The sequence below is a fragment of the Pocillopora damicornis genome, chromosome 1 (assembly GCF_964200805.1).
Source record: "Pocillopora damicornis chromosome 1, jaPocDami1.2, whole genome shotgun sequence".
NCBI classification, from domain to species: Eukaryota; Metazoa; Cnidaria; class Anthozoa; order Scleractinia; family Pocilloporidae; genus Pocillopora; species Pocillopora damicornis.
In genome coordinates this window covers 4,823,723-4,964,718 of record NC_142670.1, presented here as the reverse complement: position 1 = coordinate 4,964,718, position 140,996 = coordinate 4,823,723, and the positions used below count along the sequence as shown (strand labels likewise).

Genomic DNA, 140,996 nt, shown 5'->3' with positions numbered 1-140,996 from the left:
TAACTCTGATTGAGATATTTCTGTTTCAAATATGCATCTTGACAAAGACTAAACTCAGTGCTCAGAGTGCACCTCATCTCGGGGCACAGGTTCACCTAACCCATGTCTATTAACAACTCGTCTCTCCTGACACAAAAATAACTCTCACATTATTTCATTAATTCATACTTGAAAAAAAACACGTTACGCGGCTGATGAACTTTTAACAGTAACAGCTTTCTTTAGAAAACAGTGTTTAACCCTTTAACTTCCAAGATTTTATTAGTAATTCTCCTCACTGTCTGCTATTCAATTCTTCTGATTTTACTTCTGAGAATTTGGTATTGGATCAGCTAATAATCCCCTAATTGATACTTTTCTTGGTTCTCATCAGTTGTCTTCTTGATTTTGTATTGATATTGTAAGGAGAATTTCTCTCTTGGTCACTCATGGGAATTGTTGGATTGAGAAAGAAAAAAGAAGGGAGAAACAGATCATGATTCTAAGATTTGTCTTTTAAAACAATGACCCTCTTTACAATTATATGAAAAAGTGAAACTCAGTTTTCCAGAGTAAAAACCAAACCTCAATAAAACAAAACATATGTCTATTTTGTATCAGTAATCACAATTTTGCTTTTGAAACTAAGTCGATTAAGGACATGACAAGAGAACACTAACGGCCTCACAATCGAATACCTGAGATGTTAAAAGTTTTCTTGATCTAATTATATTCCTCTCAATATTCCTGAAGCGCGTGGAAAGTGCCCTGTGAAGGCATGAAGTTGTATTAACCCTTCCTTACAAATTTACCAGGTGGTGAACTTAGTGTAATACAGAGACAAAGTAGAGAACTTATGCTTAATAGCAGTAAAGGTTTGGACATTTTTGCTACCCAGCAAAATTTAATCTTGAAAGGGTTGAAGTTGGAGGGCTTGGATGAAAGCGCTTTGAATCTACTAAAGGCGTTAACGTGATTTCCTGCATTGTGATTTAACAGGGCTTCTTGATATTTCTCCTTCACTGCGTGAGAAACTCAGAGGTATGCTATTAAATTTTATTAAGAAGTTTCTTTGTAATTTAGAACTTTGCTCAGATTTTTAACCCGAAAGCTTCCACTTTGAAATAAGAAATTCAATTCAGTTCGATGGTTGTATTTATTGGAAGCACGTTTTGTTGTACAATTCTTGAGATCGTTTTGATATCAAATTATTCATACAGATTAGATCTCGCTTCAAGAGAAGGATCATTCGTGTCACCCCAACTGCAGTTGAAGTAACAAGCATGAAGCGAGCTTCTCAAGTACATGAAACCTCCATGGTGATATTGCCAAGGAAAATTAATGTCCAGCCTCGCAATAACCATGAAAGTGGCACTGAAATCTTTGAGATCTGAGTCGTCATCGAATTGTTGCTTCTTAGCTTAGAACTATGTATATCCTAAATTAAGTTCGTTAAAAAAAAAAAAATTAGAACACGCACAAATAACCCTCGTAATGCTCATATAGCTTTGTATCGATCCGAAGATGAATAAAAGAACATCTCAATTAATCTAAAAGTCTCCTCCTTGTCGAAGAAACGAGCGCTGGATACATTTGTGTTAAGAAGGTCTACATCTTACCAAAAGGAGAAAATATTAAGCAGATCAATGCTAATCAAAATATCGTTACTCTCAATAGAGGCAAGAATTGAAAAAAAAAAAACACAACAAACAAACCAAAAAAAATATTCATAGTTTTTTCTTTCGGTAGTCGTTTTTACTTGCGTAATTGTTTCAGAATTTTTCTCCAGGGAGTGTTGGTTGAGAAATATCTCCTCGTTAACTCTAGGAGTGACCATTCTGATAAGCCTGTTTCTCCTAAAACACTCACTATAGCTTGAGATTTGAGCGTCAGACTATGAATTTTTGACAATGGAACTTAATCCATTCAAAAAGCTTTTTCGATTGCTCATGTGTCGAAAAAAAAAAGATTTTATTCATTTCCTCATTTAAAAGTACACAATTAATAACATTTTGATGAGGAGCATGGTTGACAATGTCTCGATCGAATCTTTTCGCGGAATAACAGAAAGAAATCTCAAATAATCTCCATGTAAGCCTTTTATTGTTAACAAATAAGGAATCAACCCTCTTTATGTTTCATGATATCATTCTCATAAAATATATTAAAGTTCACATGGCAGCCAGGTGGACAATCAGACATGGTTTGATGCTGCTCTGGTTTACAGATTTAATGAATGTAACCAAAGAAGTTACAATTCATAGACCCAACGTTTCGATACTCCCGTCTAGTGCCTTAATTGAAGGCCTAAATGTAATAACTGTGCTAAATGTAATAAAGTCCTAAATATTAGAACAGTTGGTCCTCAATGTAGTAAGCCTCCAATGCAATCATTTAACATTTGTTGTTATAGCGAACATCCACATCCACCAATATTCATGTCACATTGCAGACTCGCTTATATTAATCAGCCTTTTTCTTTATTTTCTAGACTGAAGTCGATAAATATTGGCTGCAAACCATTACACTTATGAACAATTGGCATCAAATGACAGCTGGCAAACCAATGAGAACGCTGACCAATACAATTTCATGTATCACTGGCTCAGACTCTTAAGTACAGTAGATTTTGAAAAAATATGATAACGTTATTATTGTCTACTCAGTAATGGAATTAACAAGTCGTAAACCAAATTACAGACCTAGACGAGGGAGTCCACTGAGTTGTAGGTCGCACAATTGGCAGGCTCGGATATACATTTTTTTCTTTCTTTGTCTGAATAGACTTTAATTTGTTCACATTCACATTTGTTTCCCAATTCGGACTTCGTGACAGTACTTTAGAAAGGGATTACTTTCAAACCCTCGAATATCTTCATGAGTATATGAATATGAACAATATACTTTTCTCCCCAAGAGAACGCGATTTGGACAATTATGTCCCGTGCAAGGAAAAAAGTTCGTGAAGCGGACTTACAAAGTTTGTAACTATTGGACAGAGTTAGCAACGAAGTCGCAAGAAGCGGCAGAAGCAGTCAAAACAAAAAAAAAAAATCAAACGACCCTCTTGGGTTTATCGTGTCGCACACACGGTGGCTTTCTCTCTCGGCTCTCAAAATAAACAAGTCGTTCTTGAGTTTTATTAAAGCAAAATATTTTTTCAATATCGTAAGTCCTTTATTGACCAAGTCAAGAGATTGTAAACTCTCTTGACCAAGCCTATTCGGTCGAGGTGGCTGAATATTAGCCTCGTTCTTTTTCTGCGTTTTTAAATGCAAAAATAGAACCCGGCCAATATCCAGCCATCCTGACTTTACGCTCGGTCAATAACTCATATGAACATATTTCATGCAGACCCATATAAATCTGGCAAGGGAACACAGAAAAAAAAAATGCACTTCCGAGCCCGGAATTTGTCTAACGTTTAAGTCAGTGGACTTCCTCTTCTTTATAACTTGATTCATGAAGTGTTAACTCAGCACTGATCACGCAAGTATTTGATCAAAATCTGTTGCAGTAAGTAGTCTGAGCCAATGATATAAATAAAGGTATTGGTCAGCATTTCCGTTGTTTTGACGTCTGTCCAATGATACCAAAAGCACCTCAGTATGAGAGTTTGTGGCCAATACTTCTCGACCTACGTCTATAGCAAATGAAAAGACAAAAAAAATGAAACGAAACGAAACGAAACAACAACAACAACAACAATATAAATATATATATATATATATATATATATATCTTTTTTTAAAATTAAAATTATAATGATAATAGTAGTGCATGGAATAGACGAATATGCGCCGTAATCATGGTTCGGAGACATCTGCTTTAATAATTACACGCAAGGATGACAGAAACACTTCTTCGTATGATTGAAGTGGGTAGTATTTCAAATTTTTTGTACAGAAGGACTTATTTAACCATTATTTTATGTAAAGTTGATAAGCGCCGCACGTCAAGTGAAGATTATGAAGTTTTCTTTGGGAAGACGAGACCAAGGCGCCTTATTGTAATGCTAAAATATGCGAGAATTTTCCATTAGTAGGTTTATGATTGAAGGCCTCGCAAACGTTTGATGATTATCACATCCTCAAGTCCGTCTTAATTTTTCGTTTTCTCGTTTTCCTCTGTACCCTTGTACTAATAATTCTCGTTTTGTCGGCATTAAAATGAAATGTTATATTTCCCTTTGATACCAATAGAGTAATGTTTAAAATCCTTGTTTTACATCCTTCAATTGCTATCCGCTGTCAGCTTAGCTAAGTTTTAGTCTCTCGAGAAAGTCTATATTCGTAAAACACCACTTAGATAGCAGAGGAGGTATGATTCTTAAAAGTGTATTTGTTTCAGTTTTTTCGTCTTTCATTTAGGGATGCTAAAAAAAGGAAAATATTGTAATTGAATGGAGGCTTAACACGAAAATTTCCCCTGGTAGACATAATGAATCATTAAATTGAAAATTTCCTCTTTAAACAGATAAAACTTTCTCAACCTCGTTTCAGTTCGTCATGCAAACTAGGAAATTCGGCCCAGTTTCCAATGAAGACACCTAATGAGTTGAACACTCTTTGTTTTGTTTTAATGATCATTCATTGCACGTCTGTCAGTTGCGATGTCAATAATGCAAATACGTCAGTGTGTGCCCAACCTATGGGTGAATTACAATTTTAAAAAATACCGGGAAAAAACCGTGCTGCGACTCTTTGTCTTGTCATCCGCTATTTCAAATTAAGACAACAGCAGTTGCCACCTGCCACTTCTTAGTGGTTTCCGTGGCACTTTCGTATACGAGACATAATTCTTGTCATGTCTTGGTATTAATATTGTCTGAATTTATAAAGAAAATAAGGACCCAGCTGTTCGATTCAGTGCCAACAAACCCAAGGAATAATGTGTTTAGAAACTCACGCCTAGTTTGGTCTCTGCTTTCTTCCTTGTTCGCTCAAGATCTAACGTATCTCTGTGTCTAACGTCTGCCCAACGTCACTGGACACAGACCAATACCTTCATCATTGTTTCACGAGACGGTGATCCTAAAAATGCCGAATTCACATCCTAAGCTTCGAAAGAAAACTGTAGCTAAATTGTTCTGGAGAATGGTTTTTCTCGCACTAGCAGTTGGTGAGTATTAAAAAGTAATATAGTAACCTTTAAATATCTAAACGATGTGTTAAGAAGGCTTTTGGTTGCATGTTGTAAAATCAATTGCGTTTTTTTTCCTCGACGGAGCTCTTTAAAGCTCTCTTGAGAGCTTTTTAAAGAGAAAGGCGGTCTAGAAAATTTTATTTTTGTTGAAAGAACTTTTCCTCAGGAATTCGAATTCGTTTAGTCCAGTTCGGAACGGAACTCAGACAAATGCAGTTAAAACAAACAAATTCTACTTCGCCAAGCACTGAGGCGTCATTTATATTAAGATCGATATCATAAGCCAACAAAGTTCGACAACGGGAGACTTCCTGACGCTCTTCATGTAACATGAGGCTTTGTTTATATATATGAAACAAACCTAGAACGGCAGATATCCTATATTTATTTTCTCAAAGTAGCTTTTATGGTAATCTTCTTAAAGGTCTATTTGCAGTTAAATATTACGGTGAATTTGGCCCTTCAAAAGATTACAACAACACATTTAATAAAATAGCTGACAATAAACTGCCGTTGTCTTTCTTTTTCGGTTTGTATCAGGTTAACTTGCAAACAACTTAAGCGTTTTGTATGCATGAGTTTTGAGAGAAAAAAAAAAGTTTATTCTGTCGTTGCTTACTCGTTTGACGGATAATCTTCAAGTCTCTCATTTCTCACTTGGTGAAAGCCAACAAGGGCTGTTTTGAAAACATTGGCCAGTAAACACACGGGTCCTAATGATCCGTGCTCAGTAATACAACGAAACCTGGTTCCTACAGTTTCAATAATAATTTACATCACAGAATTAGCGATGTGAAATAAATCCGTCGCCGGCGCTGCGCCGTTTTTTAGTAGAAACTAAAAAAAATGTCACTTTAGAGACAAGTATTTTATTTGAGAGGAATTAGTTATCTTCGATTCCAGGTCGAGTTGATCATCAAGAGCAAGAGCACCATTCGCAATTTCCAAGAAACGAGCTCGTAGATGTTTCTCCTTTTATTTTTTACTGAGTTCCTTCGTCAATGGCGATTTCTTCTTCTTCTGAACACGAGCTATGTTAGGGCTAAAACATGATTGGACGTAATACAACGTCTGGAATAAGATCCATGTCGAGAATTGAGTCATTATCGCTCTCCTCGCTGCTGTCTTCTTAGTTTTTATCCTTCTTAGTCGAGATTACAAACCTTGACCATTGCTACGTCATAACTACATCATAACAAATATGGCGGATTTAAACTTTAAAATCTCTAATTTTTTTAAATGTGATTTCAAGCAAGAAAAACACGACCAGAATCAGTTTGGAACTATTTTGGTTGAAATATTCGCGTGTATAGTTCCGTCAAGCACCGATTATCTGTTCTATGCTTTGACAACATACGTATAGACGTGGACGATGGCTTCATGCGCTTCATGTCTTCTGAAATAAAGATTTGTTTTTTCTAGGCAGTCATTTTAGTGGTTTCTCGCAATTTCCTTAAGGAATTTTTTTGTATCTGGAACTGTCGATGGCATCCCGCGTTCCTTCACGTAAAAGGCTTAAAGCTACTGTGCGAACGAAAAGGACTTTTGCTCTGAAAGCCACCTTCAACCTGTGAAATGACAGGAAGTTTCGGCAAAAAGGTTCAACTAAGAGCCACTTTGCAGAGATTTTGCTGCATCAGAGCGTAGACAAACTTCGCGCAAGGTGCAGATCACAAGAAGCAAATGACGACTTAAAAAGTATTGATGGGCCTGCAGGACTCCTGCCATTCGCATGCGGTTTTAAATTTTTGAGATTAGCTCTGACTAGGATATGTTTTAACGACTTTCCTTTGCGATGTGATTCAGTGCGTTGGTTTTGAATAAGATGCCATTTTTCCATCAGTATGTTCTTGTAGGAAGATATTGCGTCATAAATAGCAATACTTTTTTCTGTGTGCTATTGCCATTGTTTTTTGATGGCACTTTCTCTAGCAGGCGTGACACATCTTCACATCTTCGTCAAGTATCCATTCCCTTCTTTAAGCACATTTTGAAACTCTGTACGTTATTGCTACATGTGGAGGGTGTCAGATTTGTTCTAAGGATGCGTGACGCTTCTTCTTCTACGAATCCTTCCTTTAAGCACGACCCTTGCAAGGCTTTGAGTGTAATACGAACGATTTTACCCGCAGTTGCCCCTATATGGTTGACTAGGAAGTCCCACGTTTCCATTAGATATCTTATTATATAAGTATTTATCTTGCGATTGATTCCCCTAGCCCCCCCCCCCCCATCCTTTCCCACCCCTCTTGTTGCGGTATGGCTGTGAATTGGGGAATTATATCTTTTGGTTTTGTCTCCATTACAGCTGGTACGGCCATGCCAACTTCAGCACAAGGTATGTAAAAAAAAAGGGGAAATAGAAAGTTATAAAGATTCAACACTGTTCAACTAGTTAACCTCTGCCGTCATGGGTTGAACAATAAATTATCTGTTGCTAAATAAACCTTAACAAGCGACCTATTCCAAAAGATCACTGATATGTTATTGCTCGTAATTGTCCAAAAGAGGGGGAAAAGCAAACAAAGGGAGATTTTGGCTTAGAAACCTTAGAAAGTAACATATTAAGTAGCGGGGCCCATCCTTAACAATTAAGAAAAATATTCAGAAAAAGATACTAAGGCTTCTGAACATTCATATATATATATATATATATATATATATATATATATATATATATATATGTATGTATATATATATAACTAACTGCAGACAGTACTGTTTCGACCTTCTGGGCCTCATCAGTGCAGTGCTGATGCTAGGATGGAGGTGAAGTCATATAGCCACCCCAAATGATCTCACATGTGGGATCATCTAAGCCATGCCAGAGTGCTCAAACAAGAAAAACTAGTGAGCATGCATGGCTTAGATGATCCCACATGTGTGATCATTTGGGGTGGCTATATGACTTCACCTCCATCCTAGCATCAGCACTGCACTGATGAGGCCCAGAAGGCCGAAACAGTACTGTCTGCAGTTAGTTATATAGCTCTTTGGCATACAAAGCTTTCCATAACTATGACGATATTAAAGAACATGTGCAAAATAGAAAGAGTTGTTGGAGCTCCAAATTGAGTACTCTACCAGGATGAGTCATTGCTGCTAGCATTATATATGTATATATTTTTTTTTTCATTTTTTCATTATATCATACAAACTCTCGATACCAACCACTCACTTCTCCGTTCAGAGTGGAAAGTGAGAAGTGGAAACTGATACAAAACAAACAAACACCCACACCCACACAAACGCAAACCGAAACTGCAATGCGTTCCTTACCGGGTGGGAGAAGCAGCTGGGGTTGAATACGAGCAATGAAACGATATTCGAGCAGTGGAAGGATGAAAAATCAAGCAAAAAAAAAGGGTCAAGCAAATAATATACTCACTGAAAAAAAAATAAATTGAGAAAAATACAAACAGTATGTTTATGAAGGAGATTTAAATGATTTAAAATGTCTCTGATTTATGTTTACGTTTATAACGCAGATGGGCACTGCTCCCACTCCAATGATGCACTCGCACTCTCAGAGCTGAACCTTTCGGACTATCAGCGGCAGGTTGAAGAAATGCGTCAGTACTGGCATAGGATGAAATGTGGTAATGAGAGACCTAAATCTATTGACAAAGTCTGTTGTAGCTCTTGGTGTAGGCAGTTGACTTTTTTTTTCAGTCAGGCGTCTTCTTGGAGAAATCACTGTATTAAAATGTGGGGATGCAGAAAAAATGAAAAAACTCGCAAGACGTTTTCTATGATATTGACAAATACAACCGACTCGTCGTATTTGGGCAGAATCGAAGTGAAACAGTGCTGGAAACTGAATTTTTCTGCCATCAAGCTAACACCATCAAGCGAGGTAGGTGTATTTGATTTTCTTGTAACATTTTTAATGCCTATTGTTGTTGGTCCTCTAATTCCACCCTTTAGAGAATGTCAAACCTATACCCCTCCTGACCCCGGACCGCGTAGTTATCGATATAAGTTCGACTTTCACGCAGATCACGCAAAGCTCGAAATGTAATCGCGAGCACTTTCTTTCTTAAGTTATCAGTATTTCCTATGTTATTTATATTCTTGCACTCAGTTGTTCCGTTCTTAACGTATTATGTTCGTAACACTTTACTAAGAAACCACTAGGAATAGCTTGTAAATAGAAGAGTGCGATCGAGTCATCAGAAAATTAAACTCCCCTTAAGTTTGTTGCTGGTGCCTTGGTTAATGAAAGCTCAATTTTCCTCAGATCGTGTAACCCATGAATTTATTGATTCCTTTAAGAGTAGGCTACTGAAAGTTTTGTCTAAACGAACCACTAACTCAGTTCCCAGGCAAGAAACTTGTTGACACCATGCTAAAAGAAGTGACCAGCTCTTTTGGAAATAAAGTAAATAAAGAAAATATGGAACGCACTTTCCTCACTGTCACTGATTTGGCGGAGTTCATTGGGAATTATGCTCAAAATCGCCTTAATCAAACCGTACCTGAGATTGACATCCGTGGTGAACATGCAGGTGAGTAGATCTTAAAAGCTGATTTGGAAGTTTTCTTGATTTCTAATTCGGAGTTCAGGATGAATACATACATCATTCGTGGTAGATTTTCGAAACATTTGCAAACACTACTACTTATTCGACGTTTTAGGTGTAAACTTTGTGTGTGGCAACCCTTTATCGAATCATTTCGCGACACACGAACTGTCTTGGACCTCTTTTAAGGCAGTTTATAACAGGAAATTCCTATCGCTTGTCAGTTATCTGCAACTCCAACAACTCTTTCTATTTTGCATATGTTCTTTAATGTCATCATAGTTATGGATAACTCATAAAAGAGGGGAAAAATGGATAAAATGAATAAATAAATTATGGAAATAAAAATAAGAAACCAATTGAATTCACTGCAGTGATATGTTTTTTTTTTAATTTAAAAATGGTGACCAGCACTTTATCTGACAATTGAACAGAGAACACTCCTTTTAATGGTGATCCTTGAAAACTACTTGCAGTTAATACTTCTAAGTGATGGTTTCCAGCGTTTTAGTCTTAAAACTTTTGAGGACGATGACTTGAGACTGTTACGGAAGCATCTGCATTTATTTCGGCCCTAACTTAATATAAGTCGCGGTTTTACAATTAGATATTTTGGTCAGGAAGATTTTCCACAAAAATGAGACTGGAGTACAATTTGAGGATGATAAAAGAGAAAACTATGTCAGCCTTCCAGTTGCAGGCTTGGATAAAGGTTGGAGAGCTATATCTTTTGTTTTTGTTTTTGTTTTTTTTTAAGCATAGAAAATAATATTTTTGTCGTATTATTCAAATTATTCTAGCGATTATCATTGTTATTAGTTAAAGGGGGGCTGGGATTCAAGTTATAACGAACATTCAAACCGAATGGCTGATATCTTAATCCAGTTTTTTTCGTTTTCTTTTACCTATTTATGTGAACTTGGGTCGAAATATTTCATTCTTAATACAAAGTTGGGCATGCCAATGAAACACACCGGTAAACTTGCAGGGTCTTTAAACCGTGATAACTTGTCCTTTTTTCGCAATATTCTCGTAGCATTAAAATTGTTCTCATTATTACATCTTAGGATCAGTTGTACTTTGTGTCATTTACAAAGATCTCCATGAGGTATTCCAAACAGGCCAGACTGACTCTGCTCCTGTAAATAAAATCAGGTTTGCTAAAACTTAGTATTACATTTAGTATCTTTCATCTCAAATAAATCTGCTTTGGTGTGCTAATAACCTACATTATAGGCCATGTTCATAAGTTTCCTCGACCTCGACTTGGGTTTCTCGTTTATTTTAGTTTCTTTCGTCTTGATTCTGTTTTCTTGCCTTTTTATTAAATTTTCTTTGTTTATTTTGTCGGTCTGTTTGTTGGTTAAATTATTTTTCTTTCTTTCTTTTTTTTTTTTTTTTCTCGTTTGTCTATCAACAGTAATATCCTGTCTGCAACGATATGGCCGAAGAACCACACTCTCAGGAAGAATGTTACGTTGAGATTTCGAAACCTAGCGGTAAGTTACAATTTATCAAGAAAGAGTTGCATCTGAATTCGTAGGTTTATCTTTTGTTTTGATTTGATCTAATTTGTTTCTTCTTCTTCTTCTTCTTCTTCTTCTTCTTCTTCTTCTTCTTCTTCTTCTTCTTCTTCTCCTCTTCCTCCCCTTCCTCCTCCTCCTCCTCCTCCTCCTCCTTCTTCTTCTTCTTCTTATTATTATTATTATAAATATTATCATCATCACTATTATCTTTACTATTATCATTTCTATTGCTAATATTATTAATAACATTATCATCGTATCAAGTCAAGGTCCTTTGTAAACAATATTTACATGTATCTAAAGTGATAAGGAGGGCTCTGAAAAATTCCGGCGAGAGCACTCTCACCTCCACATCAGCCATCGAGTCGCTGTACTTGGTAATAATAACGATACTTTACGGTTTTAGGATGCACCGAGCAGAAGCTGCGTGTTTTGGAATACTTCAAAAAACAGGTAAACAGCTTTGAATAAAATTAAGAGATCATAGCATGTATGAACACTACTGTACTAGTAGTTGGAAATAGGACCTGAAAAAAATTCAGGCCCCTATGGGATTTGAACCCACGACCTCTGCGATACCGGTGCAGCGCTCTACCAACTGAGCAAATAAACCCTCCAACTGAGCAAATAAACCATCCAAGTGATGAATGATGATTTTAGATATATGAAATTCATATATTTGCACTGCGATCAAGAACGGAAATTAAGAGATCTACGCAGCTAAGAACACTACTGAACTGTTAGTTGAAAATTGTTGGTAGAGCGCTGCACCGGTGTCGCAGAGGTAATGGGTTCAAATGCCTTGCTGGCCTAACTTTTTTTTCAGGTCCTATTTCTTGGTACATCACATTGTGTGGTCACCTCTTACTCCTTTTTTTATCCTTCTCAGGCTTCCGCGTGCTCAGCGATCTATAAAGCTGGCAGTTGTTTGTTTTTTTTTGTTCATTTGGAATCTAAAGATCAGAGAAAATTTTAGATCATCAGACAACTTTCATTATCTCAACTTTCTGTGCCATTACACCACGATATGTTACGTAGATTCCTTCCTTTTTCTTGCGAACAGTATCTTATTTATCTCAAGATCATCCATCTAGACATTTGGTATTAATGAACTCATTTCATTATTTCCTTCTGATTCTGAGAGTTTTCTGCTGTCATTCTAGCTGGTCAGAACAAGGGTGTCTCCTAACATCGAGGAACGAATTTTATACCGAGTGCAGCTGCAATCATTTGACTCACTTTGCAGTTCTTATGCAGTTTGACAGGGGAACCAGCAGTAATTTTTTAAGTAAGGTAGGAATATTGATAAGCATATACATACATTGATTCCAGAAGGAACTTAGACTAGACAGCATTGGCGTAAATGGTGTGTAGCCCTCTTCCGTTACCGGTATTGAATCACTGTTTTTGCATTCATTTTTAAGACTGACGAAACAGCGCTGGAAATTCTTACATATGTGGGCTTGTCTTTTTCTCTGGTTGGAATCACTTTAACAATCATCAGTTATGCTGTTCTTACGTAAGTACATGACATAGTTCCACCCAAGAATTCCAAAGCAAGCTGAACATGTAGACCAACAAGAGATTATATCAGTTTAAATGTGTAAAGTTTAGATTTATTGAAGCAGCCAAGTAGAATCATAAAAATATAATCAGACTTTGTATAAAATGAGAATAGAACTGATTTAGAATAAAATAAATTGTTTATTTTTGATTAGAGACATGAGGGGACCTTTATCTCAGATTCGAGTGAGTCTAGTCGCTTCACTTGGTGCAGGTCAAATTATCTTCCTAACTGGAATTGGTGCTGTCGAGAACAAGGTAAGAAGAGAAGAATCTCTTTCAGTAAATCTTTATGACCTTAATCCAAATCTTAACTCAACTTTTTCATTCCTGTGCAGTCTGCCTGTGTTACAGTAGCAGCGTTTGTGCAATATTTCCTAATGGCCGCTTTCTGCTGGATGTTGATCGAGGGAGTTTATCTCTACCTGTTTGTTGTAAAAGTTTACAATATCAACGACAAAATGAAGGTTTCACATGGATTTTCATGGGGTAACTATGAATTAAAAACCCATTCTCTATTTGATAATCTTTTGAAAAGTAAGACATTAATTACCATGAACATTACCATCGCCATTATCATCTTAGATATCATCATCATTTGACTCTGTTATCTCTTCGAATTTCGAATCCACAGGTCTACCCGCTGTCGTTGTTTCCATATCGCTGGGCATTGCAGCAGGAACCGGGCCAGGGATTAAAAGCTATATCAGTGAAAATTTGTAAGAAGTGATTTTTCCTTGTGTGATTACCCTGTCACGAATCCTCGTTTTATGTTGTACTTTTTTTGCTTGTTTCTTTGTTTTTTTTTTTGGTTTAATTGATTGGTTTGTGGCTGCTGTTGTTGTTGTTTTGTTATTTCTAGTCATCAAACCCGATATGGAGGGTACTGCGTACATGCATGCGCAAAAAAAATTATTAATTAATTGATAATTTATCAAAGTTTCGGATACTTAATTTTTTATTCAGCTGCTGGATGTCATCCTCTAACGGCATGATCTGGATATTTGTTGTATTCGTTCTACTGATCGAGTTGGTAGGTTAAATTCTTAAAATTTTTTCCTTTCCCTCTTTCACACTTTGCCTTCGGTTATCGTTGCATCGTGAGCATTTTTTTCGCTCACCGCTTTTTTAATCTAGACTCTAATCAATAGTTGCCAACGAAATCTGAAGTATGTATGAAATATAAATTTTGCTTGAAGTGACCTTATTGTTGGAAGATCCCGTCTGCGGTTACCGCGAAAGATTTTCAGGTTGAGTAGTCCTGGCTCGAGTCTCTCCCGGGTTGTTGTTTTGTGTTGTTAGGCGAAACATTTTGCGTTCACAATGCTTCTCTCCCTCTCCTCCCAGCTTTATGGATATTTACCAACCAATGGTCAAGAAAACCTGGGAAATGTCTGATGGGATGACGAGGAGGGGAAGGGTTCAACTTTTGACGAACATCCAATGAGGCCACTAGGAGAACTTAGCTCAAGTGCAAACTTCTCTTTCCTTTGTATAGTTAGATTGTTTTTTTGTTTTGTCTCGTTTTCTTCTGTTCTCAGTTAAACACATTGATACTGGTGCGAGTTATCAAGGAGATGACAGACATGCAGCATGCAAAAGACAAAATCAGTGAACAAATAAGGTAAATATTTTTGTGGCGTCAGTAGAAGATGCATCTAAGCCCTTAGCCTCTTACTTTGCTCTCTTGTACGAATAATGCCAATTCACAACAAGTTGATTTTCTCTTTTTTTCATGATTTTATAGACTTGGTGTCAGGGCATGCGTGTTGATGATTCCTTTGCTTGGGATCACGTGGCTATTTGGTCTTCTGTCGCCCCTGCACAAAGCGTTTGCCTACATTTTCATAATGTTCAACTCCACTCAGGTAAACTAAATACACCTTTTAATGAATGAAATCCGTGCTCATACAGTACGAAGGTTAACGGGCGGTTGGTATATTCACCACTGATTTAAAAATGAATCTTGACAAAGGTAAAAGTCGGTGCTGAAAGTGTACCTCATTTCAGGGTACAAGTTCACCCAGCCAATGTCTACTAAAAATTTGTCTCTCCTGACATAAAAACAACTTTCGAATTATCCCATTAAGACATACTTGGAAAACATACACTACGTGGCTGATGAACTTTTAACAGTTACAGCGTTCTTTAGTAAACAGTGTTGAACCCTTTAACTCCCAAGGTATTATTAGTAATTCTCCTTACTGTCTCCTCTACAATTCTTCTGATTTTACTTCCGAGAATTTGTTATAAGATCAGCTTTTAATCCCCTTATATATACTTTTCTTGGTTCTCATCACTCGTCTTCCTGACTTTGTATTGATATTGTAAGCATTTCTGTTTGGTCACTCATGGGAATTAAAGGGTTGAAAAAGACACAAAAAAGGGAATCAGGTCATGATTCTAAGATTTGTTCATAAAAATAAAGACCCTCTTTACAATTACATAAAAAAAGTGAAACTGAGTTTTCCGGAGTAATAACCAAACCTTAATATAACAAAACATATATCTATTTTGCATCAATGATCACAATTTTGCTTATTGAGACTAAGTCGATTTAGGACATGACATTAAAGGCCCCACAATCGAATACCTGAGATGACAAAAGTTTTCTTCATCTAATTGTGTTCCTCTCGATATTCAAGCAAGAAGTTGTACCAACCCTTCCTTACAAGTTTACCAGGCGGTAAACTTAGTGTAATACAGAGACAAATTAGAGAACCTGTGACATTTTTGGTTCGGACATTTTTGCTGCCCAGCAATATTTAATACTAAGAGGTTTAGAGTTAGGGGAGCTTGTATGGAAGCACTTTGAATCTATTAAAGGCGTTAATGTGATTTCCGAAATTGCCATTTAACAGGGGTTCATAATATTCCTCCTTCACTGTGTGAGAAACTCAGAGGTATGTTATTACATTTTGATTTGAATACTCTTTATAAGCTTTAAACTTTTTGCTCAGATTTTTACCTGACAAGGCTTCCACTTTCAAATAAGAAGTTAAATTCGATGACTGTATAAATGCGAAGCACATAGAGTTGTACAGTTCTTGAGATCGTTTTGATATCAACTTATTCATGCAGATTAGATCTCGCTTCAAAAGAAGGATCAACGCTGTCAACCCAACTGCAGATGAAGTAACAGGCGTTAAGCGAGCTTCGCAAGTAAATGAAAGTATCAGCGTGGATTGCCAAGAAAAATGAATGTCCAGCCTCGCAATAACCATGAAAGTGGCATTGAAATATATGAAATCTGAGTACTCCTAGTAGTGTTGTTCCTTAGCTCAGATTTGTGTATATCTTGAATTAATTTCGATAAGAAAATTTTAGAGCAGGTATAGATAACCAGCCTAAGAAGGCTCTGACAGCTTTGTATTGATACGAAAAGTAAGAAAAGAACATCTCAAGTAATCATAGTTTAAGGTCTTCTCCGTGTGGAAAGAAAAGGGCATTGGATACACTAATGTTAAGAAGGTCTACATCCAAGACATCAGTTTACAGAATAATGAAACATCATAACTCACCATGAGAGGAAAGAAACATAACCCGCCACCGAGAAGAAAAAAACATTATGGAGACCAATAATGGTAATCAAGATACCATAACTGTCAATAGAGGCAAGAATTAATCAATAACAAACCAAGAAACAAATAAAAACAAAAACAAATAAAGACTATTCATTCTCGTTTTGGTGTCTGTGGTGCAGAAGCAGTTTTAGTGCCAGCAGAAGTGACATTGTCCTCTTGTTAACAACGCTTTCTGTTATAGGGGCGCTTTTGGAAACAATGGCTTTATCTTGTGATTTCAGTGAGTGATAGAGATGGTTGGGACAATAGATTTAAATTAGACAAAAGTGAATTCTGATTACGCCAAGTATTTTTGAATTTATTTTTTCTAGGATTTCCTTTTTAGAGAGGTCGTCAACACATGCCGTAAATTCCCTCCCTTGGTTATTTCCATTGTGAAGTCATTTGCCTCAGGCCATTTGTGTTTTATCCTGATAAGGCCCTCGGAGTTCAAGTCACGGTTAATCATACTGAAACTAGTGACAAATCTTATGTATACGATGCCGTTGTGTCCTGGGTTGAAAATGTCAACTACGATAGATTTACTGCATGTATGATGGCGGCCGGTTACAACGAAAGACACGCAAATGCTAATGTGACAGTTGATTGGATGGTTTACCAAGGGACACCAGTGGGTGGAGTTGCTGATGAAGTGCGGTTATCGCAATGGTGGACTGGAACGACTTGTAAATCTGTCAGTTTTCTCTCGGTCGGTAAAATGAATTATCTTATTATAAATGTTCTAAAAACGAAGAGAGGTTTCTCCGAAAAACTGTAGCCGTGCTCAGCTCGCAGTTACGACCTTGCATGATTCATTCATTCATTATATATACCTAAAGAGATGAAGTCGTTTAACTTAGGTGTTTCAAAAGCCACGGATGTTTTCACACACAAATGGTATTAACTACAATAGTGTCGGCCTCATACCAAAATCTTCAAAAGAAAATGGCTGGCAAAAAAATTTCTCAGGCAAATTTCACCGTCACGAAAGACTCACGCGTTTGTTATCAACATTTCGAACGACATTATTACGAACGGGATCTTAGGTCCGAGATGCTTCGAACACCCGGGAAGTACAAGTTGGAGGAGGATGTTGTCCCAAAAATCCCGGGCTATTTATGGTGCAAACACTCGATCGACCCTAGTGTCAGTTATCAGGGGAATCAAATTCGCCAATAAAATATAAACAATTCTCCATAACTTGTTGCAGGAATATCTGTATCTTGTGTTTCAGTATGGATCTGCGTGTGAAGAGATAGCATTACCTTTTTGCCAGTTTTCTTCCTTCTGAAAGCCCTTCAACTCTGGACAACTTCAAATAACCAGAAGCGAAAGAAAATAAATACCAAGAATTTATCTCATTCCTCTAAGGCTACCTAGAAGTAAATGATAATAAAATGACGATTTTACGCTTCAGTTTCTGTTCCTCCGAGAATTGCTACAAGGTAGCACTGTTGTTGCTTTTGTTGGTATTTTAACATGTACAATTAAGACCACAAGAATATAAAACGTAAAGAGGGTTGATTGCTTATTTATTGACAACAAAAGGCTTACACCGATATTATTCGAAGTTTCTCTCTGTATTACCGCGAAAAGATTCGATCGATACATTACACGCTCCTCATTAAAATGTTATTAATTGTGTGCTTTTGAATGAGGAAGTAAATAAAGTCTTTTTTTTTACATATGACAAATGGAGAAAGCTTTTTGAATGGATTAAGTTCCATTTCTCAACCGCCACTCTCAGGGGAAAAATTCTGAAACAGTAATGAAAATCAGCAGCATGATAACCATGAAAACCAGCAACAAGATTTGCTTTGAACACCGATGGTACCATTAGCACTGACACTGAAAATAACAGTGACACTTTCGCTCTTATTTTCTCTGCAGGTCTTTGGAGACGGATTTTCTGACAAAGAAAGTTCTAGGAAGCAAGTATTTATTCAAAATAACTCACCCTCACAGTTACCAGGGTGCTGTACAGTGTAGTTAAGTCGAAGAATACACATTTTCTGTTGAAACAGACATACACTGTCATATGTTGTGTAGAGAGCCAGTGTCTCTACTGCGTGATCAAGGACAACTGAATATTTTGATATGCGTTGAACTGTATTATTATTCCATGTAAATTGGCAAACAAACTTCCATCACGCCGAGCGAATGAACTAGAACGAACAAATAAACTAGCTAACCAACGATTAACCAACGAACGATTTACTGAAATTAAGAAATAATACAGCGAACAAAGAAACTAACAAACAAAATAGATAGATATACGATGTACTTACAAGTTTTTCGTGCCTAGATCATGGAGAAACCGAATAAGCTCGAAAACACAAATGAAAAAAACTAATGCCATGTGCTTTTATCAAACTCAGCATCTCAAAATGCAGAAAACAGACAACGAGACCAGCGGCTTAGTGTATTAAGCTGTCCCAAAGTGTTCTACTTGAAGCCAACATGTTGAACCGTTTGATGAGCAGAAAGGTTCTTGGTATGAACGAGAACTCTCCACAGAGACGCATCTAACATCACGAGGCCCGAAAGCTTTGCACAAACAGTAATAATGGCAACCTATATTTGCAACTCCCATCTCACTTGTTCAAGTACTAAGAGAGTATAAGTGTTTTGGAAAAAGGTATCCAAATGTTGTATTCAGCGTTTGACTTAAGTATTTTAAACATGATTTTAACTATGTCAATGAATTTACCTGAGCCCTGTTTGTAGCTAACTGCGTTTTATAACCAGCATCCTAACGGCATTGCCATTAGGTATCAAGTCGGAAGGAAAAAACGATCAGAGAATAAGATGTAAGCCTTAAGTTAAGAATTACAGCTACGCTCCACAGAGTTATAATTTGATTGACGTGCAGTAGCTAAAACTTGTGCAAATACCTCGTTATTCAAAACAGTAAAAACTTAGTCTTATTGAAATTAGCATGAAAATTAGCATGAAAATAACCATGACACTTTCTGCTCACCTCCAGTCACCATGTGGTCAACGGTGATGACGTCCTTATTGTTGGAATCGCTGTTAAACGTTTTGACACAAATCTGAGCTTCAATTCGATCCGGATAAATATGACTTACTTGACAGAAGGCGTAATTATGCTGCGGAGATGGCAAGTTGTATACTATTCAAAAATATTCCATGAACGGCCCTTATAAACCTTGGGGTTGCCTACTATTTTTAAGTTTTTGTTTGGACCATCGAAGATCTTGGCGTCTCTCAAACAAATCTTAAAGCTTTCTGCTTTCAAGTCCTCGACCCACAAGGCCATGGCATCCTGACTTCGGTTGGTAACACCATGAGTGACAGTCACGAAAATGGTTGGAGGAGATGAAAAACGCTGAAACATAAGAGGATGCGTTACACATTTTAAGGCCTTGCCGACAGACTTAAGCGTGAGAAGTTCAAAAGGAATAAATCAAACCATATTTAAACATTTGTAGGAAATATCACGACCAACGATAATAGTAATAATAATGACGATGAAATAATAATAATAGTAATAAATTATAAACTAAGTAAATGGGGTTCTCTGAGGCTATGGATTAAACAGCAATCCAGTCTATTTCCTTAGTACTTTTCGAGCTGTCTCGAAACTCCACAACGCAAACTGTGAATCCACTTTCAATAGCATCGTCAACCCAGATCGCACCACCATTACGAGGATTTTGGCTCCTCTCTGTATGGCCAACGGAGGCAAAGACCTTTACTTTCTGTCGGTCATAGAAATGATACTGAAAGGATATTTTTTGCAAGTGAACAGATCTGGTGTGGTAGTAGTAACTAATTTTCTTTCCGGCCTTGAAACCAAGAGCTGTTAAGAAATAAATAAATACGCGTTGAAATAATAGATATTCTTATTTGCAGTTGTCCAAGAATTATAATGTACCCTCTATTTGCGATCCGATAAACTGTTCTATTGCTTCTGAGTGCGCCCCTCCCTCGTTCCTCTCCCTCTTTATTTTCTTCTAACCCGCGTTGTTATCAGTATAAAATAGATATTTCACGTCAATAATCCCCTTTCAGCCATTTTACGGCTATATAAAGGAAACTGTATCGACATAACATCACTTGCTGGAGAAACGAAGATGACAACAAAGACAGCAAAGAGCAAACCGACTGAGTGTTGGCACTCGCGCGGCATCTTGCTCAGAATGACCAGTGTATTTGCCTGCTGCAAATGAAAACCTCCCAAAAGGATCAAAGTCAAACATCTTTACCCAAAAAGACTTTTCCACTTCGTGAGGGAAAATCGAGTTTCGAAATACTAAAAGGAAAAAATGATAACCAGCACGTTTATAGCAACTGGGGAGAGGGGGGAAAGGGAAAGAGTGGAGGCAATAAAGATATAAACAGCCTAACCCATTTAATTTTGTTCCATTGTGGGATTGATTGTCGAGTACTTTAACTTATATATGTCAGTCCTTTCTTTTAAACTACTACTGATAAAGTTTGCATAGAAATGAACAAATGGATATAGACAGAACCCCCCCCCTCGCCGCCCCACCTCTAAAGATTGAGGGTAACCCTTTACATCGTTCGCTAAAGATTCTGTTAAAGAGCAAGGGACAAGGTGTTTTGAATTGGAAGTGTTACATTATAGATCTTTCGGGATTTGTATTTTTCTAAAATATTTAAAAAAGAAATTTAGGATTAATATTGCTCATGGCATAGCTTGTAATTTTGGTTTACGCAGCTGATTGGACCTTAAGGTTATTAAATCATTCACAACTTTCGATTCATTCCAATCACGATGTGCTAAATTCCTTTCCTTCCTTATTTCATTACATGGAGCAGTTCCCACAAATCTCCGGCCAGTTTTGATAAATTCAATTTCACACCATTTTTTTAAGGTCCTCGGTTATTTTCTGTAGTGTATTGTGGGTTTAAATAATTGTTTGCGTGTTTCCAAATCCGTTTTGATCCAGAATTCATTCGCCTTTCAGTATTTTAAGCTTGGCCCAAATGAATGGTAAGGTCATGATATCATTGTTTATATATTTTGATTTTAGATATATGAAATTCACATATTTGCATTGCGGCGAAGAAACGAATTTAAGAACTCCTCGCATGCAGCTAAGAACACTGCTGAACTAATACTTGAAAATAGGACCCGAAAAAAATTCAGGCCCGTACGGGATTTGAACCCAGGACTAATACGAGGATCTGCGAGGATCTCTTAAACTCATTTCTTCACCGCATTGCAAATATATGAATTTCATACATCTAAAATCATTATTCATTACTTGGATAGTTTATCTGGACCCGACATATTGTTAGCTCAGTTGTTGTTGCTTGTTAGCTCAGTTGGTAAAGCGCGGCAACGGTATCGCAGAGGTCATGGGTTCAAATCCTGTAGGATCTCTTAAATTCGTTTCTTCACTGCAGTGCAAATATATGAATTCATATATCTAAAATCCTTAAAGTTATGTTTGTTATCAAAGCCTGCTTTCTTCTATAAAATCCTCTTAGCTGTTGTCCATATTTTCGCAGAGTGTAAGTCTATATGTCTGCCATGGCCGTGTAGATAATCTCGAATATGAGTAATAACTAGAGAAAACTACGCGGTAGGAACGGGGAATGTGTAGTTCTGCACATTAAAATGAACTAACATTAGGTGTTGACAATAGACAAAAGTATCAGTATCTAAGAGTGTTATCTTGAGATAACTGAACAAAGAGATTGGATTATTTTGCAATAGAGATACTGTTCAGATAGTATCCTTTCGTCAGACGAGCAGCTTATGCTCGGAAGATTAGTCTTTCAAGACTCGATGTGCTAGTTTATCGATCCTTTTAAACATATGGTTTATATCCCTAATTGAGAATGAACTGAATGCTCGTAAGGAGTTTTTAAACACTGATTGCTAAGAAATAAAAGAAAGAAAACCTGATTGTTATGTAAACTGAAAATTATAACATCCTTACGTTTCTTTTTTTCTTTTTTTTAATTATAAAATTTTATTACTCTAGTTGCTGCAACCTTTCAAAAGTGGTAATTGTTTTGTTTTGTTTTGTTTTTCTCCATGTTAATTATCGATGTTGAACTGTCCGAAGCGAGCAACGTGTTTGAAGAAGAATTTAACCGAATGGCTGAGGTCTGCCGCTATGTTGGAAAGATCTCGAGTTTTACTCTGGTGGGATTCTGTTAAAGAGCAAGAGGCAAGCTCTTACTAATTGGAACCGTTCTACTATAGATCTTTCGCGATTTGTATGTGTCTAAAATAGAAAAAAAAAAGTTTAGGATTAATTTTGTTCATAACATAGCTTGCCATTGTTGGTTTACACAGCTAATTAGACCTTAAGGCTATTAAAGCCTTTACAACTTACGATTCTTTCCATTCACGATGTCCTAAATACCTTTCCTTCCTTGTTTCCTTACATGGTGCAGTTCTCCGGCCGGTTTTGATAAATTCGATTGCTTGCCATTTTTTAAGGCCTCAGTCAATTTCTGTAGTGTAGGTGTGTTTAAAGGATTGTTTGCATGTTGCGTGTTTCCAAATCCGTTTAAATCCCGAATTCATTTGCCTCTCAGTATTTTAAGTTTTGCCCGAAAGAACAGTGAAGTCAAGATATCATTACCTACTAGACTTCATATATTTTGTTCTTAAATTGATTAATTACGTAACAGTGAAATATTCGGTATTCGCCTATCAATTTTAATAGATTCAATTCCTCCTCCGCAATTTGCCTTTGATTGCGATTCTTATGCGAAGCTAATTAACGTAGTGCTATGCTTTCCATTAAAGCCTGCTTGCTTTCGTAAAATCCTCTTAGATGTTATGCATATTTTGGCACAGTGTAAGTCTAAATGTTTGTTACTGCCGTGTAGGTAATCTTCATTTCTTACCTTAAAGAAAAGAAAAAAAAAATTAAAAAATAAAAATGACACAAATGGAGAGCAAAACCTGTTGCAAAGATTTTAACCGCCCGATAAATGTTGTCTTCTTTTGCAGGAATATTAGTATCGGTAAAATAAAAGCAGACAAAAACATAGATGGTTTGTGGATGTTGAGATAGGTGGGTTGTCGGAGACTTAAAAGTTAATAGGGTTTACTTTATTACCTAGGGAAAATCCTCTATTGTTGGGGGTAGTGAAATGAGAAAGAGGGAAAAATCTCTGAGTTTTGCCTTTAAGGTCTAGTGAAGTATTTTATTGAATACGAGTAATAACTAAAGAACTTAAGCAAAACTGCACGGTAGCACCGAAGCATGAGTAGCTCCGCATATCAGCATTACTTCAGGTTTTGATAATAGACAAAAGTTTCAGTCTAAGAGTGTTATCTTGACATAACTGAAAAAAGAGATGAAGTGCAGCAGTTTGGGAGAAGTGCCAAACAAGACACTGAAATCAAAGGTTAAGTAAACAGGCAAGCGAGAATGAACAATTCTTTATTTCCCAATGAACACGCTGTTCGCCGTAAAGATTGAGATGCGAAGTCACGTGGCCGCTCGTCTGGCGAGATAATTCAAAACGTTTTCGTCAGACGAGCAGCTAATGCTCGGTAAGTGAGCCTTTCTAAACTCGACGTGATAGTTTATCAGTCCTTTTCGACTAATGGTTAATATCCCTATTTGATAATACACTGAATTGTCATAAGAAGTGGCCCAATACTGATTGCTAAAAAACTCTGGAGAACGAGACTGATTGTTTTGTAAATTGAAAATTACAACAACGTCGTTGGGATTTCTTAAAAAAAAAAAATATGTTTAATTTTTTTACTCCATTGTTTGCTGCAAGCTTTAAAAAGTGGTAATCACTTCTTTATTTTTTTCCTTCCTTTTTATTTTTACTATAACTTTGATAAGTTAAAAATGTTATTAGATACGGGGCTCCGTTCGCATGACTTGTGCACCAGAATCTGACTTGATCGATAAGTTATCCGCCTTACGCTTCAGTTCCATTGGCTTGTCTACTGATGCACACTAATAAGAGTGTACCTGTCACCATTGACTCATTTTGCTGTTCTCATTTTGCTGATCCTCTGGACACAGCTGAGTATTGCAGCTGGAAAAGATGGAATCGAAAGTTTTGTGGCTGATAAATCGTGAAGAGAATTTCATTGTACTGATCTAATGTCATCCCACTCAGTTTTCCAAGAACTGATGTAACACAAGTAATTTGGAAAATGAACAAAGATCTTGTTACAGCTGAACATAATACACGTATAAATTCAAATTAAAATGATCCTTTTTCGTTTTTATTTATTAGCTTCTTGTTATCGTGTTTCGAGATGGAAGACATAAAAATTATGAGTCTTAAGATAGGTTTTGAATCGGATTGATCAGGCTGTAATCATCGATTCCACCAATCAATATTCTGTAGAAAAGGGACGATCAACGCATTCAATCTGTGGCGAATCCATATTGGTATGTCAAGTAATCGTTGACAAACAAAGCATTTGCCAATTTTCTGATCTGGATATTTATAGTGTGTGTTGTGCTGATTGAATTTGTAAGTGAAAATAACCATGCATGACTATCATTATCGAAACTAAAAAAAAAAACTTTCATGGGGCTCATATAGGTCTATTTCCTTCTTTAAGTTCAACATTCTGATCCTCGAGCGGTTTATTAAGGAAATGGTGACTATGCAACAAGAGAAGGACAAACATAGCGCTCAAATAAGGTATATTCTGCTCCATAGAAGAAAATCCGGTTTCCGAAATACTGGGTCTTGGAATCTGCTCCTTTCTAGAAACAACAATCTAGGATCCAACATTTTTTTAATCATAAATCTTCTGAGGTGAAATCTGAAGTCCAAAACAATAACAAAAAGTCATCATCTTGATAGAATTGCTACCTTATAGTGTTTCATCATCAACAATTACTACACAACAATACTAATCTCTTGTTTTGTTTTTGTTCCTTTGTTGTTGTTGTTGTTTTTTTTTTTTTTCAGACTTGGTGTGAAGGCATGCGTGGTTATAATTCCTCTGTGAGGGATCTCGTGGTTATTTGGGTTATTGGCACCATCACACAAACCTTTCGCTTACATCTTCACAATCTTCAACTCTACACAGGTGAGGAGTAGATAAATTTCTGTGGATATCAAAAGACTTAATATCTGACAGATGTACAGTCCCGGTAATCTTGTGATGGTGTTATGCTGACCTCATTACTCTGCCAGCTCAGTGGTTTAAAAACTGTGTAAGTCTTGTGAAAATCATAATCAAATCCTCATCGTCATAATTTGACAAAACTTCTCACTTCTCTATAATTCAACAGGGTTTCTTGATCTTTCTTCTTCACTGCGTGAGGAACAGCGAGGTCAGTGATTAATCGCTTAAAATTACGTCGCAAGATCCGGTATTATGTCGATTTTTGTAGTTACAGTGGAGACCAGGAAGTTCAATTTAATTTCGATATTATATCAAAGAAATAAAGTCCTAGTTCACGGGGCTTGTGCCTAGATCTGGACTAGCTGGAAAGTAAAAGCAGCATGACAAACGGAAGCACTATAGGACCAAAATTTTCAGTGTATTCACATATTCTGTGGGGCATGTAACTCCATAAGTGTGCAGGAGCACAGTTTTCAAACAAATTCCCGTGTCTGAAGATGGGGGTGATGGGAGAAAGAAGAAAGGACGTATTCCAGATGAAGAGTCAGAATGTAAGGTTCCTGTTGATAAAATTCACTACAGAGAGAAAAAGGAAGAAGTTATAGGACATTTTTTACATTTTATAACGGTACCTGTCCACAGTAGCTCCAGATAACTGAATAAGCTCAAGTTTCTATATGGCTTGTGAAAATTGGCTTTTACTGAAAGTCCACTCATATCATAGAACAATACAAAATCGAAGACAAAAAGAATACGACTACTCACAAACTCCTTGAATGTGATAGTGTGGCTAATTTGAATTGCAATTTACAGATAAGAGCTCGTTTGAGAGGAAGGATTCAGGCCATTTTCCCAGCGATGGATGATGTGACTAGCACAAAACGTGGTGCCCCCGGAAGTAAATGAGGATTCCACAGCCATTGCTGGGCCGAGAAAAATAAAAGTTAAACCACTGAGTGACAGAAAAAGAATTTAAAAAGTATCGAACAAAAGCTCCATGTAGTTGCCAAAATGTTACGTTGTACAAAAAGCGATAACTGAAATTGTAACTTCGTAGTACAGCATAGTCAAGGTAGACATTGCAAGTTGGGAATCCGGCAACAAATTATACAATACGATATGAAAACAGAACTCTTACAGAAAAGCCACGAAAAAAAAAGCTAACCAAAACAAAACAATAATGGGGGAAGGAAATAAGTTATTATCTCTAGAGACAAAGAACCAAATGCTTTTTCACTCGAGAAAGTGACAGAGCAGTTGTTATTATCTACTGCACTACATATTTTGCCTCCGCTGCCATGAGCTGACAACGGCAAGTAAATTAATCCTCCACGAAACACTATGTGTTTGCATGACGAGCGTTTGGCATCTCAGTTGCAATTTCAATTATACTACCTCAAGGCATTGATATAAAGACCCTGTCAGCTTTCATCTGAAACAAAACACAGAATGGTAGAATTAGAATGTTAGGTATCTTTTCTGTACCGTGTATGTATTGTTTTCTGTTTGATTAATAGCCTGATACCCAACAATCACAAGCACAAATTCCAGTTTGATTTGCATGAGAAAACTGAAAATAATATTGCATCTTAATGAAATGCTATATTATGGAAAACCCTATCTTTTTATAAAGCCTTCGCCACCTGTGTACGGGCATATTGATCTACCCATCATCCACTTGTTTATGTGCGTAATTATGACAATATACCATCGGAGATGTTATAATGAATCTACGAGCTAAAAGTTAAGTTCCTTTAAGGCCATAAGGGGAAAAGATTCGCACTTAAACAGTTTATAGTCTCAATCCGCGCTAAGTGAGATTTGCATCAAACAATTTTACTTCGCTGTGTAGGGCCATAAGTGAAGCAGTCTGAATAAGAGCTCTTCGCGAGGCAAATTTGTCATCGGTTATTTTGGATACTTGAATGTCAAAGAGGAGTCCTTTCATCTGGACGGAGCCTTTCAATGAAATGCTTTTGCATAGACTACTAATCATTTTTAGTAAGTACTTATATGAAACCAATTCGTTGTAGTCAAGCAGTTTAACTAGCTTCCTGTAATGTTTTCTCCCTGATAATACCGCAGAATGTTTTCCGAATTTCTTGGTGTTCAAACTAACGCGATTGATTGGCGTGAAGTCTGGTAAGAAAAAAATAAAAAGAAGGAGGTGAAAACAAATCTGAAGAAGAGAGCCTTTAAATTTGTTCAGGTGGTTCCGTTTGTCATCTCATAGCTTTGGTTAAAACGAAATGTAAACAAGATGCAATATAGGTGGACAGAACTATCGAAACCGGAACACAACGGGTAAATTTACGCCCGTTCTTAAAAATTCTTGGCCAAACGTTTTTGATTTACTCTGACTTATTTTTCTTTTCCATGCGGACTTAGAACACCACCGTCTTAAATTAATTTCCTTCCTTACAGTAAACGTAGTCGCTTTTTAGAGCGAGGAGACAATATTAATGCAACGATGATCTCTATTTAAGCAGATGTATTTTCCTGACCGTTCTATCGCCTCAAGCGCTCTCCCACAACAGAAGCCTTTCAAGCAATAATTAGGCCAGAAAACAGAAGTTGATCTCAACTGTTTCAAATATATCAGTCACTGTAGTAATAAGTTGCGAGAACTGTGCTCTTTCATGGGCTAGGTTTTTTTCTTGTTTTTTGTTTTTCTGAGCAATAAGGCTCTCAAGAAAAACTTTACAGATGTTCCGGTATAGATTACATAACAGGAACACTGAATTATCGTGGAAAATATGTATCACAAGTCCTTATAGGTTATCGAGGCCTCTTTAGCTTCTCATACTTTACTGGGTAAAGCTTAGGAAAACACTGTTACATTCTCTTTTAATTATCGAGCGAGAGGCAATCTCTGAAGATTACACCTTGTGTCCCTTGCTAGAGATGCTTTGTTTATTACAGAATATTTTTTTTTTTTGGCATGAGGATTCAAACTTGGCACAATTTCTTTGACTAGTTAAACTCTCACTTCATGATCGTTTTAAAAGATCCTTGTCGACCACAAACATTTCGCACTTATTCCGCTATTTTCTATGCTATCTAAATTCGTGAAATTTTCGTTGTGGTCTCTCATCCAACTGCATCAGAGCGATTTGGATATATTAAGGTCTTAAATGGTTGTGGCAGTCTTCTGAAATTATGAGTTGTTTACTCTAGGCAGTTAGTTTAGTGGTTTCTCGCAATTTCCTCGAGGAGTTATTTCGACCTACACCTCGCGCGGGGCGTAGATCACAAGAAGCAAATGACGAGTTAAAAAGTATTGACGCCCGGCGGGCCTCAAGGACTCCGGGCATTCGCAAGCCATTTTTAACTTCTGCCTCCATCATATATTATAATGACTTTCCTTTGCGATGTGATTCAGTGCGTTGATTTTGAATGAGGTGCCATTTTCCCATCAGTATGTTCTTACCGGAAGATATTGCGCGATAAATAGCAATAGTTTTTCCGTATGTCAATTTCTTTCTTTTTGATGGCCCTTCTCTACTAGGCCTGACATATATTTCTCTACATCTTCGTCAAGTATCTTCAATTCTCCTCTTTAAGCATATTTTGAAACTCTGCACGTTATTACTACACGCGGAGGGTGTCGGATTTGTTCTTAGGATGCATAACGCTTCTCCTTCTACGAATCCTTCCTTTACCCCTCCCCCCCCGCCTTCTCTACCCCTCACCCCTTGTTTCGGAATGGCTGTGAATTGAGGAATCATTTCTTTTTTGTTTTGTTACAGCTGGTATGACCATGCCAACTTCAGCACAAGGTATGTATTGTATTTGCGGGGAAAAAAAGGAATTAACGAAAACTGTAAATGTTCTACGTTGTTCACCTTGCTAACCTCTGCCGTCAAAGATTATTAATTTAATTTTAATTTAACACAATTTATATAGCGCTAACTCCACTAATTGACCAAAGCGCTTTACAATTCACAATATTAAAATAATTAAAAAGATCCCACTGGTAATAAAATATGAATAAATTAAATTTATAAAAATATCACAGTAAATCCTATTCAAAATTATCAAAAAGTTAAACATTATATGCTTTTTTAAACAAAAAGATTAAACAATGTATTATCTGTTGCTCAATTAATAATAGAAGGCGACCCGTTCTAAAAGATTACTGATATGTTATTGCCTGTAATTGTCCAAAAGAGGAGGGAGAGCAAACAAAGCGGCGGTTTTGGCCTAGAAAATTTAGAAGGTAACATCAAAATCAAAGCGGGGCCCATCCTAAACAACTAAAAAAATTCAGAGAAAGAACAAAAGGTTCTAAACATCCTTACGATCTTTTTCTTTTTTTGGCTTTTCTATACAAACTCTCGATACCAACCACTAACTACTCTGTTCAACGAGTGGAAATGAAAAGTGGAAACTGATTAAAAAAAAAAACAAAAACAAAAACAAAAACAAACAAACAAAAAATCACAGACACACGCAAACTTAAACAGAAACTGCGATGCGATCCTCACCAGGTTGGAAACGCAACTGGGATTGTATTCAAGCAGATAAAGGATAAAGAATCAAGCGAAAAAGAATATAAGCAAATAATATACAAGTGGAATAAATAAATTTAAAAATATATATTAACTATATGTGTATGAACGAGGAACAGCATTTAAAATTATAAATGTCTCTGATTTATGTTCACGTATCTAGCGCAGATGGACATTGCTCCTACCCTAATGATACACTCGCACCCTCAGAGCTGAACTGCTCGGACTGTCAGCAACATCTTGATAAAATGCGTCAGTACTGGCATAGGATGGAATGTGGCAATGAGACACCCACGTCTATTGACAAAACCTGTTGCGGATCTTGGTGTAGGCAGTTGGCCTCTTTGTTCAGTCAGACGTCTTCCTGGAGAGATCACTGTTTTAAAATGTGGGGGTGCAGAGAAAATGAAAAAGCCCGCATGCCGTTTTCTATTATATTGACAAATACAACCGACTCGTCGTATTTGGGCAGAATCAAAGTGAAACAGTGTCGGACACTGAATTTTCCTGCCATTAAGCTAACACCATCAAGCGAGGTAGGTGTATTTGATTTTTCTATAGTTATTGGTCCTTTAATTCTACCCTTTAGAGGTAAACAAATCCCCCCCCCCCCAACCCGAGTCCGCACAGTTATCGATATAAGTTCGACTTTCGCGCGAATCATGCAAAGCTCGAAATGTAATCACGAGTACGTTCTTTCTTATGCTATCAGTATTTCTTATGCTATTTGTATTCCCTCTGTCATTTCCAATGTTTTAATCGGTTGTTCCATTCTTGATGTATTATGTTCGTAATACTTTACCTAGAAACCCCTGGTAATGAGGTGTAAATAGAGGAGTTCGATCAAGAGGTCGGGAGATTAAACTCCACTTATGTTATTGCTGGCGCTTTGGTTAAAGAAAGCTCAATTTTCCACAGACTGTGAAACCCATGAATTTATTAATTCCTTCTCAGTTCCCAGTCCAGAGAGTTGTTAACAACATCCTAAAAGAAGTGACCAACTCTTCTGTAAATAAAGTAACTAAGGAAAATATGGAACGCGCTTTCCTCACTGTTACTGATTTGGAGGAGTTCATCGGGAATTATGCTCAAAATCACCTTAATCAAACCGTACCTAAGATTGACATCCGTGGTGAACATGCTGGTAAGTAGATCTTAAAAGCTGATTTGGAAGTTTTTTATGATTCCTATTTCAGAGTTCAGGATGAATACATACATCATTCGTGGTAGATTTTAGAAAAATTTGCCAACGCTACAACTTTTTCGACGTTCTGGGGGAAAACTTTGCCTGTAGCAACCCTTCATCGACTCATTTTCGCGACACATGAAATGTCTTCTACCTCTTTTTTGCTGTTTTATAACAGCAAAGTCTTATCGCTCGTCAGTTATCTCCAATTCCAAGAATTCTTTTTATTTTACATATGTTCTTCAATATCGTCATAGTTATGAATAGGTCAAAAAAGAGTGAAAAAAAAAATGAATGGAATGAATGAATAAATTGAGAAAATAAAAATAAGAAATCATTTGAATTCATCGCAGTGATTTGTTTTTTGATTTAAAAATGATCACCAGCACCTTATCTGATAATTGAATGGAGAACGCTCCTTTGACTGATGATCCATGCAAACTACTCGCATTTACTAAAACTTTTGAGGACGATAACTTGTGACTACTATGAAAGCATCTGCATTTATTTTGGCCCTCACTTAATATAAGTCGCTGTTTTGCAATTAGATATTTTGGTCAGGAAGATTTTCCACGAAAATGAGACGAGAGTAGAACTTGAGGATGATAAAGGAGAAAACTACGTCAGTGTCCTTGTTACAGGCTTGGATAACGGTTAGAAAGCTAATCTTTACTCTTTTTTTGTTTAAAGCATAGAAAATAATATATTTTTGCCGTATTATTCAAATCATTTCAGCGATTATCAGTGTTATTGGTCAAAGGGGGGCTGGGTTTCAATTTATAACGAACATTCAAACTGAATCGCTAATATCTTAATCCAGTTGTTTTGGTTTTCTTTTACTTGTTTATGTGTCCTTTGGTCGAAATATTTCATTCTTATTACAAGTTGGGCATGCCAATGAAACACACTAATAAACTCGCAGGATTTTTAAACTGTGACAACTTGTGTTTTTTTCTCGATATTCTCGTAGCATTATCAAATTAGGAAATCGTTTCCATCATTACATCTTAGGATCAGTTGTACTTTGTGTCATTTACAAAGATCTCCATGAAGTATTCCTAACAGGCCAGACCGACTCTGCTCCTGTCGCTAAAATCAGGTTTGCTAAAACTTAGTATTGCATAGAGTATATTTCATCTCAAATAAATCTGTTTTGGTGCGCTAATAACCTACATAGGGCATTTTAATAAGAAGAATTCACTCGACCTAAATTTGAATTTCTCGTTTTTTTTTTTTAGTTTCTTTCGTGTAATCCTGTTTTGCTATCTTTTTATTAATTTATATTTTTGTCTTTTGTCGGTCTGTTTGCTTGTTTGATTCTTTTTCTTTTTTCTGTTCTTTTTTTCTTGTTTATTTGTCTTTTGGGAATTCAACAGTAATATCTTGTCTGCAACGATATGGTCGAGGAACAACACTTTCAGGAAGAATGTTACATTGAAATTTAAAAACCTAGTGGTAAGTTACAATTTATTAAGAAAGAAAATTCGTAACTTTATCTTGTGTTTTGATTTGATTTAATTTGTTTCTTCTTCTTCTTAATAATATTATTATTAATATTGTTATTAATGTTATTATTATTAATAGTATTATTATTATCATTATTATCATTAATATTATTATCATCATCGTCACTATTATCTCTATTATTATAATTTTTATTGTTATTGTTATTAATATCATCATCGTATCACGTCAAGATCCTATTTCTTTTTTAAGGAGTTTCTTTAAAGCGAGAGGAACTAGACTAGAAATCTGGTAAACAATTCTTTACTTGTATCCAACGTGATAAGGAGGGGTCTGAAAAATTCCGGCCAGAGCACTCCCACCTCCTCATCAGCCAGCTAGTCGCTGTCCTACGTTATAATAACGGTACTTTACGGTTTTAGGATGCACCGAAGAGAAGCTGCGTGTTTTGGAATACTTCAAAAAACAGGTAAACAGCTCTGGATGAATTGATGACATCGTTCACGTCAAATTATCAATTTGCTAAAGAACTTTGCTTTTGTGCACTGGTACATCACATTGTCACCTCTTACTCCTTTTCCTCCTTCTCAGCTTCCGCATGCTCAGCGGTCTATAAAGCTGGCAGCTGGCAGTTGTTTTGTTCATTTGGAATCTAAATACTGCTCTTCTGACTGTTTTCTGCTGTCATTCTAGTTGGTCAGGACAAGGGTGCCTCCTAACATCGAGGAACGAATCTCACACCGAGTGCAGCTGCAATCGTTTGACTCACTTTGCAGTTCTTATGCAGTTTGACAGAGGAACCAGCAGTAACGTTTTAACTAAGGTAGGAATATTGCTAACACATGCATTGATTTCAGAAGGAACTAAGACTAGACAGCATTGACGTGGCACTTTTTCCTACATGTCCACAATCCAGGTAGATGGTGTGTAGCCCTCTTCCGTTACTAATATTGAATCGCCGTTTTTCTATTCATTCTTAAGACTGACGAAAAAGCGCTGGAAATTCTTACATATGTGGGCTTGTCTTTCTCTCTGGTTAGAATCTCTTTAACGATCATCAGTTATGCTGTTCTTACGTAAGTACATGATATAGTTCCACCCAAGAATTCCAAAGCAAGCTCAGAATATAGACCAACAAGAAATTATATCAGTTTAAATGTGTGAAGTTTAGATTCCTTTAAGCAGCCAAGTCGAATAAAAAATATAACCAGGCTTTGTATAAACGAGGATGGAACTGATTTAGAATAAAATCTGTTGTTTATTTTTGATCAGAGACATGAGTGGACCTTTATCTCAGATTCGAGTGAGTCTAGTCGCTTCATTTGGTGCAGGTCAAATTATCTTCCTAACTGGAAGTGGTGCTGTCGAGAACAAGGTGAGATATTGTATCAAACGAGAAGAGAAGAATCTTCTTTGTTAAATCTTAATGACATTGATGCAAATCTTAACTCAATGTTTTCATTCCTGTGCAGTCTGCCTGTGTTACAGTAGCAGCTTTTGTGCAATATTTCCTAATGGCCGCTTTCTGCTGGATGTTGATCGAGGGAGTTTATCTCTACCTGTTTGTTGTAAAAGTTTACAACATCGACGATAAGATGAAGGTTTCACATGGATTTTCATGGGGTAACTATGAATTAAAAACCCATTCTCTCTTTGATAATCTTTGGAAAAGTAAAACATGACTTACCATGAACATTGCGAACAGGATCATCGTCTTAGACATCATTATCATTTGACTCTGTTGTCATTTCGAATTTCGAATCCACAGGTCTACCCGCCGTCGTTGTTTCCATGTCGTTGGGCATTGCAGCAGGAACCGGAACGGGGATTAAAAGCTATATCAGTGCAAATTTGTAAGAAGAAAACGATTTTTTTCTCGTGTGATTTCCCTTTCGCGAATCCTCATTTAATGTTGTATTTTTCTTGGCTTTGTTGGTTCGTTTTTGTCTGTTGTTTTTGTTATTGTTATTGTTTTTTGGTTTAATTGATTGGTTTGATGCTGTTGTTGTTGTTGTTTTTGTTGTTTTGTTATTTCTTTGTTCTTTTGTATTACTTGTCATCAAACCTGACATGGAGGGTACTGCGTACATGCATTCGCAAAAAATAATTAATTAACTGATAATGTATTAAAAGTTTCGGATACTTGATTTTTATTCAGATGCTGGATGTCATCCTCTAATGGCATGATCTGGATATTTGTTGTATTCGTTGTACTGATCGAGTTGGTAAATTGAATTCTTATATTTTTTTCGTTTCCCTCTTTCACACTTTGCCTTTAGTTATCATTACATCGTGAGCATTTCTTTCGCTTGCCGCTTTTTTTTAACCTCGTTGACTCTGTTCAATAGTTTTCAACGAAATATAAAATATGTACGAAATACACATTTTGCTTGAGGTGGCCTTTATTTCGGGAGATGCCATCAGCGGTTACCACGCAAGATTTTCAGGTTGGGTCCTGATTCGAGTCTCTCCCGGGTTGTTGTTTTGTGTTGTTTGGCGAATGGAATGATGAGGGGGGAAGGGTTAAACTTTTAAAGAACATCCAATAAGGCCGATAGGAGAACTTAGCTCAAGTGCAAACTTCTCTTTCCTTTGTATAGTTAAATTGTTTTTGTTTCATTCTGTTTTGTTTTGCTTCCAGTTAAACACGCTGATACTAGTACGAGTTATCAAGGAGATGAAAAACATGCAGCATGCAAAAGACAAAATCAGTGAACAAATGAGGTAAGTATTTTAATGGTGCAAGTGGTAGATCCATATAAGTCATTATCCACTTACTTTGCTGTCTTATACAAATAATGCCAACTCACAACAATAATAAAAGGAGATTATCTTGATTTTATTATTTTTCCGTGATTCTATAGACTTGGTGTCAGGACATGCGTGTTGATGGTTCCTTTGCTAGGGATCACGTGGCTATTTGGTCTTCTGTCGCCCATGCACAAAGCGTTTGCCTACATTTTCACAATTTTCAACTCCACTCAGGTAAACTGAACACAGCTTTTAGTGAATGAAGTCCGTGCTCATACGGAACCAACGTAAAAGAGCGATTGGTGGATTTAACTCTGACTGAGATATTTCTGTTTTAAGTATGAATCTTGACAAAGGTAAAAGTCAGTGCTCAGAGCGCATCTAATCTCAGGGTACAAGTTCACCCGGCCCAAATATCTATTATGAATTCGTCTCTCCTGACACAAAAATAACTTTCACATTATCCCATTAATACATACTTGAAAAAAACTCACCCTACGTGGCTGATGAACTTATAACAGTTACAACATTATTTAGTAAACGGTTTCAACCCTTTAACTTCCAAGATATTATTAGTAATTCTCCTCACTGTCTGCTATGCAATTCTTCTGATTTTACTTGTGAGAATTTGGTATTGGATCAGCTTATAATCCCCTAATTGATACTTTTCTTGGTTCTCATCACTTGTCTTCTTGATTTGTATTGATATTGTAAGGAGAAATTCTGTCCTAGTCACTCATGGGAATTAAAGGTTTGAAAAAGGAAAAAAGGGAAAAACAGATCATGATTGTAAGATTTGTCCATAACAACAACGACCCTCTTTACAGTTATGTGAAAAAGAGAAAGTCAGTTTTCCGGGGTAAAAGGAAACCTCAATATAACAAAACATTTAGTTATTTTTTACCAGTGGTCAAAGTTTTGCTTATTGAAACGGAGTCGATTTAGGACATGACAAGAAAACACTAACGGCTTCACAATCGAATACCTGAGAGGATAAAAGTTTTCTTGATCTAATTATATTCCTCTTGATATTCCTGAATTGTGTGAAAAGTACCGCGTGAGGGCAAGGAGTTGTACTACCCCTTCTTTTAAAGTTTACTAGGTGGTAAACTTTGTGTAATACAGAGACAGAGTAGAGAACTTGTGATTAATAACAGTAAAGGTTCGGACATTTTGCCGCCCAGCAACATTTAATACTGAGAGGTTTAGGGTTGGGGGCTCAGTGAATGAAAGCGCTTTGAATCTACTAAAGGCGTTAATGTGATTTCCCCCATTGTGATCTCACAGGGCTTCTTAATATTTCTCCTTCACTGCGTGAAAAACTCAGAGGTATGTTGTTCAAGATTATTTTGAAGTCTCTTTGTAAGCTTTAGATTTTTTTCTCAGATTTTTATCTGGCAGGGCTTCCGCTTTGAAATAAGGAATTAAATTCCATTGTTTTATATGTGTGAAGCACATGGAGTTGTACAATTCTTGAGATCGTTTTGATACCAACTTATTCATGCAGATTAGATCTCGCTTCAAAAGAAGGATCACTGGTGCCACCCTAACTGCAGATGAATTAAGAGGCATTAAACGAGCTTTACAAGTAAATAAAATCATCAGCGTGATATTGCCAAGGAAAATCGATGTCTAGCCTCGCAATAACCATGAAAGTGGCCTTGAAATCTCTGAGGTCTGAGTCGTCACCATAGTGTTGTTCCTTAGCTTAGATCTATGCATATCTTAAATTAAATTCGTTAAGAAAATCTTAGAGCAGATATAGATAATCAGCTTCAGAAGGCTCTGACAGCTTTGTATTGATCCGAAAAGTAATAAAAGAAAATCTCACGTATTCATGATTTAAGGTCTCCTCCTTGTCGAATAAAAGATCACTGGATACAGTTGTGTTAAGAAGGTTTAGCTAGCATCCAAGACAGGAAGAAATTTGAAATAATATTGATGAACGCCTTTCATTGTTAATAAATGAGCAATCAATACGTTTTATATTCTCGTGGTTTTAATTTGACATGTTAAAATACTAACAAAAGCAGCAACAGTGCTAACTTGTAGCAATTCTCAGAGAAAGAAAAGTATGCACCAATGATGATAATCAAATTACAATTCCTTTATCTACCTTGTTTTTAGTAAAGGTAGGACAAGAAACCAATCATAAAGGGCTTATCTGAACAGAAAAATCTCTGGAAAAAATGCTCCACCCCCTTAACCAGGGTGCACTCGTCGACCTTTTGCCAGAAAGGTGCGAATTCCATGCACTGAATCCAAAGGAAAATTCGCGACGTAAACAGCGAGGTTTTTGAATGAAATGTCGGAACAGTCCCCAAGGGCTCGCAACTCATTATTTAAGGGGAATAGGCTAAATATTAATGTCTTCATTGTCGTTTTCCATGTGCGCATACGAAATGTGTGAATTACATGAAATGTCTACTCACAGAAAAAATGTATCTTTCCAACTGTTACAGTATCTCCTCTTATGATACGCGAATTTTAACAGTGTGCAGGGATATTGTTTTGGTCATAAACGTAATGAAAACTCCTCAACAGCACCGACCTGCGTAATCAAACCTGGCTGAGTTCGACATTCCACAAAGCAGTATCTAACCCAGCTATTCATGTGAGCCACATTTATGACAAACTTCTCATTTCTTAATGTTTTGTTACCATTATTCATAGCTGCAAAATAGGGGAGGGCGGTGGGGGGGGGGGGTGTTGCATATTCTTATGACCCCCCCCACCCCCTCACCTCCTCCCCTATTCCCTTATTCGGCTTTCCATTGGTGTTGGCGACGGTTGATCCACCTGAAAACCATGTGATCACCCAAAATCCCAGCCCTCTACCCTAAGCTATGGATAAAAACTAGATTGTAAGAGCCAAGGAGGCCCTTGTGGTTTTTCGATGAAGATTTTGAAATTTGAATAAATAGGGGCATAACTCTTAATGGGGAACTGAAGCGTAAAATCTTTATTTTATTATCATCTATTTCTAGGTAGCTTTAAAGGAATAAGATAAAGTCTTGGTATTTATTTTCGTTCGCTTCTTGTTATTTCAAGTTGTCCAGAGTTGAAGGGCACTCAGAAAGAAAAGACTGGCAAAAAGGCAACGCTATTTCTTCACACTCTGATGCATGCTGAAACACAAAATACAAACATTCCTGCAACACAGTAAAGAGTTATTGGAGAATTGTATATACTTCATTGGCGAATTTGAGTCCCTGATAACTGACACTAAGGTTAATCGAATGTTTGTATGATAGAAACTCGTTTTTCGCTTGTTCACGGCGGCGCTTTTCAGGTGAGAGCCTGGGATAATATGCTTCGAATATCCTCTTCGCGGATATTCGAAGCATTTCGGACTTGAGGTTACGTTTGTAACAATGTCGTTCGATAAGTTGATAGCAGACGCGTAGGTCTTTCGTGGCGGTGAAATTTGCCTGAGACATTTTCTTGCCAGCCTTTTTATTTTGAGGATTTAGGCTAGTGGTTGCTTAATCTGCGTTTCAACTTTACTCTTAGAATTTGTACCTACATATACTGTACAAAACGATTACTGATGGCTAGGAACTAAATTAGGCAAGTAGAAAGTATCCCTTTATTCCTTCCGTGCTATTTCGTGGGAAGCCACGTGAATATCCATATGGTTAATGTTAAAGAAAGCCTAAAAACACCAGCTCTTTCTGAAAATGAAATTGACACTGACCTAGAACAAGCTCACACTGTGTTTGCTCGCCTACTACTGAGCTGATAAGATTATGAATATCTTCCATATATGAAACTATGGATTATTTAAAACATGATAACTGGGGAAAAGTAATAGAACGTGGACGACCATATAAAACCGTTTATGCAAACAATAGATAAAAAGCACAAACATATTTACCGATCAATTTATGACTTCCAAGCCCTGGCTGAGACCAAACATTTTCTGTAACAAACATGCTTTATTATTCCGTTTTCGTATTTAATCCCCATAACTGAGAAACCACACAACTTTGACAAACCGTGCCACACGCAAGTTTCTAAGCAAGAGTGTGTAAGGTTTCTATCTTTCTTCCCCACCAGTTACGTGATATCAAACGCTGAGAACAATTTTTCTGAGCCTCTATGCTACTGGGTCAAAACACGGTATGAAACAATTTTTCCGAGGCGAAGTTGAGCCGAAAAGACAAAAAAAAAACCTTCAAACATTGATATTTAAGTTACGAGCTGCATAACAAAATGGTTCAATTTTAGGCTTTGCTTCCCTTCAACATGAAACTTTGTTTCGTGATTGCCGTGTCGTGCCTTCTCTCCCTGTCCCCAGTCCCGCTGATAACGAACCGAAAAAAAAATACATACGTTTATCTCTAAAAACAATTTATTTTTTTTTTTGTGTCAAAGTAGAGTCGGGAGTAAATTGATAAAGTTTATCTTCAACTCGCTGATTTTGGTTTTCTATGCAACATCTGTGGTATCGATTTCTGAATACCTTGAAAATTAAGAAGTGCTACAGTAACGCGCATGACAACCAGGTGTACCAGATATCTGGTAAACGTAAAAAGGGCCACAGTTTCTCACTTTGATGTAGTTTGACCATAAACAGCAGTTTGAACTCCAGTGGAAGCAGACCTTTCTGCTTACCTGACCATCTGCCACTGAGGGATGGCCACCAGATAACCAACCGGTTGCATCAGTACCACATATGTTGATACTTGGACATGACGTGGCCATTCTAGTTCCTGCTGCTCCTTGAAAACGATGCCAGCCTGAGAGTCCCATGTCACAATAATTATGATCATTCCTGTAGGTCACCCGCCTGGTGCCATCCGTCAGACTTTGGTAGTTTTGACATTCTAAGGAAGGACAGAGAGCAATCAATTAAGGAATGGGAAGCCCAGCTCGCCGCTCAGGCCAACAAATTTAGCATAACAAAGCTCAAACAAAGATTCTATCAGACAATTTTACTGCAACGATTCCAATTCTTTTTACGCTTACATTCAATCTTTATTGTTTGGTCAAAAATAGCTGACCTTCTGAAAAAGGAAATTAAATTCAAGCTACTAGATAGTTCATTGTTTCACAAATGAAGGAAAGGCTAAATTTGATTTGTAGGTCAGACCTATATCTATTTTTCTGATTGGTTTCACACAACCCCGTGTTTAGATCTCTTTTAAAACCGACTTTTTTAGCCTACTCAGAAAGAGAGTTTTAGTCATGATTTGAAAAAAAAATTACGATATTAAAACAAAATCTTCTATTGAACAATACTTTGAAATAATATTTACCGTTCTGAAGAGGAGTCACCAACGTCGTAAAGTCTCAGTTGAAGTCAGAAAGCTCGTTTTGTTTTCAGCCTTAATTCGCTTCGCGTTTGGGAATAAAGTATCGTTAACCCCAAAGCTCATTCTGCCCCTTGAAAGAGCTAAATTCTCATTGTTTTTAGAAAAGAACCTTTTTTAACATATATAATTTGCATTTTCTGCTCCAAAATGTCTATATCGATCGGGATGGAGCGGAAAAACAATGTTGAAAGATTTGAAACTTTGCGACTAAACTCCACGAGAATTTGCTGCTAAGGTGAAACTATCCACGTCGTGCTATGGATGCACGACCGTGCGGTATATAAGGATTTTTCACCATAGTAGCTCCTCGGGAAATGGGAAGTACTTGCGCACGCGTTTTGTTATCATAAAAGATTTCCTTATGTGGATCATGCCGAATGAGGCTTTTTGCCGTATTTTGCCAGAAAGTTCGTTTTGTTTTCAGCCTTAATTCGAGTCGTGTTTGGGAATAAAGTATCTGCCCCTTGAAAGAGCTATATTCTCCTTGTTTTTAGAAAAGATCATTGTTTAGCATATATAATTTGCATTTTCTGCTCCAAAAGGTCTATATCGATCGGGATTGAGCGGAAAACCAATGTTGAAAGGTTTGAAACTTTGCGGCTATGCTAGACAAGAATTTGCAGCTATAGTGAAACTCCACACATGCTGAATGAGGCTTTTTTCCGTATAAAACTCTGACCAAATGGACTTGCAAGTTTTTTTCATGGTTTGTCATATAACATTTTCCTTGTTGTTGTTCTGATGCAGTATCTCTACATGAAAACGAGTTGGGGCGCAAAGGGCCAGGAAATCCGCCCCTTCATCTTACCTGATACCAGATTACAAGTCTTTCCGTCTCCAGTAGACGCTTGGTTACACGAACACGTGTAGGATCCAATGGTGTTAGTACATAAAGCAAAACTATGGCAGTTATTAGCACCATTGGTACACTCGTCGACATCTGAGAGACAAAAACAGACAAGTAATCAAATTAATATTCTCAAGGAAACAGAAGGCAAAGAAGCAAAAAACCTAACAATTTCAGAAGAATAATTAACAATTATTTACTAAGGTAAAGGTGAATAGAGGTGATTCACCACCACCTTCACTGGCACTGAGGTGAGTAATTGTTTTAGTTAATACTACAAAGCTGCCTCAAAAAAGTTTATTTCTTTCAATGTACTGAAAAATGGTCGGAAACTAAATCCTTGACGCACCATTTTGTCTATTCAGCTTCTTATGAATGGGACTAGAGAGGGGAAAGGAGGCATAAAAAGGTAATCACGAAACAAAGTTACTGATTAAGATTTTGATTTGATTTGCTATTCTTCTTCGAGCTAGTTAATCAGCGAGCGCGAAAAGTACTATATATTCATTTGTGTGGTTTATACTAATCCAATTTATTATTCAACTTTCATACATTGTACGAATTCCAATTTTCTGATTGGCTGATTTGTGCCGTGTGATACTGGGTTGTGATGAAACAACTTCCTTGTCGTCATTATTGTACTGTAATAGCCGTGGTGTAAATTCAACGCAATATTGTCATTACACCATGGCTTTGGCTGACTTAAAGTTTGACGATTTCTCAGATGCAGACATTGATTCTCTAATTGATGATGCAATTCCTAAAAACACCAAGAAAGCAACTGCTTGGGGAATATGTGTTTGAGAGGTATGGTTGCGAATGTCAAATTTTTTTAGTCAGGCTAGTTGATGTGTTTTAGCGTGTTTTCAACAGTATAAATTCGGTGTATTCAGGTTAATTAATAAAAATATTAACGCACTCATTGCTCGTGAATTATCGGCATTTACCTGTACGCGTTCACAAACAATGAACTCGAAATATTCAATACCGGACTTGGCAAAGTCTCGAGCGGTATTGAAATCTCTCGTCCATTCCTAGTGAACTCGTGCAAGTAAATCCCCATTATTCATTCCCTGAGTGTGTGAACCTGTAATTATACCGTGAAAATAATGCAATCGACTTACTGTGTATCAAAATCGCACTGTCTATTGATTTTTGCAGGAGAATTATCCGGGTAAAAGAGAAGAATAAGCGGATTTGGAGAAGCTCAAAGTCTGATTGAACTCTTCGACCATAAAAATAGCCAACTGGTTTCCCTAATGCTGGTTGGAAATTTTAAATGCATGACTTTTGGGTGCATTTTCCTAGACGCTTATAACGATTATTCACCAGTGCACGTTTTCCCATTTCCTAAATACCCGGCCTTGCATTTACATGTGTAGGACCCAATGATATTATTACAAACGGCGTTGACGTCACAGTTGTAATAATTGGAAGAACACTCGTCTATATCTAATAGGAAAGTATGAAAATCCTCAATAAAATTCATTTAGAAATTTCCGAGGGCTGACAAAACGATAAAATATGGAATTTTCCTCCCGTGTTTACCTCAATATCTCACGAGTGAGTGCAACGAATAAGAGAGATATCGACTTGAACGCAAAAAAAGAAAAATTCCATATCTAAAAGCGACAATAACTTCATTTGTTTGTTGCATACACACGTGCACCATATTGGCCTTTACCGAAAAGGAAAATTCGACTTTATTAACGAGTGGCGTGAGAGACGAATTACATGTGGGCAGCCGATTGGCCATGTCAAAAACCTAATTTTACCTGTGTCCAGTTATGACTTTTCTCAGAGCTAAGAATCCTTGTAAAGCAAATCCCTCTTCAAAACAATTTGGTTTATCAACTAACTTGATAACATGAATTGACCACCGTAAAGAGATTCTAAGGCTAAACATGGAAAATTCCTTGTCTTTTAAAAAAATGTGGGTTACATTACTCTTGGTGTGTGGATTGTATTGCACAAAGATCAGATCATCTTACCATTGCAAGTTTTTCCATCTCCAGAATACCCAGACTTACAACTACAAGTATACGAACCCACGGTATTTTTACATGCCGCATTATCGTCACAGCTATGGGTGCTTGTCTTACACTCGTCAAAGTCTAAAACAAAAGCGATAAAAAATCTCATTCTCTTATTTTGATGCAGGCAAAAAAATATTGTAGGGAAGGAAAAACCTATTCTTAGTATGAATTGGACAACATTCCAAAAAATATTTTTGGTAAAATCTTTAGTACGTTTGATTATACTCAGGAACACAGTAATACAAACCAAAATATTGTAAATTGTGGTGCTTTCACAATGTCTAAGCATTTGTAATCCACGATGTTGAGCCTTTTTGGGTATTTTTTTTTTTATTTATTTATTTTTTTTATTTAGGGTTCCTCTAGAGAAAAAAAAAATAATGGTTTGGTTATTACCACCTAAAAATCTACTGGCATCACTTGAAGTACCTGTAAAACAAGTAAAATTGAAACAATTATCGCAAGGCACATCATTCCAAACGTAACCATGCTTCGCACCAAGAGTGTGTACACAGTCCTCGTTGTTCCAGTCATTTGGTTGTTGATGCGCCCAGAATCTAAATTTGCTAATTTCTTTGTTTGTCCAAACAAATGATCCTTCCACACTGCGATCATTGAGTCCAATCCAGGCTCTTTCGCCGTTATGTCGATGCTGAACGTACACATTTTCTTCTTGGTTGTGTATAGTCACCAACTGTGAACCCATTGCTGAGCAGTTAGACTCAGCAGCAAGCCATGGCACGCATGCGGGGCTTGTAAAGTAGCAGTATCCATCGAAGTAACCCCACCCTGGTTGGCATATGTCTGGGTAAAGGACAGAATAAGCGACAAAATTTACATACGTAAAGAGGTTTGCCTATAGTGGTAGTGCGAGCTTTTATGTTTAATAATAACGCAAAGAAAAAAAAGAAAACAGACAAACAAATTAAAAAAAAAACGAGCAAACAAACAAACAAAACGAAACAGAGACAAAAAAGAGCAAAGGAAAGGAAAACGGGCCCAAAAATTTAGCCACTTAATTTATGTTAGATAACAGATCCCTTGATGCGATCAAACATCCCTCGGCACTTGAATGTCTAACCATATTCTCACCTGACAAAACGGTATATGTCACTGAAAGGGGGTCAAATTTTGCCTCGTAAAACTCTTTTAGACAAACTCTGAATCCTGTCTCATTGACTTACTAAAAAAAAAGGATAACAGTAGCTAAACGAATTAAACTCAATTAAATTTGGAAGGAATAAAATACAGAAGAAGTAAATACTTATGTTAAAGCTCAGTAATCATTTGATGAAACGTCATGAAAAAACAATGACAAAAAAAATTTTAGCGAAATAAACAAAACCCAACGAGTGGAATGAACAGCAAACTCAGAAGAAAATATCATTAGCTTTTGCAATAGCTTAAAACTCAGATTGCAGATTTCCCTAGGCAAAAAAGGCGAAAAATAGAAAAACATAATGAAAATAATATAGAAACTTGGTGATATTGAGAAGTAGACAAAATATATGACCCTACCTCAACCCAAGCAGTTATCCCATTATGTATCGGTTGCAGATTACCACCACTGGTTGAATGATTTGCAGAGACAAACACATTAGGGATGTTATTGAACTTCTGAGAAAAGGAGACATCCTGTGTAAAGAGCAGATCGAATGCACTTGAAAATTAAGTTAAATCATGTTCAAAGATAGCAAACGTAACATATAACCTAGCACAAATTGATCAAGGCCGGGTTGTTCAAGGCTGGGTTAGGAAAACACATGATACTCTTAAAGAAATAAAAAAAAAACAACAACAACAAAAGCTTTAATTTGAACAAATGAATAAAGAAAACCAAAAGATAATTTATCTTTCGGTTTAGCTAATCGGTCTTCGAATAACTGGGCGCGAACAGACAATTCATTCCATCGAAGCGATGTTTTAGTTTTATTAAAATCCCCGACCTTCGTCTTGTTTCATTTGTTTGCCGGTCTGTTTATTTCTTTATATGTTTGTTTGTTTATTTTTTCCGACTATCGGCAGAACGATTCCATGTTGTGACCTAGTGAAGAAAGATGTTCGTCATTACGATTCAGTTCAAACCAAAGGACAAAAACAACACCCATTCTGAAACGTGTTTTTGAAGGAGAGAATGGAAAGGCATTTTTTACGGGAAAAGTTGACGTATAAGAATTGAATAAGCTCTTTTAGGTTCAGCTGTACCTTGCAATAAGCTCTGTTGTGACCAGCAGGTGGCGACTGTGAATTAGCAAAATAAACTGAACTGTGTTCAGAGAATAGAGGTTTGTAGAGAGATGAGAATGCCAACCATTTCTGAAATATGAAAATTACAAAAAAATCGTCATTAATAAACGGTCTGAATACATAAAAAAACGTTATTGTCTCTTTATTTTTATGATTCTCCTTCCTCCTTTTTTCTTTTCCGTAAGTTTTGTGCTGATCTATTGAAGTGCGCCTCATCGACCTGTAACTTGTCTTTGAAAAATACAGCCACTCGATAAAAACAAAGACAAAGAAGCAAACTGGCAGTGTAACTATACTACGAAAAGAAAACAAAAACAGAGATGCACTTCTGTAGAGATGTAAAGCGCATGTAACAGGAAAGTGTAATTCTTACAACGTAGACATCTTCGTGAGATCCCGCATAATTCTGAAGTTCCCTTAAGCAGACTTTGAATGAAGATTGTGTGACATCTTCAATCCAAACACTTGCAGCGTCACGTTTCAGTCCAGCATGATGATGGGCAGCTGTCACAAATACTGATGGCGTCCCAGAAAATTTTCCCTGTCACAAGATAGAGCACATTAGCTCTAACGTTTTGTGTTACCAGCGGTAGCCGTTACGATTGATTTATGATGTGCTTCCATCGATGCTGATGTAGTTAGTACCATTTGTGTGTGAAAACATTTGCGATTTCTGAAACACTGCAATTAAACGACTTCATCTCATCATGAATGAATCATGCAAGGTCGTAACTACAGGCTGAGCACGGCTCCGGTTTTGCGGAGAAACCTGTCTTTGTTTTTAGAACATTTATAAATAGACAGTTTATTTTACTGACCGAGGGAAAACTGACAGATGTACAAGTCGTTCCAGTCCACCATTGTGATAACCGCACTTCATCAGCAACTCCACCCACTGGTGCCCCTTGGTAAACCATCCAACCGACTGTAACATTAGCATTTGCGTGTCTTTCGTTGTAACCGGCCGCCATCACACATGCAGTGAATCTATCGTAGTTGACCTTTTCAACCCACGACACTGCGGCATCATGTACATAAGATTTGTCACTAGTGTCAATATGATTAACCGTAACCTGAACTCCGAGGGCCTTGTCAGGATAAAACACAAATGGCCTTAGGCGAATGACTTCACAATGGGAATACCCAAGGTATGGGATGTGCGGCATGTGTTCACGGCCTCTCTGAAAAGGAAATCCTAGGAAAAATAAATTTAAAAATAATTGACTTAATCTGAATTCACTGTTGTCTAATTTAAAGCTATTGTCGAACTCCCAACCATTTCTATCACTAAGTGAAACCACGAGATGAGGCTATTGTTTCCGAAAGTGCCCCTATAACAGAAAGCGTTGATAAGAAGACTGATAGCGTCACTTCTACTGGGGCTAAAACTGCTTCTGCGCCACAGACACCAAAACGAAAATCGGCCACGATTTCCGACACTAACGCTCTAGTCGAAATGACAACCAGCAGCATGACAACCATGACAGACCAGCAGCAATATCTGCTTTAAACACTGATGCTGCCATTAGCACCGACACTGACAATAACACCGACACTATCCCTCTTATTTTTTCTGCAGGTGTTTGGAGACGGATTTTCCGATAAAGAAAGTCATAGGAAGCAAGTATTTTACTCAATGCAACTAACCTTCACAGCTACCAGGGTGCTGTACAGTGTAGTTAAGTCGAAGAATACACATTTCCTGCTGAAAAAAACATTCATTGTCGTATGTTGAACCGTTTGATGAGCAGACAGGTTCTTGATATGATGGACAACTCTCCACAGAGACGCATCTGGCATCATGAGGATCGAAAGCTTTGCACAAACAGTGATAATGGCAAACGACGTCAATACAGGGGTCCAAGTCTGCGGAAAAAAAAAAAAAGACGTGAAAGAATGTCAGGCGAGTTAATGACCGTACCGTTATAGAAAATCTATTTGCAACTCCTACCTCCCTTTTTTCAATTGCTAAAATAGAGTAACTGCTTTAGAAAAAGTTTTCAAACAATTGTATTCAGGGTATCACTTGAGTGTTTTGAAGATGATTTTAACTATGTCGATGAATTTACCTTGGCCCTGTGCGTAGCTGACTGTGTTTTGTAATCAGCATCCTGACAGCTATCAGTCTTTACCATTAGGTATCAAGTCGGAAGGAAAAAATGATCCGAAAATATGATGTTAGCCTTAAGTTAAGAATTATAGCCACGCTCCACGGAATTATAATTTGACTGACGTGCAGTGGCTAAAAATTTGGACAAATATCTCATTTTGCAAAAACATTAGTCTTTCTGAAATTGGCATGAAGATAACCATGAAACTTTCTGCTCACCTCCAGTCACCATGTAGTCGACGGTGATGATGTCCTTATTGTTGGAATCGCGATTGAACGTTTTGACACAAATCTGAGCTTCAACTTTAGATGCGTACTAAATACAAAGAAAAAGAAGGGAAATCTTTTTCCTTTTAATCGATGAGCTACATTAATAATAGAACACATAACTTACCTCGACCCAGGTGGTGACAGCATTGCAATGGGATCCGGACTGAAGAGAATTGTTAATCTTAGTACTTCGTTTTGCAGTTACCAAAACGACTGGGGGAGCATAGAAAGGCTCTGTGAAGTTTAATGTCTGAATTAAAAATAAAAATAGAAAATTAAATAAACTAAAAGTAATGATGATTATAATACTAATAAAATAATGATATCTATACTTATGGTAACAAGTATGCACGGTAGAACTGCTTCGAGGACAAAATTTTTCAGGGCGACTGAGTGTGTGATAGCTGTTAAGGAAAAAAAAAAGACTAAGGGAGAGGAATTAAGATGAAAAGTGATGCAAAGCGAGGACACTTTACCCTAAGCAGAGTGCTTAGGGTAAAGCAGTACACTCTTAGATCCAATAATGAGAAAACGATCTGGATAAATATGACTTACAAATGGCGTAATTATGCTGCGGAGAAGGCAGTGTTGTATCGGAAAATACCAAACTCTTGATAAGGGTAAAGTTGTCTACGCTGATATTACTAAAAGCCATCCAATCCTGTGAATCAAGTAGGAAGTTTAAGAGTTTCTTTTACAACCTTAGAATTTTGAGCTTTGTTTTTAGTTACAAAACTACTATACTCATTATGAGTTTGTCTCAGCCAGGAGGCAGCCTCAATGTTTATAGTAAGTATAGGGGATATTCATTTCTAATTTACTTTATTAATTTATCGTTTGCTTTATTTATTTTTCTCTTAAAAAAAATAGTTAGAAGATAAAGAGGAAAAAAAAAACTCTTTACCGAGAAATATTGTATACTGCCAATAAATCTTCCATGGACAGCCCTTACAAAAATATTTAAATACCCACTATTTTTAGGTTCTTGTGTGGACCATCGAAGATCTTGGCTTCTCTCATGCAAATCTTAAAGTTGTCTACTTTCAAGTCCTCGACCCACAAGGCCATGGCATCCTGAGTTCGGTTGGTGACACCATGAGTGAGAGTCACGAAAATAGTTGGAGGAGATGAAAAACGCTGAAACATAAGAGGATCCATTACACTTTTAAGGCCTTGCCGACAGACTAAAAGAGAAACTAATAACATCACATTTAAACATTTATAGGGAACATCACGACAAACGATGATAGTAATAATAATAACGATGATAAAAATAATGATAATTATAATAAGACATTGTAAATTGAGTAAATACATTCATAAATTAAAGGGGATTCTGTGAGACTATGGAGTAAACATAGGTTAGAAAAGGAACGTCAAGATGTTTAAGATCCAGAAGTTGAAAAGCTTATCTCTTTAATAGAAAATTCGTAAGGATTTTCACAGCTTTAGCAGGTTGTATAAGATTATCGAACATTGCATACTGCGAGTTTAATGGAAGGTCAAGTATCCTTGTTTTCGAAAGCATGCTTTGGCAAGGACAGGACTCTTGTTCTAGCTCAGACATTTGATATCCTTATATTACTCGCTACGATTCCTTTAGAGCCTATGAATCGCTGATTAACACAATCCAACCTGTTGAAAATCGATCCTCTGACATTCCCTCCCAGTTGTCCAAGAGCTCAGCGATTTGGTGCCTATTTGCGATCCAGACGGTGCGGTCTGAACAGCAATCCAGTCCACTTCCTTAGTACCGTTTGAGCTGTCTCCAAACTCCACAACACAAGCTGTGAATCCACTTTCAGTAACATCGTCAACCCAGATCGCGCCACCATTACGAGGATTTTGGCTCCTCTCCATATGGCCAACTGAGGTAAAGACCTTTACCTGCTGTCCACCATAGAAATGATACTGAAAGGAGATCTTCTTGCATGCGAACAGACCTGGTGTGGTAGTAGTGATGTTTTCCTTTCCGGCCTTGAAACCAAGAGCTGTTACGAAATAAATAAAGACGCATTGAAATACTAGATATTCTTATTTGCAGTTGTTCAAGAATTATGATACACACTCTAAATACGCACGGTAAATTGTTCTATTTCTTCTAAGTGTGCCCCTCCCTCCTTTCTCTTCCTCTTTATTTTACTTCTGACCCACCATGTCATCAGTATAAAATAGATATTTCACGTCAGTAATTCCCTTTCAGCTATTTTATGACTATATAAAGGAAAACCGTATCGACATACCTTCACTTGCCTGAGAAACCGAGATGAAAACAAATAAAGCAAAGAGCAAATCGACTGAGTGTTGGGACTCGCGCGACATCTTTCTCAGAATGAGCAGTGTATTTGCTTGCTATGAATTAAAACCTCCCAAAAGGCGCAATGACCAACATAGTTACCTGCAGAGACCTGTTCATTTCGTGAGGGCAAATCGAGTTACGAATTACTAAAAAAAACGATAACCAGCACGTCTCTAGTAATCGGGGATAGGGGGTTGGGGGGGGGGGGGGTTGGGGGGGTTGGGAAGGGTGGAAGCAATAAAGACATAAACGGCCTTATCAATTTAATTTTCAACCCCTAGTGGGATTAAGGGCACTTTAACTTATATATGTTAGTAAAAGTATATGTCATAAACACAACACGTCCTCCCTCTACTGTCACCGCCCCATCCCTAAAGAGTTAGAGTAACCCCTAACACTCTGTACCTCATTTGTTAAAGATTTGCGGTAATTGATCGATCTTTTGAAAGGGGCAGAGATGATTCGTAATGTTTCCATAATGCAAGAGTCTGTTAAAAAGTAAGGGGCAAGTTCTTAGGAATTTAAAGTGTTCCACTATAGATCTTTCGGGATTTGCATGTGCCTAACATAGAAAAAAAGAAGTTTAGGATTAATATTATTGTTTATGACACAGCTTGCTATTGTTGGTTCACAGGGCTGATTAGACCTTAGGGCTATTAAATCATTTAATTTACAAGCTTTGATTCAATCCAATTACGATGTGCTAAATACCTTCACTTCATTATCTAATTACATGCTCCCGTTTTCACAAATCTCCGGCCAGTTTTGATAAATTCAATTTCTTACCATTTTTTAGGGCCTCGGTTATTTTCTGTGTATGGTGGGTTTAAAGGAGTGTTTCAATGTTGCGTGCTTCCAAATCCGTTTTGACCCAGAATTCATTCGCCTTTCAGTATTTTAAGCTTTGCCTGAAGGAACGGTGAGGTCATGGTATGATTAGCTACTAGACTTCACTTTTTTTTCCTAAATTGTTTAACTAAGTAACAGTGAAGTCTTCGGTATTCGCCTATCAATTTTAATACATTCAGCTTCTCATCAAATTTACCTTTGATTGTGATTCTAATGGGAAAGCTAATTAACAAAGTAGTTTTAAGGGTGTTTGTGAGTTGCGTGCAGTAAAGTTATGTTTGTTATTAAAGCCTGTTTGCTTTCGTAAAACCCTATTAGCTGTTATGCATATTTTGGCACAAAGTCTAAATGTGGATCAATATCAGTAAAAATGTTTGTTATGGCCGTGTAGATAATCTTCATTTCTGACCTTTGGAAAAAAAACTGATAAAGAAGTGACACAAATAGAGATCAAAAACTGTTGCAAAGATTTTATTTTGTGGGAACATCGATATCGGTAAAATAACAACAGAAATAACATAAGTGGTTTGTGGAAGTTGAGACAAGTGGGCTGCCCGAGACTGTAAAGTTCATAGGGCTAGACAAGACAAGACAACTTTATTTTACCAGGGTAGCCCAGTCAGCTGCAAGGCTGGTATCCTTAGGGGCCCTGGGTTCAATAAAAATTACATATAAACATTTACAATAAGATTACAAGGTTAGGTAAAATTTGCTAAAATTTACAAAAGGGGAGAAAAAAAAAATCAGATAAAATGTCCTTTAAGAAGGCGTTTAAAAATTGCTAGAGAACTTGCCTCTTTGGTTCTGCTTGGCAGTGAGTTAAAAGCTAAACGCCCTGAATTTCTAAAAGTTCGCCCCCCAAGAACAAGATTTGTTTTATTTGGGTGAATATTTCTCCTCTGCCTAGTGTTGTAATTGTGTACATCATTGTTTACCTTAAAATAGTTTTTTTAAGTATATAGGAACGAAATTCCGTAAACATTTATATACTAAAATACATTTGTGTATTTTTCGCATTGTTTCTAAATCTGGCCAGTTTACAATATTTCGGGCTGTCCTTGTACTTTTCTGACAGGTGACGATTTTCGCGGCTCGATTTTGTAATCGTTGCAGACTAGTGATACTGCTCTCGGGTAGTTCACCTCAGGCTGTGTCTGCGTAACTAAAAATTGGTTCAATAATGCATTTGTATACCGCTTGTGCTGCTTGTAAAGTAAGAGTGGAGCGTATTCGTCTGAGGAGACCGAGTCGCTTGGATACTTTCTTGTGAACATCTTCAGCGTGTACTTTCCATTTCAGTTCCTCATCGAGGGTAACGCCCAAGTATGTGAATTTACTGACCATCTCGACATTGGTACCACTTATGGTGATGTAAAAGTTTGCGACGGCTTCCAGCCTTTGTCTCGTCCCGAAAAGAATTCCCTTTGTTTTCTCTTTGTTCAGAATCAGACGATTTATATCCATCCAAGTTACAACCCCCTCTAGGTCTTCTTGAAGGGCCTTCTTTATCTCCTTTGGGTTTGCACCCGAGCAATAGATGACTGTATCATCAGCATACATACTGATGTGCGTGTTTTTGAGACAGCTTGGCAGGTCATTGATGTATATAACGAAAAGTAGTGGTCCCAGCAGGGATCCCTGTGGAACACCATACTCAATGGGGAGGCTTGGTGACAAGTCCTGTCCAAATCGTACTCGTTGCGTACGAGATCCTAGGTAGTTCTGGAACCATGTGAGACTTTTCCCTCTGACACCATAGTGCTCTAACTTCTGTAACAAACAGTTTTGGTCAACTAGGTCGAAAGCCTTCTTTAAGTCAATGAAGACGGAGCCAGTCATTTGTTGATTATCCATGTGTTCCAAGATCTGATCAGTGAGATAAGTCACAGCAGTTTCGGTAGAATGTCCTTTTCGGAATCCAGATTGGTACGCTGACAGAACTTCGTTTGCTTCAAGAAATTTCACAAGCTGTACTTGGATTGCACGCTCCATAACCTTGGAGACTAGGGGCAACACGGATATAGGCCTATAGTTACTTTCTTCGGTTCTTTTACCGTTCTTGAATATAGGCGTAACTTTCGCTTCTTTAAGTTCAGGTGGAATTTCGCCAGTTGAAATAGTCAGATTAATAATATAAGTAATGGGTTTGGCTATCACAGAAGCTGCATCCTTTAAAAGTCTTGCAGACATTCCATCTAGACCAGTGGCTTTCTTTGATTTAAGTCTCTTCAGTTCATTACAGACAAACATTTCGTTCACTTCTTCCATAGAAAATTTGTTATTTACTCTTGGTGTTAGTGGCTTTATGTAAGTGCTTAGTTGAAGTCGTTCACACAGTTTTTCGGCGATGGAAGTTAAGTAGTGATTGAACTTTAATGCAGACAAACTGCCGGTTTTTGGCACACCGGCATTTTTCTTATTTGGCATGATTTCTTTCAGGATATCCCACATTGTTTTTGAGTCTTGGGTTTCTGTTAAGCGAGAAGAATAATAATCCGATTTTGCTTTCTTCATTTTCTTGCTAACGGTGTTTCGTAAGCGCTTGTATTTGCTCCAGTGCAGTTCTTGATTTGTTTTGATCGCTTTTTTATGATGGTAATCCCTTTCTGTCATGAATTCTTTTATACTTGATGTTAGCCATGGAACTGAAAACCCGCGAACTCTTCGCGTGGCAACAGGCGCATGTTTGTCAGCAACTGTCAAAAAAAGATCTTTGAAAACAATCCAAGCTTCATTTGACGTTGATTCCATTTCGAGAATATCCCATGGGATCTTATTCAAATCGTCGCTAAAGAATGCAGGATCATAATTTTTATAATTTCTGCTCTGAATAATTTTAGGCGGAGGGCGCTTGATGTTGTGGAGTTTTCTGACTCCGAAAATAGCACAGTGATCAGAGAAGCCGATTGGAATAACACCGCAGGTGTACAGTTCTGGTCTTGATGTTAGAAATAGGTCAATTAAAGTTCTAGTCTCCTCAGTGATTCGAGTGGGCTCGGTGATTGTTTGTTTCAGATGAAAAGATTTTGTTGTTTGCTGAAAATGCTTTGCCGCAGAAGTCGGGTTCAAATAATTCAGGTTGAAGTCTCCAATAAGAACAATTTCACCATCATTTGTCAGAACGTTGTTTAGAATTTCTTCGACCCGGCTAGTAAAAGCCGCTGGGTCAGCATCTGGTGTTTTGTAGATTGCTCCGCATAAAATCTTCTTCGATTTTGGCTGGCATACTTCAAACCAAATTGATTCAAAGTTGTCGTTCTGTGTTTCGATTGCACTTTCGTCAAGCTGACTGTAATTTAGTTGCTCTGCTATGTATACCGCAACGCCACCACAATTTTCGTCTCTGTCTTTTCGCATAACATTGTAGCCAGGAAGAGTTATTTCCGCGTCGGTGAACGAGTCATCAAGCCAAGTCTCGTTTATTGTCACGATGTGCGGTTTGTGCTCGTCGCAGAAAAGTCTGAGTTCGTCCATTTTATTGCGTAGGCTGCAAATGTTGAGATGAAATAAGCGAAGACCTTTCATCAAGGATGGCGAGGGCTGTGTTGGTCCAGGATTTAGTGAAACGTCATTAGACAGGAGAATTAGGTTTGCAGCTAGTGCCATATTCAATAATTTCATCGCATTGATAAGTTTGACACTTCCCGTTGTTTGCGAGCGAGCCTTCTTGCTGACTTGCTTATCGCCAAGTGGTTTCACTGCTTTGATGTTTACTGTGTTCACAGTCTTTGCTGCCGTCAGTTTAGATAATCTTTCATCTCTGGATCGTTTCTGTGGACATTCGGCCAGTTTACAGACTAGCAAACTAACCAAAAGATACACTACAATGGAGCAAACGGCGGAACATAAACGCAGAGCAGCCGCCATGACCGCCGGCTTGTTGTCCCTTGTTTGACACCCAACACAAAATCTTATTACCTGGGGGTAATCCTCTATAGTTGAGGAGAACGAGGGGAAACTCTCTAGATTTGCCTTTCAGGTGTAGTGAAGTGTTTTATCGAATACGAGTTGGAAATAAAGAACTTAAGCAAAACTACGCGGAAGCAACGCAGCATGAGTAGCAACGAATATCAAAATGAATTTCCTTTAGGTGTTGACAATAGACAAAAGTACTCATTCCAATCACGATTTGCTAAATACCTTTATTTCCTTACTTCATTACATGGTGCAGTTCTCACAAATCTCCGGCCATTTTTTATTAATTTAATTCTTTGTCGTTTAGGGCTTTGGTTATTTTCTGTAGTGTATGGCGAGTTTAAAGGAGTGTTTGCATGTTGCGTTTTTCCTAATCCTTTTCAATCCAAAATTCATTCGCCTTTCAGTATTTTTAGCTTTGCCCAGACGAATACCGAGGTCATGATATAATTAGCTACCAGAGTTCATTTATTAATCTTTTTCCTAAATTGTTTGATTATGTAACAGTGAAGTCTTCGGTATTCGAGTATAAATTTTAATATATTCAGCTCCTCATCGAGTTTACCTTCGATTGTGATTTTAATGCGAAAGCTAAGTAAGTGTTTGTGAGTTGCGAGTAGTAAAGTTATGTTTGTTATTAAAGTTTGTTTGCTTTCGTAAAATCCTATTAGCTGTTATGCATATTTTGGCATAGTGTAAGTCTAAATGTTTGTTATGCCCGCGTAGAAAATCATCATTTCTGACCTTAAAGAAAACAAATAGAAAAGATAAAGAAGTGACATTAATAGGGACCAAAAACTTTTACAAATATTTGAACTTCCTTTTAAATGTTGTTTTCGTTAGCAGGAACATTAATATAGGTAAAATAAAAGCAGAAAAAACAAAAAACACAATTAATTTGTGAATGTTGAGACAGGTGGGCTGTCGGAGACTTTAAAGTGCATAGGGTTTATTTTATCACCTTGGGAAAATCCTCTAATGTTTGGGGTAGTGAAATGGAAACGAGGGAAAAATCTTTTAATTTTGCCTTGAAGGTGTAGTGGAGTATTTTGCACGGCAGCAACGAAACGTAAGTAGCTCCGAATGTCAACATGAATTTGTTTTAGGTTTTGACAATGAACAAAAGTTTCAGCCTAAGAGTGTTATCTTGACATAACTGAATAAAGAGATTAAGAGCAGCCGTTTGGGAGAAGTGAATGTGATTTTCATCCGCTTTCAAAAGGGTGGAAACGAAGACTTAGCGCTTGAAATAAAAGCACTCCGTGGGGATTGAGACCACATTAATCTTAGCATGTTCCTTTACAGCGTTGGTTTGTTCTCTTTTATACGAAACACAATGTTGGCGCCCCCCCCCCCCCCCCTTTAAAAAAATGAGGCAAAGCCTAGGCTTTGTAATTTGGTTGGTACGGTCTCTTAAAACTGCTTTATAAGTTACTACACCAGCTTTATTTAAAACACTTTAAGTACAGGCTAAATTACGGAGTGTTTAGACTTTCCGCGGTATGCGCATATATGGGCCATCTAAGGACTAGGCGTAGCGTGTCTGAGGAATGAGGTTAAACCCCAATCAATTTTATTTCCTTCTCCTTTTGTTCATGTCATGGATTGTCAGTCTTATTATCACTCTTTTAAAAAATCTGGAAAAAAGACACATAAAGAAGCAAATGCTTTTCCACTTGAGAGAGTGATAGGGCAATTGCAATCATTTACTATACTGCGTATTTTGCCTTCGCTAAACATGAGCTGATGACGGCAATTAAAATAATCATTCAAGAAACACTAAGTGTTAGCATGACGAGCGTTTGGAATCTTAATTAAAAAACCAACCATACTGCCTCAGTGATTGTCAACATAGGACATTGATATAAATACCCTGACAGTTTTCAATTGAAAACAAAACAAATAATGTTAGAATCTTTCCTTCTTATCCCCTATTTTTTATTTCCGGGAAAACGTTTTGAATCCAGAATTTAAAATTACCGCTGTTTGCATTTTTTAACCGCGATACCACTCATGCGTCACCCTAGACTGCTAAATGAATTAGGTATATGTTACTACAGCATAGAGGAAATTTCACTGCATTAATTTTTAACGACGTAAAAAAATGTTTTATCCTATTTTGTAAATTGTGACGGCTTGCAATGTAGACAGGTGCGGGAGTGGAAAAATTAAATTGGGAGTAGCTTTCTAAAATACCCAGCGCTAAAAAAATAAACTAGATTAGGCACAGTTTCTAACCATATAATGAGCGTCGTGCCATAAATTTTCCAAAGCAAACTAAAATGGTGTTTTCGTTTGGCCGCCGATTTTTTTAAGAGGTGAGCGTACCAAATGGAAATCAATTGCTCCTTTCAAAGATTAGTTGGGGGATGCTGCTCCCAAGATAAGCGAAGTCGAGTTGCAGGAAAAGCTTCTCTTATAGTCCCTCTGTGTTTATGTGAGAAAGACATCTCAGCACACAAACAGGCTGTGGGCGTGAATGATGTTGAATCGGAAGTCGATCTCATTTTAGCACGGGCATCGACATTCATGTTGCCTTCCAATATTTCGGACATGACTATCTGCCCAGCCCATCGCTCCTCTTTGGGCATTGGGTGGCGAAGAGGCTCGCAACGGTGCTGTGTTCCATCCGAATTATCGAGGCATGCCAAGGAAGGTAAATCACGAAAGGGTGACCGTGGTATAAACAAAGCGCTTTCGAAGGCAATCCTTTGACGCACGGGAATATTCCTCCCTGTTGGGTCTGGTAAGTCTTTTTAATGTTGTTAATTTACAATTGGACGCTATGACAAACAGGACAAGAAGTTACTAGTAAAAACAAAATTGGCACATTTAAATTAGTACTACCACTGAAGCACACATTTAACCAGCCATTTAATTTTGTAGCGTGAGCTAGTTTAATCAACTTATTTTTTATCAGTGTGGTTTTTTTTTTTTTGTTAACTCCTTGTCGCCAAAAACTAATACACCTCTTTCCTTATCTCACCATGCGGCCTGGGACCGAGATATTTATTTTGGTCAGGGGCTCAGGGCCACTCACTACACCGCAAAACCGCTCTTAGGAAAGAGTGATGGATAGATTTAGGGGACGTTGTTGCGTTTTTGGTGCGAGGGGACGGGCAGGTGATTTGAAAAGCGAAAGGGAGGGTAGGATTAAAAAACTGTTTTAGTCTCTGTCAATAGACCATTTTACAGTTCTGTGATATTTAACCAGGCCTCTGTATGAAAGCGAGGTTTGTGTTGACCTTGACACGATAGAGATAAAAAACTGGTTAGCGTAACAATTAAAGGATTTGCATTTCAAAAGTAACAGGGTTTGTATCAAAACAAGGTCAGCTTGAGCCTCGCTTCCACCCAAAGGCTTGGTATCTAAGCACGCAACTGTAAAAGGGCCTATCCAAGTCCGAAAATCCCCCCAGGCATTCTCATTCTTATTCATTTTCGTTCGTTCGTTCGTTCGTTTATTCATTCTCATTCCCCTACCCCAGTGTGGGGCCTTTTCCAAAGACGATCAACCCGGATAATGAAGCATTGTCAAAAACAAGGTGATCTTTTCAGTCAACTCTCGTTACAACGAACACCCTCGGGACGTCGTTTAGTGTCCGTAATACAGTGGAACCCCGATATAACGATCATCGATATAGCGATATTCCCGGTATAACAATGAATATTCTATGTCCCTGCAAATGTTACAGTAAACTGTATGGGACAGAACCCCGATATAACGATCTTCGATATAACGATATTCCCGATATAACGATGAGAATGAGTACACAGTACACAGTCACAATTTAAGCAAAACATTGAATTTAATACAGTAACCGAGCATCTGTAAAGTTTCCGTCGACATTTTCTCTTTGACTCCTTTCACCCCGATATAACGATATGTTTGGTTATTTTTCAGCATTATCGTTATATCGGGTTTTCACTGTAGTGAGAGTCCGTAATGCTTGGAGTCATTTCCAGACAAACTTCTTTTGTCGGGGATCTGAATTTTGTCCGTAATAGCGAATGTCCGTAATAGCGAGGTGCCGCAAAGCGAGAGTTTACTGTAAATGGTTCTGCCCCGACACTGTACAAATATTTGCACTGTTGTTTCCGTGTGCAAACGAGAGATGAAGCAAAGAAGAACGCCGGGAAGCAAAAGAGTTGCAGTTTTAGATGTTAAAAAGCGACTGAAGCTGTTGCAGGCTCCAGTTGTTCTAATGAAGTTACATTTATTTGGGAATGATTATTTGTATGCGTGAGCTTGCCTCACCGTGGGGCATTTTCCACATTTTCAAAATCAAAAGACAAATGCCCCGGGGGATGAGCGGGCTTGGAATTGACTGAGCCATTAGTATTGTTAAATTAGTTTTACTTTACGAACAGTTCGATTATAATTTATCATTTTTTTGTGTGTGTAGGAATTTGTCGTGACTGCAGGACGGCCATTGTTCCGGATACCAAGATAACGGTTACAGAAGCCTGTAGCTCAAGCATACCTGGCATTGTAAAAGGAGTTGAAAATGTTTCTTGGTGAGCCACTTTAGTGACAGCACGTAGTAGTTTCAGTAGTTTTCACATGTATTTTCGCCGTGAAAGGGCATTATCAATTGCGATTTTAAGAAAATTTGTGATTAAACATGACCTGTTTTCTGATAGACACCCACTTGTGTAGACTTGCATAAACTTACTATGGGTTGTATCTTATTTGATCACGTTGAGATTTCAACGCAAGGAGTTATCCAGAAGTTTCGTTTGTTTGGCAAAACAATCTCCATCATTTATGAATAGCGCTATCAATATTAAATAATTACATTCAAGCCGATGCACGACATTGGAATTCAATTCATGTAAGTTCAGACTTCCTACTTGTGCTGGCCTCCATCTCGTTTTTTCTATTACTTCTACCGTGCCTGATGTTTCAGAATTTGAGCGGCAGTGTAGCCCAGTCAAATAAAGCATTTGGAATTAAACACGTTATGACTTTCTACCAAGTTACATACTTATGTTTTCTTATTTCTTTGAGAAAAACAGAAACGAAAAGTAATACTAACAGTAAACACCCGCATACAAGAACACGTGGATTGAGAACATCAGGCTAAAAATTGGGCAATTAAACACCATTTATAAACTGAAGAACAAATCCAGCCTGAAAAATAAACATGTTCTTTATGTTTAAAAAAGAAAAAGGATACCAGAAAAAGAAAGCTGGTCTAGAAAAACTAAGAAAATTCGTGTTTACTTATATCATTGATAGTATTTATTTACTTTTAATTTGAATTTTTTTTTTTAGTGCAAGTGATGATACATTGTATGCTAATTACACCTCTAGTGATGCATAATGTATACTATTTCTGAAGAATTTTAAGAACAATTTAATAACACTTTCAGGCTGATTTCCACGAAACACCCATTAAATAAAAACACGATCAGCCAGAAGCCCGAAATCAATGTTCTTATATTCAGGTGTTTACTGTACACGCGTGGTTACATTTGTAGGACGAGGGGGAGGATTACGCTGGTGTTCCTCACAGTACTCCCATAACACCGGGAGGAAGTTTCTACATAGGGCAGCTTCACCTCTCGCCGCCGCTTGCTGGCTGTTTCTCAATGCGTATTAATGTTATCATGTCGCAGGCTAGGAAACGAAATAGACTGCTAGCAATTAAAAATCCAGAAAAAAGTCTGAGCTGGGAGGCCCGGTACCCAAGCGCCATTGTCATAGAGCCTGGAAATAGAAGGCGATGGTCACAAATGATACGAAACATGCGGAAAAGGAAAACCACCAAAACTGCGAATTCTATGCAGCGTTGAGAAATTCCGTATCTTAATCCTTTATTTTTATTTTTTTTTTTTGCAGAAATAGTGTTTTTCCTAGATTTAAGGTAAAATTTCTTATTTATTACTTTACTAAACACCGGAGTGCAAGCTCAATTATCCACCAACGAAAATGCTGTTCATCGAGTGGTTTTGCCTTTTAAAGATCAAAAGTCAGCAGACGCAGTGAAAAGGCAATTATCAGATCTAAGCAAAAAAATAGATCACACTCTTCAACCTATTTTCAAGAGTCGCATATGTGAAGGCCTCGAGATCTGCGAGCCCAAACCACCTATAATTAGCCAACAATACGTTGTGTACAATTGTAAATTTGATTTGTGTGATGCAGAGTATGTCGGCTACACCAACCGAAAATTAGCCGAGTCCGTCGAGCTGCTTTGAAGATAGAAAAAAAGATGGCCCAATTAAAAAAAAATCTTAAACAATTTCACGCACTTTATTGCGAATTGATGGATGACTTTGCGGCACGCTAGCTTTTACACAATGGAATAAATTAATACAAAGAGAACTGTTGTTTGCCACTGGTTCAATTTTTCAGAAGTTGGATATTTGTCAAATAACTCCCCTGATTGCTGTTCTGAAAGTAATTGTACTGATCGAAATACCTCCTGCACTAAAAATCCGAATATTCTGTGGCTTAAATTCACAGGTGCATGTGTCTAAAAGCTCGTCAGTGCCCGATCATTACAGACCATTTGCCTTAAGCGACCCTAAGGATCCTGCATATCAGTCTGTCTGCGAGCATGACCACAATGACGCATGTGACCGCTGCGACCTTCTATCTGAGACTTTACTTCAAATTGAGGCAGTCCTGGCGGCGCAGACTGAAAATCTATCATCTGTGGAAAAGGAAGATCTTCCCTTCAGGGTGAAGCAAGCCAGGAAAGCCATCTGGGCTTGGAAGTCACACCTTCTTCGCTCTGTCAACCAAGATTCTGCTCAAGTGGAGCTTTTGGAGCAACTAGATGAAACTTCAGTGCTGCTGGTGCAAGATTGGGCCATGAAATATTTGCCCAGAAAGTACAGAGAGAGCCAGACCGACTGGTTTGGGAAACGTGGTATCCCCTGGCATGTGACACTGGACGAAAAAATGGATTTACTAGTGTTTGTCAAGGTGTGCAAATGTGGTGCAAATTTGGGGCTCTAAATTTGAACTGAATTTGCACCAGCTGTAAACTGAAGGTAAACTCAAGTATTTGTACCTGACAAAACTGCCTGCAAATGTGATGTAAATACTACATTTGCTTAACATTTACCTTACATTTGCTACCAAGGTAAACCTGGAGCTTTAACACATAGTTGTCAAGCATTTGCCTCCGGTGCAAAAGTGACATATTTACTATTAATGCAATTACAAGTAAACATTATGCAAAACAGTTTGTTTGCAGCATTTTTCAACCATATTTACTTGCAATAGAAATAAGTACCTTTGCACTTAATACACTCTAATTTGCTAATTGAGCAAAGCTGTTCATTTGCTATAAATTTGCTCTGATGTCAAACAAACAAAAATAAAACCCCTACTGAGTGGCCATTTGCCAGTTCCCTAAGGGTGGCTGATTAACTGGGTTTGACTGTATTCAGAATAAAATTTGATATAGATGAAATTGGAAGTAAATGAGATTGATCTATTTACCTTTGCTAGAAATCTGAGGGAAGTAACAATTCAGGCCACAGGCCTGTCAATCATCCACTTAGAGGCTGATGACAAGAGTCAGGCTGGCCTGCCCATATAATGTGATCTTAGAAAACAGTCAACTCAGCTCATGTAATCCACTCCTTATTAAAAAAAACTAATAGAACAAACAAAAGTGGCAGGCCTCTGCCTACCACAGATATAACATTTTATTGTCTTCATAAACACTGCAAACATGTATTGCATGTGGAAATTATTATTATTTTAGCTGTTATCACACAAAACTGACAAATTATTTTGATTGGGCTGAACAAATTGTCTACAATATAAATCATGTTTTATATAGATCATGTCTTCAAAAATCAAGTCACAATAATTCCTAAGAAACTCTCATATACAATTAAACTAAATAAATAACTTTACAAATCAAATACCTTGGTATATAATTAAAGAATGGGTAGAAGAAACACTTCTGTCACTTGAAAGCACTGAGTTACAAGATGTGCCATTTGATGACCCTTACAAATTTTCACCATTCAGATTCAGAAGCATACAGTTTCAACAGGATCACCTGAGAAAGAAATTTCTTGAAGAAAGTGATATAAGATCTAAATATTTATCATGCATGTCCTGATGTAACTGCAAAGTGTCTTCATCTGTGCTTTATAGGATAGCACCAAAATCTCAATTTATACTATAGATTTACTAAAAGTAAATGTAAATGCAATATCAAAACTGAGTGAACCAAGTTTTATCCAATTACCAATATCCGGATACCCAAGTAATAACTACTGACTCACTGAGTTTGGCCATTTGTTCACTGTTCTTATGTTAGACATGTATCTAGAATGTAGTATTGATATGAATATTGCAATCAACAATCCATCACTGAGGTGAAAAAAAAGCGTGTCAAAACAAGTTTTAGAAACTTTAGAGTGTTCTTTGCTTAAATGGTGGTTTCCTTACAACAAGGCAAATACTGGAGCATCTTGTGGTTTTCAGGAATATCATTTGTAAAATATTTAGTTGAGGTTTAGGCACTTATGCTTTAAATGTGTGGCAGAAATTTTCATAAAGCTCATTTGGTTTCTTTTTTGTTACTGTTCAGTGTAGCTTTCAAACATTTTTATCCGCTTTTCAATTTTTTTAGAACTTGTAGAAAGTAATTTAGAAAATATCAGAGAATGCCATCATAGTTATTGTTACAGTTAAAAATTTAAATGATAAAAATAATGTGGTATGATAGCATGCATAAATACTCAATTTGCTTTCTTACATACAGCTTGGAGTAAATATTGGAAAAAAATTAATATATGCATAAGTGAATCATCCAAGAATTTTCAAACAAACAATACTCTACTGTTAATGTGCTTAACAGTGTAGCAGTCAAATTTATGTATGACAGTTTTTATTACCAAATTGAAAAATGATATAAATAAAATATCTTAAAACGTTATTGGTAGCTATATGTCAGTACTCAAACCTACTTTAAAGATCAATGCTGTTTATATCAGAAGTTATAAGTCAAGTTATGTTTTTGTGGTCCAATTGAACAAAGACAAATAAACTATTTAAAAAGTAATTGACTGGTTAGTTCTAAAACCTAATATGTAGATCTATACTATTTATAACAGTGGTTCTAAATATTCTGTTAACCCCAGTAAGCTGAAGTTGACACTCCCTTATAAGCAAAGTTAGATGTTTCAGCAGCAAACTTATTCGGTACTGAGAATTTGATCATGTTTGCTATACAGAGCGAAGTTGGTCCATGCTTTTTTGGTCAAGAGTTTGCTCACATTTACCATACCAAGCAAACTGGGTCAAACTTTTGATTTTGTCAACATTTTATTATCTGAGCAAACTTATTCAATACTAACAATTTGATCATATTTGCCATACGGAGCAAACTTGCTCAATACCAAGAATTTGCCAGCAATTACCTGCTTATGCAAACCTCATCAATTCTACGAGTTTGATCATGTTTGCTGATCCAAATAAACACTCCAAAATTACGCTTTTGAGCACATTTACAGCGTTTTGTGAGCTTGCTGGTAATCATATCACTGGGTAAAATGCCAAATTTTAGTGTCATTTAAGTAAAATTAAACAACTATTAAACCCAAAGACAAATTTAAGCCATGTTTACTAAACTTAAACATGACTTAAAAATGTACCTTTGTTTAGGCGAGGTTTAAGCATTCTTAAATGCAAATTAAATCGACATTGAGATTTAAGCTATGTTTAAGTCATTTTAACCGTACTTAAATCCTTTGAAGGATTTAGGGTTACTTTAAACCACCTTAAATCTAACGTTAAACCTATTGGGGAGATTTAAGGTCTAGTTAAAGGAACCTTAAATACAACATTAAATTTATCATAATATTTATGCCGTGTTTAAGGACCTTAAAAACACATCAAATCTTTTGGTGTACACCAAGTCTACTTTATTGACATAATCTCTCACCAGAACCAGAAACCATACGAGAGCAGCCTCCAGCAACCTTCAATGAATTAATCATAGATTAATATTAATATTATGTATTTAGTAAAGCCACAATATTTCACGCTACTGATTTTATTGCTTTTTCAATTCTTTGGGTAATGAAACTGTGTTTGTTGATTGTGAACAAGAGACTTGATTTCTTGTGTTGGAAACTGTTTCACTAAAGGAAGGTGGTTGCACAGGGAATTTGACTAACCTGAGCAAATAAGGTACATTTCTTCAAAACCATATAATTTTAGTATATACCAAACCAGTGGACAGTGTTTTTTGCATGCTCTGATTGGCTACTCAAACTCAGGATAGTACATGCATGTGCTATCCACTTCCCAGCTTAAGCTGAAGTGTGAAAAACTTTTTTTTGCAGTGTTCTGAGATATAAATTTATAATTCTTTTATCTCACTGGTTTGGTATATACTTCACAGCTCATTAAATATCCACCACCACTAAGGGGAATAATATTTATTGTTAAATATATTAAAAACAACAACGACATGTGAATGTAGATTGATGTTAATAACTGGCTGGTAAAATAATGGCACGGCGTGGAATAGGGCAAACTGCCATGAGTTTTACATTGTCAAGAGTTAAATAAGCTCCAGCAAAAAGACTGTGTATCCTATAAACAGGCAAAAAGTAGCTTGATGCTCTAGGTTCAAAGTTATTTGCGTCCCACACACAAAGGGTATTAAAACTTCCCAAGCATTGGTTTTGCTGAACAAGGAAACCGGGGTTTCTGAGCATGAAGTAAACAGCTCTGAACTGCAAACGTCACCAGACATCTCTAACTGAACGTTGAAAAGCGCGCGTTTGTATCGAGGACGCGGTATGTCTCGTCCCCAGAGTGAGGCCGAGATCCTTATGCGCATGACAAATACCGTATGAACGCCAATCAAATGTCCAAAACTATAATCGCGGGATATTTGATCTTTCACTGTCGTTCGTTCACTCGGTCGAGTTTCGTTTCGTTGCGGGCACGTGTTTGGATTTTTCCTCGATAGGATGATGGCTGCAAACGATCCAGTTCAAGAGAGACAGCTTGTTCTTATGGAAAGAATGAGTAGAAGGATTGATTCGATTCTCGAAGGGCAAAAGAAACTAGAAGATACGAATGCAGTCCTTCGGCAAGAAAATGCAAAGCTGAAGAACCAACTTGCGAGTCTGGAAGGGCAGGCAAAGAAGAAAGGCAACAAACGTTCTAAAAGCTCTCGCAGAGAATCAAATGTTGTGATTCCAAATGACTTAAGGGTAAATATTCTTTAATTACTTTAAGGATATAAATTTTTTCAACTTTAGTACCGTTAAGTTGTGTTTGAGAGTTTCAGTTGCGGTGTATCAGAAGCATAAAACGTGTCTTCAAAGACACCGCCATTCCGCCATCACGCGTGTTCTGTGTTAACTTAAAGCACAATATGTGTAGATGTTGGTTCTAGTGCTTATCACAAAGTTGGAACATCCTTGTGCTGAATTCTTATGCCTATTTTGCAAGCATTTAGCAAAAATACTGTTTACCCAGTTTAAAATTCCACTGTGTACTGTTTACCCAAAAACCCTGCTGACCCTGATTAAAGAAATAAACAAGTTTGTGGTTTGAATTGACTTTTGACATATGATGTTCTTCCATATTATCTTCCAGAAACGGTTTCGGTTCATCTACAAAAAGATGGTAGAAAAAAAAGTGACACAAGGTTTCATCATTGATGAGGAGTATGTTATTTTTTTACCATACATAAGATGATGTATTTAAATAGCAAGGCACTAAGAGAGATGGCATGCAAGATATTAGAATTAAAACTTTACCACCAAGAACTAAATATCTCTCTGACCAGCTTCTTCTAAGGGACTGTTAGTTATCTGTTTTGAGGCCAGTGTTTAGAGTCTGGGGCCAGTGTAAAATATTCAAATTGGGAGTAGGAGGTGGTAAACTTTTAGAATCTGTTATTTCAACTATTATGTTGCTGATAGATTAATACATGCAAATTTTTGTTTTGAGAAATCTTTTCCCTCCAGGAACCAGAAATCCTAATGTCAGTTTGAAGGTGTAAAAAGCATGTAGCTTCTGCACTGTACCAGCAGTGATTAGAAAATTGTCCCTCTTGTATAACTGCTTTACTTGAATTATTATTTCCTTTTTTGGCTGAATAATAATAATAATATTATTATAACTGCCTCTGGCTATTGTTTAAAACAAAAATAACATTCTTATTTTTATTACAGTCCACAGTCAGAGAGAAACTAGAGTATTTTTACAAAAGTGAAAGAAGTACTGAAAAAAGAGCATGGAGGAGAAAGCTGCCTATGGACTGACTTACAAATGGAAGGTATTACATTACAGGAATCAAGTTTTAATGTTGTGTGCAAGTTAGAACAAGAAACATTTACCTTGTGCAAAATCAAACAAATTTTCTGAAATATGTTGGACAGAAAACTTAAAAACTAAGAGGGAAAACACAATATTACCATCATTAATTCTTTTAATTAATATATATCCATAAGCTGATGTTACATATACACATAGACTTGTCATTGTATTGTAATTTTAGGATATCATGCAGCGATAATAATTATTGTTTTTAACTCAACAGCTCAGTTTTATCGGTACTTCAAAACAACTAAAGAAAGAGAGCAGAGGATAAGAAAAGGGAAAAATGAAGAGCATAAAGAAAAGTGCAAAAGGAGCAGGCGTTTGCTAAATGTAAGGACTAGCTAAGTTGTCTTGCTTTTGCCATGCTAAACCTATATTCAAGAATAAATTTTCAAGATAGTGTGGCTGAAGCATGGCTTCTGAATCAAACGTTTCAATTCAGTTTGACAACAAGTGTTGTTTAATACTGTGGCAAATTTGTGCATGGCATTGTACCACAATACAATGTGGGATAATATACAGCAACAAAAAATGAAACAATGCCATGCACAAATTTGTCATACACTGTAAGTAGGACTGGTATGTTTACAACTGGTGTACAAATACATATTAATTAGGAAAGTCAACCTTGCTGGTAGTTAACCAAATAACATGGGTTTGCTTTAATTTAGTACTGTTTTGTAGCATGAATTTTTTTCTGGGAGTTCTATTTATTGCTGATTGTTATTTTCATATTTTATATCTTTTGTGGGATATCATTTTGAGTTAGAAAAGTATTTCTATTTGACAATAAATTATATGTTTCATAGATATAATTTGGTCTGGTTATTAACTAAATAATGACTAAATTGTTGCTTTTTGTTCCATTAGAAACTGGAAAGGCGTCAGTCATCCTATGAGATGCTACAAGCTTCTATGACACCAAAAGAAAAACAGTATTATAGTGAAATCCTTTACATTGATTATATGAGTAGCAAAGAATCAGATTATGAGGAGCAAGAAGATTTCATTACTGGTGAAAAAGAAAAGAAACTGGCAAGATATGTAACCAAGAAGCTATCATGGGAAAGAACAAGCTTGACAAATGCAAAAGCCAGGCTAGACAGAACCTACAAAAATAATTTGACCCCCCATGCCAGGGCAATGGCTAAGCCAAGGAGTGTTGGTGGCATGTCGGAGAGGCCTGCACCTGCTGGCCCACTTTGGGCTGTCAGGCAGATAAACAAAGAGTCGTGATTGAAAAAATACTTAACACTTTTTTTACTTTTTATTCATTTATTTATCATGTATTTAATGGCAAACTGAAGTAATTGTTTTGTTAGAACAAATTATTGTCATCTAGATCACAGGGATAGTTTCTTCCAAGTATTGTTAAATTTATTGACTTATGATGGGGAAAATTTGTTCCTGTCAAGCATAAATAAGCTAGGTATGTGTAACATTTTAACCCTTTAACTCCCAAGATCTGATTGGTAACTATCCTCTCTAGCTGCTACATATTTCCCTGTAACTTAGTTATGAGAATCTGGTGTGATATCAAGACAAAGACCTATACCTGATAAGTTTGAGAATTCTCATTATCTCTTTGCTGGATAAGTTCAAGATATTTTAGGGAGAAGTTACTTGTTAATCACTCCTGGGAGTTAAAGGGTTAATTACAAATAGGCAGTAGCTTTAAGAATGTGTACCAGTGAATTTAAAATAAAAGAAACTTGAAACATATATTGTTTAGTGTGATATGTGACCTGGTGGGTGGCAGTTTAGTAATGAAACAACAAAACAATAATATTTCACTGATTTCACAAATTTGATTCAAAACTAAAATAAGCAACAAATTTTGAGCAGATTAATTTGCATTAAATGGTACTTTGACAACATTAAATGTTTGAGCTCTGTTTACTTCAATTAAACAGTATTTAAACATACAGGAATGTTTTGGACACATTTAATGTGCACTTAAACCTGCATTAAGTTTTAGCCTTAAGATAGTATAAGCCAGGTTTAAGTCCAACTTAAATCTAGGTATAAGTGACTTAAACATCAACTTAAACTTATTAAACCTGAGTTTAAGACAGGATTAATCCATGTTTAAGGACACCTAAATATATCTTTTCTCCATGTGAAGGTTTAACTGCACGTGATGATTATGCGGCAGAAGGGCGTGATGAGCATGTGACAGAGCTAGATAACGTGACGTATATAATTAGAGCTCTCGTCAATAGAGTTCTAAAGCCGTTACGTCACGTTACCATGGGAGCAGAATTTTCTGTTCTAAACAAACGTGCTCAGAGCCAAAATGGCGTCGCTTTCAATCGCTGCACTGATATCTTTCTTCGCTGAAGAAAAGAAGTCAATCGAACGAGGAGAAAATCATTACAGATCTGAACACATTGAGTCATTTTCTTACCATCAGGGTATTTTACGCGGTGAGGTTCAAGCAAGTATGAAGAAAAAGGTCTATCGAGTCACGGTGAGTTTAGAGCCACCAATCGCATTAAGAAGCCTAAGGAATATTTTTAAATATCTTTTAAGTACCTTCTTGTTATCTACTCCCCAAATTTAGAAATATATATTTTCGATCTTGTCGATTTCCCTCATCAAAAAAGCCAGGCTGAGGCTTAAATCGTACAGATTATGATTCATATGAAATAGTGTTACCAAGACATTTATGAGTTCACCTTGTTTGAACTTTTATCTTAATTACCACTTAGATTTACCTGGATGACCACTTCAACATAAAATCCACGGAGTGTGAATGTCCAAAGGGAAAATTCAAATGCAGTCACGCGGCGGCTCTTTTTATAAATGGGATTCACAACTTAAGCCGCACAGATATTGAATGTCAGTGGAGGAAAAAGAAGTCTAATACCTCCCTGTCTTTACAGGCAGTCGAAGAACTGTTCCCTCTGCCAAAGAATTATGTGGCGATTACTCGATCTCCCAACACAGAAGATCGTCAGGCACTATATGGAAGCTTAAAGGCATATGGGAGGTTCACTGGTCTTTGCTGGCTCATGTGCCCAGAGCCTGCTCCCCAAGCCAAATTGCCTGTGCCAACAATTGAGGAAATCATCTACTCAGAGGAGTTTATCCAAACAAGAGGTACACAGCAACAATTGGACTGTTTGGTTTGGAAAGCCAAACTCACAGAAGCAGATATCCTGTTAGTCAGTCAGATAACTGTAGGCCAACGAGACAACCCAACCTAGCATCTTGCAAGGAGGGGACGGCTTACAGCAAGCAATTTTGGATCCGTTCTGCATGCCAAAAGAGTGACCCCTTCACTTCTCAAACGGCTCCGTGGAGAGTATGACATATCAAGAGTTAAGGCAGTACAATGGGGGGTAAACAACGAGGCAGAAGCGATTAAGGCATTTACCAATTTAACTGCAAAAACTGTACAGGAAACTGGGTTATGGCTGGATGGCTCTGGGATTCTTGGTGCTTCCCCAGATGGAATTGTGGATGAAGACTCTGTTTTGGAGGTCAAGTGTCCCTACACCGAAAGGAATATGACAATGGAAGAGGCAGTGAATATCTCCCCCAATTTCTGCTTGAAAAAAACTGAAAGTGGTCAGTATGCTTTAAAGGAAGAACATGTCTACTGGCATCAGGTCCAAGGGGAGATACATTTTGCTCAAAGGAAGCTTTGCTATTTTGTTGTGTGGACATCTAAAGATGTAGTTGTTTTGAAAATAGCAAAGGATGAAGGCTGGAGTGGAAACATTTCTAAGCTTACTCAGTTTTATTTTGAACACCTCTTCCCAAAGGTTGTAGAGGGACAATTATAGGTTTCCAGATCTATTACTGCATGTAATTATTTTTTAAGAAATAATAATTTTCAGGAATCATTAGGAGCCCTTTGGTGTTTAGTCTTCACTGATGGCATGTTGTTGTGGAATTTCTTGAGATAGGGAGGCTTTTCAGATGGAGGGTATTGGGAGCTCAGGTGTACTTTTAAGTTCACTCTAGTAACTTTAGGAACACAGATCTTCAAATCCCAACAGGGCTCTCCTGGTTTACTCAAACTAACTTTAGAAACAGTTACAGTTTTTGCACTTCATTGTTTCACAGTTGAGCTGTACTGCTCTGTTGTAGTGAACTGTTGTTGGGCTGAAATTATACATGCATCCATAAATTCAACAATGATAGCAGATTTACTTTTTGAATAAAACAAACAGATCAACATGTATTTTACAAAGTATTCAATTTTCCTTATATGAAAAATAATTAGTTCATTAATCAAATTCATATCCTTCACAGCCCTCTTTGATCAGTGGAAACTGCAGATTAACAAGTGAAGCACAGAGTTGAAATATTATATCTGCATGACAACGTAAATATGAGGGAATAAAAGATAAAATCTTGAAATCTTTGAGCCTAGCATTTGCCCTCTCAACATGAATTCTGCATTTTGCTATAACTTCTGTTGCCCTTGCTTCACTCTCAGTGAATGTACCATTGTTTAAAAAAGGTGGTATATTTACTGAAACACCATTTGGTACAAGATCCTGTATAACAAAACCTTTGTCAGCTAAGACCATATCTCCAGCAGTAAGGTGATTTAAAAATCCTGATTTCTGCACAATTGCTTTGTCAGATATTGACCCTGGATAAAGTTTGCTGACATAAGTAATAACACCATTTGGCGCTACACCCACAATAACCTTGAAGGAATGCATTCCCCTATAATTTGAATACGTAGCATTCTGCTGGCTCGTAAGCCCAGGTGTGGCAATCTCTATGTCTGTACAATCTATCACTACTCTACATGAACCAAACTGACTAAAAGATGATGGGGCACACAGCTTGTTCTTATCCCTAGATGGGATGGATGCCATGAGGTCAATAAATAGAATTGAGTGTAAGACATGAATGAAAGTTGTTACAATATTTGCTATTGTAGATACACTGCAATTGAATAACTGTGCAAGGTGAAGATTTGTGTAATTCTGTCTGACTTTCATTAATGTTATAAATATTTGTTCTTCAAAACTGATTGATTGCACTCTCCAGCCAGCAAAGTAATTGATGGATTGTTTAAACCTAGCTGCATAGTTGACAACAATTTGAAAAACTTCCTTTGTTGGCAGCCCAGTTTCCATCTTCAAAACCTCCTCACTCATTTTCGAAACTGTGTAATGTTTTTGCACATAGTAATTTTTTTCTCTTTGATCAATCATTTCCCTTTTTGCCTGCTCCAACTCTGCTTCCAGTATAACTTCTTTTCTTGTTGATTCAAGTCTCTCCACGCTGCCAGAGGTGCCTTGTTCAAGTTCTTCTTTCTTCCTTGCAGCTTCTATCATTTCTTGTAGGGTCTGTTGTGATTCGATTTTTTTCTTTTTTGGCTTTGCTTCTTCTGCTGGGAAAAGTTTGTCTTGGTTCCTCTTGAAAATCTCAGGACCATTACTTTTTTTTCCTTCTCTGAAATGGCAACTACAGACTCTGGAATGTTTTCCTGGCTCTCTGTCTTCTCTCCTATAGCAAAAAGGATAATTTCAGCTTTATAATTCTTTCTGATTACTGTGCTATTAGCGGAGGATTTTTATCTTGCAGATTCTATCTTATAAAAATTTCTAATTAAGAAGACAGTTCTCTATCTGCCTGTTTTAACACTGCAGGGTGACCATTAAGTATCAACAACCACACCAAAAGCTCTCACAACTGATTTCCGTCATTGAGTCAAATGTTGGCTCGTGGCTTCTAGGGAACCGATTTTGAAGTTGGAGTACAAGAAAAAGGAGTCTAAAAATCAGTAAGATTTATATAAGCTTAATCAGTTTCATAACAAAGATGGCGACTCCACAACCGCAATAAATTGCGTAAGCATACTTTTCTCCTGGACAGAAAAAGTATTGAAATAAAACTCTTACTAACCTCAGTAGGTGAATCCATCTTCTATATTCCTTCAGCTTTTTTTCCTTGCTAGGGAATCCGAAGAAGCTACACGTGTGACTTTCCGAGTGATGGTTGCAATCAGGCGCAAAGCAGTGCACCATTTTAATCGTTTCGATCGCCTTCGTTTCTCAGTTTTAGATTTCTATGACCTACAGCGTTAATAACAATGTAACTGAACCTTATTCTAAGCTTCTTTGAACCGTTCCAAGCGATGATTACACACTTGACCTCAGCAACGCATAGGTTATCAGTAGGACGCGCTCGATTGTTTAGAACAGAAATTTTAGCCCCATGGCAACGTGACGTCACACTTTAGGACTCTATATCAAAATCAGCAAATATCTCTTTGTAAGTTTGTAACAAAGCTCGAGGTTGAAAAAAAATTACACAATCCCTACGTTTCTTTTGATATGGTAACATTCGCGATATACAGTAATAATAACGGTAATATGGTTCAGTTTCCAAAACGTGACATCTCCACCGCACGCTGTAAATGTACCATTTATATCTTCACATATTAAGGTATCAATATCGTCATTACAACCGGATTTATCAACATGACAGTTTTACCTTCCATGCGGGCTGTTTTTTTTTTTTTTTTCAATTGTATTTTTTTTACCTGAAGCTGAATTCAATTCTTTTTTAAAGAAAATAGTTCTTGTAATGATAAACTGTTGTATTACAATGTCCGAAATTGAATGGATTTTTCGGCGAGCTGAGTTTCGGTGTAACGGATCTCTTTAATCGATGCTCCTAATTAAAAAATCATATTTGATTCAAATTTTCAATCAATATCTTTTGAATAAAATGGATGATACATGTTGGCCTATCGATACGAATTTATCCGCTTGAATTGAATTATCTATTTGAAGGAGTAAAAGATGTCATGAACACTCGATGGTAAAATTCGTATCCACGCGCGGTTATCTAATATCTCATGTATGCGTGTGTATTACTGAACAAGTGTGAGCTTAAGAAGGCTGTACATCGGCCAATTTCCCTCACTATATTTTAAGCCGGGACCGAGACGAAGGCTTCGTCAGCAACGGATCAAAGGATGTATCACACGATAACAAAATATATTCATGCATTATGGAAGTACCAAATAAATCTGTGAGTTTCGTTGTAATTTTTGGTTTGTTTTGTTTTCATTTAGGACGAATCTGTGACCTGTGTTTTAGCCAAAAATGCTGGAAAAGCCTTTATTCATAGGACAAAAATATATTGTTTAGTTTTGAAATTATACGAGGTATTCAACAGGCTACAAGCATTTCTTTTTTTCCTTCTGTGGGGAATCAAAGTGGGAATCTAAAGAATACACATTTTGCACTCTTGGGTAGCCGATCAGAGCACAGCTTTCTTGCTCGCTCGCGGGTCCCACCTTAACGTATAAATAGCAGAGGAATTGGTCTTTTGTTGCATTATTTTTGATCCATGCCTACCGGGTACAACAAGGTTGTTTATTGCAATTCACGCATTTTGATAAGGGACAGCCTTGAACGACGTTTCAACAGATGAGACTACGAAAACAAACAAACAAACATGACACAACCCGCAGAACTTAACTGGAGCTGTCACGCAATTACAATAGCGTGACGGAGGAAACTTTGAGATTTTCAATCTTCCTCTATGATTAAGTATAAAATGTTTTCTTTAGGTTACTTTCATCTGAGTCTCCTCTTTCGATTTTAAACAATGTAGCGCAGTACAATCGATTCAATTTTATTTCTAGCAATGGCAGAAAGCAACCTCCCAACAACGGGAGAAGAACTGGAGGTGAAAAATGAGTTTCCAGCCACAGGTAAGAAAAAGCAACAGGGAGAGACTTCGTTGTGGTGATTTTGTACAGTTTGTTAATTAAGTATATCTTAATTCCGGTGCACAATTTTTTGGATTACTTCGACTTGAAGGTTTTTAAAGAATCCACTAAATACGTCAGTATTAGAACGCTAGTTGTAATTGCACATAGTTGTGATCACTAACAAGTTGAAATATCTTCTCGGTAATTTCAGCAACAGAGGAAAGTCAAGTTACGTCAAGTGACGCTGAACTGGATGTATACAATGACCCTTTAAGAGGTAAGAAAACTAGGTGAAGTAAGATTGTTTGAAAGACGTCCTAGTGAAGTTTTTTTGTCCTTTTTACATCAAAATTTGCGTATGTTTTGTGAATGAGTTTTTGAAGCAGCAAAATATCTTCAAATTTCAAACTTTGTTACCAGTAAAATAAAAACGAAACAAAAAAATAATTTATTGCTCGATCCAATGGAGCAGAATTCGATGACATCATTAATTATTTACAAGCCACAAAGCGGCAAATTTGAACGCGACTTCACTTTGAAGAGCACTAAATTAGAGAAGAATGGGTCCAACTTGGCCCACTAGGCCTTGTATAACTCAGTTTTCTGAGTTTTAGAAGTGCTTCCTTCCAAATCAACGCACGGCGTTTTAAAGATTAAAGATGTAGCTACAATTTTCACCTAAAATGAATAATATTTGCGAAGTAGAAGTATTTTCCTTTTGAATTTGAAGATACTCAAAATTTGGTCATTTTTAATGTGAAAGTCGTTTTCAGCGAGAGAGAGCTGTTGGCTGAAAAAAATGGCAAACGGATAACTTTTTGAGGCCGCCACGAAGAAAGTATTTGACTAAAAGTTATGCTAACACCTGTTTGTCCGTTATTGTTCAATGCATGTTTGGCATAAATTTTATGCAATTTGAGAATCCTCCAGCGAAGAGGAGGCATTTTGTCTCGGCCGTATCGCCTGTTTTGGTCTTCTAAATATTTCACGCCTCGTTAGACAGTTATGTCAACACCAGGCCCACGCTATAAACCACCAGTCAACAAAGTATAGAACTCCTGACTTTCACAACAGGCAAAATGGCACTTCGCGGGAAAGCAGTACTTTCCCAATCAGATTTCTCCAGTTGGCCTCTAAGAGTATGTTCTCAATAGACAGTTAAATGTATGAGAAAAACCAAGTGATCAAAAAACAACAACAACAAAAGAACATTCTTTTTTTAGCGCACTTTTCTGAACGATGGGAAAACCACGAGCCCTGGTCACTCTCAGTGCGATGCTTTCTTTTTTTTAACAGAACATTCACAAGTTTTAACTTTTTCGTTCCTGGCTTTGCTCTGCTTTATGCACTAATTATGGGGTTTTATATTCTAACTTGATATTTGGGAAAACGTAACCGAGGTGTAAAAGGGTTTTTGGAAAATCTCTCTATCTAAATGTAAACCGAACAGACTTGATTTGCTTACAGCCAAGCTACAGCTAAAACCTCTAATAGAGCATGTGTATATTTTTAAACAAGCAAAGAGCAAAGATAAACTCTTCTGAAGTGCGATTGTAAACAAAGTTGAGTTGAAATAGGAGCTCCCGGTAAAATTTTTGATATTTTGGAAAACGTAAGCCAGTTGTAAAAGGAGTTTGTGAAAGCCTCTCGACCTAAATGTAAACCGAGCAACTTGAACTGGTAATAACCAAGCTGCAACCCAGACTCTTAACAGCTTGCACACAAACAAAGTGTACAGATGAAGATTTAGATATATGAAAATTCACATACTTGCACTGCGGTGGAAAGATGAAATTAGAAGATCCACGCAGCTAAGAACACTACTGAAACTAGTAGTTGTAAGTAGGACCTGAAAAAAATTTCAGGCCCGTACGGGATTTGAACCCATGACCTCTGCGATACCGGTGCAGCGCTCTACCAATTGACTTGTACCCAATTCATTGACCAGCTCCCAGTTGGCTTGTTAGCTCAATTGGTAGAGCGCTGCACCGGCATCGCAGAGGTCATGGGTTCAAATCCCGTACGGGCCTGAAATTTTTTTCAGGTCCAACTTACAACTACTAGTTTCAGTAGTGTTCTTAGCTGCGAGGATCTTCTAATTTCATCTTTCCACCGCAGTGCAAATATGTGAATTTTCATATATCTAAATCTTCATTCACTCGGATGTTTATTTGTACCCAATTCATTCACCAGCTCCCAGTTGGCTTGTTAGCTCAATTGGTAGAGCGCTGCACCGGTATCGCAGGGGTCATGGGTTCAAATCCCGTACGGGCCTGAAATTTTTTTCAGGTCCTACTTACAACTACTAGTTTCAGTAGTGTTCTTAGCTGCGAGGATCTTCTAATTTCATCTTTCCACCGCAGTGCAAATATGTGAATTTTCATATATCTAAATCTTCTTTCACTCGGATGTTTATTTGCACCCAATTCATTGACCATCTCCCAGTTGGCTTGTTAGCTCAATTGGTAGAGCGCTGCACCGGTATCGCAGAGGTCATGGGTTCAAATCCCGTACGGGCCTGAAATTTTTTTCAGGTCCTACTTACAACTACTAGTTTCAGTAGTGTTCTTAGCTGCGAGGATCTTCTAATTTCAAAGTGTACAGATATTAAACTTTTCTAATTTTTCGTTTTTCATAGCTCTAAGTTCCTTTAACCTAAAAGTTTGTTTGGAAGTATAAAGTCTGCATCATCGGTCAAGGGTCGTATTACTCATTACTAAATCATTACTAAATCATTAAAACGGTATGTTTTCAGGGATAGCGAAAGTATGTCTCGAGGAAGGTAACAAAGAATACAGACAAGGAGAAGCTAATAACGCGATAAACTCTTACACGGAAGGACTTCATGTGAACTGCAAAGATAAACGACTCAACGCCAAGCTTTACAGTAACAGGGCAACAGCTCATTTCCGTTTGGGTAACAATTTCATTTCTAAATATATAAATCTCTCATGCAGCGTTACAAGATAACGGAATACACAATCTGCATCAAGAAAAGAAAGAAGTTGAGCAACAGCAGAGGAAAAGCACAAATACATGAATCCCGCTTTAGTGGATGAAAATTAAGAAAAGAAATGATTCTCGTTATTAGACTGCAATTTAAGCAATTGTAATTTTTCAGGCTTCTTTGCTGCAATTTCATTGGATGAAACTTTTTAAACCTCATTTCCTGAATCTCATAGCAAACTACATGGAATGTCTGGATGATGCAACAGTTGCTGTTCAATTGGAACCCACTTTCATCAAAGCTATTAAGAAAGGTGGGTTTTTCAGACATAAGCCATCAACATTTTATTCTCTGATTTCGTCAAAAGAGGATTGTGTGGTTTGTGGCAGGTAACTGCACTCCAAGTGTCAATTGTATCTGGTGTGTCAATGTCTGTTATGTGGATATAAAGCATAAGAAAATGTCAATAAGCTCTCAAATACCGCTGCCTGGTTAGTTCACTTTGTAGAGCGCCGGAGGTCGAGGGTTCAAGCCTTGGACCGGACCATCACCCTGAGTCTTAAAATATCTGAGGGCAATGTGCTGCCGCCTAAGCTGTGACATCTGCAAATGGTTTGATATTCTTGTCACGGATATGGACGGAAAACTGTGAGCCCCGTTTCCTAAATCTTCTCTGTAACTATTAGCAGGAGACGTTACAAAACCCGAAAAAGAAGCACCTGAAAGATTCCCTATCAAGAGTTAAACTGCTCAATGCAGTCTTCACGAAAACTTCCCCGAAAAATGCTGAGAAGTGCATAACAGCACATTAAAAGAAAGAATGCGCGAGATAAATTCGTCGTTATCATCATAAATTGAAGCTTAATTGGTAGCCGCTTTGTATTAGTTCTTTATTGTTCATTTTGAGTTCTTCCACAAGTTCAAATTTCCTTCATTATCACAATTTTTGTTCCCAGCTAAATGAAAAATTAAGTCCATTTTATCAATACGTTTATACCTTAACAGTGATAAATTACCTCGCACCACCAGTTATTCTCTCCTTTTCAGGAGCCAGAGCTTGTGTCGAACTTTGCTGGTATAAAGAAGCAAGGAGCTGGTTGCATATGGGATTGACCGTATCCTTTAACGAATGTTTCCAGCGTGATACGAGATGCAATGCGAATAATATTTCAAGAATAAAAAAATACTTTCCAGGCAGATTCTTCTACACATAATGCAAGCCATGTTCTCTTATACTGCACTGAGCAGTTTAAAGAAGCTAAAATATCATTAAGGAGTTCTTTCGATTGTTCGACGAAACTTTACTTAAAAGAAAAGGCCATATTAACTAATTCCCAGAATTTCTGCTAAATGCCCCTCGTTTTTGTCTTGAGACGAGCATCACCATTTCGACCGAATCTAAATTAATAAATGCGCTTCAGAACTAGCTAACACTCTCGAATAACTTGAAATCAAATCTCTTCAAGAAAACCACACTCGAATTATCATTCCAATTTTAAGGTTTTATCCAACACTCTCCTTATTTTTAAAACATATTTCCATTGTATGTTTGCAAATCCGCTCATGATATAGTTACCCTTGACACGTTTTAAGATTGACAACAATAACGAACGTCTGCTTCAATTAAAAAGGAAATCGAATACTGAACTAAAGGTCAAAGCAAACACTTATGCTAGTCTCGGATGTACTTACCATAATGCTGCACAGTTCGATACAGCAATCGAGTACCATCAACTTCATCTAGAAATTGCTAAAGAAGTGGAAGACAAGGCCAGAGAGGGAGGAAGTTATGGCAATCTCGGCAACGCTTATCAAGGTCTAGGAGAGTTCAAAACAGCCATCAAGTACCATCAACGTCATCTAGAAATTGCTAAAGAAGTGGGAGACAAGGCCGGAGAGGGAGCCAGTTATGGAAATCTCGGCAACGCTTATGACAGTCTAGGAGAGTTCAAAACAGCCATCAAGTACCATCAACAATGTCTAGAAATTGCTAAAGAAGTGGGAGACAAGGCCGGAGAGGGAAAAAGTTATTGCAATCTCGGCAACGCTTATCGCAGTCTAGGAGAGTTCAAAACAACCATCAAGTACCATCAACGTCATCTAGAAATTGCTAAAGAAGTGGGAGACAAGGCCGGAGAGGGAAAAAGTTATTGCAATCTCGGCAACGCTTATCGCAGTCTAGGAGAGTTCAAAACAGCCATCAAGTACCATCAACGTCATCTAGAAATTGCTAAAGAAGTGGGAGACAAGGCCGGAGAGGGAAAAAGTTATTGCAATCTCGGCAACGCTTATCAAGGTCTAGGAGAGTTCAAAACAGCCATCAAGTACCATCAACGTCATCTAGAAATTGCTAAAGAAGTGGGAGACAAGGCCGGAGAGGGCAGAAGTTATGGCAATCTCGGCATCGCTTATCACAGTCTAGGAGAGTTCAAAACAGCCATCAAGTACCATCAACGTCATCTAGAAATTGCTAAAGAAGTGGGAGACAAGGCCGGAGAGGGAAAAAGTTATTACAATCTCGGCAACGCTTATCAAGGTCTAGGAGAGTTCAAAACAGCCATCAAGTACCATCAACGTCATCTAGAAATTGCTAAAGAAGTGGGAGACAAGGCCGGAGAGGGAAAAAGTTATTGCAATCTCGGCAACGCTTATTGCAGTCTAGGAGAGTTCAAAACAGCCATCAAGTACCATCAACGTCATCTAGAAATTGCTAAAGAAGTGGGAGACAAGGCCGGAGAGGGAAAAAGTTATTGCAATCTCGGCAACGCTTATTGCAGTCTAGGAGAGTTCAAAACAGCCATCAAGTACCATCAACGTCATCTAGAAATTGCTAAAGAAGTGGGAGACAAGGCCGGAGAGGGAGCAAGTTATTGCAATCTGGGCAACGCTTATGACAGTCTAGGAGAGTTCAAAACAGCCATCAAGTACCATCGACGTCATCTAGAAATTGCTAAAGAAGTGGGAGACAAGGCCGGAGAGGGAAAAAGTTATTGCAATCTCGGCAACGCTTATGACAGTCTAGGAGAGTTCAAAACAGCCATCAAGTACCATCAACGTCATCTAGAAATTGCTAAAGAAGTGGGAGACAAGGCCGGAGAGGGAGCAAGTTATTGCAATCTCGGCAACGCTTATCAAGGTCTAGGAGAGTTCAAAACAGCCATCAAGTACCATCAACGTCATCTAGAAATTGCTAAAGAAGTGGGAGACAAGGCCGGAGAGGGAAAAAGTTATTGCAATCTCGGCAACGCTTATCAAGGTCTAGGAGAGTTCAAAACAGCCATCAAGTACCATCAACGTCATCTAGAAATTGCTAAAGAAGTGGGAGACAAGGCCGGAGAGGGAAAAAGTTATGGCAATCTCGGCAACGCTTATTGCAGTCTAGGAGAGTTCAAAACAGCAATCAAGTACCATCAACGTCATCTAGAAATTGCTAAAGAAGTGGGAGACAAGGCCGGAGAGGGAAAAAGTTATTGCAATCTCGGCAACGCTTATCAAGGTCTAGGAGAGTTCAAAACAGCCATCAAGTACCATCAACGTCATCTAGAAATTGCTAAAGAAGTGGGAGACAAGGCCGGAGAGGGAGCAAGTTATTGCAATCTCGGCAACGCTTATCAAGGTCTAGGAGAGTTCAAAACAGCCATCAAGTACCATCAACGTCATCTAGAAATTGCTAAAGAAGTGGGAGACAAGGCCGGAGAGGGAGCAAGTTATGGCAATCTCGGCATCGCTTATGACAGTCTAGGAGAGTTCAAAACAGCCATCAAGTACCATCAACGTCATCTAGAAATTGCTAAAGAAGTGGGAGACAAGGCCGGAGAGGGAGCAAGTTATGGCAATCTCGGCAACGCTTATGACAGTCTAGGAGAGTTCAAAACAGCCATCAAGTACCATCAGCGTCATCTAGAAATTGCTAAAGAAGTGGGAGACAAGGCCGGAGAGGGAAAAAGTTATTGCAATCTCGGTAACGCTTATCGCAGTCTAGGAGAGTTCAAAACAGCCATCAAGTACCATCAACGTCATCTCGAAATTGCTAAAGAAGTGGGAGACAAGGCCGGAGAGGGAAAAAGTTATGGCAATCTCGGCAACGCTTATGACAGTCTAGGAGAGTTCAAAACAGCCATCAAGTACCAGCAACGTCATCTAGAAATTGCTAAAGAAGTGGGAGACAAGGCCGGAGAGGGAGCAAGTTATTGCAATCTCGGCAACGCTTATCAAGGTCTAGGAGAGTTCAAAACAGCCATCAAGTACCATCAACGTCATCTAGAAATTGCTAAAGAAGTGGGAGACAAGGCCGGAGAGGGAAAAAGTTATTGCAATCTCGGCAACGCTTATCAAGGTCTAGGAGAGTTCAAAACAGCCATCAAGTACCATCAACGTCATCTAGAAATTGCTAAAGAAGTGGGAGACAAGGCCGGAGAGGGAGCAAGTTATGGCAGTCTCGGCAACGCTTATGACAGTCTAGGAGAGTTCAAAACAGCCATCAAGTACCATCAACGTAGTCTAGAAATTTCTAAAGAAGTGGGAGACAAGGCCGGAGAGGGAAAAAGTTATTGCAGTCTCGGCAACGCTTATTGCAGGCTAAGAAAGTTCAAAACAGCCATCGAGTACCATCAACAATGTCTAGAAATTGCTAAAGAAGTGGGAGACAAGGCCGGAGAGGGAAAAAGTTATTGCAATCTCGGCAACGATTATCAAGTTCTACGACAGTTCAAAACAGCAATGGATTACTATCAACGCACTCTAGAAATCGCTCAAGAAGTGGGAGACAAGGCCGGAGAGGGAAAAAGTTATGGCAATCTCGGCAACGCTTATCGCAGTCTAGGAGAGTTCAAAACAGCCATCAAGTACCATCAACGTCATCTAGAAATTGCTAAAGAAGTGGGAGACAAGCCTGGAGTGGCGTGCTCACTCTGTTCCCTTGGAAACCATTTTGAGTGCCAAGGAAATCTCATGATGGCCTTTGACTATTATTACTCAAGTGTAGAATTGTATGATGATATCAGGGCCAGTCTTGAACTCAACGATCAGTGGAAGATTACTTATCGTAATCTTTACCAAATAGCATACAAAGGTTTGTGTCGTATAAATCTCAAACGAGGTCAAGCTCTAAAGGCTCTTCTTGCCACAGAGAAAGGACGTGCTCAAGCTCTGAGAGATCTCCTGACCACAAAATATCAGCCTGGAGATTCTTTAACGGAAGGCGCATCCCACATTTCTCTGAGGTGCGTTACATTGAGCACAGTTTTCATAGCTATTAATGGACCATGCGTTTACTTCTGGGTTTGCCTCAGTGAAGATAACATCCAGATGAAAAAGGTACACGTCAACGATTATAAGTTTGAGGATGAATTGGAACGTTTCATCCAGCTGCTGAACGAAACTACTCTGAAGGAGATCCGTGAAAGAGATACTGTTAAAATCGAAAATCTTCCTCCTGATTCGCCGACAGAAGAGGAAAAGGCCAGTGATGTGATCCGAGTTGATGTGAGGCACTCCCAATCAAGTGCTTTAAAGAAGCTGCATGACATTATCGTTGCTCCTATTGCTGACCTGATCGAAGGCAACGAGATAACATTCGTTCCTGAGGGGCCATTTTGCCTTGTACCTTATGCAGCGTTGCTGGACTCCAAGTCATCATATCTGAGTGATTCTTGCACAATTCGTGTGCTTCCCTCTCTGACAACGTTGCAACTAATTCATGATTGTCCAGCTGACTTTCACATCAAGACTGGTGCATTGCTTGTCGGCGACCCATGTTTCAAAGATATCATCTATCAGGGAAGACGTTTGGAACAACTTCCAGGAGCAAGGGAAGAAGTGGAAATGATCGGACGTATCCTCAATGTTCCCCCCCTCACTGGAGAAATGGCAACAAAACATGAAGTTTTAAAACGAATATCATCAGTGGCCTTAGTTCACATAGCAGCACACGGTAAAATGGAAACTGGAGAAGTTATCCTAGCGCCAAACACCACAAGAGAAAACCCTCAGCCGCATGAGGAAGACTATCTACTGACGATGAAAGATGTCATAGAAGCTGGGTTGCGAGCTCGTCTGGTTGTACTTAGCTGCTGTCACACTGCTCGTGGGGAAGTCATGGCAGAGGGTGTGGTGGGCATGGCGCGTGCACTTTTGGGTGCCGGTGCTAGATCTGTTGTAGTAACCTTGTGGGCGATTGGCGACGAGGGAACCCTAGAGTTCATGAGTTTCTTCTACGATGCACTTGCCAAAGGCAAGAAAGCAAGTGAAGCTCTCAATCAGGCCATGAAGTGTATGAGAGAAATTGAAGAGTTCAAGGAGGTGATTTACTGGGCACCATTTGTACTCATTGGTGATGATGTCAACCTGGATGTCAAGGATATTAGAAGCCGAAACAAGTAAATATTCTGTTTATACATTCTATTTAATACAAAGTTACCTTAAATCGTAATTATAGCTTATCTATGAGCAATGATACTTGCGTGTTATTTTCCTTTCAGTTGGGTTACGATATTTAGTTTTTGCTCTGGCAAGTTGAGATGCAGTAAAATCAAGAGGACACGTTTACGATGATGATATTCTTTTTAGGAAACCTGATAGGAGTAAAAAAGCAAATTTCTTTTAAAACAATCCTTTTGTGCAATGTATCGTTTCATGTGCTATGAAATATTTTATGGCAACTCAACTATCCTTCCTAAACTTAGATTCTTTTATTTTTCAGTTAAGGCAGTGAGCATTGGAGCCCCAAGGAGTTTTAGAATACCCGCAAACGCTGATATTTGGACCATAAACCAGTAAGCTACCGATTAAATATTTGTCAAGAGTCTTCTTTTCAAAGCAGGAAGAACCAAAAGGCGACTAAAGTCAAGTTTAACAAGAGAACGGATTTTCATTGATTCAAAAGTTGACTTTTTCCTTGTCTGAACTGCTCTTAAGAGCTTGATCTTTTATGTTCAGCTGAAACTACTGGTTTTTTTCACATAATGTCTTGAAATTATCATGAGTATCTATACAAAAGTTAATTTTTAATCTATGTATTACCTACTAAGCGGATTTGGGCGTTGCATTGGCGTCGAAGTTGAAAAGTCTTGAAAACGTTTCCAGAGTTTTTTAGACTTTTAATCAATCGGTTTTTTTCTCATGAGTGATGTAAAGCTGTTACAGCCATGTGCGTGTGTGGAGAATTTCCATGGAAATTGGAAAATAATCAGTTGTCCGATTGCTCGATTATCTTAGTTTATGTCGGATGGGAATTGTGAGTAACCCTTCGATGATTTGTACCCAGTAATTGGTGCTTAAAGTTAGTTTCTGCTGATCAGAATTTGGTTTATCTGGACCTAAAATGACAGATTTTGGCCGTAATGGCAAGGATTTAGTCTTGGTATTAGTTAATTTTCTGAGATTTCTCCTTTAATTTTGAATGCGATAAATTGTGTTCTTTTTTACAAGACGATCGATGCATTTTAAGTATATTTTTTAAACTAATCGTCCGAAGGCAAAACGAGAAGTTTTATCTTAATTTTAGTTACCGGCGTACACAGCATTAAAAGAAGCTCAGAACGAGCTAGAAAGTTGGAGCCAAATGATTTCATTTAGTTTGTCCGATTAGATTGTTTACTTATTATCTAAGTACAATAAACTAACTTTTAAATGTCAAACAATGAAACAAGTCGCTTGGTTTTTTGTTAGAATGGAAGAGGAAATCAATGACAAGGGGAAGAAAATTTCTGCATCAACCTGCATAAGCCACTTCTTGTCGTTTGAAGTAGTGAGCGCGCCTAAGTCTTATTCGCTTAATAACTTTTGCTCATTTCTTTGAATAGGTTTACAGAATGAGAGATAAACTTCGATGTTTTCTGACTCTATAACTGCTAATATCCATCTCGACGCATTTCTTTAGCACGTTATGCGACAGATATGATGTTTTGTTACATCTTGTCGTTTGAAGTAGTGAGCGCACCTGTGTCTAGTTCGCTCAACTATTGCCCATCTCTTTGGATAGAGTTATTAAATAAGATAAAGACCTCGATTTTTTTTCAGATTTTATAACTACTAGTTTCATTGGCAGCCGTTCCTTCGGATGTCACGCGACGCGCTTCTGTAAGCATGTAAAGCGACATGATGTTTTGTCATATATCTTTGAAGAGGCAAGGAAAAAGAAATTACCTTTCGCTTTGGGAGATGATGCTTTACTCCATTTATAGAAAGAGTCCTCATCATGGGTACCCTAGGTCGGTGTGGTTCCTCGAGTGTAGAAAATATTGATGAATTTTTTTTTCCACGGTTGTAAACTTAACTAAAACAGCTTAACTTACTTAGAACTGAAGAGGGTCGACCGAGGAGAACTTCTTGCGGCTAACGGTTTAAATTTTGGCCATTTTTCTGCTGCGGTTAACTCAAAATAACACAAATTAACACTTTGTAGGAAGGAAAGATTTCTAAGGTTAATTTTTGCTGTAACTAAGGGTTAAAATCTGTCAATTTTTACGCCTAACAGCTAGTTTTTTGACCGATTTACGGCTAACGGTTAACCCTATCTAATCCGGAGGTCGTGGGTTCGATTCCCACCGAGGTCAAAAGATTTTTTCTTTGCCTCGTGTGGTTCCCTGTTTCCCTTTATTAGGGCTAACGCCCAATGGGTTATTCATGGGTTTAAATAGCACTTTAATTTACACTTCAGAGTTAATTCTCTGTTTCACCATTTGTGTTCCCAGTGCTACGCGGCACAACATTCATATGTACCCTTACTTTCTCTTCGCCGCGATTCACCATCCTAAATCGTCCCCGACTTTCTCTGTGCGACCTCGTAGCTCAGTCGGCAGAGTAACGGTAGATCTAATCCGGAGGTCGTGGGTTCGATTCCCACCGAGGTCAAAAGATTTTTTCTTTGCCTCGTGTGGTTCCCTGTTTCCCTTTATTAGGGCTAACGCCCAATGGGTTATTCATGGGTTTAAATAGCACTTTAATTTACACTTCAGAGTTAATTCTCTGTTTCACCATTTGAGAAATATGCAAGATGTGAAATGAAAACGGTTTAAGAGGGCGGCATTTTCAATTCGAATTCGGAATTAGACCTTTTAGGGAAAAACAAGCCGTGGAAAAATCCTGGAGGCGAGGATTAAACTGGGAGATCTTAAAAAACTGCGACAACGTAAATGTTTCAGCAGAACATCTCTACTGACGATAGCATATATTACAATCATTTAAAAAAAAAAAAGATCCATGGGAAGGGGGAAGGATGAGTCGATGGTCCGTTTATCCCCCCGGGTTGGGAGTGTAAACAGCTACGTGGTTTCATGGGTAGCATCTCCGGACGGATTCTCAAGAATCTTAGAGCTACGATTTCAGAAGGTAAAGATAAGAATCTCCCTGAGAAATTGATAGACTTAGGCTTCTTTCTTCTTCTTAAATTTTCTCCTCGTGCTACATAACTCAACTCCGTCTATCCACCCTACAGCGGTTTTTAGTATATACCACAACAGAGCTCTTCGCGTGGGCTGATTGGCTAATTCAGAATTAATAGTCGAACCTGTATTAAGAGGTCGGTTGTAAAATTCCCGAATTTTTTCCTCTTATGCATTGTGACTTTCACCACTTTTTAGCGGTGGTCTCTATTAAGCGGTTGTGGTCATCCTTGACTGAGTCCCATCGGCCTGTTCGGGTTGTATGGAACGGTCACTTAGGGCGGAATCACTCGAATAAAACTACGAATTGTCTCTGAAGTAAAATTTATTCCATGTTTGTCTCCTAAAATCAATGTTAGTATTTAGAGTTCAAATATCCTCAACGCATGGCAGATTATCTTTCTTCTCAGGACTGTTTGTATCTAACAAATAATACATAAGAAAATTACGCAAATCATTTCCTTAGTAATTACCAAGAGGTCTGGCCGTTAGAATTCTTATTAATCGTTCTGTTTTTACGCTGCATCATCGTTTTGTTGATGTTATTCGATACATTTTGGAGCCATTTTTTTAAAATAAGCTTCACTTGAAAGAGAAATGATAAATTATGGTACAAAATGTTGTTTTCTTGTCTTTTCTTGGTGACCTGTATTAAACGATGATAACACTCTGTTATAACACTCAGTTACGGGTTAAAAACGGTTGCTCATTTGTGCCGTCCTCGTGAATTTGTGAAAGAATTAAATGGTTAGTTATGAGACAAAAAAGACGAGTTCCTTAATGTCTCTGGAGTGTACGCTGGTATTTTCGCAAGTTCACGCCGAGATTCCCACGGGACACCTGTCGGGATCTCTCTCGGGATGCCGGTGAGGAGATTTGTACCAGGGAGCCAGCGGGAATTCAACCGGGATCCCCGCGCGGATAAAAACGAGCAAACAAAATTGAATGAAATCCGGTTTCGTCAGTGGTCCCACCAATCCAATATTTCACTTCCTCCTCACTTTCCACTTCCGCTAAGTTTTTTTCGAGAAAGATCAGAGGTCTCCACGACGTTGGAGTTCGCTAATTGTATATGAATACATTCCCAAGTGTGAAAGAAATCGGCCTTCGCCAAAACACTCGTGTGGCTAATGCTCACAGCTGTCTGTCAACTACGTATTCTTTCTTGCCGCTAGTTCTTTGCTCCTCAGTTCCAAACCCACACCATCCTTCCCAAGTCTTTCCCCTAATCACGGACCTCAATAATTCACAACATTATTTGGTATCGTGCGCCAATTTTTACTTTTCTTACTTTCATAATAGTTAAAGGAAAAAAACAACGACAACAACAAAAACCAAACAAACAAACAAACGAAAAATAAAAACCAAAAAACTTCCGCTTAAAACGCCTAAGCAAACCGCAATATTTATCTATTATTTTTCTCTTTTTTTCCTTCCTATATACTTGGCTTTAAGCCTAACATAAACCGCTTGCTCTTTTTGTATGTATTACTTTCCAATACCTGATATATTATCTTTAAAAAAAAAACCCCATCAAATTCAAATGTACCAAAGAGGATTAATCAATATTTAGAACCCATTATCGTTTACAGAGAAATAGACTCACAAAAAAACTCATCTTAAATTGCAAATGTTACCATTTGCCTCTCCATGTTTGCCAGATAAAATAATTCCCATTTCCGAAGCCAGCAATAAAAATGCACAATAGCCCTTCTCCATCTACCCATCTCACAGCGGTTTTGAGTATATACCACACAGGTGAATTGTGCTTTTTGCGTGGGCTGTTGGTTTGGTGATTATCGCCTGCGCGTGTATCAACTCGGGAATCGACTTTCCAACTCTAGCTTGAAAAGAAACATTTACACTTATAGTGGTTTTTTAGCATATACCACATTGGTGAATAGAGCTCTTCACGTCGGCTGATTGTCTTATTCGGAATGAATAGTCGAACCTGTATTAAGCGGTTGGCTGTTAAATTCGCGAATTTTTTTTTTCCTGTTAAGCTCTATCACTTTCACCGCTTTTCATCCTTGGTCATCCTTGACTTAGTCCCATCGGCCTGTTCGGGTTGTTACCATTTGCCTCTCCATGTTTGCCAGATAATATAATTCCCATTTCCGAAGCCAGCAATAAAAATCCACAATTTTAAATTGTTTTTCAATAGTACTTTGTGTGCTTCCTTGCTCATTTCTCTACCAAAATCTACGTGTTTAATAAAGTTTAGCCCAGAATTTAGAGTAGCTTTCATTAGGGGAGTTACATTTTGACTCAAAAAAATTTAAAATACAAAAAAACAAAAACCACAACTACAACAACAACAACTACAACAACAACAACACCCAGATACAGACTGTATTATACTGTGGTAACAAACGAGGGAGACCTTTACCCCAAGCTATAGCAGATCTCCGGAAAATGGAACCACAAAGAAAGAACAGTGTGCTTCCTTCTTAGTTAGTCTCAAAGTTTTACACTGGAACGTCAAAGTTGACGCTTTCAAAAGTCACAACAGATGCCGTTAAATGGCGGTCTTAGCGGCGGTACTTGATAAAAGATGGGTTGCGTAGGAGAGTCACGGCCAGGAACCAGCGGTTGACAGCCTTTTGAGACATGCGCGGCTGACGGGGCCTGAAAGACAAAAAGAGAGGAACGGCAATATAAGCTGCGTTTGAAAGGTTTGGACGAGATCTGGAGGGACTTTGTCGAGTATTTCAAGTTAATTAACCTTCAAAAAATTAGTTCATGACAACCAAGGAATCATAGCAATAGAGAAAATAGGCCAAAAGAGAGAAATTTCTTTCGTACTTTGAGTAAGAAGGGAGACAAAATGTCTTTTTTTCCTTCACTATTGTTCTGGAATGGCAACGAAAAGTCATTTAAAACAAATATTACAAAGTTTCAGAGCGTCCTGCCTCGATGCCAAACCTACAATATACAGGCTCTGTCGGAGATCCGGCGACAAAATAGATGCCTTGAAACACGGTACTTGAAAACTAATTTTAACGTTTAGAACGGAATACTTAAGCATTTTAGACTCAAGGTGAAAAAAAGGTTACACACGTAGGGATGTTTCTTTTTCTCCTAATGAAAAGCTTTGAAACTGTTCTATATCACCCAGAATGCAATCACTTTTTTAAAGGTCGGCTTGAAAAGTAACTGTCGGTGAGATACGTCTTAGTTGCTTAAAAAACTGTGCAAACTGGCAAAAAAGAAAGGCTAACTTTCAATATTCCCGCGTGACCACAGAATGGATACGAAATGAATAGTAACCAACCGAACATAGCTCGCATCGTAAGTTTCTTCTCAACGTTACCCATTTTTTATCAAATCTGACTTGGGGAATGGGGTACGTTTTCTGCCTAATTTTCCAGGATTTCACACTAATAACGACGCTTAACAAAAGAAAATTATGTATTTCTTGTCCTCCGTGAAAAGATCATTTCTAGTATTATGATTGGTTGCTGAGTGCCGGTTGCAAGTGCATATACAGCGCTGTGTTTTGATCTTATCAGGGAAACAAACGTGCCAATTGTCTCTAAGCTACAGTTGCCCATTCGTCTGTCCGCCCATTCGTGCGCACGCTCATCTGTCGGATTATCAATCAAGCAAATCAAAATCCTAGGAATGCATCATCCCAGCCGAGTCGTGATTCTGGAGACAGTTTACTTACACTCTTCCAGGAGCTGATGATCTTTTTGTCTGTCAATAAGCAACTGACAGAACACCAGCATCACGGGTTGTCTGTGGGCAACCAGCACAGTCACAAAACCAAGGTATGCGACAAAAGCTAGAAAGAAAATTAAGAAAGGTTGTCAAGGATCCCATAGGTTATGCTCCAGTTAGCATAATGAGAACTCTATAAAACTCGTGCAACGCTCTCGAACCATTAGACGTGAAGCTATTACGAATCGCTACGAAGCCAACACCGTTTGCTGCGTTCTGGGCAATTTGTTGGATCTTGTCACTAAAGAATTTCTGCTCGACCTTCCTTTCGTCACTGAAGTCTTAAAGACATTAATTAATTGGTTAAAAGCTGTCTTAGGAAATAGTTAGCAACTTGGCAGCAGAATAGGTCTGTATGTTGTATATCTCACTTCACATAGCCTCTGCCACTTATAAATTGCTTGTACTGGGTGCGTGCTACGTACCTTTGTCCCAAGCCTGGAAACCCTGCACCAGTGATGTTCGATCGATACGAGAGATGAAAATCACTCCTAAAAGCATGCCCTTTAGAATTCGCATAGAAGCAGAGAGAGGTCCAGGAATTATGTCGTAGAAGAAGAAAAAGTACGACATGATGGAGAATAGCCGCCTGAAAGAGAGAGAAAGAGACCAAAGTGTTCACGATACGGGCTGAATATTTTAAGCTAAGTGACCCATAAGCAAGATGTGAATCTAGGAGAATTACCAATTAACCTGGATGCAACCAGTACAACACAACAAACCAACAACCACAACTACAGCAACAACAATAACCATCACAGCAACAAAACCGACAACACCCATCACCACCACAACAAAATTAATAACAACAATAAACACCCAAACAACCATAAGAATTTAGATACATGCCAAAAATCTTCCTATTAGAGACGTCTCTGTCGGCGAGTTTTTGCGTCGACGTTCAATTAATCTATCGCAGCTTTGTATTGAACGTTCTCTCGGCGAGGCGTGAGTTGACCACTAAACATACAATAGCATATAACGTGTACAATTAACACAATAATAAAATTTGCTGCGCCATTGGTCATCAGCAGCCAAATAGGACCGAGCGGAGTCCAGTTCGGTCTGTAGTCGTAACAAAATTTGAGAAAGAAACTAGACATCAGACTGATGTACAACAATACCTGTTATCAATTGTGACAGTGATGTTTGGATAAGTCGAGTCACGAAAGACGAAATGTGTTAGAAACAACCGGAACAACATCAGAAAAATAGCTGAGGCCAAAATGGGTCTGTAAAAAAAACATTTCATGTGTACTAGATTGCGTCTTTCGAAAAGCCTTCAAGTCTCACAATAATTATGAAATTATGATTATAATTATAAAACCAGCTTAGCCACGAAATCCTGATCCTGCAAATATTTTACTGTATCTTGTTTTGATGCTTAAACAATCTTTAGAGTTGCATCCTACATGTAGAAGAGTATTTTTCAATTGAGTGTCGAAAGTAATCGATGATTGCTGTGATTTTGCTTAACTTCGCCGTGTGATTGGTCCAGAAAGCTCGCGTCACCTTCTCAACCAATCATATTCAAAACCTGAACGAATCGTGATTTGATCACTTGTGTTTTCCCGCCTTTTACGCAGTACGCCCACAACGATCACAATAACCATACGGCATATACACCGATGGCATTTCATGAAGTGGAGCAACATCAAAAGAGAACAGCAGACAAGACAAGTCCTGCTTCTATCCCGCCTACACAGAAAATTGAAAAAAAGAAAAAATTATCATTAAAATTTATCATCTAACCAAGTCTATTTACTCATCTGTCGTTCGTTATACTTTTTCCTGTTTAATTGTCTTATTAGCGGCTGTTTGAAGCCCTGAGTTAGGATTGTATATTTTCTTTTTGGTTGGTGCGTCTACTGGTTTGTTTCCCTCCCTTGTTGGTCTGTTTCAGGAAGGTTTGGGTCGGGTAGAGAACGGGAAGGAGGTTTGACTCGCGTCGAAAACAGGAAAGAGGTTTGGGTCGGGTCGAAAACAGGAGTGAGGTTTATTTCGCGTCGAAATTTGGGTCGGGTAGAAAACAAGAGGGAGGTTTGGGTCGGGTTGAAAATAGGAGGGAGGTTGTACCGTTGTACTTATGCCCCCTCATTATAGATATATCCTCTGACGTAATGTGATACAGTGCCCAATCATATCTTGTGATCTATCGAGCAACACGCGGCTTGGGACTGGTTAAGAGACTCCGTTGTAGTTCTGTCTTTAAGCAAAAGTACTCATTCAAGGGGGTCGGGATAAGTGGAAAATTTGACCAGTATTTTCCAGTAACAGCGGATGAACAACTTCTTGCTGATTTCAGGAAAATTTGCTATCTACATGGTCATTGCTAACCAGATCATTGGCCTTTCTCTCACACACATTTCTTCCCTGCAGTCTGGCTTTATTTACAGTCTTTACTGCTCGACTTGCGACTCCAATGACAACATTTTACCCACAAGCTAAGACAAAAGCTCAATGTGGTGTCATATCATAATTGATTTATTTTCTTTAATAGTTGAAGATCATAGATTATAATTCGTTGACGCAAAATTATATATTTTTTGACGCTTCATCCTGATCTGCCAGAGGTGAGATCGACTGAGAGGTCAAAGTTGTGATTATTTGTCTGCGTCATGAAGTCTTCCTTCAGTCAGAGAAGTTTGGCCTTCAGTTATTTATTTGGAATACTTTGGGTTTTTGCTGTATCGCATTGAGCCCTCCGTTAAAAAGGTTGAAGTAGTAGATTATGATTTTATTGCGGTTCCGCTGATTATAGCTGTCACACCTAGCTGCATATTTTATACTGTCACAGATCTAGAGCGCTCTGTTGTTATTCCACAGAGCACTTCAAGCTCAGTGATCTGAAAGACAATGATCTTTGAAAACCAAATTCCTCAAGTGAAACTTATAAGCACGTACATCACATGAAAGCCAGTACGGCAGCCGTTCACGAATATACACTATCGCCTGAGCCATACTCGTTTTCCATCCCATCGCCTAAACACATCTCTTTTTTAGTACAGTTTTCAAATCATTGAAGGATACAATGCACTTGTGGGTGGATTTGTCATAATCTACCCCGTTTATGACAAATTTACACAAGGATCAAATCGAAAATCGGGGTAAAGATGACTACGGAAAGTCAGTAGGACATAATCCACTTAAAGGATGAATTTCACAGAATTTATCCCGTTTTTCTAGAGTCCACTGATCAAATGAAAAATCGGTGTAAAGATGGTTACTGTAAGTCCGTAGGGTTTCTTCTACTTAAAGGATCAATTTTTACAGAATTTGAGATCTAAAAGTGAAATTCAGGCAAAGTTAAAACAAATTTTAACAACAAACGACTGGGTGTCATTTAAATCATCTCTTATTCAAATGATTCCTGATCGTTGCTCAAAGACATGGCTCGAACAAAACATCTTTACCCTTCCGTGGTTTGTAGAAACGACGAAGCAGCCTTGAAAACCAGTTTAATCCAACCATATTCGCCCTGTTTGAAGCAACACAAAAAGAAATTATACCACCGATCCTGAGTAATTAGAAAATCATGATAATCTGAATGAGCTTACGCAACGACGAAAGAAATATGTCACCGTGACATGTGGACATATGGCTTAAATCATTCATCACCGATGTATGCATCAATCCCACGTTTATGTTATCGTTGGTGATCAATGGCAGCTCTTTTCTTTACGTACACGTTCTTTTCAACCAAACATGACAGCGTTACACGTAGGCCAAAGGAATCAAGACTGATTGGAGCGCCTTCCAGAACAATCATAAAAAGTAATGAGTGAATTGAAAGATTCAAGTATAAATCTAAAAGCGTTTAGTCAAAAATTCTGCAGTCTGATTGGCTTTGCTAATCCTTCACTATTTAACAATATTTGAGCAACAGACCGAACTTTCTACCGGTGTACCGGCATAGTAACCTACTTGAGTTGTTGGGAGAACACGACAAAAGTTTGTAAATCACTCACCCCAGGCTCTTTATTAATAAGTTTTTCCCACTTTCTTTTAACATCCCAAGTGGGTTTTCACGCTGGTAAACCAATAAAAATTGTAGTCCACTGCTTTTACAGTGTAACTTAGAACAAAGCAGATGGCTTAACCAGTACAATAAACGGTTGGGTTTCAACCAATCAGGGCGTAGTATCTAAGTTATTCCACAAGGCGTAGCAGTTGTGAGTGCGATGTCTGAATCAGTCATAACGCAGAGGAAATCACAAGCGACAAATCTTATCGGTTAAGAATAAACCAACAAATCGAAGAAAACCTAGTAACAAGATAGGCTGGCGTTTTAAATCCTCTTTGTTTACAACCGTATAGTGTCAGGCTAATCCCTTAAAAAAACTAACTCTATCACAACGCTGATCGCTGTATTCTGTACCAGGTCACTTCTCCGACATGTCAGCTCGCCAACACTATTGGTCAACTCGTCAACAGTGACATATTTGCTCAACTCTCATTTCATAGTTTTAATTTTAAAAAGCTCAATCCGAGATTGATATTCAATACTAATTAGTGATATACAGTGCGTAACGTGAATAGCCTATGTACAGATTGTAAAATAAAGAAACGTGTCTTGCGGTTAAGTTATTAATGCTCGGCTGATTTCTACTGAGAGAATACTGTTATTTTCCTGAAAATTCTGTGCTTGATTTTCGATTCAGGCTTTAGAGCGATAGAGATCTCATGCGAATAATCTTACCGTGGGAAAAACCCATTTTACAACAATTTATGTGAAAAAATTTTTATGTAGTATATTGTCAGAGTTTGGTATCCAACCCTGCTAGATTATCAATTTTGACCGCTTACGAAATTGATCCCGGGTACAGGACTTCCGTCGTATGAGCGATCTTCGTTTCTCTGGCCAAACGCGTACCGCGGATTTCGTCGCCACCCTGGAAAAGAAAAGCTGATGATATTTTGTCAGCAGTAAAAGCTTCCACACAAACTTTAACAACAGTTACCCTTATCTGAGGATGGTTCCAGACAATTTATGAAGTACAGAGAGGGAGCAAGCAGTAACTCCTCCCCAATCTCCATCCTTGGATTGCTTTTTATAGCCAGCGTTCAAAACTGTGAGACGATGATCACGAAAATCGCGAGTGATCGACGAAATATCGTGCCATAAAAACACTTGTAAATGTCGAAAGTAACCATTATCGCTTTGTTTATGCTTTACTTCGCTCTTTGACTGGTCCAGAAAAATTGCACCATTCTTTCAACCAATCAGATTAAAAGCTAAAACCAATCTCGACTTGTTCACCCGCGTTTTCCCGCGTTTCAGGATGTTTGGTTTTTTTTACTTGGACTTGTCGTATGGCTCTGAAAAGTAGAAGCTGTTGTTAAGACACTGACGATATAGTATTGAACCATACAAACGAGTTTTTCTCTGGGCGATACATCTTTTCAACTCATTGATATACATTATCGTTATGTACCCTGTTTCTTTTTTCAGATCTCTAGGACTGTTTCAATTTTCTTTCGCATACTTTGCGAGAGAGTGGTGGTTTCTTATGTTATCCTTTAAGGCGGAAATTGGCGCACGGCTAGCCAGAATTGATCCCCTCGCACATGCCGGATGTTGAACTGCTGTGTGTCGTGTTCCCCACAAATGACTTACCCTTCTCTCAGATGGGAACCACTTCTTTCTCACTTCACGATAGAGCAGGATACCGAACCTCATCCAAATGAATGCAAGGCAGAGGTTGATTGGAACTGACCCCAGATATGTCAGGTAAAATAATTCCTTCTGTTACTCTCCCTTAGTGGAAAAAAAAGTAATCAAAGAATGAATGAATAAATAAATAAATAAATAAATAAATAAATAGAATAAAAGAGTAAAAATATACATGTGAATAAATAACGAAATGGGGGCCGGTCATTATTCATCACCTGGGGGAGGGGGGTAGGGGCAGGAGGATTTTGGTTCATTATGATCAATTGGACCTGATCACCCCCATAAGACTCTGTAATATCATTACAACCCCCACCCCACCACACCCCGCACACACACACATACACGCATACGCACACCCACCCCCACTCACACTTAAAAATAAAACAATTTGCTTTTTTTATGTTCCAAACAACATACATACACTCATTGACCTCGGTGAACACGCCTTGTAACTTGTGGCAAGGGAAAATTCCGTTGGCTAGATTATCCAAATCGTAGCGCGCTCGACAAAAGTAGTGAAACATGCAATTTCGATCGCTGTTTTTCCAGCTGCAGGCGATGCAAAAAGGGACAATTCTAGAATGATTAATTTTCCTTTAACACGTGTCGCGGAAATTTCGTGGGTTTTATGTTCAACTACTAACACGCGCTTAAAAGTTCATTCATCGCTCACACGTACAAATCAGAGGAGCTGAGTATATTCTGCGAACTATATTTCTACTTTTAAGAGGCAAGAGAAATTTTCATGACACAAGTGCAAGACTCTAATGTCAAGTATTTAATGTCAGCACATTACATACTTTATGGTTGGAATGTTATCTTACCTCCGGGCGTCTCGCAAATGTAGGCATTTCTTCTAGGCGTCGAGATAACAGGCCTCCATTCTTAGATATTTCCGCCCATTTGTCGTTACTATTTGACTGAGAATCTCGCCATTTTGAAATATTCCGTTGTTCTCCACTCACCCAAGTCCAAACCCCACCTTTCTTCTCTAAACCAATGTGCCACGCACTAGTATTCCAAGTACCACGTTTTTGAATCTCTTAATTGATAAACTGCTATTCTTCTTCAGTTTCGATGGAGACTAAGTAGCCTCCCTGACTGGAGCAGACATTCCTGTTGTTAACCCAAACTCTTTCCCATGTTGAAAAGATGCAAGAGGAGTTTTTGAAATAGGTTGCTTGGCATTCTATGGGAAGCAAATAAATAAATAAATGAAAAAATTTCTACTGACGATAACAATAATGCTGACACGAATATAGAAGCGATCCTCGATCCTCGATCCTTAAACAAACGATGGACATCAAAAACCCTCTACCTCACTAAAGCAAAAATTAGAATTAGGCTTCGTTTTACCAGTGGAAATTGTGCAGATCAGGGTAGTAGCGCCGTTATTCTTTGAATTTTTTCTTTTTTTCTCCAACTTACGTTTTAATCACGTAATTCTAACAGGAAGTCTATGACTAATTATGTGCATAATCGGTCAGATATTATTTTTTTTCCCGTTCAATTTAAGGTGCATAAATGATAAAATTGGAATTAAGCTGCCTCACCTGTTCCTGACAAATCCACCAACAAATGAAGGAAAAAATAAATAAATTGATTGTTAACTCAAGAACAACATTTGAAACAATGAAAAAGTTTATCAGATTTCGATTTAGACGCTGCTAATGTATTTTATTTGCTACATACCCTTTAACATCTACCCAGGACTTTTATTACCTTCCCGAGGGAGGAGACGGAGAAATTTTAAAAAATGCCGCATCTCCGCAATTTACCAACCAGCTGAACAAAACTTGTGTAAAATTTTTTTAAGGATACGGTAGACATTCGCGAATGTCCATCGGAAATTTCTTTAAACAGGCTATTCAGAGTGCAGCTAGATTATAAAACAATGAAAACGATGTAAAATGCACTATCCAGAAAAAATAGTGTTTCGTTTTAGCTCACAACAATTCAAAATGGACGACGGCTGTTTCTTTAACCAAATGAATCGGGTATCAATTCTGACCGCTTGAATAAAAACTTCCGCACAATTTGAATCTTGATGGGTTGGTTTCCAAACTCTGTGAGGATTTTTCCATATTCTTGGGTGTTACTAATTTGTGGATCAGCAGACCGTGGAACCTGCGGAACCCACATATTTTGTTTTTTGTTGTTTTTGGTTTTTTTGTTTTGCTAAAAGAAGAGCATTGAGATAAGTATAAGTTTGCTTTCGGGTACAAAGAAGAAAAATTTAAAAGAAATATATATGTATTAATTGTCCATGACGTCCAACTTGGCGAGCAGTTAGCAGTCATCTACTCTGAGTGTTAATAACTGAACAATAATTCGAAAGCTGTAATGGTCTGGGTACCGCGATATTTGAATAACGCCTCATCCGAAGGCTCCCAGTGAACCTAAAAGTTGGAATTCGTTGTAAATGACCCTGGAATGAGGAACACGAGGTGTAAAGTAACATTATCGCCCGTGATCCTCGTAGAATTTCGGGGTGAACCATTAAACATGACTGGAAAGATGGCTTTATTAAAAACCCAATCTTATAATTTTTAATTTAAGCATAAATCAAAATAGAATCTTCGAGTAGCTGTAAGGAATTCCATAACTGAATTTTAATGCGTAAATACTGTTTAATTTTAAGGGTTGTTTTAATTATTTTTTCTGTGAACGCACTTCACTTTAACCCCTCAGCGCATTCTTAAAATCAGCCATCGAAATTCATGAATAGTGATGGTGTTTTAACTTATTACGAGTAAGGAAAAAGTACACCAACCCAATCAATTTTTTTCCAAACCCCGGATCGAAAGTTAAAGTATGTATCTGTCTAACCTAATGCTAATTTAAGTGAACCCTGTTGGGTAAGTAAGTTCGATCGCTTGTCTAAGCTCGTCAAACGTTTAGCAGCTATCTGACGCATAAAAAGAGGAGACGCGTTTCCCTTTTCACATCTTGTCATAGTGACATAAAACGATAGAAACTAAGCTATCTGTTCCTGTTATCTTAAATATAGCTGAAAAGCTGTTGTGCAGACAACCACGACGCGAACAACATGACCACCGCATGAATGTCTGTCTTGTGCTATTTGATCTTTGATATCTTTGCACTATATGGAATCTAAAAGGCTTCAGGAATCCAATTTACGAGAGATCCTTCTCTAATTAATAACTAAGAGTTAATTGCGCAAATCTTTACAGGCTGGCTTGTTTTGTTTTAATTAAGAGTGCCAAATAACCGCCACCTGACTTTTTTTCTCAGATTGGTTTGGCTGAGTTTCACAGGACGTTCCAAATTCGATATAAATGTTTTGCAAATGGATAGTCAAGATATAATTAAGGTGGTACTTACCTAGCGCACAACTTATAAAATTAAATTGTACTCATCACACGAAACTATTGAAACTATTATAGGTTACTATTATAGGTTAGTGGGAGGCGCGGTGGCTTCATGGTTAGTGCGCTCGACTCCGGATCGAGTGGTCCGGGTTCGAGCCCCAGCCGGGGTCATTGTGTTGTGTTATTAGGCAGGACACTTTACTCTCACAGTGCTTCTCTTCACCCAGGTGTACAAATGGGTACCAGCAAAAATGCTGGGGGTAAGCCTGCGATGTAGTAGTAATATTCCTAGCTGCTTTATGCTAATGAAACCGGGCCCATAGGCCACTTGGCCTGTATAAAGGCTTACTTACCTAGGTTGCTGTCAGTAAGCTGTCTTTACACTTACACGGATGTTTCATTCTGGCTATTTTCTTTGGAAAGTGAAAAAAAATGAGAAATTAATAACAATGATAATACAAAGATCCCAAAGTTTTACTATGATGATTAAAAATAGTTTAGAAAGGAGATGTGTAGAGTTTGGTATGTTTCGTTATTAGAGCTCCGAAGGTTTAAAATGAAAATAAATATTTCACAAATTGGAAAGTTAGTTTCGACGGTTTCGTAGCTACAGCAGAAAAAAAAAGGGATAACTAGCGTCGTACTTACCCAGCATACAAAATACTAAAAAGGTTTTGAAAAATTTTCGGGATTTAGTTCCATTTATCATCCACTTCATAATGCCTAAGATATGTAAAGGTTGCTGTTAAGAGCTATAGTTACACTAAAATTTGATTCATCTCACCTGAGAGTTTTGGATTTGCGGCATCCTCGTAAAACGCTTTGGTACTAGTTTGAGTTTAATGCAAATCATGGTCTGTGTTCGCATATTCATGGCTATAGTCTCCATTTTTACTTTTCTGTCATAGACGGACCAATAGACAAAAGGCAACTTGCACCAGATGTGGACCATTGTTTTTCTTAATACAATCGAAAAACCTCACGGCATTAAACCACTTTTTGTAGTTGAAGTTTTGTAAAGAAGCAGCTCAAAAATAATTGATGTTCAGAACTATTGTCTTTATGAGCTCTGCTAATGAAAATGATTATTATTCATTCATCTCGCGGATGACATACTTAGCGTTTCAGTTGGTGGGTCTAATTACTTCGTATGCCTTCAACTTTGATGGACTAATTCGCTCATGTGTTAATTAGCGAGTATTATTACTTTCACAGCGCGGCAAACTCCGACATTTTACTCTCTTAGAATGTCTCTGCGCTCATGGAATAATCGATAATTTATTCTGGAAAATTCCCTAGTCCTAGCTGCGATTTATTTAGTCAATCGAAGCTTAAAGCGTTTTGACCTATCGCATTTGAGCGGTGTAGAGAGAAATGTGCTTGTATATTCTAGAATAATTCTTTTTTTTTACTCTTCCGTCTTAATCGTATGCTTCGTCATTCATGTTTGTTTATAAATGGGTGTGACATAACCTCGACTGTTGTAAATTTTTAGGCACATTTATATAATCGACTCCTTCTCTGGCTTGTTGAAATTTCTCTTCAATGCTACGTCTCCGCTGTAGTGATATTTGGAAACCGGGCCAGTGGAAATATTCGGCATTTCTATCGCCAAGCTTTTTCCTTTAATAACAGCGTTTGGTGAGAAGTTTTTAAACTCAATAAGTGAAACGTCAAATATGAAATAATCATGCGGTAAGCGCAAAAAGTTGGCGCGTAAGAATCACAAGATAAATTCGTTCAATTAAAGGTGCGTGCTAGAGTGCTTCTTAAAGAAAGACAATTCGTGATATCTTGACATGAATTCCCGCCTCATCTGTAGTAGACTGTGGTCTTATTCGAAGGAAAGTCATCAAGATACTGAGCTATTAGAAATTTGAATTTATGGATTGATTTACTTCGATGAATCTTGCCTACAAATATAATATTTAATATCTCCTAAACTTCCTGCTCCTTTTATCTTGTTCAATGTTTTTTAAGAGTTACTTTTGCGCAAAAAACATGTCTTGGTATATCAGTGTGAAACAGTGAGAAAACTTCAACGAGGAATGGGAAGAATCTTTTTCCTCATACTATGTAGTTAAAGTTGGAGAATGTATGAAGCTATCTATTTCCCGTGTAGACTTTGTACCAACAGGCTTTACTCGCTATTAAAGGCCATCACTTAGTTAAATTTGACCAGCATCCCTATAAACAGCAGCTGCGTCCAAATTTTTTTGTGAGTAAATAGGAAAAGGAAAATACTAAATGATGTGTGAGGTCATATCATACATACTTAATTCCTTTTTTAAAGATCAGTGAAAAAAATCTTTAGCAGCAAGTAGTCCAGGTATACCAATCACAATTACCAGCACTAATCATAAACTCACAACTTCAATGAAAGCCACAAAAGCGACGAATATCCAGATCAGGTTGTCAGACGAGGAAAGCCAGCAACTAAACTCGAAGAGGTGAGAGACACGAAAGAAACACAAATTGTCAGCAAATGAAATGATATCTGTCTCAAAATATATGAAAAAACAAAACAAAGAATTAAATGCAACGAATTAAAAGGAGAAGAGCAAGAAGAAATCGTCGACGTTTTTTCTTACTATTTATCACTCGTATAGCTTCGTAACCCTTCTTTTCCAGCAGCGATGCCAAGTGACATGGCCACCACGATCACTGGAAGACCTACCCATAAAGAAAGGAAGGAAATCAAAACATTTTACTGCATGACAACACCAGATTTTGCGATCCGAAAGCATGGTTACAGTTACCAGTGCTTTAAAATAATAAACTCACCCCATGAGGTGACGAGATACATGTACATCTTGGTGTCAATGTTGTAAACCTTCACAACGAAGAAGTAGAGATAAATTCCCTCAATCAGCATCCAACAGAAAGCGGTCATCAAGAAATACTGCATCAGAGCTGCTATTGTAACACAGACAGCCTGTGGAAAGAAAGAGTTTTCGTATAATTCCCGTGGTGCTCCTTTCGACAAGATATATACGTTGCAAAGAGTAAACTCATTCTATGGATAGAAGGAGAGGCCACTGACTTTGTTTTCTGTGGCGTTCATTCCGGCGAGGAAGATGATCTGTCCAACTCCAAGAGACGTAGAAACACTCAGACGAATTTGAGAGAGAGGTTGACGAACATCTCTGGTGAATTAATAGCAAAAACAAGGAGAATGAATGAGACAAAAGCAACAACAATAACAATAACAAAGTGAAGACAACAAGAACAGCAAAGGAAAAAAAAGTCAGCAAATTGCTGCAGAAAGGACAAAAAAGGAAAACACTCATAAACCGTGAAACCATAAGCTGTTCAGAAACTCTTGATGAGGCGTGAAATGAAGTTTAAATTTGTGAAGTATTCGACATGCATGTTCTCATTTGCATAGAGACTTGTATTGAGATCTCTTTTCTCACCAGCATAGTTGAGGAGAGTTAAGAATCGACCTAATTAATATTCAGGTACACTACTTACGTGAGGCAAGAATAAAGTATTAATGTTAAAAGTATCCCGACGATGGAAAGGCTCAGTCCCACGTAAATGATAGTTTCCAGAATTTTTTCGTACTCCTCGGTGAGCTGTTACAAAAAAAAAGAAAAAGAAAATGAAAGGAAAACATTAAGTTACTTAATTGAGCCCATAAAATTATTGGGTAAGACAAAAATTATTTGATTGCCTTTGTGCTGCCGTCGTAGTCCATTAAGACGCCAAAATGCGTCAAATGATTGCAACTGCAAACTGTTTCTTCTGAGTTGCTTTTTGATGTAATTACATGGCATCCTTCCTCTGAAAAGCTGTCACACGTGAAAAAAAGTAAGTTAACGAGGCGCACAAAATTATTTCTTGTCTGGGGAAGAGGTAATGTTTTATAATTTTTCGCGCTTTTTCCTCCATTGAAGTCTTAGTTGGGACAACATTTCAATCAGACTTCTCCTCCTCTCTTTCACGAAAGTGTTAACTTGCACAAAAGTATCTGACTGAGAAAGTATATTCATTCTCCTCCGTAGTTGAATTAATTGAGAAGGAATATATACTTTACAATGGTGTTTTGTAGTTTTTTTACCTTTCGCTTAAGCCACTCCAAAACATACAACGCTTTTCTGCTGTCAAGACCTGAAAATAGATTTTATCGTGTGAGAATAAATCAAAACAACGCATAGCAACTAATTTTCATGTTACCTTCAGGTTTTTGAACTTAAGGATGACATTTTCTCGCAATTTCTCTGGTTTGGGGTCCACAGCTACGGCTATTATCCTGGAGTTGAGATACCTATAAAGGAAATTGTATCTGAAAATGGACCAGAACCAAGGAAGCAATGTTACATACTTTTGGTAGATTTAAGCAAGGTGGAATGGTCAGCGACAAGCAGGGAGCCTTTGTATGTTCAGTTTAGTTGAACTTAGATCTTATGTGTTATCGTGTGATGTGTTTTGGGGGTAAACGAAGTGGAGTAATATGAAAATAACGTCACCTTTGATTGTCTGTTTCACTCGTGATGGCTTGATCTGTCAGAAGTAGTTCATGCAGATTCTTGTACACAAATGCAACTACCAATGATCCTTAAAAACCCCAAAGAATCTAATTTAAAAAAACCCACAAAATTGAGATTTTCATCAGGCTCTGAGGTATGTGAAATTGGAAGGAAGGCGAATGATTAAAGAAAATAGACTGTGTACACATTTTTATGAGGCTTTATTTCAATACAGAAATTTCGATTGGAGAGACCAAGGTAATGAAAAGTTGTAAAGTTAACACGCTGGTTAATACGAACCACTGTCCTCAAAATTTGATGAAGCGATATCGATTCTCGCTTGCGATTGTTGTTCCTCAAAGTGGAAGCCACTCGCATTCTGGCGATAGACTTTTTGAATGACCAAAACTGTCGAAAAAAAAAAAACAGTCAATGACAAATGAAAGCACTTACGGTGAAATTTACAATATCACATATACACAAACTTACGTTCTGCGGTGTACCCAAAATATGTCATAATCTTATTGAATGGAAGTGTATTTTTTTGTATCTTATTTGCCCTTCAACGACTATTCGACAATTTCAACCATTTTAAAACGTTTTTTCAATGTAAAACTGATTAAAAGTGAGTAGTGCTGCACTGACCCCAATTGTGAAAACTCACTTCATTCCTCAAACCGTTTGGTCGGAGAACTATAAAGTTCATTAGGGAGTTTTTAGGAGTACAGTTAAAAATCTTGCATTTACAAGTATATGCATCGCAGTCGATAGGCAAATTTTGAGCTCAGTGTATAGTATGAAGTATGCGGAAAGTATTTGTAAGATTTGACAATTTCAGTTAGTAAAGTGTTACTCACCAGTCTATTATTTAAGAAAAGTTTCAATAAACAGAGCGAGAAGAGGGGTTTCACAATTTGAAAGATTCTGATTTTCTATTGTTGATTGTTCAAGAATACCTTGAATTTCGTTCTTCACCGCAAAAAATCAAAATATTAAACAAATTGAAAGAACAGATGAATCGATGACATTCAACGATAACATTTCATGTAGGTTGGGCTTATAACAACCCATTCGGTCAGTCAGCAAGTCAGTACAAAACAGAGGAACAGACTTTGAAACTAAACAGGTTTAGAGGTCGAAATCTCACCCATCGTTGGGGAAACGATCCTTTCTGAAGGTCTCATTCCACTCAGGTGTCGTTTGCTATAATTAACAGCAAATTTCTCCACGGCCTCTGCCACCTTAAAGATGGATTTTTTCAGAGTTTTAACCTCTTCTATATCGGCCTTGTTTTTTGTGACGTTCTTGATTTTGAAGGTGAAATCTTCAAACACAGTTACAGCCTCCTACAATCACATAAAATATTTCCAGGTTATTAACCAGCCAGTCTCAAATGTACAATAAATATTAAGAACGCGAAAAAAGTCTAGCAGGAGGCCCCAAATGGTGTCCAGGGTATTCATTGGCTAAAGAACTCTTTTAGGAGCCTGGATTGTATTTTAAGCCTCATCATTTTCTCTCATATGGCTTAATGGTGGTTTCTACTTAAAGGTCAGATATTTACTTTTTATCGTTTAAAAACATATATCAAGGTTAAAACGCCTTTAAGTTATGAAAATTACATACTTTTATGGAAGCCCTTTTGGTAATATTTATTCCGCCAAATCTTGAAACATACTCATTTGCCTGGAATAAAAATTAATGTCTGTCACATTTGTAAACGGAGAAGATCCTGAAAATGAACATGCATAAAAACGCTAAATGACTATTTAGGAAACATACCAGCAGCTGAACTGGCGATTGTGACGGCGACGGCGACGGCGACGGCGACGGCGAAGGCGAAGGCGACGGCGAAGGCGACGGCGACGGCGACGGCGACGGCGATGGCGAGGTTGTAAGTGATGAATCTATAAAGAAAATGTTAATCAAGACTACCTCATACTAAAAAAATGCCTTAGTAATACATTGTAAGAGCAAGAATGCCGACTTTAAGCGGCGTAAGGAAATGGCCGCTATGAACTTTAAAAATTCCTAAATGCACTCGATTTTTGATTGGTTAGGCAGAACACTCTTATTGTTTTCTTTGCACTATTTCGGTCTTTCGCACACGACTTGAAAGATCAATGTTCAGATACGGCTACACGATGTTTTTCGAAAACTTGATGCAAAAATATTAGTAAATGAAATAATAGTGAAAAAAAACATTCCTTAATCAGTGGTTAAACATATAATATGAGTACACATTTGCCCACTTTTTGTCATAACAGCTCGCTTCCATGGGGATTGAAAAATACGCAAAATTTGCGCGTGTATTTATTGTCAAACCACCGAATATGACGTATTCATTTCTTATTTCGTCTCGAACTGTTTCCGATTTACTGCCCTTTTTTAAATTTTTTTAGCTTAACCGAGATCGTCTTTGTGGAAAATATTTGATTCAGCGTTTTTATTTGAATAATTTGATGGATTTGTTAATTAAGGCATAACGAGAGAAAATGATCAGGAAGCTCCTTGTCCAGGCTTTGAAATATGTCAGTTGTGAGAGGATTCACATAAAAGCAAGTATCTATCTGATCTTCTGTTGTAATGACCACTAGAAACTTCTTTGCTTGAATTTAAGTTTACAGGTTAAAAAACTACTGTGCATGTTTTCAGTCAAGCAAACAGAAACGCACAACGCAAAGTGAAACTCGAATTGTTTACTCATTATAACAAGCTTAGTGAAAAGTAAGTGAAAACGTGACTCTAGCTTTCTACCGTATTTAGTTTTCGTGTTACAACGGTTTTTTTAAGCCGTAACACTCTAAGAAATTTGATATGTGAGGGAAGGGTCGCACTTGGGACAAGTTTTCCAAATTATGTTTCCTTTACGGTTGAAACCTGTCGTCGAAGGAAATTTCCAAGCGCGGCTCTAATTTTTGCAATTAAAAAAAAGATTAATTTGAAATCGTAGAAAACATCAGAAGCACCTTAGTGCTTGGGTGGGGCAGGCAGATTTGAAAAGAGTCAAGTTAAACAAAAGAAATCCCAGCGGTGACTGTCAACGCTTGTAAGTGAACCTTGGAGAACACGAGAGAACTTTCTAAATCTTTGCGCTTAAGATATGGATGGTCGTCAGTTATATGATGGAAAATCTCATCCACAGGACGCGTATCTTTTCTTCCGAGCTGTGAACATGAGCTCTAGTTTCGAGTCTACTTCAGTTCTCATTGTGTGAAAACACTGGCAATTTCCTCTCACTGGTGCGACTCTACTCCTTTCGGTTGCGATTACGTATTTCCGTGGTATTTTATCTCAGAAAAGTAGAACAGTTTTCCCAAGTGCGGTTCAAGGCAAACGTTTGAAAATAAATAAAGAAATCAATGATGGTTACATAAATACATCACAGGACAATTAGATTTTTGGATTAACCACAGCAAAGCCGTATGCTTTGGGGTGATAGTCATGTTTTGCTTAATTAAACGGTTGTTGTAGAACCACCAACTTGTACACGAAACGCATCGTTTAATCTTTCAATTCACATATTGCCTTCCGATTACTAAACATGAAAAGCATCATGCTCTTTTATAGAGAGCTTCGATCGCCAGTTAGATTGATTAGGCACTCACCAGTTTTTTTTTTCTCTGCAGGTTCGCGTGCACTTTATCTTGTTGCATTCTGTATAACACTCATAATCTTCACAATAGCAGGTCTTTTTGCTAAAAAAATGCTGTTCGCCGATTATAAGGTTAAATTTTGTAGCCTTGCACGTCTTAAAAATGATATTCCCTTTGTGTCCCGTTTTAATGCATTGATATAACAATGGGCTATACGTCTGACTACAATACTGTTCGCAGGGCTTGGAATTGCGATTTTGCCCATTCTTGCAGAAGGTTACGGAACAATTAAGATTGCATTTGCCATCAGTGAAATTGCAATTCTGCATCCATCTCTTCTTGCCATATCTAATGTGCAAGATACTTCAACGTAGTCTCGATAATTGATCTGGGAAGAGTTTTCCCAATAGCTGAAAAAGATGCAAGACAATATTTCAATAGATTGGTCCTGGTTTTCAATTATTATAACGAAGCTCGATAGTAAACGTCAGGAAAGTCGCTGTGGATCGAAACATTTGGGTCATCTTGCGTATCGAACGCGTTCGTCGCGCGACCGAGTCCAGACCTCTCTCTTTTTTCGTTCTGCCGCTACTATTGCGTTGTCGACTATCGCACTCCGGCTGTTTCACGAGATAGACGTCTAGACAGGCTTATGTTTTAAAAAAATATAATAATGGTAGGAATTGGTCCATGCTGAGCAGCAATACCATGATATTCAACAATAACTCAAACACTTGTTTACACCTTTGTCCATCAATTAACCAAAGTAAATTTCCTTCACGTTTGGGAAACAAAAGAAAAACCGGGTTGCTCGCACGCATTTAACACTTACACCTATAAATAAGCTCGTTATCTCGTCTTAAAGTATAATTTCAAACCTTATTCATCTTAGTAACCCTCATTAACCTTGGTGGCGGTTCTAAAGTTTAAGCTGCAGCTTTGTTCCATGTTATTCAACGACTTATCAATGTAACAGAATCACAACCTCCCCCTTTTTGGGCCAAATTTTATTTTAGCTCACACTTACATACAAAAAGTAATCACAGCCCTACCTGCTATCACGGATTGCATCATCAAAGTCTGGATAGCTGAAGTACGAATGTAAAAAATAAATTTAGTTTCTTACTTTCACGGAAATATACTTTTCATATCATCAGAGTCACCTATTTGTATCGCAATTGCCGAAGTTGGAGGAGGCGCACGTCTACAGAGTATATCTTTGACGCATTCAATTTATTGATTAAAATGACTGAAGTTGTCTGTTATTCGTGGTTATCTATGGAAATTCACATTGATAAAAGCACGACAATAAACTGATGAGAATTTCTAGTCGTGTTTCTCTCCACTTCTTGAGCGCTTTAGCCACTTCCTAACTGCTTTACTACAGAACAGCGCACATTCAAGGCTTCCCTACTTGTTTTGTAATAAAGAGTCCGTTAAATTCCCCACGCGTTACTTTCAATTTTCAAAACAGACATAGACTTGATAGGGAACAACAGTGCCGTCAACTTGCTCTATACTCTCATAAAGCACGCTAAAATAAGCCAATCACAATCCTTGTTAGAATGGTTCGAATAATCTGACTGGTTGAACTAGTTTAAAGCCGTTAAAAATGTTAAAGCCGAATTCACAGGAACATGAAGATTGCTCGGGACAGAGCCGTAAAACTCGGCTGCTGTGACTTCCACTCAACGCAACCAAAAGGATATCAAAGCAAGCTCTTATTCGTTCCCTCGAAGGGCGGCTAATGTTAACGTTATTTCTGAGGATTGCTTCACTGCAATGACCGGAGAGTGCCATGATGAGCAAGCTGCAATGAACCAAAGAATGGTCGTGGTCGCTCTGATACCGTCATAATTTATGATGAATTTTGACAGTCATGCCACTGATTATTTTTGTTATGTCAGTTATGTTTTGTAGAAAAGGTTGTGGTTATTGATCGCGGTGAATAACAATAAAAGCTAAGTTTTTCGTTTGTCTCACGATGTAGTCACGTGTGATGTAGATCGCGACGTTTCGACTGCATACTGCTAGTCTTCTTTAGGCGATGAGGTCGACTAGTCATGCGTGATCTTATAAAGCATGATGCTCTGCTGTGATTTGTTGTTTTTCAACAGCTCTGATTGGTGCATTTCGATCCTTGCTGATAAGTGATTTACTCCCTCGGCGGTCCGCTGTCGCACAGATATCTTTTGTTTGACACCGGATGCAATGAATTAAAATTGGGTTATCATTGAAGTGTCCCTTCCTGTCACATGGAGTAGATTAGGAATTAAAAATTGTCAATTTGTACACAAAAAATAGAACCACTACCGCATCGCGGCTAACAAGGCAAATCTCTATTAAAGTTCGGAAATAACGCGCGCTTTCTTCGGTTGATTTTTTGATCGTGGGCATCCACGCTTCCTGTTGTTGTGTTTTTTGTGCGTGTAGTAATAAGGGCCACGATCAATAAACTTTACTTCGTTCCAGAGTGGCTTGTGTCCGTTGTTGTGGGCATGCTCTGAAACGGCGGAGGTCTCGCTACGGGCGAGTCGAATGTCTCGATCGATCGCAGGGTCAAAGAGACAATTCACATAAGACTTCACCCTAACAACATCAACAGGGATAGTGAAATAGAAATTCCAGAAGCGTGGATGCCCACGATCAAAAAATCAACCGAAGAAAGCGCGCGTTATTTCCGAACTTTAATAGAGATTTGCCTTGTTAGCCGCGATGCGGTAGTGGTTCTATTTTTTGTGTACAAATTGACAATTTTTAATTCCTAATCTACTCCATGTGACAGGAAGGGACACTTCAATGATAACCCAATTTTAATTCATTGCATCCGGTGTCAAACAAAAGATATCACTGTAGCGCCTATCTATTATAAGAGCCTCAGAATGTTAGGCCAAAATTTGACTGTTTGAGTAGGTGTGTGTCATTGGATACGAATGAATATCAATTTGCTTTTAATAGTTATAATTATATAATTTTTAACATATCTTAAATGCTTGTTACTTTCTCGTCCGTTTTTTTCTTAACTGTCATATTCATATGTTAATTTTTGTAAGTAAGAAGGACTAAAAAAAAAAAAAACCTGGTGAGGTCGAACCCTTGTTCCTTTTTGTCACCAATTTTTTGTTGGAACTCAAAAAAACTTTTCATTAAATATGAATGATTGTACGCAGCTTTAACTAATCAGCTTCTACTGATCATCGTTTTATCGATCTAAATAGATGTAAATGATGTTTCAGCGTTAAAAAAGAATGGAAGTAGTCCACCAAGTTATTAATTTGCCTCAAAGTCAGAATAAAAACATGAGTCAGATGTTTTAGGCAGGTAGATGAAAAAACACATGTACCACTCCAATTATATCCAAACTCCGAGTTAAACTGTTGTTAAATTTTGCATCTGTTTAAACTTATTCGAATTCTGGTTGAACCAAGTTATAACGTTCGCTCGCCAGAAGAAAAAGTTACAAAAAAATTATTGAAAGCGGACGGTTTCATAAGCCGTTTATCGCGAAAGACAGGATAACAGCAAAAATATTTTGTCGCGTGATCCTAATTGATGCTGTTTGACACACCGCCATGACGCCTAAATTAAAAATTACAATGACTGCCACACGAATGTGCCATTCTGGCTTACTTTTTTCCAATTATTTTGCATCGAACAGAAAGTAGATAAACACCCGGCCCCGGTTGATCAAAGGATGAATAAATTTATCCACTGGATAAGCTTATCCGGTATATAAGAAGACTATCCATTGGATAGTTATCCAGCGGATAAAAAGTTGTTGCATAAAGCACGGATAGCGGAAGCGTTCAGGCAGTTGCCATGGTGATAACTGCGAAAATGTTGCAAGAACTGCATACCACTTTATGGTAGAACTGCTAACAGAAACTTATGAATTAAAGGGTTCATACATTTTGTACAAATTATATGCAGCAACGGTATATTGTATTGCTTCTCGTCCAAAACGATACCTGGATCTTAATTCAGAGTCAGTGTAAGACTCTAAGGGATCGAGCTGGCAGTGGAAAATTCTTCTCTTTCTACGACTTTGATTGTCGGGCAAGTTACACCGGAGAAGATGTAACTGTCGAGCGGCCATTTTATAATTTTTTTTCCGGTGGATAAAAATTTTTATTGTTTCTTTAGAGGGCACGGTAACGAATCTTGCAATCTGATTGGTTCTTTACCCGGTCAGTATTTTCCTATCTCTGCCCACGGGCCACGGTAACGCTTTCGTGACTCGTCGAGTACATCCCAACTTTCGTTGTCATTTTTTCATAAATATACCTCGTTTTCCAGCTGGGCAGTATTTTTAAGCAAACACGTCGGTCACTACCTCAAGCCGATAAATAACTTATGAATCCTCCCTTTTCTCTCTATCAAATCACTTTGGTTGACAGAAAAATATTGGTTTCAGAATGAATTTGTATAAACAATAGTGTCATTACGTTGGTTGACAAGCGGCCTAAAAACCGTCTGCAATTAATTTTAATCGTTCACAAAAAGTACCCAGAAAGTTGAAACGTGAGGTATTTGGTTACTGTTAAACTGAACGATGGAACTTTCATTCATTTAATATCTGAATTTTCTCGAGCAATTTGTTCATAGTAAAAAAAAGCGAGCGAAGTTTTAATTTAAGTTCTACAACAAATATACGCTCCTGGTGAGTCTTTCCAATTCCGTTCAATTTGGACATTTGTACCTTAAATTGCACAACAGAAATTGAAGGAATTGAGAAAAGGCTGCATTAAATTCCCTTGTGTCTCGTTGGAGTGTGCCGTTCGAATTTAGTTTTTGTGAAGGAAAGATCAGAGTTAAACACGCCATTACAGCAAACAAACGAGCAAACTCTCACAACTTCAAAATAAAAAATTGAATTTACTCACAATTACTTTCCTCGCCGTTTACTTAATGAACAGAGGTAAATCTTGGTACATGAATGAATGGTCGATGAGAGTAAATAATACTTTCCGTTAGATCATTAACTGATTTTTAAGAAAACATTGTCGTGACAGTCCTTGCCAAACTAGTTCTGTTGGTTTTCAAATGTTCCTACGATTTTTTTTTTCTTGCGCGCTCTCTAATTGACAGGTGTCAGATTGTGACAGATACTTGTAAAAATAATGTTTCAAAGTTTGTTTGGAAGCCTTTTAAATCACCTTTATCGTTACGGAAATGAAAATGTTTCGCTGAGGCATCTCTCATAAATTTGCATCACCTCTATTTTAACTACCATTTACTCACTCAAAAATTGTTCAGTTTATGGAAGATCTTGCCGTATTTACGGCCATAAGTCATTCGGGTTCTTTCGGAAAGAATTTCGTCAAGTTTAAAAACAATAAATATGTTATTTACCGGCTAAGGGTCGGTCCGTATGGTGAAAAACTGTGACCTCGGTCTTGAAAATGCTTTTCAAGACCTCGGTCTCAGTTTTTCACCATACGGACCTCCCAGCCGGCAAATAACATATATATACCACCTGCCTAACCATGTATAAATTTATCCGTTGGATAGCGAGTGGATAGCTTTATCCATACTTTGAACAACCGATATGACGTCATGGGTAAAATTTATCCGCTGGGTAGCGATTTATCTAGCGGATAAGAAGTTATCCATCCTTTGAACAACCGGGGCCTGAAAACTAATGCTAAAAATCCATTTATTTTGGAGATAATCTGGAAGCCTATAACATATATCTGTAGAGCTTGGAACGTTCTGTATTAGAATACCTAATAAACACAACATGAAATAAATTTTTAACAGATTTGCCCGCGTGTCGCGGGAAGTTCATAAGTCGAATATTTTGCAAATGATAGTCAAGCGCTAGGCTTTCGTTGCTTATGATAAACAAACAGAAAAATTAAAGGTAATACTTACCAAACGCACACCTTATAAAAAGGGTTTTTGCCATTTTGCAGGATTCAGTTTCACTCTTCATCAAGCCCCAGAAATGTATAAGTTGTCACGAGCAGCTGTCGGCAGACAAAAGTTACTGTATTTGGGAGCGGTAAATGAAAGGAAATTTCTTTAGTAGGAGTTAGCATAAATGCAAATGATAACACTCGGTCGACAGCTCATAACATGAGTCATCATTTTTTTTTTCACTTTTTTCAATAAATTGGCCAATAAACTGAAAGAAACTTGCACCAGGTGTAAAGCATTGGTTTTCTTTCTAAGATCGAGAATTTAACGGGACAAAAACACTTTTATTATTTTCAAAGTTTACGAAAATGCTGTATTACTCACCGGTGGCTGATGTGTGTGTCCCATCTGTTCGTACAAATAAAAGAAAATTACTTCTTAGTTTTCAACTCGCAGATGAAATACTGCCGTGTTAGTCGATGGGTCTAACCTCGTGTGTCATTAATTTTTCGCACACGTGGAAAACCCCGAGTCAAAGGATGCCTTCTTAAAGCGTGAGTTAAATACAATTTTAATAGGGTTGATCGTCAATTGGACAGAAAACCAACGGCGCCTCACGACTTATAGTCAAGCTCTCAGTTTGCAAAACAAATCCATCCCCCACCCTCCCCCCCTTATACGGTAAAAGCGCCATGAAGACCATCGCTTCTGAGTCCATCTCTTTGGATGCTAACCTTTTCCATTCAGGTCCAAGTTCCAGTCTATGCCCAGTCTTTGCCATGTGTGTCCTCTGAGGAGGAAAATCCCTTTTTCAAGTGCCTCTTCATCCCCATCTATAGTGCTCTCCCATAATATAATGACAAGATGATTCTCAAATAGTTCTTAGTCTCATCCGCAATTCATTGAGTCAGTCGCCACTTGAAGCGTTTATACCTATCACATTTGACTGGTGTAGAGGAATAATTCCGTGCATTTCAGAATCATTTCCTTTGTTTACTCTCTTCTGAAGAAGTAGCCTTATATGCTAATTTATAAACAGGTGTGACCTAATAATAGAATGTTGTCGATTGTTTTGTCGTGTTTACATTAGCTGAGCTTATGCAAGGCGTTCGTGCTTATCACGTTGCGGCATAAAAACTGAGCTGGAAAAAGACTGCTCAAATATCTCTTAATCTCTTTGCAGTGCTCGAGGCCCATGAAGGAAAAAGTAAAGCTTGAAGGATAAATTTTTGCAATTTGTGTTTCTAGCAAAGATAATACTTTAGTTGTAACATACGCTGTGACTGCGTCAATTCCTATGATGCACACTTCTCTATACCCCTTTGAAAGTAGGGGAAGAAATGTACGTATAATATCTTTATCCGATTTTATTTTTTTTAGTCACATGTCAAAACCATAATATTGTTCAAGAAGTGTTTACAAGAACAAGAAATGCACTAATTTGGGGAGATGCAGTAGCAGGTTTTAAGACAAATTACCTAACATATCTATTACTGCACTTTGTTCCTTTAAATTGTCTACTGTGTGCGATTTTTCTTCGATCGCTGTTAAATTAAGTTTTCTCCAATTTTGGTTATCATAGTTCCAGTTTTAAATATCAGAACTCATCGATACATTTACGATTCGAAATAGAAATACTTATCTAAGGAATGTGGAGAATAAATATCGAAAAATTCAAGTGATCCTTAATCCTTTAACTTCCATGAGTGACCAACACAGAATTTCTCCTTACAGTATTAATACAATATCGATCAGATAGGTTATGAGCATAAGGAAAAATTAGAGTTTGAGGATTTTCTAGTTGATCCAGTATCAATTTCTCAGAAGTAGCACCTGAGAATTGTTTGGCAGACAGTGAGGAGGATTAAAAATGAGATCTTAGTCATTGAAGGGTTAAAATATGTAATCTCTTAGAATTTCTTTCTTTTTTAACATAGTTATTTATGCATTAACTCAGCATCATCTATCTATTCATCTGTTTATTCATGAGTAATAACATTAGATGTTGGACGAGGCTGCTAATATTACAGTTACAAGATACTATTTGACAAGTATCCTCTCCGGTATGAAACGTAAAAGCATCATCTAGCAAACGTTAAAATGTAGCGCACAAGGATTGAAAGGAGGCAGTCAAATGCGTGTTGGAACTAAACACAGTGTTAATTAAAGAAGAATTTGTAATAACTCAGTTCATTCCATGAGTTCATTGAACTTCTAAAGTAGATCTAACCTTTAATGAAAGTCACTTAATAATAGACAAGCCAGACCAACCTGTAGTTACGATAATTTGATCCTTAGTGCGCGCAACTTAGCATGTAGCTAACAAAAATTCTTAAGCAAGTACATGTATGCGATGTTCTGGAAAAGTCGTTAAGATAAAAGATAGCACTTGCAGCTTGTAAATTGCTAAAACAATAAACAAGAGAACGATCTCACTTAATAGTAATAAAATAATGATAATAATAATGACAATTTATTGACAGTATTTCTATTCGCTAGCTCTACATCCGTCATACTAACTAAAAACTAACGACTTACATAATGCATAATGCACCTAATGTCAATTTACTTTTACTACGTGACATTTTAACAGCAGATTGAAACTCAGATCCATCGCCATTGACTAATCGCTATTTACTACACAATCGTTCAATGCAATAGAATGTTATTGGCGAACAGTTAAATCCATTGACTTAAGTAGAGTGTTAATTCGGTTTAATGTCACTGCGAGGCTGCAATTCAACTGCCCGTGCATCGCCGACGTCACTTAAATTGACCTGTGGGCTCTTCCTTGTGGAGTCCTCCTTATTTGAAGTGGTAAAAACCACGTTCATCTTTCTTTTCAATCGCTCTCTGATCTGCAGATAGACAAGCAACAAACGATACATTTCTTTCAAATTTCATTCAAATAGTTATTCATGCTTAAACATCTGTGCTATAATATGCACTTTCCTTATTATTGACTCAGTTTTCTTTTCTTACCTGACTGTTTCGTAAGCCGTGTAGAACGAAAATCAGGAAACCCTGTTGCAGAAACAATTTGAAGATCATTTTTTTACAATATTCCACCTAAGTAGGAAGCGGTGGAGCGTGCGTTGTTTGGGTATCTCAGTGTACAAGGCATATAATAATCGTCTTCAAAAATCAATATCTAATAAGTCTAATAAGACTGCTACGAATATATTTCGGGTCAAGTGAATAATTAACAGGTTTTTAAATTTTTTTTTTAATCATCTAATCATTGCAAAGGGTTCTCTCTTTGGTAAGAGCTGTGTAAATTGAACAATCTAGATTGATTGAGATTAAGAGTTTCAATCGGACACTCACCTGACTAGAGTTGAGTATTGTGAAAATGTAAGCGAAAGCCTTTTGCACAGGCGAAAGAAGACCAAATAGCCACGTGACACCCAGTAAAGGAATCATCAGTGCGCAAGCTTTGATACCAATTCTGAGATCGACAACAAATTGAAGAGACATGTAAAAGACTGAGATGATAATTTTTTTTTCGCAGTCTCATTAACAGGTATCGTAAAGGCAAACTGGTCAAGGAATGAGGGAGCCAGGCGATTGTCGCCATACAGTTTGACAAGGCAATTTGTTTTTATTATTTTGAATAATTTCATGTTGTGAATCCTACCGTATTTGCTGAATATGGTCGTCTTCACCAGTTGGCTGCACCAAATTGGTCATCTCCTTTATGACTCGTACGAGTATCAAGATGTTGAGCTAAAAAAAATTCCATTTAAATCACTGAATTAAGTTTCTGGATGTGGTACTCGAGAAGCCAAGACAGTCTTACTATAGAAGTTATTCGTTTAGTATAGGTCGGAAAAATAAAAATAATGATTCCATTACGGGGGATAGAAATCCCGACCCTTGCACCCGGATCCTCGACCACTGAGCTGATTCCGCGAATAAAACTTTCTTAACAGAATCAATTACGCTCAACGTAGCTAAAGTCAAATTTGATATCTCCTTCTAATCCTGTTCCCATCCTCTTTTTTAGTGTTGTGCAATGTGGTACTTTTTTGCCTAGAAAACACATCTTGGTATTCAACGCTGAGAAAGGTGAAACAACAAAACAACAAAAGTCTCTGGAGGTAACTAGTTTGGTAAACCAAGCACCTTGATATAAATTTATCATAAACTCACAACTTCGATTAACGTTACAAAGGAGACGAATATCCAGATCAGATTGTTAGTCGAAGACAGCCAACAACTAAGAGAATTGAAAAACAAGAATGAAAGTCATCAGAATGAATAAAAAAAATCCAAGGAAAAACGGAACAAGAAAATTAAAACGAACTTAACTTGATAGTGCGCGGGAGAGAGAAGAAAGGTAAAAAGTAACCTATTGATGTGTTTCTTACTATTTATCACTGATATAGCTTTGTATTCCTTCTTTCGCAGCAGCAATGCCAAGTGAAATAGCCATAATGATCATAGGGAGACCTAATCATCAATACAAAAAAATTAATTCAAAGCACTTGACTTGATGACAACACCAAATATGGGAGCATGGTGTAACTTCCAATATATGTTGTGGTAAAATTAATAATGGAAATACCCCATGAGATGACGTGATACATGTGCATCTTGGTGTTGATGTTGTAAACTTTCACAACGAACAGGTAGAGGTAGATTCCCTCGACCAACATCCAACAAAAGGCAGCTGTCAGAAAATACTGCATCAGAGCTGCTACTGCGATGCAAGCAGCCTGCAAAAGGAAATATGTTTTGTGTCTTTCTGTGCTATTTTCTAAAAATATTTAGAGCAGAAAGATTTGATTAATTAAATTCACAGACCGGAAAAGCCTCTCACCGTGTGTTCTGTGGCGTTTACTCCTGCGAGAAAAATTAGCTGTCCAACTCCGAGGGACACAGAAAGACTCAATCGAATTTGAGACAAAGGTTGACGGACGTCTCTGGTCAAATGAAAGATGACGAAAAAAGAAAGTAAAAACAAAAACCAAACATGGGTTAAAAAAAACAAACATAATCAAAACAAACATAATTCAAATAAAAAATTAAGAAAAAAAAGAAAAAAAAACAAAACAAGACAAACACCAAAAAAAATCAATCAAAAGCTTCAGAATCAAAAGGAAAATAAAAAGCCAAGTTGGTATAGAATAAGAAAACATTAAGGACTGAGGAAAGAGACCATGCATTGTTAATGCTCTTCTAATTGAACATGAAATCTGATGTAAATTGGTAATTTAATCGACTTACTTTAGCTCAGTTTCGGAGAAATTAAAAGGAACATTTTGGATAACTTAAAGTTACGTTAATTCCTGGTTTTTTTTTTCCTTTGTTGAGAAATTACAATCGATAGTAAGTAGAAGAGGACATGAGAATGTGTACATCATCGACTATTTAAGCACCATACTTACGTAAAGAAAAAGTACAAGGCTGATGTTATAAGCATCCCGATGATCGACAAGCTTAATCCTATGTAGGTAATTGTCTTCAACACAGTCTCGTCCTGTTTGGAAAGCTGCGTCACATAGCATAAAAAAGAAAATAGAGACACGCAAATTAGTTCAATTAATTTACATGTATCACCAGTGCTGGAAGAAGAACATACACATAACTGGTTACCTTTGTGCCATCGTTGTAATCAAATAATACAGCAAAATGAGTCAAATGATTGCAGCTACAAACTGTTTCTTCTGAATTGCTTCTCGACGTAACTACATGGCATCCTTCGTCTGAAAATCCGTCGGAGCTGCAAATAAGAAATAACCTCAGCTGGCAAGACGTAGTGTAGGAAATAGCCTTCCATGGTACCAAAAGAGCGAATTTCATCAAAACCCTTTTGATTTCATAATATCGATTACATTATTAGCAGTTCATTATTAGTTTTAGTAAGTCAAGGCGGAAACTATTTATAATACTTCCTTGTTAGGCATAGATTCAAACTTTGATTGGGTATATTCCAAATTTTTAGACAGAAGTTGTCGTAGATAGAAGGATTATAGCTTGCAAAAATTATTTTAATAGAGAAAATAATCTCATTAGGACAAATTATGAGGGAAAATTAATTATAAATTAAGGAAAAAAATAATGAAACATAACAATTCTAGCTAAGTGTCTCCCACGACAACCGGAAAATAAGAGGACATTCGCAAATACAGCAACAAGCAACTGGACTCCAAGAAAACTCACGGAAAATATTGGCGGGAACATGGAGGCAAACGGACGACCAAACGAACAAGAAAATTCTAAGAAAAGTAGATGATATTGCAATTTTTTACCTATCGCTGAAGCCTCTCCAAAACATACAATTCTTCACCCTTTCTTCTATCTGAAAATAAAATTATTGCGGTTAGATGAAATAAAAACAGCGCATTCCAAATAATCTTTCTTTACTTTCATCTGACTTAATCTTGCTTACCTTTATGTTTTTGAACTTTAAGACGACATTTTCCAGCAATTTTTTTGGTTTAGGTTCCATTGCTGCCATTATTATTCTGCTACCCAAATATCTGTGTACAAAATGATTTGAAAACGAACCAGAATGTGACACAAATATGGTGGTTTAAAAGAATGGTAGCGGTGGTGACGATACCAAACGATTTGCACATTTTAGCCGATGTTCTCTACGTAGGGAAGATAACGCCAGTCGACGGTATCCAGCAGATAAGTGTTAACAAAATGTTTCGTTCTATCTGCTGGATAGCGAATTATCCAGTGGATAGCGTTAATCACCCTTCGAACAACCAGGGCCAGGTGTTTTGAACACAAAGAAGACAGTATTGTTACCTTGTGCTTCCTGTTTCATTCCTGCTGGGTTGACTTTTCGGCAGTATGTCTTGCAGATTCTTATATACGCACCCGACGACCACTGATCCTGAAAAAGATAAATCTATGTATTTCCTTCAGGCTATAAAAGAAATAAACCCTATGAGTGTTGGTTTTGGAAGCAAAGCCTGCGAAAACTTGTGAGCTGTCCTTCATGAGAAATTACGTCAACGCTGTTTAAAAAAATATAAATTTTTTGAGACTGAAGACGACAGGTAATACAAACCGTTATCTGCAAAATTCGAAGAGGCAATATTAATGTTCGTTTGCCATTCGTGTACGTCGAAGTAAAAGTCACTTGTATTTTGGCGGTAAGCCTTTTGGACTTCCAGCACTGTCGGACAAAAAAATTGACTTCCTGCTTATGGATAAGACGATCAAAAATGTGACTAATTGAATTAAGAGACAGACAACATCCAACATCCAACATAAGCGTTTGTAAATGACTCGGGACCCACTCAGTTGTTCTGAGGCCAACTAGCGCTCACCCAAGGTTAAATTCTTATCCGAGTTTCTGATTCTTTCGTTCAAAGCTTTTTTGAGATAATTGTCTTCATTGTTTTTAAAGAGTCCAATAATCATCAAGATTATAGTCAATAGTCCAATAGAATTATGCTGAATTCTCTTTTATAGCTTTCACATCTGAAATCAGTTTTCACACTACTCCTCGGCTATCTAAACCCAGCTTAGAGCAATCCAGCCCAGATGTAAAAGTCATTATCCTATTTAGGAGATAAAGTGTCAGTCACTGAGACCGTGAATAAGCATCGACGAAGAAGATTATCACAAACCTGATTAAAAGGTGGTGTTTTAACTCACCCATTTTGTGGCTTACAATCTTTATTGGAAGGTGATGCTTGCCATAATTAAGAGCAAATTTCTCGAAGGCGACAGCCACATTAAAGATGGACTCTCTTCCTCTTTGAAACTCGTCTATGGTGAACTGGCCTTCATGAAATTTTGTCATGTTTTCAAGACTGACGATGAAGTTTTCAAACACGTTTACAGCCTCCTGAAATCACGTAAAACGTTTTATTCATGTGATTTTTAACAATATTATTGTAATCTATGCCAACAAAGTGTTTCTAATCACCTATAAATTTGTTTTGTTACAAATAGTTACTCCTTTGCCATGTATTTGATTAATTATACTTATAGATCATTAATGACGCCAAAATGTGTAAGAACAAAGAAACGGATCATTGATGTGCTCAATACTCCTAAAGTTTTATTTTATCCATCACCAAACAGATGCGCGGCAACTTGGAATCTGCTTTGTTTGATAAAAAGTAAAACATCAAAAAAGGAACGACTAAGGTGAGAGTTTTGATGTTAGAGAAGAATATTGATCCGGTCCTAGAACGATATAAGTATACAGAGTGTTGTTTGAAAGCTGTTTTTTCCTTGGCTCAGGTGGCCTTATCAGATTTCTTTCCCGTCATCTGTCTCTTCCTCTGTCATTACCTTTCTTCACATATAAAAGTACACAACACACATGTATATATGTAATTATATACTCGTTTTCAAAACGTTGCCATTTGAACATATGTATATTTATGATAAAGTTCGGATAATATGTTGATTTAGCCAAGCCTTAGAACGGAGCTCGCATTCGTGCGGAGCCCGCACGTCTCAAGGGCACAACGCCTTGACCCGGCCAGGACTAGAACCCGAGTCGTCCGACTCGGAGCCCAGTGCACTGACCACTGGACTACTGAACAAAGCCGTGGCGTTGGTGTGCCTGCGGTACAGTTGACCACCTATGTTAAAAGTAGCACCGTGTACGGTCGTACGGTCGTAAATCCAAATTTTTTGGGCTTGATGGGTTACTACTATTTTGTATAATTATGGGCTACGCTCTGCGAGCTCCGCTATAACGCGCGCTGTCATTGGTCGAAAGAGCGTGCTCTATGAGAGTATAGAGCATAGAGCTGAGCTAAAGCTGTCACACCATCTGCCAAATTGTACTACGTTCGACCTTTTCCGGGACTTCTTTTTCGCTTTTTTTCGATAATTGAAAGCGAAAATTTCGGAACAAGCGAGCCGGCAAGTAGCAACAAAAGAACCAGGCGCCGTAATTTACGTTATTAAAACGTGAGCAGATACGAAAATCCTCAAAGGAAAAACAAAATAGACATTCCGAGTTTTAAAGATTTTCACGCTCAGTTAGATTGCAAGCTCGCGTACGGTAATAAAATTCAAACACAGCTAAAACTCGTATAGTATATAAAGCTCAGTGTTCAAAAAGAAAACAAAACAAAACGGAAACGACGAAAAATATAACCAAACTGGCATAACTTAAAATTCGTACTTGTCATAACGGTGTCTGAGCGAATACGATCATGCTGAAGTCCATCGGGGCTCGCTCATCATGGCGATCTCCGTTCATCGCAGTAAAGCAAACCTCAAACTACATCGGCCGCCCTTCGAGTGAAAAATAAGAGCTTACTCTGATATCCTTTCCAATGCGCTGGGTGGAAAGTCACATCAGTCATTGCAGCCGAGTTTTGCGGCGCTGTCATCCCGAGCGATCTTCATGTTCCGGTGAATTCGGCTGTCGTTCATTCAAAAAATACTCGCCTTGAACAGTTTGTTTTCTACCTTGTCATGTGAAAAAACTCGCGTGTTTTCATGAGCCATAATTCGGCCGAAGTTCACTCAACATTTCACTGTAAGATTCTGTATTAGAGACTTAAAACTTCAGACAAAAATGTTAAATTCGACCTGCCGAACTATTTTAGTTTGTAAACTATTGCAGAATGTTGACACTTTTTGACAGCTTTAGTCTTGTGCCGCCAATCAGATTATTTGAACCATTCTAACAGGGACACTGATTGGCTTATAGTAGCGTGCTTTATGAGAGTATAGAGTATGCTGACGACACTGTTGTTCACTTTGGAAATAAAGTTTGTTTTGAAAATTGAAAGTAATGCTTAGGGAATTTAACGGATTCTTTATTATAAAATAAATAGAGAAACCTTGACTGTGCTCTGTTCTGTTATAAAGCACTTAGGAAGCGGCTAAAGCACTCATAAAGTGTGGAGAAACACTTGACTACGTCTCGTGTTTCTCCCTACACTTCTTTCGTGCTCTAGCCGCTTCCTGCGTGCTTTACAACAGAACAGAGCACAGTCAAGGCTTCTCTATTTGTTAAATGATACATACACCTTTTCTTTTTCCATTCAAAAAGCTTCTGATAAAAGAAATTAAAGGGAAGTTGTTCAAATGGAATTACAATAGCTGCCGTCAAAATAACTATAAACGTTTTGATCCCTTGATGTGAAATGTACATGCATCGTGCATCACATTTTTCGATCCAAAAAGGACAGGTGTATATATTTAATGTATATTTTCAATTGGCAACGTTGAAAAGGGGTGTATTTTTATACACACATATATCTATATCTGAATGTATTCTGCATTTTAATATATGTCATTGGTGGAGTTAGATACCTGCAAAGAAGTGTTTCTGTCGCTATCGAGTCTGCCAAGTTTGGAAACATATTCATTTGCCTAAAATAATGAAAACGTCAGTCACAGGTATGCACTAATTACCTTCTAAAACATAACAGGTACAAGGACCGCATATGATCATAACACTCACCAACTTCTGAACTGAATTTGAAGGCGACGGCGATGGAGATGGCAACGGCAACGGAAACGGAAACAGCGATGGCGATGGTGAGGGTGAGGGCAACGTCAATAGAGACAGTGATGACAATGGCAATGGTATCGGCGAGGGCAACGGTGCTGCTATTGATGGCGACAGCGACGTATGTGCCATCGCTGATGCTGATGGCCATGCTGTCACAGTTGGCAATAAGGGCAAAGTATTCAGAAAAGAAAAAAAGAAAGGAGTTCCCTGAAACTGATTTATGTATTCCTCCTTGTACCAATGTTTTGTTACTGAACGTATTTGATCCCCAATTGATTTGATGACAAAGTTTCCACATTCCCTTTTAGTGATATTCAGAAACAGGAAAATCCCGTTGGCATTGCGAAGTATGACAGATTTCTAGAGGAAATCTTACTAGCCTCGCTCACATGAAAACCATGCGGGATAGCCCGATTGATCCGCCATAATCGCATTTACAACAAATCTTTTCATTTCTTTCATTGAGCCGGTTCTGAAACCTTTATTATGATTTTTACCAGATGTGCAATTAGTCCCAGTTTGTTTTTTTTGATGCTCGATATCAAAATGGTAGGGATAGATAAATTGAGTGGTACTATGGTCTATAACTAACGCACCAGCAAAACATTTGAGAGGAGTTTAGTTTCCTGAAGACTCCACCGAACTCTTTTATCTTCACCCCATTTATTTGCGTGATCCGTGTGAAAGCCAAACTCATTTGGATAGCTAGCCGACTAAGGCTAGGAGGGGGAGTGGTTCCTCCATGTTCTTTATATTCGATTGTCGTATACATTTACACGTTTGCAACATAGAAGGGAAATAGAGGCATGGGAACCTAAGATCAACGTGCTCATGACTGTGTAGTCCATCATGGTATTTCTATCACGCTAAGGGCCAAGACACGTTTTTTAGTCTATTTTCACTTAGGAGGCGCAAACAAACCGATGTACCACTCCAATAGTCTGCGATTTCGAATCTCGCTATTAATAAAGTTCCATTCCTCTTCAGTTTCAATAGAAATTAGGTCACCTCTACATCCTTCACAAAGACCTCTGTTAAACCCCCATTTTAATCCAGAACCCATAAACGTGTGACAAGAATCTCTACAACAATCTTTAAAACAGTGAAACAATTCGTCAGAAATAATCCTTTGGAGATTTATCGAAGGTAAATAAACTTTCTCTCAGAAGCGCGTCCCCTCTCCTCTACTTATGAGGGTAAAGCTGAAATAAGTCCATTATCACGATGTTCTTTGACCCCGTTGCAGCAATATTTCATTCATCACTACGAGAAACTCCATAATTTTAAGTCCTGATCGACATGAAAGAAACTGGCATAGATAGATCAAGAATAATGGCCAATTTAAAACTAAAATAAAGTAATTGGTTCCACGCAATGAGGGAATAAAGGCAAAAGGTTGTATCATCTTATTACAGTCTGATAGCACTTTTCTTACGCTCAAGGGCTTTGAGGACTCTCTTAGTTTACCTAAGTGCGTTGTCATCTTATTTTTGCGAGTTTCACAAATAGAGGCGTGCAGCTGAGCCCTTTGGGTCACTTGTAGGCCCAGGTTACTGCCATTCGAAGACGTCTTGACTATTATTGCCACATCTCCGACGTCAGTTGGCTATTTTTCTTTGCATTTGTTAATAGTCAATGGTTTACCACTCACCCAAGTCCAATTGCCGGCTTCTTTTTTCAAACTAATGTTCCACTTATCATATAGCGATTTGTGATTTTGAATCAGGTCATTTAAAAAGTTCCATTCTTTTACGGTTTCAATGGAAATTAGGTCAGCCCCCCGCTTTTGACATAATTTCTGTTATCGTTCCAATTTATTCCTTGGTGTTGAAACATGTAACAGGAATCTTTAAAACATGAAATCTAGCATTCTGGGGAAAAAATAATAAAAAATAAAAGGAGAATAACTAAAAAAAAGGAATCCAAAAGTGTTGGACTTAACCTTTGTTCGAGGCTTAAATCATCATTTATTTTCTCACCTCTTCCATGTACTTCCTTCACCGAAGTTAGTAGTACTGTCGAGGAAAATTAAAAAATCTGAGTTTTTATTTTGTTTGTTTGTTTTTGTTTGTAACATGTGTTAACACCAATGTCACTTTTGAGTTCACTTGCGTATGCAGACTTACTGTAATGGCACCCAAACTATGAAATCACTTGACTTTATAATTATAATTCTTTCAGAAGCAAGGCCTTATTCCCCCTTATCCCCCCCCTCCCACCCTAAAAAAAGGCAACCTTTTGTAAAAACGTCCTCCTTAATCCTCAAATTTCCAAGTAAGCTAAAATAATACGAATTAAACTTAGAAATTCTCCAAGAGCCTTAGCAAAGTTCGCTAAACACATACGCCAAGAAAACCTTATCTTTGCCGCGAACTTCGCGTTGAGGAATCTGTCTCAAAAGATAGTTGACTCGTAACATTAATATTCACGTGCAGCCGAACTCTTCAATAGCACGTGCACCTACGTAACTCCCTTCAAAAGTAAGCTATTCGCAAATGACACAAAAGACAGGACACCTTTTCGCGAAATTTCAATATTTTTTAATTCCGAATCCACCACACTTTCAAGGGTCCATTCATGTAGTAGTTCCTTTTCGGGAATGTACGCCATAACGACCATCCCTCTGTGTTTAAAGTAAGAACGCAAATATTTTCCGGTCAAAATGCCTGCCACCTGGCAGAACATGATCCACGCTTTGATTTTTTGGCCTTTGTAAACTTCGGAAGACTAGACTTCAAACTTCTCGCCACGCTAACGAGCTATATGCGAGCTCTCCAAAAGAAACGCAGGTTACAAGTCACATTTGTGTTGCTGACTAACATAACTTCAACATGTCCTCTGTGGTAAGCGCTGAGAAGAATTATCAGGAGGTTGGGATACTTCTCGAAAGTTATGCAATTCCTCGATAGCCTCTTGCAATCTACCTTTCTCCCAATCCAACCTTCTCTTGTGTTTAAGCAAGTCTATGTCAACACAGAAAAAGTCAAATATTTTCAGACGTTACTGTTTAGTTTTCGAAAATTTATCGACACTCTCCCGAGTGATATTTACATTTGCATAACACTGAATTTTAAGGGCTACCTCGATTAATTAAAAAAATATATTCTAAAACTTGATTTAAGATGTGGAAATATACATTTCGATGTTTTAAGCTCAATTTTGAATTCATTGCGATCAGAGGAGCAATTTTCCTCTCCTTGCTAAAAGGTAGCTACAAGTTTTTCAAACATGGTTTGCTCTTCCGTTAGATAACCGATAGTAATTAACACAATGATGTCATAGAGACTAATTGTTTGGCACTAAGCTTTTTGGTATCGAACCACAAATAGAACTCATTGGTTTAGGTTAGGTCAAGCCTAGAAATTATCTTAAGAACGGAGAGGGAAGTGGATAAAACCTCCATCACCAGAAGTTATTGATTCGGCCCGGCTAGAACGACGAGACTTGCATCCGTCAAACCTAATGCCAACTTCAGTCAACACAAATTCATACATTCGGCCGGTGAATTAAAAACCATCGATTATTCTGAGAGGCCACTTTATCGGTGAAAGACAAGAGCACTATCGCAGCTTATAGGCGACTGTGTTCAAATGATCCTCGACATTATTGCTAGAAATAATACTGTTGCGAAAACCGTCAAAACCCAACAACTATGGTTTAAAATGGTCGTTGCAGGTTTCAAAATGTTATATTTTCTCATTCTAGCATATTGTTTTCATATTATTCAAGTCTACATTTTAGTGAGGTTAAGAAACGCAAATCTAGTCGTACAAAATAACCTGATTATTTTTCTAAAATTATTTTCATGGTTTTGGAAAACCACTTTTCTACAGCATTCTGATATTAGATATATAATACAGCTGGTACTCACTTAGCGTGCAACTTATAAAAAGCGCGTTGAACATTTTCCTGGCTTTGATTCCACCTGTCATCCGAATTCATCAAGACAAACTATGGATATGTTGCTGTCAATTGTTGTCATGAGATTGATGAAAGTTTCTCTCGGAGGCTGCGCATGTGCAGCATATCTTTCAAACTCTCTCGAACTCACTTGCACCATGTAGACAGTTTTGCATATCATAAGCTTTGATCGCTTTGCGTCACTAAAATTTTTTTCTTTTTGTGTACCTTAGTAAACCGTGGACTATTTGCTCCGGACGCGGAGGATCATTTTGTTGGATAGAAATAAGAACTTCATGATCAATTTTATGGAAGTGAACATTGATTTGGTTGTCGTCGGTTCATTTATCAAAGCACATGTGCAGTGTTTTTTCACGCGTTTTGAACTCCATATTCGAATTTCTTTTGATGCATGCACAATGTCGTAACTCTTAGTAGGACGCTGTCTTCTCGACGTGACGAGTCATAACTTGGTTCTTCTTAAATTGAACGACTAATTAAAATAAAGGCTCCAGACAATAGATGATAAGTATTGTTTGGCTTCGTAAAAACGAGAATTGATAAACCCATGAACAAAGCTAATATCAAAATGTTTTAATGACTGGCACTTTCTAATTTATTAGCAAAATAAAACTTCAATCATTAAAAACTGGTTAAGCAGCCTCCGAATCGAAACAATAGCTGTTTAAATAATGTCTTTTGTCTTTTGCTGAAAATTGTGCGACATTTTCTAGAACAATCTAATTTCCTGTTATGCGTGATAAATTTTTTTTGCAGGTGTTATTACGTAATTGTATGCTAATCTTCCGCTCATTAATCTTCCCTTATGGCTCGTTTTAACACGTTATTGCTATTTCTGCTTTTGTTAAATAATTCAGTAGTTTCTAGTTCGTTGTATTATCATTTTAGTTTTAGCAGGTATAACATATCCAATATTTTCCGAGCGCCTGGTCATTAATTTCTGCATCTGCCTAACCTAATACCTGTTAAGTTGACAGATAGAGAAGCCTAGAGAGTGCTCTGTTCTGTTACAAAGCACGCAGGAAGCGCCGAGAGCGTGAAAATATTTCCCTACGTTTTGAGAAGAGAACTTCTAGAGGGACTCAATGGGGTGATGACTTTTACAGCTAACGGTTAAAATTTTGGCCAATTTACAGTTACGGTTAATATCTTACCATGGTTCATACCAGAATTATTATTATTTTTTAGATGGTTAAAATTTGTCAATTTTTACGCCTAACGGCTAACTTTTTAAGCTGTTTACGGCTAAAGGTTAACCCCATTGAGACCCTCCTTCTAGGATTGCTTCCAAATTGCTCGACTTCCGTCGCTAGACTAAAAACGTCTAATTTTCCGGCTGCCATCTGACGCATAAATGAGTAGCGATAGTGTACGCGATTCTATTTTGACATCTAGTCACAACAGCGTGGAAGGATAGCCACTAAGCCACTGTATTCCTTTGATCCTAAATGTGGCTGCTTAGAGCTGTTATACAGACCACCGCAGGGGAAACATCACGAATAACGATGACTTTCAATTGTTTTTCAATCATTTGGCATTGTATAAAAACTGAAAAACGTTGTGACACGAGCTAAAAGAAGAATCGCCATCATTCTCTCTGATGATTGCCACCTGAAAAGTGTTTTTTCCAAGCTTCGTTTGCCTGAGTGTTCCAGGAAATTCCAAAATCGATGTAAATTTTTCACAAAATAGAAAGTCAAGTCTGTAAATCTCATTGCTACATTATACCTGACAGACATAAGAGAGGTGGTACTTACCCAGTGCACAGCTTCTTAAAAAGGTTTTGCAATTTTTTTTTTGGATTCGGTTTCACCTACCATCCAGCTTGTCAAGCCCATTATGTACACAGATAGTTATAAGTAGCTGTCGTTACATTACGTTACATTGTATTTGGGCACAGCGCATGAAAGGCTCGTTCTTTAAGTATCTCAACCTCTCTATATTTAAATGTAAATCATAATACTCGGTAGAACGTTCGGGACGTGAGTCAGCTTTTTTTCCCCTTAGTAAGACCAATAGACTGAAAGTAGCTTGCAGCAGGTGTGGAGCATTGTTTTTCTTGTTAAAAATGAGAAATTCACGACATAAACGGACTTTTATTAAGGTTAACGTTATATAAATTTGTAGTCCAATATTATCAAGAAGTTATAAATTCCGCTTAAAGATAGTTGTCTTCGACAAATTTCTGCAATCGACTTATCGCCGTTAAGTAAACGATCACACTACAATCGACTGCTATTTCTGGCTGGTTGAGTTCACTTTCTCAAGTTGATCATGCCGATCATAGGTTCTATTTCGTTTCAAATTCATTACAATACTGTACTGCCATTCAACTGCCGATACATCCCTGACACCTTTTCGATTGATCTTGTTTTACTTTGCGGGAGTTCTTCAATGTTTTTCTTTCTTTTGAGTCGACAGTACCCGGCTTTAATCCGCAGAAAGACAAGCGGCAGAATATTAGTATTCAAATATCTTATTCGTGCCTTAAAAATTCATTCCAAACACTTTTTATATTTGTAGTTCAATGTTTTTCCTACCCGACGGTGTTGGGAAAAAATCAGCAAACCCTATAGCAGAAACAGGATCCTAAGTTGATATTTAATTTTTTTAATACACTATCCACGTGAAAGGCTGCACGAGACTTTAAAGAACTTACTTGATTTCTCTAATTAGATTACAGTTAATACGAATAGAAGAAAAATTATAGGTCTTATAAATCAAGGAGAAATTTTTTACCTCTTTTTGTTTTTCGAATTCTTCTTCAAAAAATGACATGTGACCGTTGTAAAGGTTTCTTAATTTTGTTAGAAAGCGAATAAAAGATCTAGATTGATTCAATGACCTTTATTAATGTTTTGGCAATGTATCACTATAGGAAAGAGAAGAGTTTCTGTCTGTTGAACGTTTCTTGTCTTGATCACGTAGGCTACCAGGAAAACCTAAACTCAAATAACAATTTGCAACTAACATTAATTCGTTCCATTAACCTACTTTGGCATTCAAGAAACGATAAACTCTATAGCGAGGTTGGTAATATATAGATTTAGCCAAACCTAAGAGCGGAGCTCGCATTTTTTTTACCGCACGTCTCAAGGGCACAACGCCTTGCCCCGGTCAGGACTAGAACGCGGGTCCTCCGACTCGGAGCCCAGTGCACTGACCACTCAACCCTCCGTTCTCAACCCTCTCAACCCAAATAATAACTCTTGCATGCTAAGCATGCCTATGTCATCTTCTTGGTAAGCAGAATATCAATTAATTCCAAGTCATTATTGACTATTTTTCAAACTAGAAAAAGTATCTACGACCCCTGGTGACATATGAGAACTAAGGTAACCCTTAGTAACCTCGTTACACAGTAATGGTTGCTAGGTCCATCGAAATGCCCGCCATATCCGAATTAGACACAGGATGGTCAGTTTATTATGTTCACTAAACATTTTGCATTGCATTGAAATAAGCCTCCACAACTTTACAGTTCAAACGATTGGACATTAAAATAGAATACAATAAACATAAAATTGATTCCCCAATGCAAAAAACAAATAAGTGTGCAAGTCTTTTATATTTGTTTCAGAATCTAAGAAAATTAATTACCTTGGTTTGCTTTCCTTGTCAATTAGTTTTCATCAATCACTTTGATAAAGTACTTTTACTGTAGTACAACAACTTAACCCTTTAACTCCTAAGATCTATTAGTAATTCTCTTTACTGTCTGCCATACAGTTCTTATAATATTAGTTTGGAGAATTTGGTATTGGATCAACTTATAATCCTCTAATTGATATTATTCTTTTTTCTCATCACTTGTCTGCTCGATATTATTTTGATATTGTATGGAGAAATTCTGTCTTGGTCACTCATGGGAGTTAAAGGGTTAACATCAATATCCATATTCTCTAGACTCTTCACTATAAATTTCCATTGGTACTGATGAGGAGAATTCATGTTGTGATCAGAGCATCTTGAGTTAGGAATCTTTTTGTTATTCTCATGTTCTTAATGAATGATTCAGCAATATTACTGGAGGGAGAACTTACATGCTGACTACCTTTGGGGCTGATAGGGTTAATTAAGCAGAGAGAACCAAATTAGTTTATTGTTTCACATGTAAGCCATGCTGTGTTCCCTATTTACCAGGACATGTGTACAAAACATGGTCCAAAATGAACACAAATATCACTTATTTCAAAGCCAAGAGTACGATTCCACATTAGAGTAATATTCGAATTAAGTACTGGCAATTGTAAAGTTCTGAGAACTGTATTTACTAATTAAAAAACAAACTCACAGTCTGATTAAATTGGTATTCATAAACAAAGTAATAGCTAGCTCACCTAATTGTAACATAAAGAAAACCCAGCAAGGACCCAACCAGTCTGTTGCAAGTTGTCAGACGGGCCAAAAATGGGTAGAACAGCATCCCGTATACAAGAACAGTGACAATATTCTGAAAAACTAATTAAAACAGAGTAATTAATTTTTTGTTCTGCTAGCTCATGTTGTGTGCTGGACTGCTGTGCAGCTAAAGGGGGTACGTTTCTAAAGAAACAGTGGTGCTGCTTCAGTGGGAGAGTATAACAGGGTAATTTAGTATTATTGACTGAGTTGATAATGTAAATGGAATATAGTGATGAGAAAACAGGAATAAATTAGTTAAATGAAAAGCATTCGTTGATACCATGGGGCCTAAGAGGGCCTATTTGAAAGATAACTTTTGTTCTGGAGTTTTGCAGCCCTCTGAACAGCCTAGAAGTAGAGAAAGGCAACAAAGTACCATATGTTTCCCAGAATTATCAGGAAGATTAAAGTATCTAAGGACCCGTTTGGATGTGTCCTTGTCATTTCTTTTTACATCATGAAGGTGTTATGGCTGTGTTGGTAGTTGAGGGTTCAAGCCCCAGACCACAGCAACACTCAGGGTCTTAAAATAATTGAGGAGAATGTGCTGCCTTTGATACTACATCTGCAAATGGTTAGACGATCTAGTCTTCTTGGCTAAGGATGATAAACCATAGGCCCCATACTCTCCTACATCTTCTCTGTACTGGTTATAAGCAGGGTACATTAACCCTTTAACTCCCAGAAATGATTAACAGGTAACTTCTCCCTATAATATCCTTACATTATCAAACAAACAGTTGATGAGAATACCCAGACTTCTCAGGTAGAAGATGTTTTCTTGATCTAACAGAAAAGTTCTCATAACTGATGAATATGTAAATGTGCAGCATCTAGAGGGGAGAATGAAATAATGATAAGATCTTGAGAGTTAAAGAGTAAAAGAATGCACAGACTTCAACAAAGAAAAACGAATGTGGCTCCCAGTGTGGTCATCTGGCCTTGTTATCATTTATAGAGGCCCACATTTAAACCTGCTTTCAAAAGCTGAACTGAGCCAGCCTGTCTAAATATTCCAAATAAATAAATAAATAACTTAATATCAAGTTCACAAGTGGAAGCTGGGTGCCCAAGGGGCCCAGAAGCTGCAACTACAGTCACAGCCCAAGGTGCTAGAACACCCAACTGGCCTACCCAACCCGCAATCCAGCTGCAAGCCTCTTGCGCTAAACCCCCTCTGAGCACCCATCACACTAGAGCCAGATGGCTCAGTGGAGGAAAACATAAATAAATGAATGAATGAATAATACAAATAAATAGAAATAGACCCTGCAAAAGAAACCCTGCAATTAGGGTCGAGGGGAGGAAACACCAAGAACTGCTATCCTCAAGGACAAGAATCCCACACTATAGAGCAGCAAACACAACATGGGCACATCGTGGAACAACACATGCACTGATAAGGTATACTGCTGGATGAGGATGGCCCCAGGGCTCGAACAACCCCAGTAGTACTGCTGTAAATTATGCTGAATGCAGAAAATGCTGCACGGATGCTAACAACTGGCTAAGATTCAAACCAAATGCCTGAAATTGCTACTGACCATACATGTATTTGCTCTTAGTCATATAAATTGTATGTTACATTCCATATAACTATATTAAAATTTGTTCATAAACTAATACTGGTGACTGAGTTAAGCTGTAGCCACTATAGTCTTTAAAATAATTTTAACAGTGAGAGAAAAACAAAACAAAACAAACAAACACTTAATTTTTTTCAAAATCAGGTTGCCATGGTATGACCACTTACCCTGCACCCATCCAGCTGGGTCAGGCATCTGAAAAATTCCATTTTTTGGTTGTAAAAACAACATTTCAATCTAATTTGAACCTTTCTGTTTGTAAATCCTTGCTTTGATTTATGAAAATTTTCCAAATCATGAAAATGTGTTAGTTCCCACTCTAGTAACTCTATTAAAAAAATAACCCCATTTTAGCTAAGTGAGTCACGAAAATGCCACCCAAACCAGCAGCACATCCCCTTGCCTTTATTACAAGTAGCAACTTTTTTGAAAAAAAGTACATGTAGCTGGGTGTCACTTAGACTTACATGTAGGTACAACCACTTAAAAATACACAATGATCAGACTATATGTTGCTGACCTTCAATATAAGCCTTGACCTTTTTGCTCTATTAATCAATTTCTGTACTCACATCAGCAAACCAGGATATCCATTGAAGTTTTGAAGTTCAGACTTGACCCTTTGCTTGACAAAGGCCAGTATAAGAACAATGACAAGCTTAAAAATGATAATAATACATGTAATAATAATGATCAATTGTGCAAGTATGAAATTACAAGTGAAGTTTTAGCAAAACATCATCACCTTTCTAACTTTCTGATATAAAACAGGGAGGACGGGGGCACTTATTCCAGAGGGGTTGCTTTTTGGAAGAAGGGCACTAAATCAAATTATTATGATATGTAAACAATTTTGTCATCATTTTCTGATGAAGGTTACTTCAGTATTTCATTTACAGAAGGAAGAAGACAGCCAAGATCAAACAGACTCTCTTTGATAATTGTGAGGCACCTAAATTGATAATTTTGAGAATGAAAATCTGTAAAAAAAGATCCACATACAATTTCAGAGGAAATAACTACACGAGGCTTACTGTAATTTAAGACACGGAACAGAACGAAAATGAAGATTTGTAATTTTAGAAAGAGAAATTTTCAATTTGCAAAACAAGAATCCGTGTGGAAATCCACTGTACAGAAGGATGAGAGGCTCCATTAGAAACCTCTAAGCCGTCGAAAAAATTATCCACAACCGCAAAACCGCAAAAAAATTTCGATCAAAATCGAAAACCTCATGCAAAACCGTCAAAATCTATAAGTGTTCACATCCCAGTTCTCAAAACCCTGATCGATCCGATACAGTGTTGACAAAAAGAACATACAGAGGTTTCGCGGCTATTCGAGATCAGCGGCCGCTTGGATCGAAGAGAAACCGGAATCCAATTGGAAAATCCGAAAACCACTTTGGAAACCAAATCCGAAACCCATAAGACAAGTACTTATGACGAAACCGAAAAACATATGTTAAAGAACGGAAAATCCGCAAGCCGTAATGAACACACAATCTGAAAAACCAAAATTCCATGGCACAAAAACCGATCCTAAAAAAATATCGAAAATCCCAATGCCCCCCTTATGGATAAATCGGTCAGTTCAGCCCAGAACTCATACAAATGATAACACAACAACCATTATTATTACTGAAACCTCAACGAAAACTCTTTTTATCGTTATTATTTTCCAATCAGAAACATGCTGCAAAACAACTCTAGTCACGCGATATTTTTCAGGGAAGATGTCATGTCACGCAATCGAATCATTCGTTCATTCGTCGACTACGAACATCGATGCTGCAGCCTCACGGATTTTTTTTTTTTTTTTTTGTAATTATAGATCTACATTTTATGGCTAAATGGCGCAGTCCTTCCTTTAAATACAGAAGAGGATTTGATTAGCTAAGAACCGCACGGAGATGTTCATATTTTCAGTTCGTTTTGTTTCGTTTATCAAATCACAGTAAGCCCTAAAACTTCCGGAGATATGGTCGATTCTAGTTTTACAATAGAGACTAAATACATTTTATGAAATCAGATATTTGAAAGACAGACGCAAAGAAGAGTGTTACAAACGTTAACTCTTTGACTCGGTTGTATCCAATACTGCGCATAAACTCCATCATCTGCTACCACTCAAGCAAACACAATTTAGAAACCAGCGTAATTTTAAGTTTGGGAAAACGTGCACGACCTCACTTATTCCATTCAAGTCCAATCGGTAGAACTATTATGCGTAGTTTCTTTTTCTATAGGGTCATTGTATATTATATGAAATTGTTTTTGAATTATTATAACAGCGTATAAAACTTCAAATAACGTTTTGCAAATTTCATGCTGCGAATTTGAACATTTTTCAATAAACAAACGATATACCTCGAGGAGACGACAGCGCAACGAAAGAACCAAATCGCAGAACGAGCCGGCGCGAATCTAAGGCGCAGTCATTCATGAAAATATCGACATCCACAACAGAGTACGTACCCCTGAGAAGTGTTCTCCGCGGATCTATCTGCCATTTTCAAAGCAATCTACTGGGGCAACTGCACGTGGTTCAACCTCTCTCGTCTGACAGCTCCTTTTATTTGCTTCCGTGAATTTGAATTAGATTATGGTTATCTTATGACCTATTGTTTTTCTCGGAAAATTAACGGAAGAGAAATAGCAGGAGTCTGGAAGCTAGCTAAGTTAGTGACCGCTGACTGAAGTACAGGAAATTATCAAAGATGGCGCGAAATGTCGGAGAGTGATGTGAACACATCACTATATTAAAATGGTTTGTTAGTCGTTTTAGTTCTCAGCGGCAGAATTTCGCTAAAATTGGTATGTATTGCCATACATGGTAAAATTTCCTCTGTCATGAATCTTTTATTTAGCACATGGTAGGTAATTTTACAACATGTTTTAACCAAGAGTTTCATTCCGCTACATATATCTAACTCAAGGTATCTTTCTGGGCTGGAACGTGAAAAATGGTGTGGTACTGTGTGTTAACTAACTTTGTAGGTATAATTTTCCATAGTCCGAGTATGTCAGGGTAGCTGAGTGAGGCTGATAAGTTACAATGTTTGCCTTTGTTTTTTATCTTTAACAAGGTCACAACATGAAGCAATTTTGTCTTCATTCTTTAACTCCCAAGATCTGTTTTCTAATTCTCCCCACTTGTTTCTAGAAGTTTCCTTGTACATTTGTGATAGGAATTTGTTTTTAGATCAAGATAACAACTTTTTTCATCACCCTTTTGTTGGATATTGTAGAGATATTTTAGGGAGAAGTTACATTTTAATTACATCTGGGAGTTTAAGGGTTGAACAGTGTGATGTGATACACTGCCACCTAAATTTCACTCAAGGTCAAAATATCCAGGACTTTAGCATTCCCTACAAATTTGTTCAAACTGCAGCTAATACTAATTCTGCAGAGCAGTTGCAGTATGCAATTCTAATGCCTGTTTCACAATTTTGCCAAGTACTAGGTAATCTTTCATTTACTCAGACTGAAGGGAAAATGAAATTGTTGATTAACTTGAAAGGTGATTGATAAAGAAACATTGAGACTTCACCTTACTCAGACTATTTTCTCCACAAGCCTGGTGTAACCAACGTGCCAGCAATAAATTTTAGATAAGTTTAATTTCCTGATGACTGGACTGAACTCTTCTATTTACATGCCATTGCCAGTGGTTTCCACATAAAGTATTGCGAACATAATACATCAAGAACAGAATGACTAATTATGAGATTGGAAATAACACAGGAAATACAAGTAACAAGAAATAATTATGTATAACATAAGCAATACCAACAATTTAGGAAACATTTGTCACTTGATAAAAGAGCAATTTACTTGACAATTTGGGAATATGGCTGGTGTAACAATGTACTTGCAATTGCCTTTTAACTCAAGCTCGCACCTTTTTTATTTGCATGATCTGTGCAAAAGTCAAACTTGTGGACTGGGGCCAGGAGGGGGATTGGTTTCTACACCTGGTGTCTTCTCTCAATTTTCTGAGCTGGAAGAAAATGCCTTGTAAGAAAGTTGTGCTCCAAGGAACAACACCCCCCTTCATCTTATCCAGTTGTTATTGTTACACATGTAGGTCAAAAGAAGTGAATTTACATGTTGTGTGAATAAAAATATGTAATTGTTAATTTGCTGGGCAGAGTTTATCAAGAAGTGAAGATGATGACATTGCCTGAAAACAAAAACCAAAAGAAAATCAGAAGAGGAAGAAGAAAAGAAAAAACATTATTGACTCAGGTAATGTTTTAGGATGAACACAAACAGTTTCAAAAGGAACAGATGTTGAGACTCTACACAAACTGTTATACCTCTGTATTAGTTTTAATGGTGTATTGTGCTGTACAGTGTCCTTGTCAATTCCAAATGCAATTTGCATTATTACAAAAACATTATATAAAAAGATTCACTTAATTATATGTACAACATCACAATGATGTCCTGACCCTATTTCTAAATTAATTTTACGTCTATTTTAGATTCCGATGAAGATCCTCTTCCTCCAAAAATCAGGTATGTGATTTGTTTTTTCAATTTCATTACATTTCATACAGTTGTAGTTAAACTCTTTGACCCTAATATCAGCCCTGAATTAAGAGTCAAGGAAATGATCACCAACTATAGAAGCTCTTGATTATAAAACAAATTCTCCTTGTCAGCAGCTTAGAAAATGCATAGAGAACAGTATGGAGAATATGCATACTGATGTCAAGGTGTATTCACAACCTGGTTCTCTTTCATGCATCTCTGTTTCAGAAAAGCCACATCAGTAAAGAAGGAGGAGAGTTCAAAAGCTAAGAGAAGTAGAAGACCAATCAGCTTGGACTCAGGTAAGGAAATTATGTCTAATTATTGAGGGCATGTGATACTTTTTATGTGAAAGGTGATGTGGAGACTTTATATTCATGGGAATTGTGATTTCATCTTTTTTTTTACATAAATATATTTAATTTTCATAGGATTAACAGTTTTATTAACAGGTTAGAAAGAGTGAAAATGTGACCCTCCACGGGAAAACGGACACTAACGCTTTTCTGTTAAACGGTCTCGAAAAACGGTTGTAAACGGATAGTAAACGGCTAACTCGAGCGTTTAAACGGATGCCATAACCGCTTAAACGGATGTCAAAAAATTTAAACGGTTGACCAAAGTCCAAAAACGGATAGCTTAGGCCTTCAAACGGTTGACCAAAAATAAAAACGGATAGCACGAAACGTTAAACGGTTGACCAAAGTTCAAAAACGGATGACTCACACTGTCAAACGGTTGACCAAAAATAAAAACGGTCAGCCCGAAATGTTAAACAGTTGACCAAAGTCCAAAAACGGATAGCTTAACCGAGAAACGGTTGACTAAAATCGACAAACGAGGAGCCGGCGAGATCTTCTGCGGAAAAACTTTCAGAGTGACAACGGATAATTATCCTTTAAAGCGAAAATATTGAGCATGATAATTTGAAAAGTGATAACTAGCATATACTTGCGCATTTTATTTCTGGGTTAATTACTGCCGCTTTCGTGTGACATTCATGAAATAAGCGCAATTTACTGAGAATAGTTTCGCTGCCGAATATCCTGAGCGACTACCGCGAGAGACTCATAATCTTCTCCTTTGTTTATTCTTATTATTATTGAAAATAAACTTCATTTTTTCCTGTTCGGAAGTTTCGCGAAACAAATTTGCATATGCAATGCCGCCACCTTGTCTGAAGCCGAGACGTTTCAAGGTCAAATAACGCAATGAAGTTCAATTGCAAATAAAAGGTCGAATCGGTGTCACGCACCAAGCGGGGCCGTTAAAATGATTGTCAATAAAACCAAGAAAGATGAATCAAGATGATATAAACAGAAAGAGAGTACCCGATTTAGCAGTTCACCACTATTTCACGCGTCACGGCCTTGGGGAAACAGACGTTCATTTACATGCTGACAATTGCGCCGGGCAAAATAAAAGCAATTACTTTTTATGGTATTTAGCATGGAGGATTGCTTCTGAACTTCACCAGTCCATCAAGTACTCTTTCCTAATTGCTGGATATACTAAATTTGGCCCGGATCGTTGTTTTGGAATCCTGAAAAAGTCGTACAAGGTCAATTTCGTTTCGTCGATTTATGAACTTGCTCGAGTGGTGGAAACCTCAAGTAACACAGGAGTGAACAAAGCCCAACTAGTATCGACGCACGATGGCCGAGTCATAGTGCCTGTATATGACTGGTGTACTTTTCTGGGACAATATTTCAAAAAAATCACGAACATAAAAAAATACCATCACTTCAGATTTTCCAAGGATGAACCAAGTGTCGTTTACTGCCGAGAATATTTGACATCTCCGGAACAAGCCTGTGTGTTACTTAAGGATGGTGCTGTAATCCCACCAGTTTCAGTCCTTCCGCAGAAGATTAATCCAGAAGGATTAAGTGACGAACGCAGAAAC

General features: G+C 37.6%; 11 protein-coding genes, 2 long non-coding RNA genes, 1 other non-coding gene and 3 pseudogenes across 23 annotated transcripts in view; 11 read left to right on the top strand and 6 right to left on the bottom strand.

Moving 5' to 3' along the window:
* LOC149051482 (adhesion G protein-coupled receptor D1-like) overlaps positions 1 to 1,528 on the top strand; it is a 3,301-nt gene extending 1,773 nt beyond the window's left edge. The window contains exons 4-5 of the mRNA XM_089185748.1: positions 979 to 1,020; positions 1,200 to 1,528. Coding sequence (XP_089041874.1) covers positions 979 to 1,020; positions 1,200 to 1,373 — 216 coding nt within the window. The 3' untranslated portion in view covers positions 1,374 to 1,528. The remainder of the gene's footprint in view (positions 1 to 978; positions 1,021 to 1,199) is intronic.
* Positions 1,529 to 4,734: 3,206 nt separating this feature from the next.
* Positions 4,735 to 13,093, top strand: LOC149051481 (adhesion G protein-coupled receptor L4-like). Its single transcript, XM_089214330.1, has 11 exons — positions 4,735 to 5,100; positions 7,433 to 7,462; positions 8,613 to 8,980; positions 9,443 to 9,632; positions 10,255 to 10,359; positions 10,715 to 10,802; positions 11,068 to 11,146; positions 11,580 to 11,626; positions 12,337 to 12,466; positions 12,598 to 12,692; positions 12,892 to 13,093. The coding sequence occupies exons 1-11, from the start codon at positions 5,019 to 5,021 to the stop codon at positions 13,091 to 13,093; spliced, it is 1,416 nt and encodes a 471-aa protein (XP_089070456.1). The 5' UTR covers positions 4,735 to 5,018.
* Positions 13,094 to 13,370: 277 nt separating this feature from the next.
* Positions 13,371 to 16,416, top strand: LOC113683178 (adhesion G protein-coupled receptor D1). Its single transcript, XM_027200392.2, has 4 exons — positions 13,371 to 14,360; positions 14,484 to 14,604; positions 15,598 to 15,639; positions 15,818 to 16,416. Exons 1-4 carry the CDS (start codon positions 14,314 to 14,316, stop codon positions 15,935 to 15,937), a joined length of 330 nt encoding a protein of 109 aa, XP_027056193.2. The 5' UTR covers positions 13,371 to 14,313; the 3' UTR covers positions 15,938 to 16,416.
* An 8,413-nt stretch (positions 16,417 to 24,829) lies between these two features.
* On the top strand, positions 24,830 to 26,898 carry LOC113683180 (uncharacterized). The gene is made up of 3 exons (XR_016180807.1): positions 24,830 to 25,330; positions 25,536 to 25,577; positions 26,183 to 26,898. It is a non-coding gene; the product is annotated as an uncharacterized LOC113683180 (long non-coding RNA).
* Positions 26,899 to 27,072: 174 nt separating this feature from the next.
* LOC113683181 (adhesion G protein-coupled receptor L4) lies at positions 27,073 to 35,524 on the top strand. Its single transcript, XM_089184234.1, has 16 exons — positions 27,073 to 27,370; positions 29,119 to 29,148; positions 30,049 to 30,416; positions 30,835 to 31,024; positions 31,615 to 31,719; positions 32,078 to 32,165; positions 32,443 to 32,521; positions 32,953 to 32,999; positions 33,224 to 33,353; positions 33,512 to 33,606; positions 33,803 to 33,905; positions 34,003 to 34,153; positions 34,299 to 34,383; positions 34,689 to 34,755; positions 35,172 to 35,254; positions 35,395 to 35,524. The coding sequence occupies exons 1-16, from the start codon at positions 27,295 to 27,297 to the stop codon at positions 35,522 to 35,524; spliced, it is 1,827 nt and encodes a 608-aa protein (XP_089040360.1). The 5' UTR covers positions 27,073 to 27,294.
* A 4,146-nt stretch (positions 35,525 to 39,670) lies between these two features.
* Positions 39,671 to 50,096, bottom strand: LOC149051480 (uncharacterized; annotated as a pseudogene). Its single transcript, XR_016180850.1, has 15 exons — positions 49,745 to 50,096; positions 49,082 to 49,246; positions 48,658 to 48,770; positions 48,234 to 48,357; positions 48,059 to 48,155; positions 47,377 to 47,595; positions 46,548 to 46,924; positions 46,103 to 46,270; positions 45,688 to 45,798; positions 45,001 to 45,117; positions 44,575 to 44,665; positions 43,912 to 44,286; positions 42,776 to 42,898; positions 41,408 to 41,539; positions 39,671 to 40,110 (listed from the first exon to the last, which is right to left on the bottom strand). The product of XR_016180850.1 is annotated as an uncharacterized LOC149051480 (transcript).
* A 14,596-nt stretch (positions 50,097 to 64,692) lies between these two features.
* On the top strand, positions 64,693 to 69,219 carry LOC149051479 (uncharacterized). Of its 2 annotated transcripts, XM_089185704.1 has the most exons (5): positions 64,693 to 66,380; positions 66,769 to 66,839; positions 67,350 to 67,453; positions 67,718 to 67,827; positions 68,368 to 69,219. In XM_089185704.1, exons 3-5 carry the CDS (start codon positions 67,447 to 67,449, stop codon positions 68,731 to 68,733), a joined length of 483 nt encoding a protein of 160 aa, XP_089041830.1. In that variant the 5' UTR covers positions 64,693 to 66,380; positions 66,769 to 66,839; positions 67,350 to 67,446; the 3' UTR covers positions 68,734 to 69,219. The 2 variants fall into 2 exon arrangements, with proteins under 2 accessions (XP_089041830.1, XP_089041828.1); XM_089185702.1 differs by having other exon boundaries at positions 64,693 to 66,839.
* Positions 69,220 to 69,717: 498 nt separating this feature from the next.
* LOC149051478 (uncharacterized) lies at positions 69,718 to 71,689 on the top strand (annotated as a pseudogene). Its single transcript, XR_016180360.1, has 2 exons — positions 69,718 to 69,967; positions 70,383 to 71,689. The product of XR_016180360.1 is annotated as an uncharacterized LOC149051478 (transcript).
* A 46-nt stretch (positions 71,690 to 71,735) lies between these two features.
* Positions 71,736 to 73,720, bottom strand: LOC149051477 (uncharacterized). Its single transcript, XM_089184314.1, has 2 exons — positions 73,375 to 73,720; positions 71,736 to 72,975 (listed from the first exon to the last, which is right to left on the bottom strand). Exons 1-2 carry the CDS (start codon positions 73,494 to 73,496, stop codon positions 71,736 to 71,738), a joined length of 1,362 nt encoding a protein of 453 aa, XP_089040440.1. The 5' UTR covers positions 73,497 to 73,720.
* Positions 73,721 to 75,129: 1,409 nt separating this feature from the next.
* On the top strand, positions 75,130 to 85,213 carry LOC149051475 (uncharacterized). The gene is made up of 8 exons (XM_089183836.1): positions 75,130 to 75,196; positions 75,408 to 75,473; positions 77,952 to 78,113; positions 78,379 to 78,456; positions 79,191 to 79,258; positions 79,737 to 80,079; positions 80,440 to 84,520; positions 84,844 to 85,213. The coding sequence occupies exons 1-8, from the start codon at positions 75,130 to 75,132 to the stop codon at positions 84,845 to 84,847; spliced, it is 4,869 nt and encodes a 1,622-aa protein (XP_089039962.1). The 3' UTR covers positions 84,848 to 85,213.
* On the top strand, positions 77,154 to 77,226 carry Trnaa-ggc (transfer RNA alanine (anticodon GGC)). The gene has a single exon. It is a non-coding gene; the product is annotated as a tRNA-Ala (tRNA).
* Positions 85,214 to 88,785: 3,572 nt separating the features above from the next.
* LOC149051474 (uncharacterized) lies at positions 88,786 to 91,315 on the bottom strand. The gene is made up of 2 exons (XR_016181037.1): positions 91,197 to 91,315; positions 88,786 to 90,154 (listed from the first exon to the last, which is right to left on the bottom strand). It is a non-coding gene; the product is annotated as an uncharacterized LOC149051474 (long non-coding RNA).
* Positions 91,316 to 102,755: 11,440 nt separating this feature from the next.
* LOC149051473 (adhesion G protein-coupled receptor G6-like) lies at positions 102,756 to 108,531 on the bottom strand. The gene is made up of 8 exons (XM_089185361.1): positions 108,336 to 108,531; positions 104,435 to 104,525; positions 104,319 to 104,368; positions 103,932 to 104,049; positions 103,730 to 103,833; positions 103,299 to 103,401; positions 103,040 to 103,190; positions 102,756 to 102,928 (listed from the first exon to the last, which is right to left on the bottom strand). Exons 3-8 carry the CDS (start codon positions 104,342 to 104,344, stop codon positions 102,846 to 102,848), a joined length of 585 nt encoding a protein of 194 aa, XP_089041487.1. The 5' UTR covers positions 104,345 to 104,368; positions 104,435 to 104,525; positions 108,336 to 108,531; the 3' UTR covers positions 102,756 to 102,845.
* A 7,536-nt stretch (positions 108,532 to 116,067) lies between these two features.
* On the bottom strand, positions 116,068 to 119,107 carry LOC149051472 (adhesion G protein-coupled receptor D1-like). 2 transcript variants are annotated; one of them, XM_089185141.1, is made up of 7 exons: positions 118,750 to 119,107; positions 118,553 to 118,634; positions 118,335 to 118,401; positions 117,820 to 117,908; positions 117,510 to 117,630; positions 117,165 to 117,206; positions 116,068 to 117,040 (listed from the first exon to the last, which is right to left on the bottom strand). In XM_089185141.1, the coding sequence occupies exons 1-7, from the start codon at positions 118,871 to 118,873 to the stop codon at positions 116,888 to 116,890; spliced, it is 678 nt and encodes a 225-aa protein (XP_089041267.1). In that variant the 5' UTR covers positions 118,874 to 119,107; the 3' UTR covers positions 116,068 to 116,887. The 2 variants fall into 2 exon arrangements, with proteins under 2 accessions (XP_089041267.1, XP_089041273.1); XM_089185147.1 differs by lacking the exon at positions 118,553 to 118,634 and having other exon boundaries at positions 118,750 to 118,872.
* Positions 118,981 to 133,223, bottom strand: LOC149051471 (adhesion G protein-coupled receptor E3-like). 5 transcript variants are annotated; one of them, XM_089184460.1, is made up of 12 exons: positions 132,900 to 133,223; positions 126,618 to 126,653; positions 124,588 to 124,787; positions 124,437 to 124,496; positions 121,803 to 121,995; positions 121,210 to 121,317; positions 120,945 to 121,032; positions 120,577 to 120,667; positions 120,437 to 120,486; positions 119,781 to 119,907; positions 119,573 to 119,676; positions 118,981 to 119,107 (listed from the first exon to the last, which is right to left on the bottom strand). In XM_089184460.1, exons 1-12 carry the CDS (start codon positions 132,910 to 132,912, stop codon positions 118,981 to 118,983), a joined length of 1,197 nt encoding a protein of 398 aa, XP_089040586.1. In that variant the 5' UTR covers positions 132,913 to 133,223. The 5 variants fall into 5 exon arrangements, with proteins under 5 accessions (XP_089040586.1, XP_089040580.1, XP_089040593.1 ...); XM_089184454.1 differs by lacking the exon at positions 132,900 to 133,223 and adding an exon at positions 128,510 to 128,978; XM_089184467.1 differs by lacking the exon at positions 126,618 to 126,653 and having other exon boundaries at positions 132,900 to 133,058.
* Positions 133,224 to 139,272: 6,049 nt separating this feature from the next.
* The window catches only part of LOC149051469 (replication factor C subunit 1-like), a 10,350-nt pseudogene continuing 8,626 nt past the window's right edge, over positions 139,273 to 140,996 (top strand). Inside the window, exon 1 of the transcript XR_016189062.1 lies at positions 139,273 to 139,392. The product of XR_016189062.1 is annotated as a replication factor C subunit 1-like (transcript). The remainder of the gene's footprint in view (positions 139,393 to 140,996) is intronic.
* Positions 139,882 to 140,996, top strand: part of LOC149051470 (uncharacterized) — a 1,250-nt gene continuing 135 nt past the window's right edge. Inside the window, exon 1 of the mRNA XM_089185164.1 lies at positions 139,882 to 140,996. This exon is cut by the window's right edge and continues 135 nt beyond it. Within this exon, the coding sequence (XP_089041290.1) occupies positions 140,388 to 140,996 (609 nt within the window). The 5' untranslated portion in view covers positions 139,882 to 140,387.

Coding starts and splice junctions, on each gene's coding strand:
- LOC149051481 (XM_089214330.1), top strand. CDS start 5,019: ATGCCGAATTCACATCCTAAGCTTCGAAAGAAAACTGTAGCTAAATTG. Junction 7,463..8,612: donor CATGCCAACTTCAGCACAAG/GTATGTAAAAAA, acceptor TTTATAACGCAG/ATGGGCACTGCTCCCACTCC. Junction 12,693..12,891: donor ATCAGTTATGCTGTTCTTAC/GTAAGTACATGA, acceptor ATTTTTGATTAG/AGACATGAGGGGACCTTTAT.
- LOC113683178 (XM_027200392.2), top strand. CDS start 14,314: ATGACAGACATGCAGCATGCAAAAGACAAAATCAGTGAACAAATAAG. Junction 14,361..14,483: donor AAAATCAGTGAACAAATAAG/GTAAATATTTTT, acceptor ATGATTTTATAG/ACTTGGTGTCAGGGCATGCG. Junction 15,640..15,817: donor ACTGTGTGAGAAACTCAGAG/GTATGTTATTAC, acceptor TTATTCATGCAG/ATTAGATCTCGCTTCAAAAG.
- LOC113683181 (XM_089184234.1), top strand. CDS start 27,295: ATGTCAAAGAGGAGTCCTTTCATCTGGACGGAGCCTTTCAATGAAATG. Junction 27,371..29,118: donor TAGACTACTAATCATTTTTA/GTAAGTACTTAT, acceptor GTTTTGTTACAG/CTGGTATGACCATGCCAACT. Junction 33,000..33,223: donor TGGAATACTTCAAAAAACAG/GTAAACAGCTCT, acceptor CTGTCATTCTAG/TTGGTCAGGACAAGGGTGCC.
- LOC149051479 (XM_089185704.1), top strand. Junction 67,828..68,367: donor GGAGCAGGCGTTTGCTAAAT/GTAAGGACTAGC, acceptor TTGTTCCATTAG/AAACTGGAAAGGCGTCAGTC.
- LOC149051477 (XM_089184314.1), bottom strand. CDS start 73,496: ATGGTGCACTGCTTTGCGCCTGATTGCAACCATCACTCGGAAAGTCAC. Junction 72,976..73,374: donor AGATGGATTCACCTACTGAG/GTTAGTAAGAGT, acceptor TTTTTGCTATAG/GAGAGAAGACAGAGAGCCAG.
- LOC149051475 (XM_089183836.1), top strand. CDS start 75,130: ATGGCAGAAAGCAACCTCCCAACAACGGGAGAAGAACTGGAGGTGAAA. Junction 75,474..77,951: donor ATACAATGACCCTTTAAGAG/GTAAGAAAACTA, acceptor GTATGTTTTCAG/GGATAGCGAAAGTATGTCTC. Junction 78,114..78,378: donor AACAGCTCATTTCCGTTTGG/GTAACAATTTCA, acceptor TGAATCTCATAG/CAAACTACATGGAATGTCTG.
- LOC149051473 (XM_089185361.1), bottom strand. CDS start 104,344: ATGTTTTGGAGTGGCTTAAGCGAAAG. Junction 103,402..103,729: donor ATACTTTATTCTTGCCTCAC/GTAAGTAGTGTA, acceptor TTAATTCACCAG/AGATGTTCGTCAACCTCTCT. Junction 103,191..103,298: donor TGAACGCCACAGAAAACAAA/GTCAGTGGCCTC, acceptor TTCTTTCCACAG/GCTGTCTGTGTTACAATAGC.
- LOC149051472 (XM_089185141.1), bottom strand. CDS start 118,873: ATGCAGTATTTTCTGACAGCTGCCTTTTGTTGGATGTTGGTCGAGGGA. Junction 118,635..118,749: donor GTATCACGTCATCTCATGGG/GTATTTCCATTA, acceptor ATTGATGATTAG/GTCTCCCTATGATCATTATG. Junction 118,402..118,552: donor AGCTATATCAGTGATAAATA/GTAAGAAACACA, acceptor CAATTCTCTTAG/TTGTTGGCTGTCTTCGACTA.
- LOC149051471 (XM_089184454.1), bottom strand. CDS start 128,570: ATGACAGGTGGAATCAAAGCCAGGAAAATGTTCAACGCGCTTTTTATA. Junction 121,318..121,802: donor GATTGTAAGCCACAAAATGG/GTGAGTTAAAAC, acceptor TTTGTCCGACAG/TGCTGGAAGTCCAAAAGGCT. Junction 120,487..120,576: donor TAAAGTTCAAAAACATAAAG/GTAAGCAAGATT, acceptor TTTTATTTTCAG/ATAGAAGAAAGGGTGAAGAA.